Source organism: Cibotium barometz, chromosome 23 (genome assembly GCF_041138505.1).
Source record: "Cibotium barometz isolate CiBa-2024 chromosome 23, ASM4113850v1, whole genome shotgun sequence".
Taxonomy (NCBI): Eukaryota; Viridiplantae; Streptophyta; class Polypodiopsida; order Cyatheales; family Cibotiaceae; genus Cibotium; species Cibotium barometz.
This window is the reverse complement of record NC_141068.1, coordinates 45,905,152-46,029,075: the sequence shown is the minus strand read 5'-3', so window position 1 is coordinate 46,029,075 and position 123,924 is coordinate 45,905,152. Positions and strand designations below refer to the sequence as shown.

Here is a 123,924-nt window from a genome sequence, read left to right as displayed (position 1 = left end):
AGGACCATGTAGCAGTCATTAGCGGAAACCTTGACCATTACCTTAACCTTGTCCCACTTGGTTACATAGTCTGTAGGCTACAATGATGTATCATGCTTGCATGATTTTTTCTATAGGGCTAAAGGGTCTAACAAAATCCATTCCCCACTTAGAAAACGGCCTAACACACATAATTGGTTGTAAGGATATCCTATCTCCTTGTGTTATTGTGAATTGTTGGAACTCTTCACATCTTTTGACATATATTCTATAGTGTCATCAGCCACCACAATCCATCATAGAGGACTTTACGAGTAGTGATTTCACTCCAAAATTGCCCTTCAATGACTCCTACGTGAGCTTGTTCAAGAATATTAATCTCATATTAATGTACTCATCCTTGCATACATAGAGTCCTAGGATGTCCTCTCTCCCTTTTTTATAGAGTTGCCCTGAGATAAGCATGTAGAGGATTATAGCCCAGACTAATTGTCTCTTCCTTTTTAAATACATAATTCGATTCCTTTAAAGGCTCAAGAACTGAGCAATCTCATAGCTCCATCTTGGCACTAGGCTGATTCAGAATAGAGGAGCATTTGGAAGATCATCCTCAAGTCCTACTGCTAGTGGCCATCCTTGACATATGGTCGGCTCTTACATGCATTGTCCCAAGATAGTAAAATAAAACTCAAGAAAAAGTAGTAGCCACCTTGTGATCCACCCTGTGGTGCGCATAGTTTGTTCGTGAGATAGAGTAAGGTTGACATTAAATACAAATTTGTTTGCCAAAAGATTATGGTTAAACTTATTCACAATATAAACCATCAATAATCCTTGTCTTTGAGTGGTGGTCGTACAGTTCTTTTTTAGCTCATTCAGTTGTTTACTAGCATAACAAATTGGAAATCCATGTTCTTTTCTCCTAGTTGAGTTAATATGTATCCTATGGCATAAGACGATGTGCCAAAGTGCACATGGAAGATAATCTCCCATCTTAATGCTCTCAGAATTGGAGTTACGATCAAAGATTGCTTTAGCTTATACAATACTTTGTTGCATTCCTCTATCCACATAAAATAGACTAACAGGGCATATAGAGGCCTAGAAATTTTGGCATACATGAATATAAACCTCCTATAGTACCCAGTGTGTCCCATAAATCTTTAGATATCCTTTAGGATTTTCGGTCTATTGAGTTCTATAATAAATTGCATCTTTCCTTAATCGGTTATGATCCCATTTTTGGACACCACATGTCTTAGGATTCTTCCATGCCTGCTAATCCCATTTTGGATTAACAACATGATCCTCAATTGAGGAAATTAATAAGTGTCATGAAAAGGCACTATAAAGGTTATACGTTATGAGATATTGGCCACCCAAGGCCTAGCAAGTAAGTTTTGGACGCCCAAGTGTGAATAAGGGCCAATTGTATATAAGGCATTTTCTCATAATGAAAAGACACAATCCCAAGTGTGAATAAGGGCCAATTGTGAAAAGATGCAGGGGGGAAGAGAGCTTAAGCTCTTGCAAGCACACACACACACTCACAAAACCCTAATAGAGAACACACAAGGTGAGAGGCTGAAAATCTTCTTCTTCTCTACTCAACACTCAACACACCATATACAAGATAAGAGTACTCATAATATGAAAGGCACTCAATCAATACATACACGGGTTCTCTATAGTGTGAACCCGACTAAATGAGCTGGCGCTATAACTATGCCAGTCTCTAGAATGGCTGTCACACAGCCTGTCATCCCACTGGCCGCATATCACCCAAGATCTCACCAACCATGCTAGTGGTGTAAGTGTGGGGCCTATCCCCCAGGCGGGTCATCAGTGTCCACCGCCTCACTAGACAAGCTTGATATCTCAACACTCCCCCTCGAGCTCAACTCCATCTCATGTACACCAAGTGAAGCCCTGAATCTGCGGAGCTTCTCTGTACCCAATGCTTTGGTGAAGATGTCAGCTACCTGATCCTCTGTGCTGACATAAACAAGGTCAAGGTCTCCTGCCAAGACCCTCTCTCTGACGAAGTGGTAATGGACCTCTATGTGCTTCGTACGAGCATGAAAGACTGGGTTCCTGGCCAACTGTATACTGCTAATGTTGTCACAGAAAATGACAACTTGTCTATCCACAGATAGACCCAAATCTGCAAGTAGCTTTCTCAACCAAGCTACCTCACATGCTGCCATAGCAGCTCCTCTGTACTCGGCCTCTGTACTGGATAGAGAAACCGTAGGCTACTTCTTGCTTCTCCAAGTCACAGCAGCACTTCCCAAAGAAAACATGAATCCACTGGTAGATCTTCTATCTGAGATACTACCAGCCCAATCAGCATCTGTGTACCCATGTACACATATCTCTGTCCCAGTCTCATAGAATAGTCCACAATGCAAAGTAGACTTCACATACCTCAGTATGCGTCTCACTGCATCCAAATGCGGTTTCCGTGGAACCAGCTGCTCATCTCATCAAAGACAACATCCCTGCTTACCCTCAACTCACGTGTAGCAGGATTATAACACCTGTATCCCTTTTGCTCAAGGGAATATCCAATAAACACACATTTTTCAGCTTTCGGATCTAGCTTAGTTCTCAGCTCATCTGGCACATGCACATATGCAATGCATCCAAAGACTTTCAGATGAGACAAATCTGGTTTTTTGCCAGTAAACCTCTCCTCTGGAGTTACATCATGTATGGCTGCAGTTGGAGTCCTGTTCATGATGTATACTGCTGTAGAAATAGCCTCAGCCCAATAGCAATGCGGCATATTCTTCTCTTCCATCAATGCTCGCGCAATCTCAGCAATGTGCCTGTTTTTTCGCTCAGCAACTCCATTTTGCTGCGGAGTGTATCTGCATGTGAACTGTCTCCGAATACCATTCTTCTTCAAAAATTCAGAGAACTCATTGGAGAAGTACTCTCCCCCTCCATCTGACCTTAGGCACTTTACATATTTCCTTGTTTGCTTTTCAACCAAAACTCTGAAATTCTGAAAGTGAGTGAACACCTCACTCTTCTCCTTCATGAAATATACCCACACTTTCCTTGTGTGGTCATCAATGAAAGTCACATAATACCTGCAGCCTCCCATAGATATGGTCTTCGTAGGACCCCATACATCTCAATGCACAATATCTAGTGCATTTCTGCTCACATATCTGTTACGTGGAAACACATGCTTAGTTTGCTTCCCAAATTGGCATGCTTCACATATTTTCTGCATACCTTCCACTTTAAATTTTGGCAGCCCTGTCACGATTCCTTTTGTCTGCATAGACTTCAATCTCTGCACATTTACATGTCCAATCCTTTTATGCCAAATGTCTGTGTCTGCAACAATCCCTGAACCATTTGCAAACATCGCAGCACTCATCTCAAGCATGTCTACATCCAACGTAAACATTCTGCCCACTCTGTTGTCTTTTGCAACCAACCAGCACTTGTCTTTAAAGTCTTCAACATAACAACCATCAGGGTTAAACCGAACCTGCAAACCCTGCTCAATCATCTGGCCAACTGAAACCAAATTCTTTGTTATGTTCGGTACATGAAGTACATGTGCAAGGTACTTCACTTTGCCATCCTGCATAGACAATGGCACATCTCCAACATGGGCAATTGGATGAGCAGTATCATCCCCTGTTTCCACAAAACCTGGTCTTTCCGGGTTTTTCATCTCCTTGAACCACTCTCCACGACTTGTCATGTGGTTCGAAGCGCCTGAATCCACATACCATACATTATCTTTTTGTGCTGTATCAACATTTTCAGACATGGCATTCACAACATGCTGCATAACAAACAACCTTTCATTATCCTCATTATTTCTGCTTGAGGATGCATAGTTGTTTTGCTGCACTTTCCCATTTTGTATGTCAGCCTGCTTCTTATAACATTCAGCCTGCACATGTCCAGGCTTACCACAATAATAGCATTCATGTGCATCATTATACTGCCTTTGCCAATTTCTACGGCCTCTTTGACTCCCCCTGCCTCTGAATTTGCCTCTTCCACCTGAGTGTTGTTGTTGTTGTTGATTCTGGGACTGTTGTTGTTGCTGCTGCTGCTGCTGGCCATAATTCTGATTACCTGTTCGGCCACCTCCTTGACCGCGTCCATGGCCTCCTCTACCTCGTCCTCTTCCTGAACTCGTGTAGAAGGCCTGTTGCTCTGAACTGTTTTTGCTTTGTGAAGACTGTTGGTCTTCACCCAAGCTCTTCTCTTTGATAATCAGCATAGACACCAAATCTGTAAAGTTGGGAATGTTTTCCCGAGTCTGAATAGACGTCTTGAACGCCTTGTATTGTGGCCCGAGACCACGTAGACAGACCTCTACCTTATCATCATCATCTACTGACACACCAATAGATGCAAGGGATTCCACAATACCCTTTATCTTCAACGCATAGTCATTCACAGACATACTCTTTTTCTCCACAGTATGAAGTTCATTCTTCAACTGTATCTTGTGTGCCTTGGTATTTGTTTCATAGAGTTTAACCAAGGTGTCCCACGCCTCCTTGGGGGACTTGGCATCCTGAATGTGCCCAATCATGGTGTCCTGTATACTAATGGAGAGCCAATACATAACCTTCCTGGCTCCTTGGTTCCAGTCTTTAAACTCTTTCACATCTGTAGGAGTCGGATTTATGTCCGGTATCTCCGGTGCCTCTTCATGCTCACCTTCTATGTAGTCCCAATAGCCCTTTTCCATCAGGAAATTCGTCAACCTGAACCTCCAAGCATGGAAGTTGTTCTTATCCAGCTTCTCAGTCACAATCTGTGTTATGCCATCATTCGACATCTTGCCAAACACACAATTTTACCAGAAACAACACTCTGGTTTTTCTGCACAAACTGCTGTATTTTCTGCACAGCGGTACTGTAGTACTCTCAAATGTCACAACCAGTGACTTCAATGTGCATACATACACCCAATGGCAACCTGTAGACCTCTTTGCAGCACCCACAGTGTCTGCACAGTCAATCTGTCTTCCTGCAGTTCTAAAAACAGAGTTCTGCAGAGAATTGATGACTTACCCGCAATGCTTGAAATCGCCTGCTTTCTGAAAAACGGAGGTCCAGACGTGCCCGAAACGCGTTTTCGGCCCAAAAAATTCTGTCCGATATAGTTGCCCTGTAGCTTTACTCCCGTGAAGAAAGCTCCTCAATCAGAGATCGTTGCCGGTGCCTCCCTTAGAGCTCCCGACAAGGGTGTAGTCACCAACACAAATAGGGAAGAGTAGTTGCAGCTCTTACCCTCGTACCGCTTCCTGTGGTTCTCCTGCTTGCAGCTTAGCCCTTAGCACGAACCAGGCTCTGATACCATGAAAAGATGCAGGGGGGAAGAGAGCTTAAGCTCTTGCAAGCACACACACACACTCACAAAACCCTAATAGAGAACACACAAGGTGAGAGGCTGAAAATCTTCTTCTTCTCTACTCAACACTCAACACACCATATACAAGATAAGAGTACTCATAATATGAAAGGTACTCAACCAATACATACACGGGTTCTCTATAGTGTGAACCCGACTAAATGAGCTAGTGCTATAACTATGCCAGTCTCTAGAATGGCTGTCACACAGCCTGTCATCCCACTGGCCGCATATCACCCAAGATCTCACCAACCATGCCAGTGGTGTAAGTGTAGGGCCTATCCCCCAGGCGGGTCATCAGTGCCCACCGCCTCACTAGACGAGCTCGATATCTCAACAAATTGTATATAAGGTATTTTCTCATAATGAAAAGACACAATCCCAAGTGTGAATAAGGGCCAATAGTAAGTAAGTTTTGGATGCCCAAGTGTGAATAAGGGCCAGTTGTATATAAGGCATTTTCTCATAATGAAAAGACACAATCCCCTTTGTGCTATATTGAGAGTTCTCCCCTTGTGATTTGAGAGAGAGGAGTGAGAGCATTCTAGCATTGTGCCTCTTCCATGCTTGTGTACTTATGCTTGTATGAGAGAGTGAGAGAGAGTGTGATTGGTCTATGTGATGGTGTGAGCGACTCCACGGTGACAGTGTGGAGGTGGAGCTTGGAGTTTGGAGCTTGACAAGCGAACTTGGAGGCCTCAAGGGACTCGAGATCGAAGCATTGGTAAGTACCCCATGACGGTTGTGATTTATAGCTCATCCATTAGGTGAATGTGTAGAGTTCCCTCTTGGAGGTGTGGTAGCCCATAACATTTTTGGTGCCGTTACCGGGGAAACGCCTTTGTTTCTTCCATCCTCTTTGAGTTTCAGCTCTCCCATTGCATAGGATTCATTATTGTCTTTGCATTCTGGTAGTGCATTGTGTGGAAAATGAAGGGATAAGGTATGTGTGGTAGAAAAAAAGATATGGTTTGAGATCAATAACCCTACATTCTTACAAGACATGGAGCTCTTAATTACACAAAGACGCACATAGGCGACTAATGGGGAATCCCGCTAGGGTACCACAACTGGAACATTCCATGAGCCCAAGATACCTAGAAGAGCCAATACAGGCAGGGGATGAGGTCTAGGAAGGGGGGAGCAATTTCCCAAAGGCCTAGAGACAATCCAGCCATGGACCTTAATGTGGCCACAAGGGCGCAGACCTGTTAAATATGGCAGTAGAGATGGGCCGAGGGATGGTCAAGGAACTAAGCTCTACCCTAGAACCCCGACCTTCCTAGATGAAACCCCATATCATTTCAAAACTTGTCCAAAAGTTCTCTGAGGATGGGGGTCCTATCCAACATGTAGAGATTTTTGAATCCACATGTGAAACCTACGGACCGGTTAGTGATGTGACAATGATACATGCCTTCTAGTTGACCTTAGAGGGAAAAGCTCATCAGTGGTTCCGAACCCTTAAGCTTGAGGATAAGGTTAACTAAGAATATTTTTGTGCCCAGTTTTTCCCACAGTGGTAGTGATAGATGGAGCCCTATGGCATAGTTACATAACATCAAACAAAAGGAAAATGAGTCGATCAAAGACTATGTCTCTCATCTGAAGCACTTAAATTCAAGGTGCAAACTTTGGGAAAGATTGATAGATGATCAATTGTTGCCTTGTTTCCGGAGAGGGGTTAGAGACCATAAAATGCATGATTACTTGGTACTAGCCCGACCAGCTACTCTTGATGCATGCTGCAAATCGGCAATCAAATATGAAGATAATATGTTAGAATTGCCACAACCCGAAGATGTTAAAATATCGCGTGTCTCAAGTCACCAAGAAATTGGAGCTTGAAGTAAGCAAGTCGGAAACATGACTGTGGATGAGCTCAGCAATGCCATATTAGAAAAATTAAAAGTCAAGGAGGGAAGAGAGACATCTGGGCATGGGCATAACCACCTTTACCCCCGTAGGGAATTGGTGTGGTGCTCTATGTGCATATTAAACCATACCACCACCGAATGTCCACAGTTAAGAGCAAGGCCATTACTTTATTGTGCTCACTCACTGTGTAAAATTGGAAAATCATGACACTTCAATGTGTAGATATCCAAGGTTTCAAAATGTCGCATAGCTACCTGCAATGAGAGCCCCATTGGCTTTGCCGGCACCACCTATACAGATCACCGCCAACTGCTGGACAACCCAACTCTTCCTACTTACCTAGGGGGATGTTCCGGGTACAAGACGCTTCGCCCTTGCCACCATCAGTTCTACCACAACCACCATAGGCGAAGATCAATCAAGTAGTGATTGAAGAGTCATCAGAAGATGTTGACATGGTGCGGGAAATAGCTCTTAGCAAGGAATACTACGAGGACACGGCTATACTATGAGGACACGGTGGCTGAGGTTATGCCAGAATACTACGTTCTATAGAATAACACTCCAGTACCTGTGTTTCAAACCACGGTACAGTGGAAGGGCAAGGAAATAAACTCAAATTTGAGAAGAGGACCTTTACAATGCTATGGCGTGGTGGGCCACATTGAGTAGTCGAGTGCCCAAACAATAATATGAATCATACACACCAACCACAATAAGTGATGGCCACGCCCAATGACATGCTAGTGCTCACCTGCACTAAATGTGGAATTGATCACTTGATCAAAGATTGTCCCGATCGAGCAAGTGGGTCTGCTTCTATCGCTAAATCAAGCCACCATCCGGACCATTAGTGTACAATCTGGGAAGATCACACCGCTCAATGTCCTAACACGAGCTCAAGCACAATTGGGAGAAAAGGGAAGAAACCGGGCAGATGCGACTACTTCCAGATCTGGTGGAGAAGAGTGAAGAAAGTAGGAAAGGGGGACACACGGGAAAAGAGTGAAGAAAGTAGGAAAGGGGGACACACGGTTTACAATCCAAGATGGATTCGAAGAAGATACAATTGATATCGGATCCACCCAATCAAAGGAAGAGGGGACTAATCTTGGAGGATTAGACTAAGGAAGAGAACAACCAACAACTCCTAAGGGGGTTGGTGAATATCCCAATGCTGATGAAGAAATAAGAAAGCTCAAAGATCCCAAGGCCTTAGTCGAAGAGTACCAAACACAACAACTTCATGAAACTAAGCTAAGGACCAGTCGAGTAAGGGATACCATCTATCCATGAGATGAACCAACCCGGAATAGGGTATTGAACATGCCAGCCTTGATTCCGGAAGGAAAAGAAGAGGACTCCCAAACAAACACAATGTCTAGAATGTTTGAAGAAAATGATTTGGGGGGGTCTATCCATTCCTTCTCCATGGAAGAATATGAGACACCTACATGGAAAGAACCATCTACAACCAAAGAACCCAGGGATATAGGAAGCCTCGCGGCGGCACTATCCACGCCTGTCTAGATGCCATTGGGACAACTGTTATGCAATTCACCAACCTTATGGACAGATGTAAAAGAATGGGTTGAGGGCGGTCTAAAGCCAGCCCACGATACTATGGATGAGACTCTACCACCCCTAGTAGAAAGAACATTGAAACATACAAAGGAAACCCGAGTCATTAAGATACCAGTTAACCAACTCGGACGCTACTATGAAAGCGACGACACGAATGCTACCATCTCGATTCATCATAATGGATACCAGGCATTGGCTATCTTGGATGGTGGGGCAGGGGTTAACATCATTACCAAACATTCCTAGAAAAACTGGGGGAAACCTGATCTAAAAAAAGTAGATTTAATCGTTAAATGGTTGATGGAACATCTTCAAGACCCATTAGGCTCTTGGAGAATGATAAATTCAGACTTTTTACGTTTCGCTATCGTCATATATTTGTGGTCATGGACTTCCTATGCCAACCTAATACATATTGCATAATATTGGGAAGACCTTTCATGAGAGAATCCAAATTGGTGCATGATTGGGCCTTGGATCACGTGTATGTACGCACGGATTCACAAATCTTGAAGATTGATCTAAGAGCATGGAAAGCACACCCCATGGAAGGGCAGTTGTTTGGTAATGATTTGGTCACAACGGAATGAACCACATCCATACAAATATGCCAACTTGCAGAAGGGGAATCCAAGGATGAGGAGGAAACGAGAATGTATGCGTCACTACCTCCTCCAAACTTCAGTGAAAACTGGATGCATGTGTTGGCTACCATTAATGTAATACAGCCTCGGGGGGGAACCCAATATTTGGAATCTGGAACCGTTCCCATGACTTCTATCTGCGTGGTTAATTGGAAGACCATTGATGAGGAATCAGGAGGGAGACATCAGGTATAGAAGGTACTATGGCACAAAGCCATACTAGTGCTCAACGCCTCAAATGATGGCGGAGATAGAAACAATATCTAGCCTAACAAAATGCCATGCTATGAAGTAGACCTATGGATGCCTAGTGGTTGAGATACCTTGAGGCTACTAAGGTACATGATGAATTCTCAAAGGACTAGGGCGAGGACTTGAGTAAAATATCATTGGAAGGAAGGCACAAAGAGAAAATCGCCCTTCAAGAAACCGATGCACCCAAGCTTACAAAAGCAGGGCGTCGAAAATGCAACAAAGCCCTAGCAGAGGTAGAGCGTGAGGCCAAGAAGATCATGGCAAAAGCAAAAAGTGACAATGAGGATAAACCAGACTTGCTTTTAGTACTCGACCATTTCAAGAACTATACGGTGGATGATCGGAGAGTGGTTCGGCTGACAGCTACTAGGGTAAAAGAGGAGGGGCTGTTGGCATCATACGATGGCCCGATAGAAGTCAAGCAGGTTGATATTGTGGGACCAGGGAAAGAAGAACTGCCCGTATACATTGCTAAAGATTTGACTTCTGTGCAGAGGAAGAGGAGCTCATTGTTCTCCTTAAGGAATATAAGGATTGTTTCACCTGGAATTACAAGGAAGAGGAGCTCATTGTTCTCCTTAAGGAATATAAGGATTGTTTCACCTGGAATTACAAGGAAATGAAAGCGATACCACCTGCGGGTACAACATATGATTCGAATCATGGAAGGTTCGAGACCAACCAGGTAGAAACCATACCAGATGAATCCTAAGTATGCAACAATTGTAAAGGAGGAAATTGATAAGCTCACTGGTGGGGACTTTATCTATGAGATCGAACATACGGATTGGTTGTCACCAATTGTGATAGTGCCTAAAAAGAATGGGAAACTGAGAGTATGTGTTGATCTTAAAAAAGTAAATGCGGCCACTCAGAAGGACCATTACCCATTACCTTATACCGAACATGTATGTTTTGGAAAGAGTGGATGTGAGGGAAGCGTACAACTTCTTGGATGGGTTTTTCGGGTACACTCAAGTGTCCATAGCACCAGAAGACCAACATAAGACAGCCTTCAACACAATGTGGGGGACATTTGCTTACATGGTTATGCCATTCGGTCTCACAAATGGCCCTACAACCTTTCAACGGTTGATGTGCATAGCTTTTAAGGACTACTGCAAAAGTGGTTGGAGGTATTCATTGATGATCTATGTGTGCATTCGCGATGGGAAGATCATCTGGCCTGCTTGAGGAAAGTGTTTGAACATTGCTAATTATATCATATATCACTAAACCCCTTAAAGTGTCAGTTATGGGTCAAGCATGGTGTGATATTGGGACACATTGTCTCAAGGAATGGTATATCCACTGATGATAACAAGGTCAAACTGATCTTGGAGCTACCACCACCTACCACAATGTGCTCAGATGGTGCGTAAGAGAGGATGAATTCGTAACCATATTGGAAGAGTCTCACTAAGGGATAGCAGAGGTGGGCATTTTGCTGGAGAAGTTATAGCTTGAAAAGTGCTTCAAGCTGGACTCTAGTGGCCTACGTTATTCGGGGATGCCATAGAGTTCGTCAAAAGATGCGAGGAATGTCAACGTTTCGCTAGTCCACAACAAAAGGACAAGATGCTGCTAACCCCCATCATCATAAGGCAACCATTTGAGAAATGGGGGATAGATGTTGTGGGGCCGATTAGTCCAGCGGCACATCCATCCCAAGCGCGATACATAATCGTGGCCCACAGATTATTTCACGAAGTGGGCGGAAGCTAGAGCTTCAAAAAAGAAAGCTGATGCGCGAACAATTGCAAAATTTGTATATGAGCAAATCATATCAAGGTTCAGCTTCCCATTAGAATTCATGAGTAATCGCGGCTCACATTTTATCAATGAGGTGATTAATCATTTACTTGTTGCAGGATTCTTAGTGATCCATCGAAAATCATCACCTTACTATCACAAGCCAATGGTCAAGCAGAAATTACCAACAAGATTTTGTGTACTCTCTTGACAAAAACATTGGAAGAAAATTGAACAGATTAGGAGCATAAGCTCACAGCAGCTCTCTGGGCCTACCGCACATCATATAAGGTAGCAACTGGATATACTCCTTTTCGTCTAGCGTATGGTGTTGAAGCAGTTATGCCCATGGAATACCTAGTCCCAAGCTTAAGGATTGCCGTATAGGAGCATCTAACTGAGAATGCATTAGCTGAAAGGCTAATTAAGTTGGAAAAATTGGATGAGACCTGGTTGACAGCATCACATGGGCTCATGGTCGAAAAGTTATGTAGGAAACACTGGTTTGATAAAAACCTTAAGCAAAAAGAACTAAAAACGGGGGACCTTATCCTTATGTATGATGTGGGAAACGCCAGGAAAAAGAAACTTAAATACCGAGGCTTGGGACCATTCCGAGTATTAGAAATCACACCACAGGGGTCTATCCGAATAGAAACAATTGGCGGCATCCAAATGGAAGGCTATGTTAATGGGAGTAAATTGAAAAAATATTTTGGACCATTGACCCAAGAGATGCTCTTGTAGGACCACCTCTTAAAACAATAGAAACAGCTTGCAAAAGAAAAAATCCAGCAAAAGCGCAAGAAGAAGCTAAGGCTAGGCAAGTCAAAGCTAAAATGCATAAAGGCCTGATACATGTCAACATGGCATCCGTAACCCTTGTAGACAAAGGGGATCTAAACATTGAGCCAGCACAACTCAAGTTGGGACTCACAATAGCTAAGGGCGTTGCAACAAGTATTGCATTAATAGACATTAGGAAAAATCAGAACTCATTTTGGGACCTTTTAGGGTTTAGGAAAAATAGCCCTCGACCAATCAATGGAGGGCCAACGTAACGTTGGAGGAAATAATAAATAGGAGGAAAAAAGAATAAAAGTCATATTCAGATAGAGAACGGCGAGTTTGCATTGAATGAAGATATCTTTTTCATTTATTATAATTGATACTGTCATATTTGGTGCAGAATTCGTAATGCAAAATTTGGTGATTCGGACATCGTCGGCGCGTCCGGAGCAGTCCAAAACCCCCGAAAACGACACCGGAAGCGCTGAAAACGGGCATCCGGAGGCTCGAAAAATGCCGGAAAGGGCCGGCATTCGCCGGCAAACGCGATTTGGTGTCAGTCTGGCCGGAAAGGGCCGGCCAGGAAGATTCGCCGACACCAAATCGCGTTTGCCGGTGAATCTTCCTGGCCGGCCCTTTTCGGGCTTTTTCGGGCCTCCGGATGCTCGTTTTCAGCGCTTTCGGTGTCGTTTTGGGGGTTTTGGACCGCTCTGGACGCGCTGGTGATGTCCGAATCACCTGCTACCAGACTGACACCAAATCGCATTTTTCGGCGAATCTTCTTGGCCGGCCCTGACATATCTGTAGTTGCATGTACTTACTTAAATATTTTTGCTGATTTTGGGTGAAGAAAAATAAAAAAATCGTGAATTTCTTACAGGCCCCAAAATGAGTCTCCTCTTTTCCCAATGTTTAGGGTCCAGCCATAACTTAAACTCATATGATACTTGGGTAGCCTTAGAAAAACCACACCTTGAATCCACGGATGCGCAAGTTTGTAGTGTGCACCTGACAACCACAAAGGCCGAGGAGTATTTAAATGTTAATATTTCCATCAGTAATAATTCCTTGGTCGGAAAGGTGTTTGTGATGCCTGCAGGTACAATGGAGGAAGAGATGATCCTAGGACGATCCTGGATCTGTGCCAACAAATGCAATATCCAATGGTAAGAAAGAACAACATCGTTGAGCATCGGTGAGAAGGTCATGTCCATAACATTATGGAACTCGACAAACTAAGGGAAACAAATCAATGAAAAGGCAACACCTTGGAAAATAGAACCTGCACCCATTCTAGTTGAGTTTGTGTACACAATACCCAACATACAAGGGTACACATAAATGGGTGCTCAAGAATTAACTTAAGGATCAACCAGATAGAAAGGACACAATGAGTAATGAAAGGATTGAGGGGAAAACACAATTCAAAAGTCTGGCCTTCAAACCTACCAAGTGGCAGAACTCCAAGCATTTGAAGAGGCCTCATGAATGTCATCAGCAATGGGTCCGGAAGGACCTACTGCGAGCACAAGGCTACTATCAAGGCAATGCAGCAATATGGGTACCCAAACCCAAGTCTATGGCCAAAACCACAAACGGTTCGAGTCAACAAACAAAGAGATGTGATGGCTTACAACATCAACTTCCCGATCGAGCCAGCACCACACCTGCTCTTGTGTGAAGGAGAAAGAAAATTCAGCCAACTGAATTGAGAATGACCAAGGCAACAACAATACCTACTCTCACTATAGAATTGAACAAGAAATGTGAAGATAGAAGCAAAGAGGTTCCAAATGGAAGCCATCCATAATAGACACAACAACAAAATTGTTTAGTTGGGTGGAAGGAACATAAGGAGCTTCCACATAGAGCTAAAAAGACTACATCAGCAAATGCCCAAAAGTACCCAGGTGAATCCTTAGTTTTCATGGTGATAGCAAAGGGACAAGGTAAGCAATACATCATCATATGCATGTGTGAGTGTTTGAGCACAGTAAGAAAAAAAAATTCGATCTTATGCACTCCTCCATGTGAAATTGCAGAAAAATGGTTCACGCCGTGAACCACACTACAATCGTTCGTGAACCATTAATTAGCGTTTCACGCCATGAAAGAGTTTGAAGAGTTTCACGCCGTGAAACGGTAAAAACTTTGACAGCCAATTATGCAATGACACGTGGATTTCTTCACGTAGCCGCCTTGTCCGACGGCTGCGTTATAAAATCAAATTTGCTTCTTTCTCCATGGTCATTTTGCATCGTGTGAGAGCTGTGTTTGTCATCTGTGAGCTGTTTTCGATTCATCACGCATCTTTACGCCTAACTTCAAACGGCCTACCCAAGCCCTTTAGAGGTGAGAGCTTAACCTTTTTCCTTTCTTTTCTTTCCTTTTTTTCTCTTTTCTATGATGATATCAATTGATTGTATGAGTCAAATCATGTTCTCTTGCGTTTGAAATGAATCAATTGAATGAATGATGACTATCATATTGTGTTTGATATGAATCAATTACATGCATCAAAACATGTCATCTTTCAATATATGAAAAACTCCAATTCTATAGATTCATGTCAGTCCTTGCAGTTTCACGTCTGTAGATTCATGTCTGCATAATCACATCACAACGTTTCACGTTCCAGAGTTTCACGTCTGCACAATCACGTCTGTAGATTCATGTCCCACTGTTTCACGTGGATGTGTTTCACGTCGCATAGTCTCATGTCCAAGTGTTTCACGTCTTCAGTTTCACGTCTGCATAATCACATCACAGTGTTTCACATTCCAAGGTTTCATGTCTGTAGATTCACGTCCCACTATTTCACGTGGATGTGTTTCACATCGCACAGTCTCACGTCCAAGTGTTTCACGTCCCACCGTTTCACCTCTGCACAATCACGTCATGGTGATTCACGTCCCACTGTTTCACGCGTATGTTTTTCACGTCTGCATATTCACGTGAATGTATTTCACGTCATATCATTTCACGTGTAAATGCTCACGTATGCATATTCATGCCTCAGGTTTTCACGTCATAATCTTGCAGTTTTACATCTAGTAACTAATCACTGAAATACTAATACACTAACATTCTCTTCATCCAAACTAACCTACTCCCACTAAATTACTAACCCAAAAAAAAGAAAAAAAGAAAAAGAAAAAAGAAAAAAGAAAAAAGAAAGAAATAGAAAAAGAAAGAGGCAATTACCCACCAGTCATTCGACTGATTGTATATGCGTGATACAGATGTCGGTCTCAAAATCTGAAGTCCACGAGCAACCATCCACAACTCAAGCAAGCAGTGCTATGAGGTCCCCAGCCAGCCAACACATCGACAACAAGGATCAAGTAAGCTGAAGACAAATTACTTGGGCCCTTATACCCAATCATTCCAGGGCACCCTTATCCGGAAGGAAATCATCACACCCCACGGGAAGGTGACTCTCCAGTGCCACAACCAAGAGTGTCTCCACTTATTAGTGATGCGGTAGTAAAGGCCAAACTCGACAAAGTAGGCCTCGATAGAATGGCGGAGGTACTTCCCCGCGCAATCGACACAGACCTCTGCGGCGCGAAGTACCTGAAGACATACGACAAGCAAACAAAGAGAGGAAATATTACAAAGGCTGATGGCACCACAGAACAGCTCCTCATCACAGAGGACTTAATCAGAGATGCCTTATAACTCCCAGCTAATGAAATCCCATAAGCACAACATTGGTACGATGCCCATCAATGATATGCTCAAGAAAGATGCTTATAATTCCAATGGAGCAGAATACGACAATATCCGAGATGAAGCTACCGAATAAACATGCAAAGCGATGTCCCTCGATGCAAATAAAGCCTATAGAAATTTTTAGATTATGGTCCAATTAAGGTTCCTGTGGACCAATAAGATTAATCCAAGTGTTGGGATGAGATAAATCCAATGAATAAAAGAAAATACCCAAAAATGAGTAAATGCCCACATAAGATGAAGAGTCGACTGAGTACAAGATTTATTAGTTAAAAATTAAGAAATATTACTAAAAAAAAAGATATTTTGGAGTAATCATTCATTTTTGACACCTTGGTAAGGAAAGGGGGAGCCTTCAAGGAGGCGCCTAATTCACATGTGTGTGGAGGATTTTTAAACTAAAAAATAATAAGATATTTTTATCTCTCCTCTCTTTTGGATCAAACCAAATAAAAAAGGGAGCCAAACTGTATTCTCATCTGTATGAACGAACTAAACTATACCGATATTACTCTAAGATAAGCTTAATTTCTATTATCCTCTAAAAATCTTCTACAAATTGAAGAGATTGGAGCTTCTCTTTCTCTTCAACCTTCCTTGGAGTCTTCATCAACATACTAAACCAATTGATTGGTTGGGGGCCTCTCCATAGACTAAAGAATCAAGCAAATTAAGAGGTAAAGTGTGATTTATGGTCCTTTTTCTTAATCTCAAAATGTTTCTCACTTCTCAACCCCTCTCAAGCTTCAGAAGCATTCAATTGAATGGCTCTTTAATGCAATTAGAACTCTCTAATGAATTTTAGTGATAAATCTTATAAAGTTTCCATTTATGCTTAAATTAAAATATTTTTTAAGCATATCTCTCTCTCCCCCAAATAATGGTCATTCCTATGACCTATTCTCAATTCTCAAATCTAAAAGTAATTTCTATGTTTGTCAAATTAGAGGCCAAAGAAGTGGCTTTTTAATGCTTTTATGCTACTTAATTTATGAAAAACTTAGAAATCAAGTCCATAATTGGATATTGATCCTAATGATAGTCATTCTATCATATTGTATTATTAAAACTTTATGCTTTCAAAATTATTAAAAATTATCAATAATAGTAGCAGAGCTATGGTAAAATTTCTGAAAAATTAACATATAAATCATTTGCATTCATAATATTGAAAGAGGACTTCCTACCATATTCTAGGATTAATCATCCTAGATTAATTGAATAATTCTTATCATAACCATGGAAAAATTAATTTTATTATTTATGCATAAATAGTTAATTAGAAAAAAGAGAAATTTATAATAATTCATTTTTATGATAAAAGAGAAATTCCCATGACAATAGAAATCCATGTATTTCAATGATAAAAGAAAAAAATTTGGAATACTTAAATAATGGGTATTTTATTTAAAAATTAGTTAAATTTAATTTTATGAATAGATAAATTCAAATGATGAAAGATGAACTCCCACCATAATTGAAATTCAACCATTTAAATGAGAAAAGTGGAATTTCTAGTGTAAAGGAATTAATGGAGATTTTTATTTAATTTTTTAAGAGAAAATTTAGTTAAATTTATCTTTTTGCATAGATAAATTTAAATGATGAAAGAGGAATTCCCATCATGATTGGAATTCAACCATTTAAATGAGAAAAGTGGAATTTCTAGTGTAAAGAATTAATGAAGATTTTAATTTAATTTTTTAAAGAGAAAATTTAGTTAAATTTATCTTTTTGCATAGATAACTTTAAATGATGAAAGAGGAATTCCCACTATAATTGGAATTCAACCATTTAAATGAGAAAAGTGGAATTTCTAGTGTAAAGGAATTAATGGAGATTTTTATTTAATTTTTAAGAGAAAATTTAATTAAATTTATCTTTTTGCATAGATAAGTTTAAATGATGAAAGAGGAATTCCCACCATATTTGGAATTCAATCATTTGAATGAGAAGAGTGGAAATTCTAGCTTAATGGAATTAATGGATATTTTTATGTAATTTTTAAGAAGAATTTCAGATAGATTTAATTTATGGTAAAAGAGGAATTCCCATGATAATTGGATTGCACTCCTAAAATGAGAAAAAGAGGGATTTTAAGTTTATTCAAAAAATTAGGTATTGGTATTTAGTCAAAAGAAGAATTTTTATGATATTTAAGAAAAGATGGATTTGAATTAAATCTTAGTATCAAAAGATGAATTTCCACCATAATTCTACCTAACGAATTAAGGTCAAGAAATTATGTGGCATAAGGAATATCTTTGGATATTTTAATTGGAAAAATCACTAAATTGATATTTACTGAAAACTAGATATTTATCTGAAGGGAATCCTTGTTAAAACCATAATTCTACCTAACGAATTAAGGTCGAGAAATTATGTGGCATAAGAAATATCTTTGGATATTTTAATTGGAAAAATCACTAAATTGATATTTACCCAAAACTAGATGTTTATTTGAAGGGAATCCTTGTTAAAACTAAACCGAATGAATTTGGTTAGACTACGAGAGGGACGGACAGGAACCCTACTTGTCTATCTCTCGATTTGAAACTTAGTGACCAATTCTAGTTCCTAAATACAAAGAATAGACTACCGGAACTAAACTAGTTTTTCCTTTGACCGAACTCACCAAGAATTTAGTTGGACAAATAGACAAAATAATGGGTAGATTACTCTCATGAGAGATCAAGGATCCTCATTATGAAACTGGGAATTATGGAAAAAGAGGTTTTTGGAACCAGTCTCAAACTGGAATTTACTTGCATTGGAACCTCTATTTTTCATGGAAAAAGGGGTTTTTGGAACCAGTCTCAAACTGGAATTTACTTGCATTGGAACCTCTATTTTTCATTTAAAGGACTGTTTTATGCCAGAATGTTGGAGGAAGCATTTGGCATATGTTTTACAAAGAGGAGGTTCATTTGGAACAGCTGGTGGCGGGGAGTCGTCAAGGGACGTCGCTCGCGACAAAGCCTGCCGAGGTCTTGATCAGCCTCGGTACAATTAAAATGGTGTGCTTCCGGTATGATGGGCGAGGACCGACAAAGCGGTCTTTGAGTGAAGTGCTAGGACACCTAAGGAGGATCCTAGAAGGTTTTGACTAGGTGATGCACGGGCCCGTGGTTGCTAGGACACCTATGCGTACGTCGAGGAAGATTTCAGATGGACTAAAAGGAAAGATTTTTGGGAACCAAACTTTGATACTGGATCTCGTTGGTTGGCCAGCTGGTCTTCAACGGAGAGTCCAGGGACACTTTTTATAATACAAGGGACTCAAAATTTTGAAAAATGATGATCATAAATATTATGATTTCTATTGAAGGATTGTTTTAAAGCTAGCTGAATCTGCTATAAATGGCAATTTCATATTGGGTGTGTATGTGGAATGCCTACCTTAATTTTTACATGAAACACCGGCTAGTGGGCCTCGGAACTCTTTTCCTCGGTACCTGGGCAAAACACAACCAAATCTTTATAAAGGAATCCCACCAATATAGTAGTCGGGTGGTTGGCTAACACATGGGCCAGATGGGGTTAGGTTGGATTGGAGGATTCCTATGAAACAACTAGATACGATTAGTTACGTTAATTAGAATAAATCATGAGAAGACCTTGTTCTGTGGTGGGAGGGGATCAACGACTGTGCCTTGTAAAAGAGGAAAAAAGCTGTGATTCCATGGACCAAGTGCAAGCATCTTCTTGATCTGACCATGTGACTTCAGGTTTGATCAGATCAGTTTAACTAGTTAAGACTTTGACTCGTTAGAGTAATTCTTCCGTTAGAAGATTTTCCCTAGGTGGAATCGCCTGTGCTTTCTAGGCGAGGGGAGTTTTTCTAGGCTCGGTTTCGGAGGAACCGCCGGGCTAGTCTCTTGTCCGGACATCCGCGCGGGCGAGGCCCGTAGTGTGGGTTCTAGGCCCGCGCGGGAGACCGACGTCGCTTCTGCCGCCGGAGCCCCGGAGACACACAACTGGCAAGGTAGAGGAAGGGCAAGCAGTATTGATGGAAACTCAAGATCTTATAAAGAAGATCAAAAAAGACAGAAGAAAGAAAATAGATAAAAAGATGAGAGGCTTACTCGTTGATGCAGCAGCCAAATCACAACTGGAAGAGGCAACAGAAATCCGCACGTACCAAGAGGCCCTTTAAGAAAAGATACTTGGCCCTACTGTGCAGGAACCCCAGCAAACAACTCACCCGTCCAGAAAGCCCAGCACAACTTATTTTTAAAGACCTCTCTCCTCTCAAAGATTCAAGCCTAGCAGATACACCAACAGAGGCAGCTGAGGAACAAGAAATGAGAAACCAAGCTGCGGAGGGATGAGAAGTAGAAGAAGCAACAATCCTAGTACAAGACCTGGAGGCTCCCCCAGAGTCAAGTAAAAGACAATGAACGCCAGAGCCTTCTAGTGCAAGAAAAAAAAGGGAGTTGGAAGACAAAGACCCTAGCTAGCCTCCTTCCAAGACATGGATTATCAACAATTCATCTAGGAAACAATGGAAGGCCTAGAAGAGCTCCTTCACAATGATCCACATAAAGAACTGGAAGCTGAGTCAAGTGCAAATTGGGAACAAGAGCAAAAAGTATGGCGTTGCCACCTACTAAAATGACACACATGTTACATGACAGGAACGCCACCCTCTGGAAGCAGGTGAAGGATGCAAATATACAAGTGCAAAGCATAAAGGCACACCTTGAAGCAGAAGAGTCAACTCACAGGGAGGTCATCATCATGAAGAGCTTAAAGGCTATAGAGGAGCAAGAACAAAGGTACCATTCCTTGGAAAGTAATAACCTCGTCTTAAGCCAGACAATTGTACAAAAGATCAACGAAAATGTTGACTTAAAAGCCAAGTTGGAGCAAGAAAAAGATCAACTCCAAAAAGAGATCGCCCACACACAGAACCTCATAACTCTGCATGCCCAACAAATCAAGGAGTGCCAACTGACAGATTTTGGAATCCAACTCACATGGAGGAAGGAGTTTCTGTCAGTTCCAAACTACAATCGAGTATACATGAGCGTGCCACCAATAATGTAAGATTCCTCCTCAGCCTGAATAATGAATAAGCTTTACGTCAATCCCTTGTAATCATTCCCTATTTCTGAATACAAGAAAATATTATTTTTCCTTATTTTTGCCTAGTGAGATAAAAATTTCTAGAGAGTGGTAATTCAATATTGAGATATTTTGGATATAAAAATTCTACAAATATCAAAAATATGTTTCCCTGAAACAGAAAATCAAAATAAATTTTCTGAATTAATTCAAAATGATTTAAAAGACCTTGGCCTAAGGGTCAAGATTTTTTAAAATTTTTGGATTATGGTCCAATTAAGGTTCCTATGGACCAATAAGATTAATCCAAGTGTTGGGATGAGATAAATCCAATGAATATAAGAAAATACCCAAAAATGAGTAAATGCCCACATAAGATGAAGAGTTGACTGAGTACAAGATTTATTAGTTAAATTTATGAAATATTACTAAAAAAATGAGATATTTTGGAGTAATCCAACCATTTTGACACCTTGGTAAGGAAAGGGGGAGCCTTCAAGGAGGCACCTATTTCACACATATGAAGGAGTTTTAAACTCAAAAATATTAAGATATTTTTATTTCTCCTAGCCAAACTGGTCCAAATCTTGTCCAAATTCAGCCAAACTGAAGCTAGAAAATTCTAGAACTTAGTTGGACTCAATTAGTGGCCTCCCTCACCTATAAATAGACCCTCATTCTTTTGTATTCTCATCTGTGAACTAGACCATGCTAATATTACTCTAAAATAAGCATATTACAATTTGGAGAGATTGGAGCTTCTCTCTCTTCAACCTTCTTTGGAGCTTTCCTCAACATACTAACCAATTGATTGGTTAGGGGCCTCTCCTAAGACTAGAGAATCAAGTAAAACAAGAGGTAAAGTATGACTTATGGTCTTTTTTCTTAATCTTCTAAATGTTTTTCACTTCTCCACCCCTCTCAAGCTTGAGAAGTATTCAATTGAATGGTTCTTCAATGTAAATGAAGCTCTCTGATGAATCTTATTGATTAATCACATAAAGTTTACATTTATGCTTGAATTAAAATATTTTTTTAAAGCATATCTCTCTCTCCTCCAAAGAATGGTCATTCCTATGACCAATTCTATATTCAAATGATGCTTCTCATAAAGCAATTATTAATTCTAAAAGTAAACTCTATGCTAGTCAAATTAGAGGCCAAAGAAATGGCTTTTTAATGTTTTTATGTTACTTAAATTATGATAAACTTAGGGATTAAATCCATAAATTGGATATTGGTCCAAATGATAGTTATTCTATCATATTGTATTACTAAACCTTATGCTTTTCAAATTTATTAAAAATTATTAGTAATAGTAGCGAAGCTATGGCAAAATTTATGAAAAAATTAACACATAAATCATTTTCATGCATAATGTAAAAAGAGGACTTCCTACCATATTCTAGGATTAGTCATCCTAGGTTAAATAAATAGTTCTCATCATATTCATGGAAAATTAGATTTTTAATGTTTATGCATAAATAGTTAATTAGAGAAAAAGAGAAATTTCTAGTAATTTCATTTTTATGATAAAAGAGGAATTCCCATGATAATGGAGATCCACGTATTCCAATGGAGAAAGAGAAAAATTAGAATATCAAAATAATGGATATTTTATTTATAATTAAAGAAGAATTTTAGTTAAATTTATTTTTATGCATAAATAAATTTAAATGATGAAAGAGGAATTCCCACCATATTTGGAATTCAATCATTTAAATGGAAAAAGTGGAATTCTTATCATGTTAGGATTAATGGATATTTTTATGTAATTTTAGTTAAAATTATTCTATGCATGTATAAATTTAAATGATGAAAGAGGAATTCCCATCATAATTGGAATTCATCAATCATTTAAATGGAAAAAGAGAATTCTTGGTATATTTGGAATATTGAATATTTTTATTTAATTTAAAGAGAAATTTTAGATAGATTTAATTTATGATAAAAGAGGAATTCCCATGACATTTGGATTGCACTCATTAAATGGGAAAAGGAGGTATTTCAAGTTTATTCAAAAAATAGATATTGGTATTTAGTAAAAAGAAGAATTTTTATGATATTTAAGAAAAGAAGGATTTGAATTAATTTTTAGTGTCAAAAGAAGAATTTCCACCATAATTCTACCTATGGAATTAAGATGGAGAAATTAAATAGTAGAAAGAATATCTTTAGATATTTTATGTGGTTAAATCACTAAATTGGTATTTACCCAAAACTAGATGTTTATCTGAAGGGAATCCTTGTTAGAACTAAACTGAATGAATTTGGTTAAACTACGAGAGGGATGGATAGTAAACCTACTTGTCCATCTCTCGATCTGAATCAAGCAAAATCTTCGTGACCAATTCCAGTTCCTAAATACAAAGAATAGACTACCATTGAACTAAACTAGTTTTCCTTTGACTGAAATCACCAAGAATCTAGTTGAACAATCAGTCAAATGATGGGTATATTACCCTAATGAGAGATCAAGGATTCTCATTATGAAACTAGGAATTATGGAAAAAGGGGTTTTGTGGAACCAATCTCAAACTGGGAGTTTTACTTGCATTGGAACCTCTGTTTTTCATTTAAAGGACTATTTTATGCTAGAATGCTAGAGGAAGCATTTGGCATGTGTTTTACTAAGAGGAGGTTCATTGCAACAGTTGGCGGGGAGTCGTCGAGGACGTCACTCATCACGGCAAAGCCTACTGAGGTCTTGACCAGCCTTGGTATGGTTAAAATGGTGCTCTTCCGATACGATGGGCGAGGACCGACGAAGCGATCCTTGAGTGAAGTGCTAGGACACCTAAGGAGGATCCTAGAGGGTTTTGACCAGGTGATGCACATGCTCGTAGTTGCTAGGACACCCATGCGTGCGTCGAGGAAGATTTGGATAGACTAAAAGGAAAGATTTTTGTGAATCAAATTTTGATACTTGATCTCGTTGGTTGGCCAGCTGGTCTTCAAGGGAGAGTCTAGAGGACACATTTTGTAATAAATGGACTTAGAATTTTGAAGGATGATGATGAGTAATATTATGATTTCTATTGAAGGATTGTTTTAAAGCCAGCCCATTCTGTTATAAATGGCAATTTCATATTGGGTGTGTACGTGGTATGCCTACCTTAATTTTTGCATGAATCGCCGGCTAGGGGGCCTGAGAACTCTTTCCCTCGGTACTCGGGCAAACCACAACCAAATCTTTATATTCCGCCTCCAAAGAGACACCAAGGTCCCAACTAGAATCTGGAGACGAGAAGCTTCAGGAATGAAGGAAGACCTTTCCCTCGAAGTACATTCTCAGGAACTCCGGCTCTCTCAAGAATGCAAAGAGAAGAGCTTTGAAGCGAGAACAGATGCTTCGTATGTCAGGGGTTTGGGCACCAGCTCAAGGATTACCCATCTCCTTCTGTGGGCCAAGGAAGCCAGGGACCCATAATTCAGATAGACTCCTTTGTATCAGTCCAATCAGGGTCCACCGCACAAAAATCAAGGTAACCGCAGAAGAGTGCTAGCTTAGCTTGTAGCCTCATGCAAAGCAGTCTCTCCGAACTCCCTCCTAGAATTGGAACAACCAGAGAGAGAGAGAGAGAGAGTTCCACCTCAGACTGCAGCTGCTAGAGAAGTCACTATAGCTGATGAAGTGGAGGAAGAAAAAGGTCAGATCTATGCCGTGATAGAACGTTAGGAGAATAATCGACAATTCTCAATCCTCCAAACTCTAGCAGAGTACCAGGGTAAGCAATTCAAGATTTTGATTGATTTAGGCAATAATCATTCTTTTATTTCCCCAAGATGTGTGCGTAGATTAGTCCTAAATCAAAAATCAGGGAAACCTATGCAAGTGGAATTGGCCAGTGGAAAGATTCTTTTCACACACCTTGAGACAGACCTTATTCAATTTAGCCTAGATGGGAATGTAACGGAGTGCCAGTTCAGAGTCCTACCACCCTTGGGAGTCTATGATGGAATCCTTGGAATGGATTGGCTCCAAAGAAATCAGGCTGACATTCATTGTCACAAAGGAACCATTTCTTTCCTTGACTTTCACGAGAATAAAGTTCAAGGAACTGGAATTTTCGGATCCCTAGTGCTACAATTAGTCAAGGCTTCCAAATTATTAAAAGGGCTCAAAAAGAGGCAAGCTGTTTATGTCGTTAAGATGAATCCAGTAGACATAAAATGCAAGGCTAAAGAACCAGAGTGGTTAAGTGAGTGTGTAGATGTGTTTCCTGAAGAGCTGACTGAGATGCCTCTGTCTTGTGAAGCAGATCATGAGATCGAGTTAACCCTCGGAGCTCAGCCAGTGGCTCAGCGTGCATACAAAATGCCAGTCCCTGAAGCCATAGAACTTAAGGAGCAGTTAAAACAACTGTTAGAGCAGGATTCGTTAGACCGAGTGTCTCACCTTGGGTTGCGCCCGTTCTCTTTCGCCCGTTCTCTTTCAAAAGAAGAAAGATGGAACGTTAAGACTTTGTATTAACTACAGAGGACTGAATCAATTAACAATTAAAAATAAGTATCCTATTCCTAGGATTGATGAACTTCTGGATTGGTTAAGTGGGACCCAAATGTTCACAAAGATAGATCTCAAATCCGGGTACTACCAGATTTGAATCAAGGAGCATGACATCCCAAAGACAACATTCAATACTGGCTATGGGCATTATGAGTTCAAAATCATGCCATTTGGATTGACTAATTCCCCGGCGATGTTTAATCATCTTATGGAGGATATTCTCAGAGAATACTTAGACGATTTTGTTCTTGTCTTCTTTGATGATATCTTGGTATACTCAAAGAATGCTGCAGATCATGAAGATCATGTGCGCAAGGTCCTGGAAATCCTAAGGAAACACCAACTCTTTGCAAAGAAGAGCAAGTGTTCTTTCTCTGTCGACCAAGTGGAATACTTGGGATTCATAGTGTCAAAAGATGGGATTTCTCCTGACCTCGCAAAGATCCAAGCAGTCGTAGAATGGGATTTCTCCTGACCAAGCAGTCGTAGAATGGTCGAAACCCAAGACAGTAAAGGAAGTCAGAGGATTCCAAGGATTAATCGGATGGTATAGGATCTTTATACCCAGGTATGCTCAGATAGCATCCCCTTTAACTAACCTTTGAGGTAGTTACTGATGCCAGTGGGTTTTCCTTAGGCGGTGCTCTTATGCACGAAGGTCATGCAGTGGCCTATGAGATCCCTCGAGGATCCCTCTGCCCCCTCCGTGCACCGGCGGACTCCTGGTAGCTGACAGCGAAAGTAGCCCCCTCATGCGCGAGGCAGGGTTTCTCACTCGGGGCCTCGCCCACAAATATCCGGGCATGAGACTAGGCTGGTGGTCACTCCGAAAACCGAAACCGGGAAAATTTTCCATGCCCGAAAAGCGGGGACGATTCCACCTTTTTGAATTTTCTTAACGAATTTTTCTAACAAGATCAAATCTAAACTATCCTTCACCTGAATAAACCAGATAGAATGAAACTATCACTGATATAATTTGATCATCTAAGCGATTTCAACGCTTTTTTCCTAATCAAGATCAGGCACAGCCGTTGATCCACTCAATTGAGAAAATTATCAGGGAATTAACTAACTACTCGAATCCTAGCGTAATCCTAAGATTTTTCAATTTGATTATTAAAACTCCATTGATTCCAGCCTAACCCCATCCAGCCCATGGGTTTTAGCCACCACCCTACCACTGGAATCGGTGGAACCAAACAAGTACTCACCCACCCATAATTGAAATGCCTTTCTTAACTTTAGCTTTAGAAAACAGATACGCACACACTCCTCTTTAAAACTTTAATATAAAAAAATAATCCATTGACAAAATAGATATGATCACAGATTTCATAACTCAAAATTTCCATTCAATCCTTTGTTTCACAAAAACAGTACCACTCTGAACTCTCCGTTGGGACCAGCTGGTCAGCAAAAACGAGATCCAGTAACAGATTACAATAATAATTTTCCCAACATACATATATATAGCTTCCTCGCCATACGTATGGGTGTCCTAAGTACCGCGAGATCGTGCATCGCCTGGTTTAGAACCCTCCAGGATCCTCCTTAGGTGTCTTGGTACTTCACTCAGGGACCGCTTCGTCGGCCCTCGCCCATCGTACCGGAAGCACACCATTTTTCACCATACCTAGGCTGGTCAAGACCTGGGCAGGCTTTTGCCGCATGAGCTGTCCCTCGAACACTCCCCGCCAATTGTTGTAACCAAACTTCCCTTAGATAAACATATATGCCAAATGCTTCCAGCATTCTGGCGTAAAACAGTCCTTTAAGAAAATAGGGTTTCTATGCAAGTTTCCTGTTTTGATTTTGTTTGAAAACCATGAATAATATTAAATCCGTATCTCAATACTTCTAGATCCAGGTCTGAATTCCAAACAGAATTCCTCGAATTCTGTTAACTTGATCCTCAGATCAAAATCAAAAGTCTTAACTTAGTTTCAGATTCGGTGGGGGATTTGAGTACATTTTTCCTAAACTGGGCACATCGTCATTGATTGAAACTGACGAAGGAATTAGGTCTTAGTCAATAGTCTAAATCGGAGTTTGGGTCTGGAAAGGTTCTTCCTAAACTATCTTTCTTGAAAGGTACTATTTCAATTTCTCTTTTTCTAAATTTCGTTCGACGAATATTTGCTTACAAAACATGAATTTCTTAAGAGGAATAAAATAATCATTTATCTCGATCTCCGACTTTGATAGTTTAATTGAATTTTCTCATTACCATCTTAGTAGTGAATATGAAACGGTAGCATTTCTTCTCACAAATTATCTACTTATTCATTTTTCTAATTTTTTGTGGAAATTAAACAGAGGATTAAGAGAACCCTTATTTAAATATAATCATTCTATATGCATCTATTTATGCATAAAATCTAATTCTGATGGAAGTCACAATTTTATCATCGTAAAAATCATTCATGATGAAAATCACTCTTTTAACATGAAAGAATTTCTTTTATGCATATGTTTATGCATACAAATCATTTATGATGAAAATCACTCTTTTAATATAAAAGAATTTCTTTTATGCATATGTTTATGCATAAAAATCATTTATGATGAAAATCACACTTTTAATATAAAAAAATATCTTTTATGCATAAAAATCATTTATGATGAAAATCACACTTTTAATATAAAAAATTATCTTTTATGCACCCATTTATGCATAAAAATCATTTATGATGAAAATCACACTTTTAATTTAAAAAAATATCTTTTATGCATATGTTTATGCATAAAAATCATTGATGAAAATCACACTTTTAATATAAAAAATATATCTTTTATGCATAAAAATCATTTATGATGAAAATCACACTTTTAATATAAAAAAATATTTTATGCATATGTTTATGCATACAAATCATTTATGATGAAAATCACACTTTTAATATAAAAAAATATCTTTTATGCACCCATTTATGCATAAAAATCATTTATGATAAAAATCACACTTTTAATATAAAAAAATATCTTTTATGCATATGTTTATGCATACAAATGATTTATGATGAAAATCACACTTTTAATATAAAAAATATCTTTTATGCATATGTTTATGCATAAAAATCATTTATGATGAAAATCACACTTTTAATATAAAAAAATATCTTTTATGCATATGTTTATGCATACAAATCATTTATGATGAAAATCACACTTTTAATATAAAAAAAGCTTTTATGCATATAAATCATTTATGATGAAAATCACACTTTTAATATATAAAAAAATCTTTTATGCATATGTTTATGCATACAAATCATTTATGATAAAAATCACTCTTTTAATATAAAAGAATTTCTTTTATGCATCCATTTATGCATAAAAATCATTTAAGATGAAAATCACACTTTTTTATATATAAAAATATCTTTTTTGCATTTGTTTATGCATACAAATCATTTATGATGAAAATCACACTTTTAATATAAAAAAAAATCTTTTATGCATATGTTTATGCATAAAAATCATTTATATGATGAAAATCATTCTTTTATGATCAAAATAAAATTTCAATAAGCTTCCTTCTATACATAGAATTTAATCCTAAAGAAAGTAACACTTTCTTTTTATAAAATATTTTTAGTAAGCATTTTTCTATACCTAGGATGAAAAGTAACAGTTTTAGAATACATATACGATGGAAATTACTCTTTTTGAATAAAAAAGTAAAACTTATTTTTCACAATTTTAGAAAAATTTTGCCATAACCTCCTTTGTATGGCTGACTATTTTTTAATTTTTAACTCTTTACAATTAATTATAAGTTCTCCAAGAGCATTTAAATGATTCTAATGTAAACATTTTCTACTTTATCAAAGAGAAACATTATGAAAAACTTGATTTTATTCATTAATCATTCATCTAGGATAAGAATGGTTGGATTTACTAAAGAAGAGAGGGGAATGCCTTTTTTCAATGAGGCAGAACATCACATTCAATTTAATTCAATTTAGAGAAGACAAAAATCAGAAAAAACCATAAAATGAATAGAAAAGAGAAGAATCTCCAACTTACAAAGGAATTTGAGAGCTTTCCTTTGGCTTGATGGTTTGAGGGTTCTACTCTTGTTGAAACAAGAGTGGCCACCAATCTTTAGAAGAGGGAAGGTCAAAAAACTAATGAATTATGAGTAAATTCACAGTTTTCTGGCTCTTGGGAGAAGTAGGGTAACAGTGCAAAAACACTATTTAGCTTCAACAAAGGAGAAGGCTTCTATTTATAAGAAAAAGTGAGCTTCTAGCCAAGCCAATTGATTCTAGAATTTTCCAAATGAGTTTGGTTAATCCACTTTTTGGATCTAGTTGAAACAGGAGAGAGGAGAGATAAAAATATCTCATTATTTGGGAGTTTAAAACTCTCCCACACATGTAAAATAGGCGTCTCCTTCATGAGGGGAATTCCCCCATACTGAGGTGTCAAAAATGCATCATTTCACCTAAATATCTCATCTTTGGGGGATTTTCCTTTTATTCTTCTATTTATCTCCTCCCTACATTTGGATGAGTCTTATTGGTCCATAGGAACCTTAATTTAAAATTTCAAAAAAATCTTGACCCCCCAGGATAATGCCTCTTGAACAGATTATACTTAATTTCTAATGCACCTTCTGAAAATCTTTTTGAACTTCTGTTTCAGGGGAACTTATTTTAATAAGATGAGATATTTTTCTATCCAAAAATATTTAAAAATTGAATTACCACTCTCTAGAAGATTTTCTCTCTCTAGGCCAAAACTGGTAGAAACAAGATCTTTTATATTTTTGAAGAGGGATTTGATTACAAGGGAAGATGCTGGACATCTTGAAAGGCTGGGGAGGAATCTTACATGGCCTATGAATCTAGAAAACTTAGAACACTTAGAGAAATTATGCCATCCATTACTCTCAGTAGTGTATGCTCTGAAGTTGTGGAGACATTATCTTTTGGGACAATGGATCAACTTGATGGCAGATCATCAAAGTCTGAAGTGGATCTTCAACTAAAGGGATCTCAACATGCGTCAAAGGAGATGGATGCAGACCCTGCAGGAATTCAATTTTGAAATCAAGTATCGGCCGGGGAAAGAAAATGTGATGTGGCAGATGCGCTCAGCAGAAAAGCCTCCTTCTTGCTTGCAATTATAGTGGTGTCAAATCCATTGATCAGTGAAGCAAAGGAGAAAGCCCCTATTGCTACCCTTCTGATGCAGGAAAGCAAGACTCCTTAGGAAATGAGTCGAGTTCTTGGGTACAAATTGGATAAAGGATGCATGTATTAATAATCGGCTATGTATTCCCAATGATGAGGGAATAAAGGGAAGAATTCTGAGAGAAGCCCATGATAGCCTGATAGCTAGACATCGAGGGTTTATAAAAACCTATATGTCTGTGAAGAAAAGCTTCTTCTGGTGGCCAAGACTAAAAAAGGATGTACTTGATCATGTGCAGAAATGCTTAATGTGTCAAAGAGTCAAGGAAGAGAGAGTCAAGATGCTAGGGAAACTGCAGCCTCTAGACATTCCACAGATGAAGTGAGAATGTATCAGTATGAACTTTGTCATTAGATTACCTTCAGTGCAATCAGGCTACAACCCCATTTTTGTGGTAGTTGACAGGCTAATCAAAGTTGCCGATCTGATTCCATTGAAAGAAACATACACTGCAGTGGATGTTAGCAAAGTTTTCCTTAAAGAGATCTTCAGATTACATGGCTTACCCACAGGAGGATAGTAAGTGACAGAGATCCCAAATTTAAATCGAAATTCTGGACTCCATTCTTCGAAGCAGTAGGAACTTTCTTGGATCTCAGCACAGCATATCACCCCGAAACAGATGGCCAAACTGAAAGAGTGAACCAAGTAATAGAAGATCTCAGCACAGCATATCACCCCAAAACAGATGGCCAGATTGAAAGAGTGAACCAGGTAATAGAAGATATCCTTTTTCAATTTTTAACTCTTTACAATTAATTATATTTCTCCAAGAGTATTTAAATCATTCTAATGTAAACATTTTCTACTTTATCGAAGAGAAACATTATGAAAAACTTGATTTTATTCATTAATCATTCATCTAGGATAAGAATGGTTGGATTTACTAAAGAAGAGAGAGGAATGCCTTTTTTCAATGAGGCATAACATCACATTTAATTTAGAGAAGACAAAAATCATAAAAAACCATAAAATGAATAGAAAAGAGAAGAATCTTCAACTTACGATTTGAGAGCTTTCCTTTGGCTTGATGGTTTGAGGGTTCTACTCTTGTTGAAAGAAGAGTGGCCACCAATCTTTAGAAGGTCGAAGGTCAAAAAACTAATGAATTATGAGTAAATTCACAGTTTTCTGGCTCTTGGGAGAAGTAGGGTAACAGTGCAAAAACACTATTTAGCTTCAACAAAGGGGAAGGCTTCTATTTATAGGAAAAAGTGAGCTTCTAGCCAAGCCAACTGATTCTAGAATTTTCCAGATCAGTTTGGTCAAATTTTGACCATTTTTGGGTCAGTTTAGTCCACTTTTTGGATCTAGTTGAACCAGGAGAGAGGAGAGATAAAAATATCTCATTATTTGGGAGTTTTAAACTCTCCCACACATGTGAAATAGGCGCCTCCTTCATGAGGGGAATTCCCCCATATTGAGGTGTCAAAAATGCATCATTTCACCTAAATATCTCTCTTTTTTAACATTTAACCTTGTCCTTAGTCAACTCTTCATCTTATGTGAGTATTTACTCATTTTTGGGGGATTTTCCTTTTATTCTTCTATTTATCTCCTCCCTACACTTGGATGAATCTTATTGGTCCATAGGAACCTTAATTTAAAATTTCGAAAAAATCTTGACCCCCAGGATAATGCCTCTTGAACAGATTATACTTAATTTCTAATGGACCTTCTGAAAATCTTTTTGAACTTCTGTTTTAGGGGAACTTATTTTAATAAGATGAGATATTTTTCTATCCAAAAATATTTAAAAACTGAATTGCCACTCTCTAAAAGATTTTCTCTCTCTAGGCCAAAACTGGTAGAAACAAGATCTTTTATATTTCTGAAGAGGGATTTGATTACAGGGGAAGATGCTGGACATCTTGAAAGGTTGGGGAGGAATCTTACATGGCTATGAATCTAGAAAACTTAGAACACATGAGAGAAATTATGCCATCCATGACTTGGAGTTACTCTCAGTAGTGTATGCTCTGAAGTTGTGGAGACATTATCTTTTGGGACAATGATCATCAAAGTCTGAAGTGGATCTTCAACTAAAGGGATCTCAACATGCGTCAAAGGAGATGGATGCTTCTTTCTAAGTCCTTTCAGCAACCTAGAAGCTTTTACTAACTACAGGTCTGGGGATCCGAAAACTCCAGTTCCTTGAACTTTGTTCCCATGAAGGTCATGGAAGGAAATGGTTCCATTGTGACAGTGTATGTCAGCTTGATTTTTGTGGAGCCAATCCATTCCAAGGATCCCGTCAAAAACTCCCAGAGGTAAGACTTTGAACTGACAGTCGGTTACATTATCATCTGGACTGAACTGGATAAGATCTGTCTCATGGTGAGTGAAAAGAGTCTTCCCACTGGCCAGTTCAACTTGCATAGGTTTCCTTGATTTCTGTTCTAAGACTAGCTTACGCAAGCATTTCTTTCCTAGATTTCTATTAAAAATTTAGGTGATTTCTACTGATGTTACTTAAATTTACAAGAGCACTTTGATACCAACTGTGAGATCCCTCTGCCCCCTTCGTGCACCGGAACTCTCGGTAGTAGCTGACAGCAGGCGGAAGTAGCCCCCTCATGCGCGGGGCAAGGTTTCTCACATGGGGCCTTGCCCACGAATGTCTGGGCACGAGACTAGGCTGGTGGTCACTCCGAAAACCGAAACCGAGAAAATTTCCCATGCCCGGAAAGCAGGGACGATTCCACCTTTTTGAATTTTCTTAATGAATTTTTCTAATGAGATCAAATCTAAACTATCCTTCACCTCAATAAACCAGATAGAAGGAAACTATCACTGATATAATTTGATCATCTGAGCGATTTCAACGCTTTTTTCCTAATCAAGATCAGGCACAGCCGTTGATCCACTCAATTGAGAAATTTATCAAGGAATTAACTAACTACTCGAATCCTAGCGTAATCCTAAGATTTTTGAGTTTTTGATTATTTAAACTCCACTGATTCTAGCCTAACCCCATTCGGCCCATGGGTTAGCCACCAGCCTACCACTGGAATCGGTAGAACCAAACAAGTACTCACCCACCCATAATTGAAATGCCTTTCTTAACTTTAGCTTTAGAAAACAGATACGCACACACTCTTCTTTAAAACTTTAATATAAAAAATAATCCATTGACAAAACAGATATGGTCACAGATTTCATAACTCAAAATTTTTCATTCAATCCCTTGTTTCACAGAAACAGTACCACTCTAGACTCTCCGTTGGGACTAGCTGGTCAGCAACGAGATCCAGTACCAGATTACAATAATCATTTCGTCAACATACATATATATATCTTCCTCGACATACGTATGGGTGTCCTAAGCACCACGAGCCCGTGCATCGCCTGGTTAGAATCCTCCAAGATCCTCCTTAGGTGTCGTGGTACTTCACTTGGGGACCGCTTCGTCGGCCCTCGCCCATCGTACTGGAAGCACACCATTTTTCACCATACCTAGGCTGGTCAAGACCTGGGCAGGTTTTTGCCGCGTGAGCTGTCCCTTGAACACTCCCCGCCGGCTGTTGTGATTGAACTTCCCTTAGATAAACATATATGCCAAATGCTCCCTGCTGCAGCATTCTGGCGTAAGATAGTCCTTTAAGAAAACAGGGTTTCTATGCAAGTTTACAGTTTTGAATACGATGAATAAATCTTAAATCCGTATCCCAATACTTCTAGATCTAGGTCTGAATTCCAGACGGAATTCCTCAAATTTTGTTAACTTGATCCTCAGATCAAAATCAAAAGTCTTAACTTAGTTTCAGATTCGGTGGGTGTTTTGAGTGCATTTTTCTTGAACTGGGCACATTGTCATTGATTGAAACTGATGAAGGAATTAGGTCTTAGTCAATAGTCTGAATCAGAGTTTTGGGTCTGGAAAGGTTCTTCCTAAAAACTATCTTTCTTGAAAGGTAATATTTCAATTTCTCTTTTTCTAAATTTCGTTCATTGAATATTTGCTTACAGATTTCTAAACTAAACATGAATTCCTATGAGGAATAAAATAATCATTTATCTCGATCTTCGACTTCGATAGTTTATTTGAATTTTTTCATTACCATCTTAGTGAATATGAAACGGTAGCATTTCTTCTCACAGATTATCTACTTATTCATTTTTTCAATTTTTGCGAAAATTAAACATCACACTTTTATCATCATAAAAATAATTTATGATGAAAATCACTCTTTTAATATGAAAGAATTTCTTTTATGCACCCATTTATGCATAAAATTCATTTATGGTGAAAATCACACTTTTAATATTAAAAAATATATCTTTTATGCATATGTTTATGCATACAATTCATTTATGATGAAAATCACTCTTTTAATATAAAAGAATTTCTTTTATGCATCCATTTATGCATAAAAATCATTTATGATAAAAATCACACTTTTATAATCAAAATAAAAATTTCAATATGCTTCCTTCTATACATAGAATTTAATTAAAATATTTTTAGTATGCATTTTTCTATACCTAGGATGAAAAATAACACTTTAAGAATACATATACGATGGGAATTACTCTTTTTGAATAAAAAAGTAAAACTTATTTTTCACAATTTTAGAAAATTTTTGCCATAACCTCCTTTGTATGGTTGACCATTTTTCAATTTTTAACTCTCTAAAATTAATTAGAAGTTCACCAAGAGTATTTAAATTATTCTAATGTAAACATTTTCTACTTTATCAAAGAGAAACATTATTAAAACCTTGATTTTATCCATAAATCATTCATCTAAGATAAGAATGGTTGGATTTACTAAAGAAGAGAGGGGAATGCCTTTTTTCAATGAGGCATAACATCATATTCAATTTAGAGAAGACAAAAATCATAAAAAACCATAAAATGAATAGAAAAGAGAAGAATCTCCAACTTACAAAGGAATTTGAGATCTTTCCTTTGGCTTGATGGTTTGAGGGTTCTACTCTTGTTTGAAACAAGAGTGGCCATTAATCTTTAGAAGAGGGAAGGTCAAAAAACTAATGAATTATGAGTAAATTCACAATTTTCTGGCTCTTGGGAGAGAAGTAGGGTAACAGTGCAAAAACACTATTAAGCTTCAACAAAGGGGAAGGCTTCTATTTATAGGAAGAAGTGAGCTTCTAACCAAGCCAACTCATTCTAGAATTTTCTAGATCAGTTTGGTCAATTTTTGACCATTTTTGGGTCAGTGTAGTTCACTTTTTGGATCTAGTTGAAACAGGAGAGAGGAGAGATAAAAATATCTCATTATTTGGGAGTTTAAAACTCTCCCACACATGTGAAATAGGTGCCTCCTTCATGAGGGGAATTCCCCCATACTGAGGTGTCAAAAATGCATCATTTTTTCTAAATATTTCTTTTTTTTAACTATTAACCTTGTCCTTAGTCAACTCTTCATCTTATGTGAGTATTTACTCATTTTTGGAGGATTTTCCTTTGATTCTTCCATTTATCTCCTCCCTACATTTGGATAAATCTTATTGGTCCATAGGAACCTTAACTTAAAATTTTTCGAAAATTTGGATCCCTAGGATAAGGCCTCTATACTTAATTTCTAATGCACCTTCTGGAAATCTTTTTGAACTTCTATTTCAGGGAAACTTATTTTAATAAGATGAGAAATTTTTCTATCCAAAAATATTCAAAAACTGAATTACCACTCTCTAGAAGATTTTCTCTCTCTAGGCCAAAACTAGTAGAAACAAGATCTTTTATATTTCTCAAGAGGGATTTGATTACAGGGGAAGATGCTGGACATCTTGAGAGGCTGGGGAGGAATCTTAAAGAGGCTAGGGAGGAATCTTACATTCTCTCCCACTTGAAAAACGCGAGATGCCCTCATCTCGCAAACTGGGGGTAATCCCGCAAACAGATCGGCTTCATTCCTCAGGTGGCATCTTCAAAAGCATAGAACTTTCATTTTACCAATAATTCTCTGAGAATTCTATTTCTGAGAATCTTTTCTCAAACATCAAGAATTTCTTCTTCAGGTTGGAGTTTCATCTGCCCTTGGGTTGAAGAGGTTAGGATTTCATCTCATCAAGTACATGATTTGGGCTTGGCACATATTTCTTTAGAAGGCTTACATGAAATACATTTTGAACTTTGAGATTGTTGAGATTCAAGCTCGATGTCAGTGTGAGCAAGCTATGCTATGTGCTGGCATGCTAGGTAGGAACATGTGTGAGACATAAATGACCGCGTCCAGTTGGTCATAGTGTGTGGACATTAGCTAGGGTTAGATGTGTGTGGACACAACTCATAGTGTGTTGTGTATTATGGATTATGGCTTTATGCATTGTGTGAGAAGGGAGATGGCTTCCCTCTATGGTTAGGGTTTGCAATATACATTAGGGTTTGCTCCTGTGTGTGTGTGTCTCCTCTCCCTCTACCTATTTTTCAACATGGTATCAGAGCCTTGTGCTGTCTATTAGGGTTTATGAGTGAGTGAGAGAAGAGGGAGAAGAAGCTGTGAAGAAAAGCTGTGAAGCTTGCCATTAAAGCTGTGAAGCTTGGAGCACACCGATTACTATCAGATCTGAGAGCTTGGCCTACCAGGTAAGGTATTCTAAACATCCTTGATTCAGGCAGATTGCAGGTGATTCAGGCAAAAATAAAGCAAATTAGGGCAACCCAAAGCAAAGAAAAATTCTGGTTTTTGGAAGCTTTCCATTGAAGCTTGTAAGTGGTGATGTATGGTGAAATTAGATGTAAATCTGGAAACGCACATGTATCTGACAAGGAGGAATGTGTTGGCAACTCATATGCAAACCCTAAACTGATTTTGGAGCAATTTGGATGCATTTGAATGTGTGAAATTGACTGGTTTTTGAGCTCACACAAAACAAAGAAAAGGAAGCCAAATTTTGATGCATTTGGAGCAAGTTTTTGGCAAAAATCAAAGCATTGATGGAGGTGGTGAATATACCTCAAATGCTTTTGAGCATTTCTTGAGAAAGCATGGAATAAGAAGGCAATTGAATTGCAGGTATACACCTCAGCAAAATGGTGTGGCTGAGAGAAAGAATAGAGTCATATGTGAAGTGGCTAGGGCAATGCTTAATGAAAAGAGCATGCCAGATTATTATTGGGCAGAAGCTTGTGCTACTGCAGTGTATATACTGAATAAGACACCTACAGCAGCCATACATGGAAGTACGCCAGAGATGCGGCTTACAGGTTTTCGGCCAGACATTGGACACCTCAAAGTATTTGGATGTATAGCTTATGTACATGTGCCTGATGAGAGAAGGAGGAAGTTGGATCCTAAGGCAAAAAAGTGTGTGTTTGTTGGATATGCATGTTGAGATATCGAGCTCGTCTAGTGAGGCGGTGGCCACTGATGACCCGCCTGGGGGATAGGCCCCACACTTATACCACTGGCATGGTTGGTGAGATCTTGGGTGATATGCGGCCAGTGGGATGACAGGCTGTGTGACAGCCATTCTAGAGACTCGCATAGTTATAGCGCCAGCTCATTTAGTCGGGTTCACACTATAGAGAACCCGTGTATGTATGGTTGAGTACCTTTCATATTATGAGTACTCTTATTCTTGTATATGGTGTGTTGAGTGTTGAGTGAAGAAGAAGAAGAGATTTTCAGCCTCTCACCTTGTGTGTTCTCTATTAGGGTTTTGTGAGTGTGTGTGTGTGCTTGCAAGAGCTCAAGCTCTCTTCCCCCCTGCATCTTTGCATCATATCAGAGCCTGGTTCGTGCTAAGGGCTGAGCTGCAAGCAAGAGAACCACAGGAAGTGGTACGAGGGTAAGAGCTGCAACTACTCTTCCCTATTTGTGTTGGTGACTACACCCTTGTCGGGAGCTTTATGGGAGGCACCGGCAACGATCTCTGATTGAGGAGCTTTCTTCGTGAGAGTAAAGCTACAGGGCAACTATTCTGTCCTGTCGGACCACATTTTCTGGGCCGAAAACGCGTTTCGGGTGCGTCTGGACCTCTGTTTTTCAGAAAGCAGGCGATTTTGAGCACTGCGGGTAAGTCATCGATTCTCTGCAGAACTCTGTTTTAAGAACTGCAGGAAGACAGATTGACTGTGCAGACACTGTGGGTGCTGCAAAGAGGTCTACAGTTGCCATTGAGTGTATGTATGCACATTGAAGTCACTGGTTGTGACATTTGAGAGTACTACAGTACCGCTATGCAGAAAATACAGGAGTTTGTGCAGAAAAACCAGAGTGCAGTTTCTGGTAAAATTGTGTGTTTGGCAAGATGTCAAATGATGGGATAACTCAGATTGTGGCTGAGAAGCTTGATAAGAATAACTTCCATGCTTGGAGGTTCAGGTTGACGAATTTCCTGATGGGAAAAGGCTATTGGGACTACATAGAAGGTGAGCATGAAGAGGCACCGGAGATACCAGACATAAATCCGACTGCTGCAGATGTGAAAGAGTTTAAATATTGGAACCAAGGAGCCATGAAAGTTATGTATTGGCTTTCCATTAGTATACAGGACACCATGATTGGGCACATTCAGGATGCCAAGTCCCCCAAGGAGGTGTGGGACACCTTGGTAAAGCTCTATGAAACAAATACCAAGGCACGTAAGATACAGTTGAAGAATGAGCTTCATACTATGGAGAAAAAGAGCATGTCTGTGAATGACTATGCGCTGAAGATAAAGGGTATTGTGGAATCCCTTGCATCTATTGGTGTGTCAGTAGATGATGATGATAAGGTGGAGGTCTGTCTACGTGGTCTCGGGCCACAATATAAGGCGTTCAAGACGTCTATTCAGACTCGAGAAAACATTCCCAACTTTACAGATTTGGTGTCTATGCTGATTATCAAAGAGAAGAGCTTGGGTGAAGACCAACAGTCTTCACAAAGCAAAAACAGTTTAGAGCAACAGGCCTTCTACACGAGTTCAGGAAGAGGACGACGTAGAGGAGGCCGTGGACGTGGTCAAGGAGGTGGCCGAACAGGTAATCAGAATTATGGCCAGCAGCAGCAGTAACAACAACAGTCCCAGAATCAACAACAACAACAACAACACACAGGTGGAAGAGGCAAATTCAGAGGCAGTCAAAGAGGCCGTGGAAATTGGCAAAGGCAGTATAATGATGCACGTGAATGCTATTATTGTGGTAAGCCTGGACATGTGCAGGTAGAATGTTATAAGAAGCAGGCTGACATGCAAAATGGGAAAGTGCAGCAAAACAACTATGCATCCTCAAGCATAAATAATGAGGATAATGAAAGGTTGTTTGTTATGCAGCATGTTGTGAATGCCATGTCTGAAAATGTTGATGCAGCACAAAAAGATAATGTATGGTATGTGGATTCAGGCGCTTCGAACCACATGACAAGTCATGGAGAGTGGTTCAAGGAGATGAAAAACCCGAAAAGACCAGGTTTTGTGGAAACAGGGGATGACACTGCTCATCCAATTGCCCATGTTGGAGATGTGCCATTGTCTATGCAGGATGGCAAAGTGAAGTACCTTGCAGATGTACTTCATGTACCGAACATAACAAAGAATCTGGTTTCAGTTGGCCAGATGATTGAGCAGGGTTTGCAAGTTTGGTTTAACCCTGATGGTTGTTATGTTGAAGACTTTAAAGACAAGTGCAGGTTGGTTGCAAAAGGCAACAGAGTGGGCAGAATGTTTACGTTGGATGTAGACATGCTTGAGATGAGTGCTGCGATGTTTGCAAATGGTTCAGGGATTGTTGCAGACACAGACATTTGGCATAAAAGGATTGGACATGTGAATGTGCAGAGATTGAAGTCTATGCAGACTAAAGGAATTGTGACAGGGCTGCCAAAATTTAAAGTGGAAGGTATGCAGAAAATATCTGAAGCATGCCAATTTGGGAAGCAAACAAAGCATGTGTTTCCACGTAATAGATATGTGAGCAGAAACGCACTAGATCTTGTGCATTCAGATGTATGGGGTCCTACAAAGACCATATCTATGGGAGGCTGCAGGTACTATGTGACTTTTATTGATGACCACACAAGGAAAGTGTGGGTATATTTCATGAAGGAGAAGAGTGAGGTATTCACTCACTTTCAGAGTTTCAGAGTTTTGGTTGAAAAGCAAACAGGGAAATATGTAAAGTGCCTACGGTCAGATGGAGGGGGAGAGTACTTCTCCAATGAGTTCTCTGAATTTTTGAAGAAGAATGGTATTCGGAGACAGTTTACATGCAGATACACTCCGCAGCAAAATGGAGTTGCTGAGCGAAAAAACAGGCACATTGCTGAGATTGCGCGAGCATTGATGAAAGAGAAGAATATGCCGCATTGCTATTGGGCTGAGGCTGTTTCTACAGCAGTATACATCATGAACAGGACTCTAACTGCAGCCATACATGATGTAACTCCAGAGGAGAGGTTTACTGGCAGAAAACCAGATTTGTCTCATCTGAAAGTCTTTGGATGCATTGCATATGTGCATGTGCCAGATGCGCTAAGAACTAAGCTGGATCCGAAAGCTGAAAAATGTGTGTTTATTGGATATTCCCTTGAGCAAAAGGGATACAGGTGTTATAACCCTGCTACACGTTGTTAGGAATTTTTTTGGTAATATTTTCTTGGCATGTGTACACACTCATGCATGGCATTTCTAAATAAAGGGTGTCCATCTCCAAGGGCTAAAGGGGGTATAAGGCCACATGTGAACGGATCTAACAAAAATATGCAATGTGTACAGTTAGTTGTTGGTTTACCTTGATAAATGGGAAATGAAAGGGGTGTGAGATGAGAATCAGTTTCACAAGGTAGGTTTTAGCACTATCATATGTGGACAAGTTTGTTGACAAATAATGTGAGCATGTAGAGCACTATTTTTTAAAGCTGGACAGGGACCCGTTAGAGGAGGTCAGCTACAGTACCGGTCCTTGGCATTTCATGGGAAACAAAGGTATGTGTGGTGCAAAGTCTTCCTTGAATGCAAGAGTCACCTTGGGATTTAATACAAGGCTTGCTAAAAATAGAAGGTGGCCTTGGATTGCTTCAAAAGATTCTTCAACTAGCCTCGATTGTCAAAGAAGCGCCAAGAGGAGGTGGGGGTGAGCTCTCTGGCAGCCTGACATACCTTGGAGTTATTACGAATAGTATAATGTTTTCTTTTTTTTGGTTGAACGGGCAGCGCAGCCCATGTGTATAAGAGGAGGAGGGGAGCTGTAGTTTCAGTGTGTGTGATAGTGAGAGCTCGTGTTCTGATGCTCTCAGGTAGCCTGCGCAGCCCATGTGTATAAGAGGAGGAGGGGAGCTGTAGTTTCAGTGTGTGTGATAGTGAGAGCTCGTGTTCTGATGCTCTCAGGTAGCTTGCGCAGCCCATGTGTATAAGAGGAGGAGGGGAGCTGTAGTTTCAGTGTGTGTGATAGTGAGAGCTCGTGTTCTGATGCTCTCAAGTAGCCTGCGCAGCCCATGTGTATAAGAGGAGGAGGGGAGCTGTAGTTTCAGTGTGTGTGATAGTGAGAGCTCGTGTTCTGATGCTCTCAGGTAGCCTGCGTAGCCATGTGTGTAGAGAGGAGAAACGTAGCCTTTGTGTAGGAAGGCGCAGTCTTCTAGCACTCTCAGACAGCCCACGGCACCCAGTTTGGGTGAGAGGAAGTGTTCGTTTTTTTTGTGGGAAGAAGCTCTCAAGGAGAAGCGCAGACATGCATATAAGAGAGGCTGCGCAGTACTTTGTATGTTTGTGTGTAGGAGGGGAGGAGAAGCTGCAACACAACCTGTATGAATGAGGAGAAGGTGCCACGCATAAAGAATGCGGCTCTCTGTCATGATGACAGCCCATGCATGTAAGTGACGGCTGGCCAGTTTTTTTTGTTCTCTTTTTTGTGAAATAACTCATATATATATGAGGATCACCAATCTGTGGCTTTGGAAAACCCATGTATATGATAACCAACTCTCTGATTTTGTGGAAAGCTCATGTGTATGAGAAAGACAGCCCTCTGGTTTTGCTTGAGAGAATATGTATGTATGGTGGTACGCTTCTTCAACAGACAGAGTGAAGACCATAAAGTGATTGTGTCTTCTAGTCACACACTGCTTGCCAGGTTGGGAGAATTGAAGTTCCTTATTGATGTTGTCTTTTCTTGGGAAACTGAAGTTTTGCAGAAAGCTCATACTTGATGGAATGTAACCTTGTTTATGTCAAGTGGTTCCCTCACCATTTCTCTGTGGTGATCATTTTGCTTATGGCTGTGAGCCTATTTCATAATAAGGGTGCACCCCTATATGCATATGAATCAATTGAGTAAAGGGTGGCAGATGTTGATGTGCCCATCTCCCCTTGCATGTCTTGATCAAATGTATGTAGGCTTCCTCCAGTTGCTTAGAAAATTGAATGAGGGTAGAGACAAAGTTTCATGCTTAAGATGTTAAATGTTGTGTCAGCTCACTGAGTAGTTGACTGGTGCCCCTTTTTCTTGATGTTGGTGTGTAATCCGAACTGTGGAAAGGCATTGCTATAGAGGTGTTCCGTGTCTCTCCGCCTCCCTTCACAGTTTTTGGTGCCCCCACTGAGGAACATTCCAAGAACCTTCGGTTTACAAGACTGAAAACATGTGCATGTGGTTAATCTCAGTGAATGACTGTTGTGCCAGGACAGTTGTGTGACAGATGCCTTCTAAATCTGTGCTATATTAGCTTGATTTGACAGCCAATTGAAGTATGGTTTACAGGCTGAAGTTCTTGGGATTGGTGCCGTTTCACAGTTGATGTGTTGCCTAAAAATTCTGGTAGAATCGGGAAATTAGCCAGTTGTGCCTCTTGGGAGTTGGATGGCCACTCTCAATGGATAATCACAATGGACCTCAATTTACTCCTTTCCATTTTACCCAAAGAATTCAGATAAATGTTCATGTGGACAGAAAAATTTTCTTTCAACAGCGTATGGCATATATGTTTGGGCCAGAAAGACTGAGGGAAATATTGGAGTCTCCTTTGCCTGTGGTAATTCCAATGATTAACTATGCAAATTCGTTTGATATGCATGTGTTCATCCTCTTCTAAACCGGAAGTGTTTTGAAGTTTTTTCTGAGAATTGAGTTAGTAGAGGGTTTTGTTTTTTTTTTTTTTTGCATCTGTGTCAAAAGGGTTTTTATCATAAATTGGGTAGCAATGGCTTTCCCTTATCCAGAGTTTCATGGAAAAAGTGATGAGAATGTGGAAGAGTTCTTAGAAAACATGGAAGTTGCGTGCATAAGCAACCATATCCAGATACCCGCTCAAATGTTACGCCTTTTGCAAATCTGTTTGAAGGGTGATGCACGGAGCTGGTGTAGGGGTTATGAGGAGGAGTTGCAGAGGACGGATCCACCTATGCCATTGACATGGGATAATGTCCGACAGGCTTTAACAGCACAGTTTGTGAAGGTGAAAGACCCAGACAAAGTTTGGCATGAAATACAAGGGTTGAGACAAAGGAAAGCGGAGCCCATTGATGATTACATCAAGAAGTTTTCCATATTATGGGAGAGCTTGTGTCAAGCCTTGCAGCCACAAGTGCCCCCACCAGATATGATGAAGAAGGACCGGTTCTTGGTTGGTCTCAAGGAAAACCTGCGTTGGAGGGTAGAATTGAAGAAGCCAAGAACATACGAGGATGCATTGGAGGTGGCAAGGAACAAAGAGTGGAAGTTGAATAGATTAACTCAATTGGGAGTGAGCTCACTACCTATGGTGTCAGAGATGAAGCAAATGGATTCCATGCAAAGTCGGGTTCCAGAGGAGGTTCATCCGGCAGATGCGGTTTCAGTAGCTACTCAAGTTGTGCCAGCAATGGTCACTACTGCAGCACAAGATGATGAACTGAGGCAGGACTTGAGGCAAGTGGTTGATTTGATGAAGAATCTCAGCCTAAATATGTTAGGTAATGTGGGAAATAATCGAGGTCGTGTGAGACTTGCAAATCAGCCAGGAGGTGAAGGACAACCAAAGAATGGTTTTGGTGGACAGAACAACGGCAAGGGTTGGAGGCAGTTGCCCACATGCTATAACTGTGGAGAGCTTGGCCACATCAGCCCACAATGTGATAAACCACCAAGAATGGGTGGAGATATGTATCCATTGCCCGCACAGTTGCCGAACCGGTCAAATGATTATGGCATTGAGATTAAGGGTGAGGCAGGACCTAGTGGACTGACCAAGGAGGACAAGGGAAAGACAAAAGTGTTAAGTGTGGTCACCTTGGAGAAGGCAGCAATGTTGGAAGATACATTAGTAATTCCTATTGGGAAGAGAACCACAGAGGATAAAGAAGGAAGAAATGAAGCAGGTCCCAGTAGGAAGAAAGGGAAGAGTCATGAGGGTGAAGATGTGAAAGCGAAAAGGAAAAGGAGAGCTCGCCGAAAATTTCACGTCTCAGATTTTCCGCTAGGGGAAGGGCAGGATAGCTATGACTTGAAACAGGACCTGATCAGTAGGAAGGCAGACGTGACCTTTGGAGAACTAGTGGAAATGATACCGAAGCTGAAGCGCCAATGGAAGAAACTAGTCAGCCCGCTGGGGAAGGAACCCAACAGAGGGTCAGTGAGAGTGTTGGCCATTGATGAGTCTTCAGACATTTGTCCCATAGTGGATGTTTGGCACAAGAGGAAGAATCTTGGGCAGGGATACGTGGATGGTGGTGCACAAATTTGTGTAATCACTCAAACATGTGTAGAAAAGATGGGCCTGACAGTAGAAGGAGTTTCAGGATTCCGCATACGACTGGCAAACCATCAAAAGATCAAGTGTCTAGGGGTAGTGAAGAGCTTGGAAATCGAAGCTTATGCAGTCAAAACAGTAGTAGATTTTCATGTAATGCCAGCAGGATTAGGGGCTTATCCTATCATCCTTGGAAGACCATGGCTACGCGCCGTGCGGGCCGTTCAAGATTGGAGACACGGTACAATCAGCTTATATGGGGAGACAGGGGGCAAAAGATTATTTGACATGAGTAGCAGGAAGCCACTAGATGAAGATTATGAAGAAGGGGAGAATTCAAGTGGTGAAGAGTCTTCCACTGTGTCAGATGGGGACAGTGGCACCACCACTAGTAGTGAGGGAGAGGTAAATGTGGCATTTTTGATGGTGGACAGGGTCTTTGAACAGACCAGCATAGTCGCATCCATGAAGGGGATTGAAGATGAGTCTAAGGGCCCATATGAGGTGATTGAAGAGCTAATGCAACCCCAGGTGAAGCCGCACGAGAAACACGAATTGATGGCCAGGATGATTAGCACAGATCTCTCAGTCGTGGAGAAGGAGAAGTATTTAAAGATGTTGTCAACATATCCAGATTTATTCATCACATCTTATGAAGAAGTTCGGGGCTTCAAAGGGGAAGATTTGCACATAGAGCTAAAGGAAGGAGCCAAGCCAGTACGTCAAAGATTAAGGAGAATGGGTCCAGAACAGATGAAGGCTTTGCGAGAAGATGTGAGATCCCTGTCCCCACCATGCGACGGATTCGGGGTACTAGCAGGCGAAAGTAGCACTTCATGCGCGGGACAGGGACCCACACTCGGGGCCTCGTCCACGGATATCCGGACAAGAGACTAATCCGTCGGTTGTTCCAAAACCGAACCCGGAAAAACTTCCTTTACCGGAAAGCACGGGCGATTCCACCAGGATAACTTTTTACTCTAACGTAGTCAAGGTCATTTCTGATCGAACTGATCCAATTGCATCTATAAGATACTTGGTCAGATCAAGGAAGAACTTGCACTTGGATCATTGGGATCAACGCTTTTTTCCCCATTCAAGAGGCACAGCCGTTGATTCCTATCCATAGAACAGTTACTATCCGGGACTTATTTTATCTATCGTAAAAACAAAAGTTGAGTCTCGATTTACGGATCCATCAGTCCAGCCTAACCCCATCCGATCCCATGGGTTAGCCAACCGCCCAACCACTGTAGTGATGGGATCCAATTTGGAATTTGGTTAGGTTTTGTCCCGGGTACCAAGGAAAAGAGTTCCAAGGCCCCCTAGCCGGAAGTTCATGCAAACATAAAACTAGCCACACCACTTACACACCCAATATGAAATTGCCTTTTTCTTAGCATCCGCTATCTTTAAAACAATCCTTTAATGAAACCATAGTACCACTGATCACAATCTTTCAATTTATCCGGTTGATTCATAATTTCCCATCATTCCTTCATCAGAGTATCTATGGCATCATTGGCAACTAGAACGCTCACCACCTGTCCACACAGGGGGCCTTTTCAATAGTTCCTAGTCCATAATACTCGGCAATATAATCACTTATAAAAATCAAGATGGACTCTCGTTGAAGATCAGCAAGATCAACCAACAGATCCATATAAAGAGCCATGGACTCATCCATTGAAGACCAGCAAGGTCAATCAACCAGATCCATGCCCGGTTTCACAAAACAACTCTTACTCCTTGTTCCAATATCTTCCTCGACGCACGCGTGGGTATCCTGGGCGACCCAGAGCCCGAGCACCGTATGGTCAGCACCCTCTAGGATCCTTCGCAGGTGACCTAGCGCTTCACTCATAGGCCGCTTCCTTGGTCCCTCATCCACCGTACCGGAAGCTCACCATTTTAATCGAACCGAGGCTGGTCAAGACCTCGGCCGACCTTGCTACGCGAGACGTCCTCCATTGACTCTCCGTCAGCAGTTGTAACTTTATCAGTTAGGCTCCACGACCTTAATCACAAGATGGTCAAAAATGCTTTCCCAGCATTCTTGACATAAAACAGCCATTTACAAACAGCATTTACAACAGTTTACAAATACAGTTTCTATATTAACTCTCATTTTTTCACATTATCCCTCATTAATCCACATTACTTATTCCACATTCCATTTATATATGTACTCATCCAATCACATCATTTTCCATCTCTTCACTTCAGATTCCTTCACATCACATATCATATATTCACATCCATATCCACATCCACATCCATATCCATATCCACATCCATTTATATATGTACTCATCTAATCACATCATTTTCCATCTCTTCACTTCAGATTCCTTCACATCACATATCATATATTCACATCCATATCCACATCCACATCCATATCCATATCCACATCCATTTATATATGTACTCATCTAATCACATCATTTTCCATCTCTTCACTTCAGATTCCTTTACATCACATATCATATATTCACATCTATACATCCACATCTACATCCACATTCACATACATCCACATCCACATTTCCATACATCTACATCCACATTCACATACATCCACATCCATATTCCCATTCACATCTATACATCCACATCCACATTCCCATTCACATCTATACATCCACATCTACATCCACATACATACATACATCCACATCCACATCCACATTCCCATTCACATCTATACATCCACATCTACATCCAGATACATACATACATCACATCCATTTATATATGTACTCATCTAATCACATCATTTTCCATCTCTTCACTTCAGATTCCTTTACATCACATATCATATATTCACATCTATACATCCACATCTACATCCACATTCACATACATCCACATCCACATTTCCATACATCTACATCCACATTCACATACATCCACATCCATATTCCCATTCACATCTATACATCCACATCCACATTCCCATTCACATCTATACATCCACATCTACATCCACATACATACATACATCCACATCCACATCCACATTCCCATTCACATCTATACATCCACATCTACATCCAGATACATACATACATCCACATCCACATCCACATTTCCATTCACATCTATACATCCACATCTACATCCACATACATACATACATCCACATCCACATTCCACATTCACATCTATACATCCACATCTACATCCACATTCACATACATCCACATCCACATTCCCATTCACATCTATACATCCACATTCACATCTATGCATATACATCCTCATGCATACATCCACATTCACATTCATATTTATACATCCACATCTACATCCACATTCACATCTATGCATATACATCTTCATGCATACATCTACATCCACATTCACATCTATGCATCTACATCCATATTCACATCTATGCATATACATCTCCATGCATACATCCATTTTCACATTCATACATCCACACTCCCATCTCCACATCCACACATCCCCATACATATATCCATTTCCACATTCCCATTCATATAACCCTATATGCCTTCACATCTAATCTTTTACATCACATCCATTCTCTCCCTATCACAACCCTTATTCTATCACATACACTTCTTACCTCATCCCATACACATCTTAATTCATCTTATCACCTCCTAACTTATTTCATAAGCATCTTATCACCTCTTATCACATCTTATACACTTCTTATCACATCCTATCACCTCTCATTTCTATTTATAGAATACAAGAGAATTCTTATATTTGATATAAGATTTCTTTACACATTTATTTATGCATAAATTCCATTTAAGAAGATTAATACTTTCGAAGTAAAAATCAATCTTTTATGCATCTTCCTATGCATAAATTCATTTTAAATGAAAATGACACTTTTGAATTAAAATTCAATCTTTCATGCATCTTCCTATGCATGAATTCAATTTAGATGAGAATGACACTTTTGAATCAATCTTTTATGCATCTTCCTATGCATAAATTCAATTTGGTAGGAATTACACTTTTAGAATAAAAGAATTTCTCTTATGCATCTAAGTTATGCATAAAATCCCTTTATGATGAAAATCACATTTTTAGTATAAAAAGGATATCTTTTATGCATACTTCTATGCATGAAATCCAATTATGATAAAAGTAACACTTTTATAATAAAATAATCAACTCTTATGCATACTTCTATGCATGAAATTCAATTGTGATATAAGTAACACTTTTATAATAAAATAATCAACTTTTATGCATACCTCTATGCATGAAATCCAATATGATAAAAGTAACACTTTTGATATAAAAAATTTTCCTTTATGCATACTTCTATGCATGAAAATTAAAAATGATAAAAGTAACACTGTTGATATAAAAATTTTTCCTTTATGCATACTTCTATGCATGAAAATTAAAAATGATAAAAGTAACACTTTTGATATAAAAAATTTTCCTTTATGCATACTTCTATGCATGAAAATTAAAAATGATAAAAGTAACACTTTTAATATAAAAAATTTTCCTTTATGCATACTTCTATGCATGAAAATTAAAATTTAATAAAAGTAACACTTTTATGTTAAAATAATAATCTTTTATGCATAGCTCTATGCATGAAAATCAATGATGCATAATATAAAAATCAATTTCTCTATGATTACAATGAATATCTTTCAATTAATCTAGGATGATAATTCCTAGAATATGGTAGGAAGTCCTCTTTTTATGCTTTGAATGAAATTATTTTATGCATAATTTTTATAAAAATTTTGCCATAGCTCCGCTACTATGACTGATAAATCTCAATTTTTCTAAGGGATAAAGTTCATCATTAAAGAAATAATTAAAATGATCTCTAATTGGATCATTAATCCATAATGGATTGAATCATCAATATACATAAACTAAAAGCATAGAAAAAAGCCATTAATTTGGCCTCAAGCATAGCTTAATCTTGGGTTAAGGAAAAGCTTTATGAAAAGCTTGATTTGGATTGAGAATGGGTCATGAGTATGACCATTTCTTGAGTGAGAGAGAGAAATTACATAAAAACCATTAGAATTTAAACATAAATGGAAATTAACTTCAATAGCATTTATTAAATTATGTAACTCTTCACTACTATTCACCAATTAACTTCAATAGCATTTAAAAAACCATACCAATTAAGCTTCTCAAGCTTGAGAGGGGTTGAGAAGAGAGAAACATTGAGAAATTATAGAAAAGATCAATATTCACTAATTACCTTACAAATTGCTTGATTCTTTGTTCACGGTAGAGGCCCCCAACCAATCAATTGGTTAAGTATGTTGATGGAGCCACTAATTGGGATTGAAGAAAGAGGGAAGCTCCAAAAACTAGTGAATTATTAAATGAATTCACAGTTCTTGGCTTAGGTGGAGTAGAGTAACGATGCATAAACACTATCTATTTTTCAACAAGGGGGAGGCTTCTATTTATAGGAAAAATTGAGCTCCTAATCAAACAAACTGATTCTAGAATTTTCTAAATCAGTTTGGTCAATATTTGACCATTTTTAGGTCAGTTAAGCTAACTTTTTGGAACTAGACTTGAATGAGGAGAGATGAAATATCTCAATTTTTATGAGTTTAAAACTCATTCAAGCATGTGAAATATGCACCTCCTTTAAAGAACTCCCCTTCCTTACATATGTGTCATAATGGAATCATTTTAATATTGCTCATAGTTTTTTTACTAATAAACCTTGTACATTTTCAACTCTTCATCTTATGTGAAATATGCACCTCCTTTAAAGAACTCCCCTTCCTTACATATGTGTCATAATGGAATCATTTTAATATTGCTCATAGTTTTTTACTAATAAACCTTGTACATTTTCAACTCTTCATCTTATGTGAGCATTTACTCATTTTTGGATACCCAAAATATCTCATATTTTTAATATTGCTCATAGTTTTTTTACTAATAAACCTTGTACATTTTCAACTCTTCATCTTATGTGAGCATTTACTCATTTTTGGGTATCTTCTTTTACAAATTGGATTTATCTCCTCCCTACACATGGATTGATGCTATTGGCCCATAGGAACCTTAATTGGACCATAATCCAAAAATTTCTGAAAATCTAGACCCTTAGGCTAAGGTCCTTTATACCCATTTCCAATTAATTCCAATTGCACATTGGAAAGTTCTTTTTGAATTTCTGTTTCAGGGGAACTTATTTTAATAAGATGAGTTATTTTTCTATCCAAAAATATTCATAATCTGAATATTCTCTCTCTAGAATAATTTTCTCTCTCTAGGCTAAAACAGTTAGAAACAAGGTCTTTATATTTCTGAAGAGGGATTGATTACAGGGGAAGATACTAGACATCAAAAAGGGGGTTGGGGGAGGAATCTTACATTCTACCCCACTTAAAAAACGCGAGATGTCCTCATCTCGCAACTTGTGATAATTTCGCAAGATTCACAAATATGAGACTTAGAGAAAAATTTTAATCAAGATTAACCACCAAGATAAGTCTTAAAGAGAGCAAGATTCAAAATAAGAACAAGATTTAAACTTTATTCATTCTCGGAACTTATACAGTAAAGATAGAGGACTCTTTACACTTCCATAAGCCCGTCCATCATATGGTCACAAAAGCAGTCCTCACAAGCTGCACAAGTATAAGGTAACTCATCTATGGGAATGATTCTGTTGGTTATTGCTGCGCCTATCTCAGTGGTATGAGGTGTTCTAACAAAAGGACCTCTGAGAGGCAAGCCAAAAACGGGGTAAAGGCATATCTTCTCATGAGGAAGAAAACACGCCAGTAAGAAGACCCGCTCAGAAAACCCAAGATGTCTTGATCTCATGACGCAGTAGTATCGAGGACCCAAACCCAAGGCTTCGATAACCATGGCCAAGCGGACATTGTTACGAAAGTGCTGCTGATACCAGGGTGTTACCCTAGTTATGTCTTGATAGGTCCGCCATTTGGTCTGCGCTACAGAAGTTCCTAGGTGAGGAAAAAGTGAGCGCTCATACTGTTCTATAAAATCCTTCTTCACAGACTCACTTGCGTCTTGAAGGTGAGGAATCATTATGGATAAAACTAATTCTTGTTGCCAAGCCATGAAGGAGATTAAGAAAGAAAGGAGATCGATGGGAGTAAGATTACTGTGAACGACAAGTAAAAGTTATGACTTATATAAAGGAAGGAGCTAGCGTAACTTAGAAGCCAACGGTAACTTGCCACTGAAGTTTTACCGTCTTTCCATGATTTGGGTTTGGCATATTTTTCTATAGAAGGCATTTAGAACTTTGAGATGAGGAGATAAAAGAAGTTCGTAAGCTAAATCACCTACTTTCTTTGGTCTACAATATCTGGGAGATAACTTCTTATACTTCCCAAGAGATAAAGAACTTCTTTTGGGCCGTACTCGAATGAAGACCAAAACCTTGATATCCAAAACATCGATTCTCACTTTTGAACTCATTGTTCTGAATCTTAAAACAGGTGGGACTCTTGAGAAGTATTCAGGGAAAAGGTTCTTCCTTTTTTAAACAGAATCTTTCTTTTATTTTAGAGAGAGAATAATTAAAAGATCAGAAAGGGAGATTCTTACTCCTGTATACCTCAAAGGCTGGGGGAGAATCTTACATTCTACCCCACTTGAAAAGTGCGAGATGTCCTCATCTCGCAAGGTAGAGGACAACTCTTTTTCTTAAGATCCAATTTATTCTGGGGTTCCTTATATTCTGGTCAACCCAACAGAATACGGGGATAATTATCCCTTATATAGAACTCATCATTAAATAACAATTCATTCAGATCATATCATTCATATCTTTAACACGATAATGGTCCATTAGACTGAAAATTTTCCTTCTGAACATTCCTCCACAGGAATTTTAGTTAAGCAAGTTCTCAATTTGTCATCCCTTAACTTAATTCAAATTGTATGAATTATATCACACAATTATAACCTTTTTGTGCTTCTTGATAAATTTTTGACATATTTGGTTTCTCAGTTGATCTTTATTAGCCAAATGCTCTGATACCAACTGTGAGATCCCTGTCCCCACCATGCGACGGATTTGGGGTACTAGCAGCGGAAGTAGCACTTCATGCGCGGGACAGGGACCCACACTCGGGGCCTCGTCCACCACGGATATCCGGACAAGAGACTAATCCATCGATTGTTCCAAAACCGAACCCGAAAAAACTTCCTTTACCGGAAAGCACAGGCGATTCCACCAGGATAACTTTTTACTCTAACGTAGTCAAGGTCATTTCTGATCGAACTGATCCAATTGCATCTATAAGATACTTGGTCAGATCAAGGAAGAACTTGCACTTGGATCATTGGGATCAACGCTTTTTTCCCCATTCAAGAGGCACAGCCGTTGATTCCTATCCATAGAACAGTTACTCTCCGGGACTTATTTTATCTATCGTAAAAACAAAAGTTGAGTCTCGATTTACGGATCCATCAGTCCAGCCTAACCCCATCCGATCCCATGGGTTAGCCAACCGCCAAACCATTGTAGTGATAGGATCCAATTTGGAATTTGGTTAGGTTTTGTCCCGGGTACCAAGGAAAAGAGTTCCAAGGCCCCCTAGCCGGAAGTTCATGCAAACATAAAACTAGCCACGCCACTTACACACCCAATATGAAATTGCCTTTTTCTTAGCATCCGCTATCTTTAAAACAATCCTTTAATGAAACCATAGTACCACTGATCACAATCTTCCAATTTATCCGGTTAATTCATAATTTCCCATCATTCCTTCATCAGAGTATCTATGGCATCATTGGCAACTAGAACGCTCACCACCTGTCCACACAGGGGGCCTTTTCAATAGTTCCTAGTCCATAATACTCGGCAATATAATCACTTATAAAAATCAAGATGGACTCTCGTTGAAGATCAGCAAGATCAACCAACAGATCCATATAAAGAGCCATGGACTCATCCATTGAAGACCAGCAAGGTCAATCAACCAGATCCATGCCCGGTTTCACAAAACAACTCTTACTCCTTGTTCCAATATCTTCCTCGATGCACGCCTGGGTATCCTGGGCGACCCAGAGCCCGAGCACCGTATGGTCAGCACCCTCTAGGATCCTTCGCAGGTGACCTAGCGCTTCACTCATAGGCCGCTTCCTTGGTCCCTCATCCACCGTACCGGAAGCTCACCATTTTAATCGAACCGTGGCTGGTCAAGACCTCGGCCGACCTTGCTACGCGAGACGTCCTCCATTGACTCTCCGTCAGCAGTTGCAACTTTATCAGTTAGGCTCCACGACCTTAATCACAAGATGGTCAAAAATGCTTTCCCAGCATTCTTGACATAAAACAGCCATTTACAAACAGCATTTACAACAGTTTACAAATACAGTTTCTATATTAACTCTCATTTTTTCACATTATCCCTCATTAATCCACATTACTTATTCCACATTCCATTTATATATGTGCTCATCCAATCACATCATTTTCCATCTCTTCACTTCAGATTCCTTCACATCACATATCATATATTCACATCCATATCCACATCCACATCCATATCCATATCCACATCCATTTATATATGTACTCATCTAATCACATCATTTTCCATCTCTTCACTTCAGATTCCTTCACATCACATATCATATATTCACATCCATATCCACATCCACATCCATATCCATATCCACATCCATTTATATATGTACTCATCTAATCACATCATTTTCCATCTCTTCACTTCAGATTCCTTTACATCACATATCATATATTCACATCTATACATCCACATCTACATCCACATTCACATACATCCACATCCACATTTCCATACATCTACATCCACATTCACATACATCCACATCCATATTCCCATTCACATCTATACATCCACATCCACATTCCCATTCACATCTATACATCCACATCTACATCCACATACATACATACATCCACATCCACATCCACATTCCCATTCACATCTATACATCCACATCTACATCCAGATACATACATACATCACATCCATTTATATATGTACTCATCTAATCACATCATTTTCCATCTCTTCACTTCAGATTCCTTTACATCACATATCATATATTCACATCTATACATCCACATCTACATCCACATTCACATACATCCACATCCACATTTCCATACATCTACATCCACATTCACATACATCCACATCCATATTCCCATTCACATCTATACATCCACATCCACATTCCCATTCACATCTATACATCCACATCTACATCCACATACATACATACATCCACATCCACATCCACATTCCCATTCACATCTATACATCCACATCTACATCCAGATACATACATACATCCACATCCACATCCACATTCCCATTCACATCTATACATCCACATCTACATCCACATACATACATACATCCACATCCACATTCCACATTCACATCTATACATCCACATCTACATCCACATTCACATACATCCACATCCACATTCCCATTCACATCTATACATCCACATTCACATCTATGCATATACATCCTCATGCATACATCCACATTCACATTCATATTTATACATCCACATCTACATCCACATTCACATCTATGCATATACATCTTCATGCATACATCTACATCCACATTCACATCTATGCATCTACATCCATATTCACATCTATGCATATACATCTCCATGCATACATCCATTTTCACATTCATACATCCACACTCCCATCTCCACATCCACACATCCCCATACATATATCCATTTCCACATTCCCATTCATATAACCCTATATGCCTTCACATCTAATCTTTTACATCACATCCATTCTCGCCCTATCACAACCCTTATTCTATCACATACACTTCTTACCTCATCCCATACACATCTTAATTCATCTTATCACCTCCTAACTTATTTCATAAGCATCTTATCACCTCTTATCACATCTTATACACTTCTTATCACATCCTATCACCTCTCATTTCTATTTATAGAATACAAGAGAATTCTTATATTTGATATAAGATTTCTTTACACATTTATTTATGCATAAATTCCATTTAAGGAGATTAATACTTTCGAAGTAAAAATCAATCTTTTATGCATCTTCCTATGTATAAATTCATTTTAAATGAAAATGACACTTTTGAATTAAAATTCAATCTTTCATGCATCTTCCTATGCATGAATTCAATTTAGATGAGAATGACACTTTTGAATCAATCTTTTATGCATCTTCCTATGCATAAATTCAATTTGGTAGGAATTACACTTTTAGAATAAAAGAATTTCTCTTATGCATCTAAGTTATGCATAAAATCCCTTTATGATGAAAATCACATTTTTAGTATAAAAAGGATATCTTTTATGCATACTTCTATGCATGAAATCCAATTATGATAAAAGTAACACTTTTATAATAAAATAATCAACTCTTATGCATACTTCTATGCATGAAATTCAATTGTGATATAAGTAACACTTTTATAATAAAATAATCAACTTTTATGCATACCTCTATGCATGAAATCCAATATGATAAAAGTAACACTTTTGATATAAAAAATTTTCCTTTATGCATACTTCTATGCATGAAAATTAAAAATGATAAAAGTAACACTGTTGATATAAAAATTTTTCCTTTATGCATACTTCTATGCATGAAAATTAAAAATGATAAAAGTAACACTTTTGATATAAAAAATTTTCCTTTATGCATACTTCTATGCATGAAAATTAAAAATGATAAAAGTAACACTTTTAATATAAAAAATTTCCTTTATGCATACTTCTATGCATGAAAATTAAAATTTAATAAAAGTAACACTTTTATGTTAAAATAATAATCTTTTATGCATAGCTCTATGCATGAAAATCAATGATGCATAATATAAAAATCAATTTCTCTATGATTACAATGAATATCTTTCAATTAATCTAGGATGATAATTCCTAGAATATGGTAGGAAGTCCTCTTTTTATGCTTTGAATGAAATTATTTTATGCATAATTTTTATAAAAATTTTGCCATAGCTCCGCTACTATGACTGATAAATCTCAATTTTTCTAAGGGATAAAGTTCATCATTAAAGAAATAATTAAAATGATCTCTAATTGGATCATTAATCCATAATGGATTGAATCATCAATATACATAAACTAAAAGCATAGAAAAAAGCCATTAATTTGGCCTCAAGCATAGCTTAATCTTGGGTTAAGGAAAAGCTTTATGAAAAGCTTGATTTGGATTGAGAATGGGTCATGAGTATGACCATTTCTTGAGTGAGAGAGAGAAATTACATAAAAACCATTAGAGGGTTGTTGCAAGATCAGGGTGTCCAGTATTGTCCAGTTTATGCTGGATTGGGACAAAGCTTGGAGAGCAAATTTGGGGAGGGGGGCAAGGTACTTAAAATGAGATCAATCAACTAAAATAAAATACACATGCACTCAAATTAACCTAATATATCTTTAATTAATATAAATCAGTCTTATTAATCAAAATTAATCAAAAATATGATGAAATGATAAAAAATGATTTTTTCGTACTTAGAGTGATCTAATTTGTTTTCTATAGATGCACCATTATAAGTACACTAGTCACTATAGGTTTTAGGTGATTTACATCAAAAATGTAATTTTACTAATTAAATTATTAATATTTGCAGGCCTTCTGATAGCCTGGAAGAATTTTGGAAAAGAGATTATTAAAAATCCAACCATTGGATTTGCAATTTTGACTAACCACCACATTCTAATAATGTCTCACTATCTACCACTCCTTTTATCTACAAGATTGAGCATTTTAAGTGGTAGTTATTATGGGTACAAAAAGTGGCATATTTTATAACACTTTAAAGACCTTGAAATATTTAAAGAAAATAGAAAAATAGCTTAAAGTTTTCTCAAAAAATCAAGTTAAGCTCTATATTATGTGAATATCTAAGGTCCAAAGTGGGAATCTCATATGAGTTTATATGTAAAAGATATTAGCATTTTATGGAATTAGTCCAAATTTGGGACAAGGTGTATACATTTACTTTGCACCTAAGTAAATAAGGACTTCTGACTATCTAATGCTTAATCAGATTATGCAACTTTATTCCCAACTTTGTATGTAATGTTCCAATAAAAGAACTTGAAAGGGAATTCCTTCGTTAGCTAGGAGAGATTACCCACTAAAGGTAAACAAATGCCTATTTTTTAACTGTTTAGAGGGTTCTTGAGTGGACAAAACTGGGCACCCTGATCTTGCAACCACCCTAGAATTTAAACATAAATGGAAATTAACTTCAATAGCATTTATTAAATTATGTAACTCTTCACTACTATTCACCAATTAACTTCAATAGCATTTAAAAAACCATACCAATTAAGCTTCTCAAGCTTGAGAGGGGTTGAGAAGAGAGAAACATTGAGAAATTATAGAAAAGATCAATATTCACTAATTACCTTACAAATTGCTTGATTCTTTGTTCACGGTAGAGGCCCCCAACCAATCAATTGGTTAAGTATGTTGATGGAGCCACTAATTGGGATTGAAGAAAGAGGGAAGCTCCAAAAACTAGTGAATTATTAAATGAATTCACAGTTCTTGGCTTAGGTGGAGTAGAGTAACGATGCATAAACACTATCTATTTTTCAACAAGGGGGAGGCTTCTATTTATAGGAAAAATTGAGCTCCTAATTAAACAAACTGATTCTAGAATTTTCTAAATCAGTTTGGTCAATATTTGACCATTTTTAGGTCAGTTAAGCTAACTTTTTGGAACTAGACTTGAATGAGGAGAGAGGAGAGATGAAATATCTCAATTTTTATGAGTTTAAAACTCATTCAAGCATGTGAAATATGCACCTCCTTTAAAGAACTCCCCTTCCTTACATATGTGTCATAATGGAATCATTTTAATATTGCTCATAGTTTTTTTACTAATAAACCTTGTACATTTTCAACTCTTCATCTTATGTGAAATATGCACCTCCTTTAAAGAACTCCCCTTCCTTACATATGTGTCATAATGGAATCATTTTAATATTGCTCATAGTTTTTTACTAATAAACCTTGTACATTTTCAACTCTTCATCTTATGTGAGCATTTACTCATTTTTGGATACCCAAAATATCTCATATTTTTAATATTGCTCATAGTTTTTTTACTAATAAACCTTGTACATTTTCAACTCTTCATCTTATGTGAGCATTTACTCATTTTTGGGTATCTTCTTTTACAAATTGGATTTATCTCCTCCCTACACATGGATTGATGCTATTGGCCCATAGGAACCTTAATTGGACCATAATCCAAAAATTTCTGAAAATCTAGACCCTTAGGCTAAGGTCCTTTATACCCATTTCCAATTAATTCCAATTGCACATTGGAAAGTTCTTTTTGAATTTCTGTTTAGGGGAACTTATTTTAATAAGATGAGTTATTTTTCTATCCAAAAATATTCATAATCTGAATATTCTCTCTCTAGAATAATTTTCTCTCTCTAGGCTAAAACAGTTAGAAACAAGGTCTTTATATTTCTGAAGAGGGATTGATTACAGGGGAAGATACTAGACATCAAAAAGGGGGTTGGGGGAGGAATCTTACAGAAGAGGTGGACAAACTACTAAAGGCTGGTTTTATATGCCCTGTGGAGACAACAGAGTGGGTGAGCCCAGTCGTGGTCACTCCCAAAAAGGACGGAAAATGGAGGGTTTGTGTGGATTTCAAACCTTTGAATGCAGCCACAAAGAAGGATCCATACCCACTACCTTTCATTGATCAAATCCTGGATTCAGTGGCGGGTCATGAAAGATACAGTGTGTGTGATGGGTTTTCAGGCTATTTCCAATTGAAGATTGCTCCAGAGGATCAGAAGAAAACTACTTTCATTACGCCATGGGGCTGCTTTTGCTATACAGTACTACCATTTGGGCTAACAAATGGTCCAGCTCACTATCAAAAGAGAGCAAATTGGGCGCTTCTGCCATTCATTGGAAAATGTGTACAGGATTTCATTGATGATTTTTGTGTCTATAGCACACGAATGGATCACTGTGAGAAGCTGGAGATGGTGCTGGAACGATATAATAATTGTGGTGGCAAACTCAACCCCAAGAAGTGTTTCTTTGCAAAACCAAGGGTAAAATTGTTGGGTCATATGGTGTCAGAAAATGGCATTGAGGTTGATCCAGACAAGGTCAAGGCAATCATGCTTCTTCCTTCCCCAGAGTCTACAAAACAGTTGGCAACATTCATTCAGAAGGTAAAGTACATGGCAAGATTCATTTCATTGTCCTCACAGCTTTTATATCCATTACAACAGGTGGCAAAACATGATCCTTTGCAATGGGATGACAAGTGTGAAGAGGAGTTTCGGAGAGTCAAAGAAGTTTTAGGGGAAATGACAGCGGTGCAGGCTCCAAATTGGGAACAGGTTTTTTATGTGAATCCTTCAGTAGGAGAGGATGCTATTGGTGCTATGTTGCTGCAAAAAGGGAAGGGGAGCCAATATATGCACCCCGTCTATTGTGCTAGTAGGGTAAAGTCAGTAGCAGAGAGGGGACTGTCAGAAATAGAGTTGGTGATGGTAAGTGTGGTGTTTGCTTGCCGACGGTTTCGCCAATATCTTTTGACAAAGCCATTTGTATTCCTAACTAGCTACACATTCTTGCCTCAGCTCATCAATGGTGTAAACATGTCTAAGGCAGTGAAAAAGTGGGTGATTGAATTACAGGAGTTTGAGTTCTCTTTCTTGGTGGAAGAAAGCAACAGAGCTACTTTGGCAGACTTGTTAACTTATAAGGAAAACCCTCTGCTTGTCAAAGAGGAAAGTGTTAGAAAGGTAGAAAATGTGGCAGAAGTAAGCAATGCTCATGTTTTGTTCTTTGATGGTTCATACAGGAAGAGCCATGATGCAGCTTCTGGTGGTGGTATAGCTCTTTATGACCAGCAAGGTAAGCTGATTTGTAAAAAGGGATTCAAAGTTGATGCTCATACTAACAATGAAGCAGAGTATTCTACATTGGAAGCAGGGCTAAACATTTGCATTAAGCATGGTGTAAAGAGACTATGCATAAGAGGTGATTCTCTACTGGTGGTAAAGCAAATACTAGGAGTATGGAAGAGCAAAAACCCTGCATTGAGGGACAAGTGTTTCAAGATCAAGAGCTTGTTGAAGGAGTTTGAAGCATGGGGCATTCGGCATGTGGAGCGTTCTCTTAATACAGAAGCACATGAAGCAGCACAGGGAATGATTGGCGAGCTATATGTGTTAAAAGCAGATCTGCCACTTTATCGGGGTCGTGAAAGTCTGACACTGGAAGAGGAGTTTTTGTTGACTCATTGGTGACACCTTATACATGCAAGGGGCTGACTTGGTGTTAAGGCGTGTACCATGGAAGGAAGAGCTGTACAGAGTACTTGAGGAGAATCATGAAGGAGCATGCGGTGGCCACTTTGCATTTAAAATCACATTGCACAAAATTTTACAGGAGGGTTACATATGGCCAAGTATACAAAAAGATGTGCATCACTGGTGTAGCTCATGCAAAAGGTGCCAGGCATTTGGGAAACGAGTTTTAAAACCAGAGTTGCGCAAGACAATTTTGGCCTTTGACATTTTTGAGAAGTGGGGAATTGATGCAGTAGGACCATTACCCATTATCAACAGGGGGAAGAGTTATATTTTGACAGCTGTGGATTATCTTTCCAGGTGGGCAGAAGCTAGAGCAGTGAAGCAAATTACTGCAAGAGATGTTGCAAAGTTTGTTTATGAAGACATCTGCTGTAAATTTGGGGTGCCCTTGGAGCTTCTTTCTGATCAAGGGCCTGGTTTTAGAGCTGACTTGCTAGAATACTTGTCGCAGTGCAACGGTTTGAATGAAAGATTCAATGGTGAACTTGTACACATTCTTGCAGAGGTGACAGAACATCAGGGCAAGAATTGGGATCTGGAGCTGTTCAGTGCTTTATGGGCTTATCGTACATCAGTGAAAACAAGCACAGGTTTTACACCTTTTCACTTAGTGTATGGCAAAGAAGCTTTGTTACCTGTGGAAGTTGAGTTGCCTGCAGTTAAAATGTTAGAAAAGCTGCTAGGGCCTTCTAGCAACACATTTAAAGAGAGACTCTTACAGTTGCAAGAGGTTCAGCTGGACAGGATGAGTGCCTTGGAACATTATGAGAAGATGCAAAATAGGGCATTGACAAAGATAAATGAGAAGATTAAGAAGAAGGGTATTGAGGAAGGTGATTTGGTGCTACGCTATAATAGTAAGCTGGATAAAACCTTTCAAAAGAAGTTCCAAGTGAAATGGGAGGGGCCCTTCAGAGTGATGAATTGCTTTGCTAATGGCACATATCAATTGGCTGACCTTGATGGGACCCCACATGTGTCAAGGGTGAATGGTTTGCGTCTCAAGCTATATCATGCACGACTGATGATGGTAGACAAGGATGAAAGAATTGAAGTAGTGAAAAACAGTGTCTTTGAGAACATGGCAACATCAGATGCATTGAGTCTCACGACACTGTTTTCTGCTGACCATGAATGATCTAGCAGTCTAGGGGATGGGCAAACTATGTTAGGTATTTTTTTGGTAATATTTTCTTGGCATGTGTACACACTCATGCATGGCATTTACAAATAAAGGGTGTCCATCTCCAAGGGCTAAAGGGGGTATAAGGCCACATGTGAACGGATCTAACAAAAATATGCAATGTGTACAGTTAGTTGTTGGTTTACCTTGATAAATGGGAAATGAAAGGGGTGTGAGATGAGAATCAGTTTCACAAGGTAGGTTTTAGCACTATCATATGTGGACAAGTTTGTTGACAAATAATGTGAGCATGCAGAGCACTATTTTTTAAAGCTGGACAGGGACCCGTTAGAGGAGGTCAGCTACAGTACCGGTCCTTGGCATTTCATGGGAAACAAAGGTATGTGTGGTGCAAAGTCTTCCTTGAATGCAAGAGTCACCTTGGGATTTAATACAAGGCTTGCTAAAAATAGAAGGTGGCCTTGGATTGCTTCAAAAGATTCTTCAACTAGCCTCGATTGTCAAAGAAGCGCCAAGAGGAGGTGGGGGTGAGCTCTCTGGCAGCCTGACATACCTTGGAGTTATTACGAATAGTATAGTGTTTTCTTTTTTTTGGTTGAACGGGCAGCGCAGCCCATGTGTATAAGAGGAGGAGGGGAGCTGTAGTTTCAGTGTGTGTGATAGTGAGAGCTCGTGTTCTGATGCTCTCAGGTAGCCTGCGCAGCCCATGTGTATAAGAGGAGGAGGGGAGTTGTAGTTTCAGTGTGTGTGATAGTGAGAGCTCGTGTTCTGATGCTCTCAGGTAGCCTGCACAGCCCATGTGTATAAGAGGAGGAGGGGAGCTGTAGTTTCAGTGTGTGTGATAGTGAGAGCTCGTGTTCTGATGCTCTCAGGTAGCCTGCGCAGCCCATGTGTATAAGAGGAGGAGGGGAGCTGTAGTTTCAGTGTGTGTGATAGTGAGAGCTCGTGTTCTGATGCTCTCAGGTAGCCTGCGCAGCCCATGTGTATAAGAGGAGGAGGGGAGCTGTAGTTTCAGTGTGTGTGATAGTGAGAGCTCGTGTTCTGATGCTCTCAGGTAGCCTGCGTAGCCATGTGTGTAGAGAGGAGAAACGTAGCCTTTGTGTAGGAAGGCGCAGTCTTCTAGCACTCTCAGACAGCCCACGGCACCCAGTTTGGGTGAGAGGAAGTGTTCGTTTTTTGTGTGGGAAGAAGCTCTCAAGGAGAAGCGCAGACATGCATATAAGAGAGGCTGCGCAGTACTTTGTATGTTTGTGTGTAGGAGGGGAGGAGAAGCTGCAACACAACCTGTATGAATGAGGAGAAGGTGCCACGCATAAAGAATGCAGCTCTCTGTCATGATGACAGCCCATGCATGTAAGTGACGGCTGGCCAGTTTTTTTTGTTCTCTTTTTTGTGAAATAACTCATATGTATATGAGGATCACCAATCTGTGGCTTTGGAAAACCCATGTATATGATAACCAGCTCTCTGATTTTGTGGAAAGCTCATGTGTATGAGAAAGACAGTCCTCTGGTTTTGCTTGAGAGAATATGTATGTATGGTGGTACGCTTCTTCAACAGACAGAGTGAAGACCATAAAGTGATTGTGTCTCCTAGTCACACACTGCTTGCCAGGTTGGGAGAATTGAAGTTCCTTACTGATGTTGTCTTTTCTTGGGAAACTGAAGTTTTGCAGAAAGCTCATACTTGATGGAATGTAACCTTGTTTATGTCAAGTGGTTCCCTCACCATTTCTCTGTGGTGATCATTTTGCTTATGGCTGTGAGCCTATTTCATAATAAGGGTGCACCCCTATATGCATATGAATCAATTGAGTAAAGGGTGGCAGATGTTGATGTGCCCATCTCCCCTTGCATGTCTTGATCAAATGTATGTAGGCTTCCTCCAGTTGCTTAGAAAATTGAATGAGGGTAGAGACAAAGTTTCATGCTTAAGATGTTAAATGTTGTGTCAGCTCACTGAGTAGTTGACTGGTGCCCCTTTTTCTTGATGTTGGTGTGTAATCCAAACTGTGGAAAGGCATTGCTATAGAGGTGTTCCGTGTCTCTCCGCCTCCCTTCACAACGTGAGTTGAGGGTAAGCAGGGATGTTGTCTTTGATGAGATGAGCAGCTGGTATGCTGCTGAAAAAGAAGCTGTTGGGGCTGATGTGAGTGGAAGTGTGGTTGCACAGAATGCAGGTCAGCAATCACAGTCTTTTAGTGGACCAGGAGAGTCCTCATCTAGTGGGTCTATTGATAGACCATGGAGTGGCAGGCTGCGTCATAATACCAGTCCTGCAAATGTGATTAGTACATCACGTAAAGGAAAAGAGAAAGTGGTTGAGCCCCTTGGTATGCTTGACATTTCTGCAGGGCATTCTCATGTTGTAGTGGCTCAGATATGAGCCTTGATGAGGAGCTTGGGATCCCAGCTATGAGAACACCTGGTGTAAAGAAGGCTATGGAAGCCATGAATGAAAAGCTGCGAAGATCAGGGAGAGTGAAGAACCCTGTGCAGAGATTTACATATGATGGTTATGTGGCACATCACTATGCATATATGGCAAAGGTTGTGTAGGTTGTAGAGCCCACATGCATTGATGAGGCTGTTGGAAATGTGTGTTGGGGGAAAGCTATGGATGAGGAGATGGATGCACTATATGGAATGAAACTTGGGATTTAGTGCAATTGCCTGAAGGAAAGAAAGCCATTGGATGCAAGTGGGTGTACAAAGTTAAACATAACAGTGATGGAAGCATAAACAGGTACAAGGCTAGATTGGTAGCCAAAGGGTATGCGCAGACATATGGGATTGATTATGAGGAAACTTTCAGCCCAGTTGCCAAGATGGCAACAGTGAGAGTTGTGATAGCAGTGGCTGCGTCAAAGCAATGGTCTTTACATCAGATGGATGTAAAGAATGCATTCTTGCATGGAGATTTGCAAGAAGAGGTGTATATGTTGCAGCCACCTGGTTATGAGGATGTGGGTCACCCCGAGCATGTTTGCAGGTTGAAGAAAGCCTTGTATGGCTTAAAACAAGCACCAAGAGCATGGTCTGACAAGATTTCTGAATATCTTGTCACTATTGGCTTTCATGTAGCCAATGCAGATTTCTCGCTGTATGTGAGACATGGTGATAGAGGGGTTGTGCTTGTTGTCATCTATGTAGATGACTTGATCATTACGGGGGACCATGATGCAGAGATCTTTGATGTAAAGATCTTGCTTAGACAGAAATTTGAGATGAAGGATCTGGGGGAGCTCAGATATTTCTTGGGCATTGAGGTGATTAGGTCACCACATGGTATTGGATTACTGCAGAGACAATATGGCTTGGACATGTTGTCCAAGTATGGTATGACAGGCTGTAAGCCTATTTCCGTGCCATTGGATCAGAATGGCAAGTTGAGTGCAGATTCAGGAGAGATCTTGGAGGATCCTACTATGTATAGGCGCATAGTAGGAAGTTTGTGTTGAAAGAATGGTAGAGGGAGAGGAGACACACACACAGGAGCAAACCCTAATGTATATTGCAAACCCTAACCATAGAGGGAAGCCATGTCCACTCTCACCCAAAGCATAATGCACTAATCCATAATCCACACAACACACAATGAGTTGTGTCCACACTCAACTAACCCTAGCTAATGTCCACACACTATGACCAGCTGGAGACGCGGTCATTTATGTCACACATGTTCCTACCTAATCTGCCAGCACGTAGCATAGCTGGCTCACACTGACATCGAGCTTGAGTCTCAACAGCCCCTCTCAAGCTCATGATGTACTGCTGATGAAGATGTAGATGAGCTTGGGATATCAAGACTCTCAACACTCCCCCTCAAGCTCATCCCATGTACTCCCAACATAGTCCGGAAGTACTCAAATTTCTCCCTGCTAAGTGGCTTCGTAAAGATGTCTGCCACCTGCTCATCAGTCTTCACATACTGAAGATCAACTGTACCATCCAGCACCTTTTCTCTGACAAAGTGATAATGGACCTCTATGTGTTTGGTCCGCGCATGAAACACTGGATTCTTTGCCAACTATATACTGCTCATGTTGTCACAATGAATGACAACTTTGCCACCAATAGGCTCACATAAATCTGTCAAGAGACTCTTTAACCATATAGCCTCACAAGTAGCAATGGCTGCACCTCTGTACTCAGCCTCTGTACTGGATAAAGCAACTGTAGGTTGCTTCTTGCTACTCCAACTCACCACAGCACTTCCGAGTGTAAAAGCATATCCACTAGTAGACCTCCTGTCATATGCGCTACCTGCCCAATCAGCATCTGTGTAGCCATGTATGTCCAAGCTTTTACCACTCTCATAAAATAGACCATAATGTGCTGTGGTCTTCACATATCTCATGATGCGTCTCACTGCATCCAAATGTGGTTTCCTGGGGCTCTGCATAAACTGGCTCACTAGCCCCACAGCATAACTCAAATCCGGGCGTGTGATAGTCATATATATGAGACTACCAACCATCTTCCTATGAGCTTCCTATACATAGAAGGATCATCCAATTCCTCGCCATAATCAGCCCGCAACTTCACATTTTGCTCCAATGGTGTACTCATAGGCTTACACCCTGTCATGCCATACTTTGCCAACATATCCAATGCATATTGGCACTGTACTAACCAAGTACCTTCATGATCTTTCACCACTTCAATTCCAAGGAAGTATCTCAACTCACCAAGATCTTTCATGTCAAATTGCCCACTCAAAGCTTTCTTGACATGCATCACATCTGCACCATGATCACCTGTGATAATCAAGTCATCCACATAGATGACTAGTAAAACAATCCCATGCTATGTCTTCTTCACATAGAGTGAAGAATTTGCTGTAGAAGTCTGAAAACCAAGTGAGATAAGATATCTGCTCATCTTATCACTCCAAGCACGAGGTGCTTGCTTTAGACCATACAATGCAGCAACAATCTGAACTGGATTATCCGACATGTTGCTCAATGTATACACCTTCCGCACACTTCAAATCTGTAAATGAGCCTTCCTCAGCTTAACCACACTTCAATGAATGTTCCAGATACTCCAAGGTAGCCAACAAACTCCAAATTTGATGTAGAAAATCAACCTGTAATCATCCAAGATGAACTGACTCACTCAGTGCGGGATACCCTGAATTGACACGCCTTCCAAGGCTCCAAATCACAATGTAATGGTGCAATCAAGTATGGGCAACTTGCATTGACACCTAATCAACCTCAATGTTGAGTATCAACACCATCTGACATGTGTACATATCAATTTTTGAAAACCCCTTTCTCTGTTTTTGGAAAAACCAGTAGAAAATTTGCTCTAATTCCTTCAATATTTGTCCAAATTGAGCAACCAGGCATTCATTAGCTTAGCATTAGTGTCCATCAACTCCATGTAAGAGGAATTTGTCCAATTGTAAAAGATCAAAGATTAATTGCTCAATTAAAAATGCTCTGCTTCTCTGCAACCAGTGGACAGCCTGTTTTAATCAGCTCATTCCCAGCTCAATTAGGTATAATTGACCAAAAAAATCACATAGCCCTCTTCTCCAAAGTGTAAAGCATCCAATTGCTAAAGAAATTGTGGAATATATCAAGCACCCAATGATTAATTGGCCTCCTCGCTCCAAGATGTACACTTTTCTGCCCTGTTTTCACTGTCTGGGTGCGCCGCCTGCAAATGAGGCCTTTGGGAGTAATGAAATTGCTAATTGATGAGCCAAGCAAGTCCCCAAGACACCTAGGTACATGTGCAATCCACCAATGGTTGGATTTTAGCCAAAATCACACTCCAAATGCTTCAATTTTGGGCTTCCTTCTCTCTGTTTTGTGAGAGCTCAAAAACCAGAGATTTCCATACATTCATTTGCATCCAAATTGCTCCAAAGTTTGTTCAAGGCTTGCATATGGGTTGCCATTACATCCCTCTTTGTCAAATACATATGTCTTTTGCCAGATTTACATGTATTTCCACCATACATCAATGTTCCCAAGCTTTAATGGAAAGCTTCAAAAACCAGAATTTCTCTTTGCTTTGATTTGCTCTATTTTGCTTTGTTTTTGCCTGTATCACCTGCAATCCGCTCAAGGATGTTTAGAAGACCTTACTCGGTAGGCCAAGCTCTCAGATCTGATAGTATTTGGTGTGCTCCAAGCTTCACAGCTCCAATGGCAAGCTTCACAGCTTCTCTTCACAGCTTCTTTTCCCTCTTCTCTTCACTCACTCATAAACCCTAATAAACAGCACAAGGCTCTGATACCATGTTGAAAGAACGGTAGAGGGAGAGGAGACACACACACAGGAGCAAACCCTAATGTATATTGCAAACCCTAACCATAGAGGGAAGCCATGTCCACTCTCACCCAAAGCATAATGCACTAATCCATAATCCACACAACACACAATGAGTTGTGTCCACACTCAACTAACCCTAGCTAATGTCCACACACTATGACCAGCTGGACACGCGGTCATTTATGTCTCACACATGTTCCTACCTAATCTGCCAGCACATAGCATAGCTGGCTCACACTGACATCGAGCTTGAATCTCAACAGTTTGATCTATATGATGATCACCAGACCAGATTTGAGCTATGCTGTTGGGTTGGTGAGTCAATTTATGCAGGTTCCACGAAAACCGCATTTGGATGCAGTGATACGCATACTGAGGTATGTGAAGTCTACTTTGCATTGTGGACTATTCTATGAGACTGGGACAGAGATATGTGTACATGGGTACACAGATGCTGATTGGGCTGGTAGTATCTCAGATAGAAGATCTACCAGTGGATTCATGTTTTCTTTGGGGAGTGCTGCTGTGACTTGGAGCAGCAAGAAGCAGCCTACGGTTGCTCTATCCAATACAGAGGCCGAGTACAGAGGAGCTGCTATGGCAGCATGTGAGGTAGCTTGGTTGAGAAAGCTACTTGCAAATTTGGGTCTATCAGTGGATAGACAAGTTGTCATTTTCTGTGACAACATTAGCAGTATACAGTTGGCCAGGAACCCAGTCTTTCATGCTCGTACGAAGCACATAGAGGTCCACTACCACTTCGTCAGAGAGAGGGTCTTGGCAGGTGACCTTGACCTTGTTTATGTCAGCACAGAGGATCAGGTAGCTGACATCTTCACCAAAGCATTGGGTACAGAGAAGCTCCGCAGATTCAGGGCTTCCCTTGTTGGTGTACATGAGATGGAGTTGAGCTCGAGGGGGAGTGTTGAGATATCGAGCTCGTCTAGTGAGGCGGTGGCCACTGATGACCCGCCTGGGGGATAGGCCCCACACTTATACCATTGGCATGGTTGGTGAGATCTTGGGTGATATGCGGCCAGTGGGATGACAGGCTGTGTAACAGCCATTCTAGAGACTGGCATAGTTATAGCGCCAGCTCATTTAGTCGGGTTCACACTATAGAGAACCCGTGTATGTATGGTTGAGTACCTTTCATATTATGAGTACTCTTATTCTTGTATATGGTGTGTTGAGTGTTGAGTGAAGAAGAAGAAGAGATTTTCAGCCTCTCACCTTGTGTGTTCTCTATTAGGGTTTTGTGAGTGTGTGTGTGTGCTTGCAAGAGCTCAAGCTCTCTTCCCCCCTGCATCTTTTCAATGCACAGGATCGTAAGGCATACAAATGTTACAATCCACAAACTAGGCAAGTGGTTATCTCACGAGATGTGGTGTTTGATGAGCTTGCTAGTTGGTACAAAGCAAAGGATGAGGGTGTCATTGAGTCACTTGAAGCTGATGTGCCTGTGAACTTGCCACAAGCAAGTTCTAGTTCTACTTCTATGTCTGGGCCAGCAGCAGAGGCTGAGAGTAGTACTGTACGTCCATGGTCAGGACGTTTGAGGCATGAGAGTGTGAGCACTGGGAGTAGTGCTATGGATAAAGGAAAGAAGAAGGTTGAAGGAATTGGAATTACAGGTTATGAGTCATCAAGTTCAGAGAGTTTGGATGAGGAACTTGCATATATGACGTCTTTGGTGAAGCATGTGGAACCGACATGCTATAAAGAAGCTATTGGAAAGCATGTATGGGAGAAAGCAATGGATGTTGAGATGGATGCATTGGTTCATAATGACACATGGGATTTGGTTGCATTACCACAGGACAAAAATGTCATTGGTTGTAAATGGGTTTACAAAGTGAAATGCAAGTCTAATGGTTCCATTGAACGACATAAAACAAGATTGGTAGCTAAGGGTTATGCACAAACCTAAGGTTTGGACTATGATGAAACATTTAGTCCACTGGCAAATATGGGAACAGTGAGAGCAGTCATTGCTATGGCTGCAGCAAATGGTTGGAAAATGCATCAAATGGATGTGAAAAATGCATTTCTAAATGGTGATCTACAAGAAGAAGTGTATATGGCACAGCTAGAAGGTTATGTACACCCAAATTATCCCACTCATGTATGTAGATTGAAAAAGGCATTATATGGTTTGAAGCAAGCACCTCGCGCTTGGAGTGATAAGATAAGCAGATATCTTATCTCCCTTGGATTTCAGGTTTCTACAGCAGCAGATTCTTCACTCTATGTGAAGAAAACAGATCATGGGATTGTTTTACTTGTCATCTATGTGGATGACTTGATTATCACAGGTGATCATGGTACATATGTGATGCATGTCAAGAAAGCATTGAGTGGGCAATTTGACATGAAAGACTTGGGTGAGTTGAGATACTTTCTTGGAATTGAAGTGATCAAAGACCATGCAGGTACATGGTCAGTGCAACGCCAATATGCATTGGATATGTTGGCAAAATATGGAATGACAGGGTGTAAGCCAATGAAGTGACTATCACACGCCCAGATTTGAGTTATGCTGTGGGGCTAGTAAGCCAATTTATGCAAAGCCCCAGAAAACCTCATTTGGATGCAGTGAGACGCATTATGCGATATGTAAAGACCACTGCACATTATGGTCTTCTTTTATGAGAGTGGTAAAGACTTGGATATACATGGCTACACAGATGCTGATTGGGCAGGTAGCTCATATGACAGGAGGTCTACTAGTGGTTATGCCTTTACACTTGGAAGTGCTGTGGTGAGTTGGAGTAGCAAGAAGCAACCTACAACTGCTTTATCCAGTACAGAGGCTGAATACAGGGGTGCAGCTATTGCTACTTGTGAAGGAATATGGTTAAAGAGTCTCTTGGCAGATTTGGGTGAGCCTATTGATGGCAAGGTTGTCATTCATTGTGACAACATGAGCAGTATACAGTTGGCCAAGAATCCAGTATTTCATGCGAGGACCAAACACATAGAGGTTCATTATCACTTTGTCAGAGAGAAGGTGATGGATGGTACAGTTGATCTACAGTATGTGAAGACTGAAGAGCAGGTGGCTGACATCTTTACCAAGCCACTTAGCAGGGAGAAGTTTGAGTACTTCCGTACTATGTTGGGAGTACATGGGATGAGCTTGAGGGGGAGTGTTGAGAGCTTTGATAGCCCAAGCTCATCTACATCTTCATCTATGGCAGTACATTATGAGCTTGAAAGGGGCTGTTGAGATTCAAGCTCGATGTCAGTGTGAGCCAGCTATGCTATGTGCTAGCATGTTAGGTAGGAACATGTGTGAGACATAAATGACCGCGTCCAGCTGGTCATAGTGTGTGGACATTAGCTAGGGTTAGATGTGTGTGGACACAACTCATAGTGTGTTGTGTGTATTATGGATTATGGCTTTATGCATTGTGTGAGAAGGGAGATGGCTTCCCTCTATGGTTAGGGTTTGCAATTTACATTAGCGTTTGCTCCTGTGTGTGGGTCTCCTCTCCCTCTACCTATTTTTCAACAGAGATGAGGAGGCACAAGAAGCTCGTAGGCTAATTCACCTACTTTCTTTGTAATCAGATATGGCCCACAATATCTAGGGGATAACTTCTTGTACTTCCCAAGAGATAGAGAACTTCTTTTGGGCTGTACTCTAATGAAGACCATATCTGCTTCTTCAAACTTTTTGTCTGTCCTCTTCTTATTTGCATACTGCTTCTGTCGATCCTGGGCAGCTTTAATATCTTTACAAATTAACTACATCTACTGCTCCATGTCGTCAAGCATCTGTGTGGACATCTCGACCCTAATCAATGGGTCGGACCAAGCTAATGAAGTTAAGCAATGCTCCATGTCGTCAAGCATCTGTGTGGACATCTCGACCCTAATCAATGGGTCGGACCAAGCTAATGAAGTTAAGCAATCTTGTCCATACAGAGCTTTAAAAGGGCTCATCCCGATACTTCGATGAAAAGAAGCATTGTAGGCGAACTAGACTAGGTGCAGATAGCTTAGCCACTTCTTGGGTTCCCTCCCACCACAACATGACCGAAGTATATCTTCGATTACTTGGTTTACCCTTTCAGTTTGACCATCGATCTCAGGGTGATAAGCTGTGCTAAGATCCAAGAAAGTTCCCACTGCTTCGAAAAATGCAGTCCAGAACCTTGAAGTAAACTTGGGATCTCGATCACTTACTATTCTCCTGGGTAGGCCATGCAATCTGAAGATTTCTTTGAGGAACACTCTGGCCACATCCACTGTAGTGTAGGTTTCTTTTACAGGAAGCAGATGGGCAACTTTGGTTAGTCTGTCGACTACTACAAAAATGGAGTTGTAACCTGATTGCATTAAAGGTAATCTAGTAATAAAATCCATACTAATACATTCCCACTTCATCTGGGGGATGTCCCCAATGGATGTAACTTCCCAGGCATTTTTACTCTTTCAGCTTTGACTTTCTCGCATGTTAGACATTGACGTACATGATTCAGTACATCCTTTTTCAGACCAGGCCAAAAGAAGCTTTTCTTTACAGACATGTAGGTTTTGATGAAACCTGGATGTCCTGCTATAAGGCTGTCATGGGCTTCATTCAGAATTTGATCCTTGGTTCCCTCATCATTGGGAATGCATAGCCTAGGATTATAATACATAATGCCATCATCCAGGCTATACCCTTGAAGTCTGTTCAACTCCTGTGGAGTTTTTCTTTCCTACATAAGTAGGGTAGCAATAGGGCCAAAGAATCTATCCTGCATGATCTTCTCTCTTGCTTCAATAATCAAAGGATTTGATACTACAGTAATTGCAAGCAAGGAGGCTTTTGTGCTGAGGGCATCTGCTACCACATTTTCTTTGCCTAGGTGGTACTTGATTTCAAAATCAAATTCCTGGCGCATGTCGAGATCCTTCTGAGTGAAGATCCACTTTAAGCTCTGATGATCTGTCATCAAAGTGAATCGTTGTCCCAGTAGGTAATGTCTCCACAACTTCAGGGCATATACTACTGAAAGTAGTTCTAGGTCGTGGACAGCATAATTCCTCTGATGCGTTCTGAGTTTTCGGGATTCATAGGCCACTGCATGACCTTCCTGCATGAGTGCACCTCCCAGGGCAAAACCACTGGCATCAGTTTACTACCTCAAAGGGTAGAGAGAAATCTGGAAGCTTTAGAACGGGATTGGTTACCAAGGCAGTCTTCAGCTTATCAAAAGCACTCTGGCACCTGGCAGACCACTGAAATGGGGTATTGTTTTTGAGAAGGTTAGTCAGGGGGGGAAGCTATGAGAGCATACTTTGGTATAAAAATCCTATACCAACTAGTCAATCCCAAGAATCCTCTGACTTCTTTCACTGTCTTTGGTTCAGGCCAATCTATGACTGCTTGGACTTTTGCGAAATCTAGAGAAATTCCATCTTTGGATACCAGAAAGCCCAAGTATTCATCGTGGTCGGTAGAGAAAGTGCATTTGCTCTTTTTGGCAAAGAGTTGGTGCTTCCTTAGAATTTTAAGAACTTTTCGGACATGAGTCTCATGGCCAGCTGCATTCTTTGAGTAAATCAGAATGTCATCAAAGAACACTAGAACAAAATCATCTAAGTATTCTCTGAGGATGTCCTGCATTAGGCGATTGAATGTAGCTGGGGCATTAGTTAATCCGAACGGCATGATAGTAAATTCATAATGCCCATAGTAAGTATTGATGGCTGTTTTTGGTATATCTTGATCATTGATCCTGATCTAGTAATACCCGAATTTGAGATCTATCTTTGTGAAGATCTGGGCTCCATTTAGCCTATCTAGAAGCTCATCAATTCTTGGGATAGGATACTTATTCTTAACTGGCAGTTGATTTAGACCTCTGTAGTCCACATAGAGTCTAAGCGTTCCATCTTTCTTTTTCTGAAAGAGAACTGGCACACCCCAAGGTGAAACATAGGGTCTTACAAACCCTTGTTCTAACAGCTGTCTAAGTTGTTCCTTAAGTTCACTTACATATGTGTCAAAATGGAATCATTATACCCAAAATATCTCATATTTTTAATATTGCTCATAGTTTTTTACTAATAAACCTTGTACATTTTCAACTCTTCATCTTATGTGAAATATGCACCTCCTTTAAAGAACTCCTCTTCCTTACATATGTGTCATAGTTTTTTTACTAATAAACCTTGTACATTTTCAACTCTTCATCTTATGTGGAATATGCACCTCCTTTAAAGAACTCCTCTTCCTTACATATGTGTCATAGTTTTTTTACTAATAAACCTTGTACATTTTCAACTCTTCATCTTATGTGAAATATGCACCTCCTTTAAAGAACTCCCCTTCCTTACATATGTGTCAAAATGGAATCATTATACCCAAAATATCTCATATTTTTAATATTGCTCATAGTTTTTTACTAATAAACCTTGTACATTTTCAACTCTTCATCTTATGTGAGCATTTACTCATTTTTGGATACCCAAAATATCTCATATTTTTAATATTGCTCATATATTTTTTTACTAATAAACCTTGTACATTTTCAACTCTTCATCTTATTTGAGCATTTACTCATTTTTGGTAATCTTCTTTTACAAATTGGATTTATCTCCTCTCTACACATGGATTGATGCTATTGGCCCATAGGAACCTTAATTGGACCATAATCCAAAAATTTCTGAAAATCTAGACCCTTAGGCTAAGGTCCTTTATACACATTTCCAATTAATTCCAATTGCACATTGGAAAATTCTTTTTGAATTTCTATTTCAGGGGAATTCATCTTAATTATAAGAGATATTTTTCTATCCAAAAATATTCAAAATCTGAATATTCTCTCTCTAGAATATTTTCTCTCTCTAGGTTAAAATAGTTAGAAACAAGGTCTTTATATTTCTGAAGAGGGATTGATTACAGGGAAAGATACTAGACATCAAAAAGGGGGTGGGGGAGGAATCTTACAACATCCAAAAAAAACACAAAACAAACAATGTTAGTCAACCAACTGGTGGATTTGAATTCCAACCGAGAAAATTTCAGCTCTAGCGAATGAATCAAGTAGAGGACCCTTAGCCAAATGCCATTCCCCCATAGCGGTGCCAAAGATGTTAATGGATTAACATGCTACCTCACAATCACAAGAGAGAAGAATAAGAGAGTGCATGCAAGGGTCGAATCCGGTGATTTGCATTCGGCCAACCCTATTAGGGTTAACTCCCCGATATGAGGCTGCTAGGGGCTCACTCTGCACTCTCATTGTGTCACCTAAAGAGAGATCCAAGCAAGCTCGGTAGTAGGAGAAAGAGGGAAGGAGCTATGGAGAGCTCCACCTCTATCTCATGCCAATCTTATGCGAGCAAGACAAGGTGGAGAGAAATGAGAAGAGAGTAAAGGAGAGAAGGGAGAGCAACACCATTCCTATTCACATACATCAACAATTATTAAACAATCAATAAGCTTGGTCATCCCATGTCTCATTGGCGCTTAGTGCAGTTACAAAAAGATGAGTTACAAAGTAAGTATAGTAGACATGCAAAAGGTCATGTTAACCAAAGTGGTTAACACTCAACTCTTGGTGTCTGTGGACATTGTGCTTTGGGCAAACATCACCAAAAACCTTTTATTTATTCCACTTATCATCACTCTCAAGATCTATTAGAGATTATTCACATTAACATTTGTGGTCCATTCCCTCCATCCTACTCCAGATTATGTTATTTCGTTACATTTATTGATGATTTTTCTCGATTTACACATGTTTTTCTTCTACGACAAAAATCAAAAGTTCTGTGTATTTCAATGATATCACAAACATATTGAACTTTAAATTGGTCGGGCTATCAAATCTATCAAATATGTTGAATATATATCCAATGATTTTGAGGAATATTGTGATGTTAACGGCATTGATCATGAACTTACTATTCCTTGTTCTCCTCAGCAAAATGGAGTTACTAAGCGCAAAAATCAGACCATTATCAATGCAATGAGGTGTCTTCTTATTTACGTTAGTCTATCAAATATGTTTTGGATAAAGGAAATCCTTATGGCAATTTATGTTCAAAATTAATGACAAGTATATGTTGTGAGACCCCTCTACCCCCTCCGCACACCGGATTCCCGGTTGCTAGCAGCGGAAATAGCTTCCTCTTACGTGGGGCAGGGTTTCCCACTCGGGGCCTCACCCTCGAATGTCCGGACATGAGACTAAACTGGTGGTCATTCCAAAACCAAAACTGGGAAAATTTTCCTTACCTGAAAAACGGGGGCGATTCCACCTTTTTAATTTTCTTAATTTTCTAACGGGGTCAAGAGACTAAACTATCCTTCACCTGATTAAAGCAGATAGAAGGAAAACTATCACTGCCTTAATTTGAAGAAATCAACGCTTTTTCCTAACCGAAATCAGGCACAGCCCGTTGATCTAATCATTTGAGGAAATCAATGCTTTTTTCCTAACCAAAATCAGGCACAGTCGTTGATCTACTTATTTGAGAAATTCTTTAGGTTTTTATTTTACTACTCAAATTCTAAGCGTATTCCTATTATGTCAATTTCATTATTAAAACTCCACTGATTCCAGCCTACGAATCAATTTTAATAAGAATAATGCTTTTATAATAAAAAAATTCCTTTCTGCATCTTTCTATGCATAAAAATGAAATTTAATGAGAATAACACTTTTATGATTAAAAAAAGTTCCTTTATGCATCTTTCTATGCATAAAAATCAAATTTAATGAGAGTAACACTTCTGTAATAAAAAAAATTCCTTTATGCATCTTTCTATGCATAAAAATCAAATTTATTGAGAGTAACACTTTTATAATGAAAAAAAAATCCTTTTTACTGAGAATAACACTTTTATAATAAAAACATTTCCATTATGCATCTTTCTATGTATAGAAATCAATTTTAATATCAGTGATATCCATGCATATTCATAGATGAATATGTACATGGAGTAATTAGAATATTTCTTTTAGATGCAAAAATGATGGGAATTACTCTTTTGGAATAACATAAAAACAAACTTTCTCTTCCACAAAATTTTGGAAAATTTTGCCATAACCTCCTTTGTATGGCTGACCATTTCTCATTTTTATCATTCTATTTTTAACTTAAATTAACCCAAATTAGATTCATAGAACTCTAATCTACACAATTTTCTAAATTCAAGAGAGTAAACAATAAGAAGACTTTAATTAATCCCTTAGTTAATCTCTCTAGGATTAAGAAAGGCTGGAATGTAAAGAAGAGAAGGGGGTGGCCTTTTCCTCAAAGGCATAGCATTTGAATTTAATTCAATCAACTATAAAACATGAAAATCAAAAAAACCATAGATTTAAAATTAAACAAGTAAGAAAATTAGCTTACATTGAGCTTGTAAGCTCTCCTTTGGCTTGAGGGATTGAGGGTTCTACTCTTGTTTGAAGCAAGAGTGGCCACCAATTCACTTTGGAGAGGATTAGGCCAAAAGCAAATTCAATGTAGATGGCTCAGGACAAGAGTAGAGTAACAGTGCATAAACACCATTAAGCTTTTACAAAGGGGGAGGCTTCTATTTATAGGAAAAAGTGAGCCTCTAACCAAGCAAAGTGATTCTAGAATTTTCCAGATCAGTTTGGTCAATTTTTGACCATTTTTGGGTCAGTTTAGCTTACTTTTTGGATCTAGTTTTGAAATAGGAGAGAGGAGAGATGAAATATCTCATTTTATTGATTAGAAATTGGTGTAATGATGAGAAAAAAGGTGCCTACTTCATGAGGGGAGATCCCCACTCTGAGGTGTCAAAATTCAGTTTTTTAACTCTTTTCTTTGGTCCTTAGTCCACTCTTCATCTTATATGAGCATTTACTCATTTTTGGGAGGTTTTTCTTTTATTCTTCAATTTATCTTTTCCCTATATTTGGATTAATCTTATTGGTCCATAAGAACCTTAATCCAAAATTTTTAGAAAATCTGGACCCTTAGGCTAAGGTCTTTTGTGCACATTATAATTTATTTCTAATGGACCCTAGGAATTTCTTTTTAAACTTCTATTTTGGGGGGAACTTATTTTAATAAGAAGGGATATTTTTCCATCTAAAGATATCTAAAAAATAAATTACCTCTCTCTAGAATATTTTCTCTCTCTAGGCCAAAATAGGTAGAAACAAGATCTTTTATTATTCTAAAAAGGGGATTGATTAAAGGGGAAGAAACTGGAAATCTTGAGGGGCGGGGGAGGAATCTTACATACGTGTTCTTTCACTCAATTTGATTTAGTAGTTCATCAAATGGATATTAAAACAATTTTTATCAATGTTGACTTGAAAGAAGATATATAAATGGAGAAACCACTTGGTTTTGTTATTCCAAGAAAGGAACATATGGCATGTCATCTTCATCAAGCTCTCTCTTGTTTGAAACAAGCTTCTCGTGCATGGTACTTAAAGATCGACGCCTTTCTTCAATCACATGGATTTGCTTCATGTTCGTCTGATCCAAATTTATACTTGAAACGAAAATACCACTTATTTCTTATTATTGCTTTATATGTGGATGATACCATCTTGGTTACAAATGATTTATCCTTCCTTCTACATACTATGAAGCTCTTATCCTCAACATTTGAAATGGTGGATCTTGGTGAAATTCATTCTCGTCTTGGCATTGAAATCCAACAATCTCATGATAAAGGTATTTTTCTTCTTTAACAAATGAAATTAATTACTGATGCTCTTGAAAAATTTCGATTCGTTGATGCACATTCTGTATGTACTCCTATTGTTATGCATTATGCTAAGAATAGGCCTTCAAAATATGATCATCCTTTGATGGATGATTGCCCATATGCAAACTTGGTTGGCTGTCTACAATTTGTTGGTCTCAATACACACCCTGATATTCTTTTCACTACAAATCTTCTTGTTCAATATATTGCTTAGCCTTCTCATAGTAATTGGATTGAATAAAAGCATGCTTTGAAGCATGTAAAGGGCACTAAATATCATGGCCTCCTATATCGTCGACAAAAATCTTCATCTCACTCTTCACCTTTATGCTTAGTTGGTTATTGTGATGTTGATTGGGCAAGTTCTCATTCTTCAATGAGATCTACAAGTGGAAATTTCTTTTTTGTGAATGGATGCTTGGTTTCTTGGACGAACAAGAAATAAAGTTGTGTTGCAGTTTAAACTACATAAGCAAAATATGTAGCGGTGTCATTGGCAGCTAGTGAGTTGATATGGTTACATCAGTTACTTTTAGAGATTGGGTATCCTCCACCTTCTAACACTCCTCTTCAATGTGATGAAATCAAAGTGCTATCACTCTTGCAAAGGATTATGTTCAGCATAGCAAAACCAAACACATTGTTGTTCTGTTCATCAAATGAAGTGAAGAAGGGATTTCTTATGCTTGAATATTGCCCGATTTTGCTTATTGAAGTAGCCCATTGTTGGTGAGGCATGAAAGAATTACATCTACTCTTGTAAGGCTAATATATATATATCTTCACCAAGGATTAGATATCAATGTGTTGTGAAGATTTATGCTTTTGTTTGGATAGGTTGGGAATTTAAAGGAAAATGCTAGGCAATGGGTTATACCATTGACTAGGCTTATTTCCAGAATTGCCCCCCCATCTAGAGATGTACCTAGAAGGTTATTTATGATAAAGATTTGGTGCAAATATTCTCCAATGCATGAGTATGGATATATACTCATGGAGTAGTTGCTGTATTAACTTATCCAAAGGAATAGTAAGCTATAAGCTTAGAAAAAGTATTGGCTATTGAAGATTGTTGGGAGTTTCTAGTGATATTCTACCTTGTTTAGGTAGGCCATATGTGTCTCCCTTGTGTTTTTTTATCTTTTTTTTTTCCTTTATTTTCTTTTGTTACCACCTTTTGCGAGCAACATGTTCTTGTGGCTATTCTCATTTTTTAGAGAATAGGTTCTTATGTTTGTGGCATAACTTCTGCATTCATGCTTTTCATCTAGAGAGGTGAAAGAGCATTGTGAATTTTTCCTTGATGCGATCATAGGTCTCTGTGCAGATGTGGGTATTGATTCTTGAATTTGTGGCTCAAATGTTGTCGAGGCGGTAGATACAACTATTGGTTGGGTGCCATTTGTGGTGACAAAATACGCAAGCTCTTGTGTATGTGTTGTATGCACAAGATGGGTTGAGTGGCTTTCTTAGTGTTGCTTAGATCTCCATTCTTGTCAAGCTATTAGGGTTAAAGTCGGTGGTGAGGTTTTCTTCACTTTGTTTGATCTTGGCAACCATATGATGGTATTACCATCATAATACCCTTGTTGTTGAAGCACATTCACAGGCACCCAACTTTGATGAACATTTGGAGTTAATGTGTGATGCCCTTGAGGCTTCCTTCTTTGAGTAGGCTTGGGGAACTTCTTAATGTGCTTGGGAATCCAAGGTTTGGTATTATGTTGGTAGTATCCTTGTACTTGCAGTAATATTTTTAGTACCCCCCCACACTTGTTGAGTTGCCATAGTTTTTTGAGGAACTTGCTTGGTCTTTTGTGGACAATGTGGTGGAGTAATTCTATTCTTCTTTGGCCTTTGCATTTTGCATTGAGGAAGAGGCTTTGATTGTCGAGGCACCCAAAATGGATTGGCACCTTTTGTAATAGCCTTGAGATACAAGTAGCTACTTTTCCACCCACATTTGGATACCATTCAGATATCGTGATCCTGGCTGTCGTGAGATGGGGTTTTCTTTTGGGATGAAGTGGAAGGGTTGGGGCTTGTTGAAAAATAGGTAGAGGGAGAGGAGACACACACACACAGGAGCAAACCCTAATGTATATTGCAAACCCTAACCATAAAGGGAAGCCATCTCCCTTCTCACACCATGCATAAAGCCATAATCCATAATACACACAACCCACTATGAGTTGTGTCCACACACATATAACCCTAGCTAATGTCCACACACTATGACCAGCTGGACGCGGTCATTTATGTCTCACACATGTTCCTACCTAACATGCCAGCACATAGCATAGCTGGCTCACACTGACATCGAGCTTGAATCTCAACAGCCCCTCTCAAGCTCATGATGTACTGCCATAGATGAAGATGTATATGAGCTTGGAATATCAAGGCTCTCAACACTCCCCCTCAAGCTCATCCCATGTACTCCCAACATAGTACGGAAGTACTCAAACTTCTCTCTGCTAAGTGGCTTGGTAAAGATGTCAGCCACCTGCTCATCAGTCTTCACATACTGTAGATCAACATTACCATCCAGCACCTTCTCTCTGACAAAGTGATAATGGACCTCTATGTGTTTGGTCCTCGCATGCGAGATTTGGACATCTCACGTTTTTCAAGTGGGAGAGGATGTAAGATTCCTCCTCAGCCTGAATAATGAATAAGCTTTACTTCAATCCCCTATAATCATCCCCTGTTTCTCAATACAAGAAAATATTATTTTTCCTTGTTTTTCCTAGTGATATAAAAATTTCTAGAGAGTAGCAATTCAATATTGAGATATTTTTAGATAAATAAATTCTACAAATATCAAAAATATATTTCTTTTAAATAGAAAATCAAAATAAATTTTGCAAGGTGCATTAGGAATCAATTAAAAATGATTTAAAAGACCTTAGCCTAAGGGTCAAGATTTTCTGAAATTTTTGGATTATGATCCAATTAAGGTTTCTATGGACCAATAAGATTAATCCAAGTGTTGGGATGAGATAAATCCGATAAATAAAAGAAAATACCCAAAAATGAGTAAATGCCCACATAAGATGAAGAGTTGAGTGAGTACAAGATTTATTTGTTAAAAATTATGAAATATTACTAAAAAAATGAGATATTTTAGAGTAATCATACAATTTTGGCACCTTGGTAAGGAAAGGGGAAGCCTTAAAGGAGGCACCCATTTCACACATGTAAATGAGTTTTAAACTCAAAAATATTAAGATATTTTTATCTCTCCTCTCTCCTTGATCAAACCAAATAAAAAAGGCAGCCAAACTAGTCCAAATCTTGTCCAAATTCAGCCAAATTCAGCCAAACTGGTCCAAATCTTGTCCAAATTCAGCCAAACTGAAGCTGGAAAATTCTAGAACTTAGTTGGACTTAGTTAGTGGCCTCACTCACCTATAAATAGACCCTCATTCTTTTGTATTCTCATATGTGAACTAGACCATGCCAGTATTACCTTAAAATAAGTATATTTTCTATTATCCCCTAGAAATCCTCTATATTTCGGAGAGATTGGAGCTTCTCTCTCTCTTCAACCTTCCTTGGAGCTTTTCTCAACATACTAACCAATTGATTGGTTGGGGGCCTCTCCTAAGAATAGAGAATCAAGCAAAACAAGAGGTAAGGTGTGACTTTATGGTTTTTTATTAATCTTCTAAATGTTTTTCACTTCTCAATCCCTCTCAAGCTTGAGAAGTATTCAATTGAATGATTTTCCAATGCAAATGAAGCTCTCTAATGAATTTTAATGATTAATCATATAAAGTTTACATTTATGCTTAATTTGGGATATTTTTTTATGTATATCTCTCTCTCCCACAAAGAATGGTCATTCCTATGATCAATTCTCAATTCAAATGATGCTTCTCATGAAGCAATTCCTAATTCTAAAATCAAACTCTATGCTAGTCAAGCGAGAGGCCAAAGAGATGGCTTTTTTATGCTTTAATGTTACATAAATTATGGTAAACTTAGGAATTAAGTCCATAAATTGGATATTGGTCCAAATGATAGTTACTCTATCATAATCCTATTACTAAGTCTTATTATTTTAGAAAATATTAAAAATTATCAGTAATAGCGGAGCTATGGTAAAATTTTTGAAAATTAACACATAAATCATTTTTGTGCATAATTTGAAAATAAGACTTCCTACCATATTCTAGGATTAGTCATCCTATGTTAACTTAATAATTATTGTCATATCCATGGAAAACTAATTTTTAATGTTTATGTATAAATAGTTAATTAGATAAAAAGATGAATTTTTAGTAATTTCATTTTTATGATAAAAGAGGAATTCCCATGATAATGGAGATCCATGTATTTAAATGGAGAAAATGAAAAAGTTGGAATATTAAAATAATGGATATTTATTTAAAAATTAAAGAAGATTTTTAGATAAATTATTTAATCCATTAATAAAAAGGTGGAGTATGACCTCTTTCTTCTTCTTCTTCTTCTTCTTCTTCAATTGCTTCCATCATTACTGCCTTGGAAGTGGACGGCCGATTTGGGAACATCTCTCAGTGATTTCTCCTATTTTGAGGCGGAGGTCTTGCATTACTTTGGATTGAAACTACGAGTTGGTTAGAGGGTCTAGCTCTGGGATTTCCCTGATTTTGGTGGAAAGGAACCTGATTACTCTGGAAGGAAGGAGATGGAGTCTAGAATCTTGGTCCCTAATTTCCCTGCCATGAAAACCTTGATCCAAAAGGAGTTGGGCAATCCATATTGCGATGTCCAAATCCTTGACAGTTATAGCATTTCACTTCCTTGTTCAAGGGTGGAACTTCTGAAGTTGAATTCGAGGGGATTGAGTTCCACGAAAGGGACCTTTCTTCCATTCTGGAACTTTCCATATTCAAAGCTTGACCTTGTTGTCTCTTAGGTAGTGGAAGGTTGGAATCACCTTCTGGAGCTAGAAATCTTTTGAAAGATGATGGTGCTGGCTTTTGCAGCACCTTGACATCAAAGGCCTTGGCGAAATCCTTCACCATCCGCACTGCTTCGGCCATGGAAACTAGCTTGGCATTCTTCACTAGGATATTCAAAGGTTTGTTCAGTCCCCGAATGAGCCTGGCCATCAGCTATTCTTCATCTAGCGATGGCGAGTATTTGAGGAGGAGAGAGATCACTTGGTGATACACTGCAATAGTTTTGCTTCCCTGGGTTAACTCTAAGAACTCGTTCATCTTGGTTTCCAAAATGCTGGGAGGACAGAATCTCTTTCTTAGGTAAATTGTGAGATCATTCCATGTCTGAGTGTTTCGATCCAGATGGTTTGTCTCGCAGTGGTTTCTCCATGCCACTCTAGCTGTTTCTACCATCTTCAGCCTTGGAAGAGCCATTTTACTTTTCTCGTTGTACCCAGTGACATCGAAGTATTCTTCCATTGCTTCGATCCACTTCTCCACATCCTCGCCCAAGTTTTCCCCTTCACCCTTGAAAGGTCCAGGCTGCGATCTATGAAGAGTTTTACGAACATCCAAGTTGAGCTCTTCCTCATCAAATTGGGGGTTATCATTCCTACCACGATGACCTCGATCCATGATCCTATCAATACAAAAATTCTTGTTAAGTCCCTTTATTTATAATTCAATTCCGACTTTAGATCCAACTGATTTCTGAGGTTCCTTATAGTTTGTTCAACCCACGCAGAATCCTGGGATAAAGATCCTTTCTAATAGAAGGACATACATACTCATTATCAAAGAATAATTCATTCATATTCTTAACACAATAATGGTCCATCAGATCGAAAATTCCATCTGAACATTCCTCCACGGGGATTTTAGTTATGCAGGTTTTCAATTCATCATCCCTTAATTAAAGTCACTGGGTCAAGGTCAACAGTAGCAATCTGTTAGCACAATCCACTAATCTCATAGTGATTTGCTGAAGTCACAATCATCATTCCAGTTACTATCATCATCACTAGTATTCGTCCCATTCATCTGAAAAGATGCAGGGGGAAAGAGAGCTTGAGCTCTTGCAAGCACACACACACACTCACAAACCCTAATAGAGAACACACAAGGTGAGAGACTGAAAATCTTCTTCTTCTTCACTCAACACTCAACACACCATATACAAGATAAGAGTACTCATAATATGAAAGGTACTCAACCAATACATACACGGGTTCTCTATAGTGTGAACCCGACTAAATGAGCTGGCGCTATAACTATGCCAGTCTCTAGAATGGCTGTCACACAGCCTGTCATCCCATTGGCCGCCTATCTCCCATGATCTCACCAACCATGCCAGTGGTGTAAGTGTGGGGCCTATCCCCCAGGCGGGTCATCAGTGGCCACCGCCTCACTAGACGAGCTCGATATCGCAACACTCCCCCTCGAGCTCAACTCCATCTCATGTACACCAAGCGAAGCCCTGAATCTGTGGAGCTTCTCTGTACCCAATGCTTTGGTGAAGATGTCAGCTACCTGATCCTCTGTGCTGACATAAACAAGGTCAAGGTCTCCTGCCAAGACCTTCTCTCTGACGAAGTGGTAGTGGACCTCTATGTGCTTCGTACGAGCATGAAAGACTGGGTTCATGGCCAACTGTATACTGCTAATGTTGTCACAGAAAATGACAACTTGTCTATCCACTGATAGACCCAAATCTGCAAGTAGCTTCCTCAACCAAGCTACCTCACATGCTGCCATAGCAGCTCCTCTGTACTCGGCCTCTGTACTCGATAGAGCAACCGTAGGCTGCTTCTTGCTGCTCGAAGTCACAGCAGCACTCCCCAAAGAAAACATGAATCCACTCGTAGATCTTCTATCTGAGATACTACCAGCCCAATCAGCATATGTGTACCCATGTACACATATCTCTGTCCCAGTCTCATAGAATAGTCCACAATGCAAAGTGGACCTCACATACCTCAGTATGCGTCTCACTGCATCCAAATGCGGTTTTCGTGGAACCTGCATAAACTGACTCACCAACCCAACAGCATAGCTCAAATCTGGTCTGGTGATCGTCATGTAGATCAAACTTCCTACTATGCTCCTGTACATAGTAGGATCCTCCAAGATCTCTCCTGAATCTGCACTCAACTTGCCATTCTGATCTAATGGCACAGAAATAGGCTTACAGCCTGTCATACCATACTTGGACAATATGTCCAAGCCATACTGTCTCTGCAGTAATCCAATACCATGTGGTGACCTAATCACCTCAATGCCCAAGAAATATCTGAGCTATCCCAGATCCTTCATCTCAAACTTCTGTCTTAGCAAGATCTTTACATCAAAGATCTCTGCATCATGGTCCCCCGTAATGATCAAGTCATCTACATAGATGACAACAAGCACAACTCCTCTATCACCATGTCTCACATACAATGAGAAATCTGCATTAGCTACATGAAAGCCAATAGTGACAAGATATTCAGAAATCTTGTTAGACCATGCTCTTGGTGCTTGTTTTAAGCCATACAAGGCTTTCTTCAACCTGCAAACATGCTCGGGGTGACCCACATCCTCATAACCAGGTGGCTGCAACATATACACCTCTTCTTGCAAATCCCCATGCAAGAACGCATTCTTTACATCCATATGATGTAAAGACCATTGCTTTGACGCAGCCACTGCTATCACAACTCTCACGGTTGCCATCTTGGCAACTGGGCTGAAAGTTTCCTCATAATCAATCCCATATGTCTGCGCATATCCTTTGGCTACCAATCTAGCCTTGTACCTGTTTATGCTTCCATCACTGTACACCCACTTGCATCCAATGGCTTTCTTGCCTTCAGGCAATTGCACTAAATCCCAAGTTTCATTTCCATATAGTGCATCCATCTCCTCATCCATAGCTTTCTCCCAACACACATTTCCAACAGCCTCATCAATGCATGTGGGCTCTACAACCTGCACAACCGTTGCCATATATGCATAGTGATGTGCCACATAACCATCATATGTAAATCTCTGCACAGGGTTCTTCACTCTCCCTGATCTTCGCAGCTTTTCATTCATGGCTTCCATAGCCTTCTTTACACCAGGTGTTCTCATAGCTGGGATCCCAAGCTCCTCATCAAGGCTCATATCTGAGCCACTAGACTCTCCATCAACATGAGAATGCCCTGCAAAAATGTCAGGCATACCAAGGGGCTCAACCACTTTCTCTTTTCCTTTACGTGATGTACTAATCACATTTGCAGGACTGGTATTATGACACAGCCTGCCACTCCATGGTCTATCAATAGACCCACTAGATGAGGACTCTCCTGGTCCACTCAAAGACTGTGATTGCTGACCTGCATTCTGTGCAACCACACTTCCACTCACATCAGCCCCAACAGCTTCTTTTTTAGCAGCATACCAGCTACTCATCTCATCAAAGACAACATCCCTGCTTACCCTCAACTCACGTGTAGGAGGGTTATAACACCTGTATCCCTTTTGCTCAAGGGAATATCCAATAAACACACATTTTTCAGCTTTCGGATCCAGCTTAGTTCTCAGCTCATCTGGCACATGCACATATGCAATGCATCCAAAGACTTTCAGATGAGACAAATCTGGTTTTCTGCCAGTAAACCTCTCCTTTGGAGTTACATCATGTATGGCTGCAGTTGGAGTCCTGTTCATGATGTATACTGCTGTAGAAACAGCCTCAGCCCAATAGCAATGCGGCATATTCTTCTCTTCCATCAATGCTCGCGCAATCTCAGCAATGTGCCTGTTTTTCCGCTCAGCAACTCCATTTTGCTGCGGAGTGTATCTGCATGTAAACTGTCTCCGAATACCATTCTTCTTCAAAAATTCAGAGAACTCATTGGAGAAGTACTCTCCCCCTCCATCTGACCATAGGCACTTTACATATTTCCCTGTTTGCTTTTCAACCAAAACTCTGAAACTCTGAAAGTGAGTGAACACCTCACTCTTCTCCTTCATGAAATATACCCACACTTTCCTTGTGTGGTCATCAATAAAAGTCACATAGTACCTGCAGCCTCCCATAGATATGGTCTTCGTAGGACCCCATACATCTGAATGCACAAGATCTAGTGCATTTCTGCTCACATATCTGTTACGTGGAAACACATGCTTTGTTTGCTTCCCAAATTGGCATGCTTCATATATTTTCTGCATACCTTCAACTTTAAATTTTGGCAGCCTTGTCACAATTCCTTTTGTCTGCATAGACTTCAATCTCTGCACATTTACATGTCCAATCCTTTTATGCCAAATGTCTGTGTCTGCAACAATTCTTGAACCATTTGCAAACATCGCAGCACTCATTTCAGGCATGTCTACATTCAACGTAAACATTCTGTCCACTCGGTTGCCTTTTGCAACCAACCTGCACTTGTCTTTGAAATCTTCAACATCACACCCATCAGGGTTAAACCGAACCTGCAAACCCTGCTCAATCATCTGGCCAACTGAAACCAGATTCTTTGTTATGTTTGGTACATGAAGTACATCTGCAAGGTACTTCACTTTGCCATCCTGCATAGACAATGGCACATCTCCAACGTGGGCAATTGGATGAGCAGTGTCATCCCTTGTTTCCACAAAACCTGGTCTTTCCGGGTTTTTCATCTCTTTGAACCACTCCCCATGACTCGTCATGTGGTTCGAAGCGCCTGAATCCACATACCATACATTATCTTTTTGTGCTGCATCAACATTTTCAGACATGGCATTCACGACATGCTGCATAACAAACAACCTTTCATTATCCGCATTATTTCTGCTTGAGGATGCATAGTTGTTTTGCTGCACTTTCCCATTTTGCATGTCAGCCTGCTTCTTATAACATTCTGCCTGCACATGTCCAGGCTTACCACAATAATAGCATTCACGTGCATCATTGTATTGCCTTTGCCAATTTCCACGGCCTCTTCGACTCCCCCTGCCTCTGAATTTGCCTCTTCCACCTGCGTGTTGTTGTTGTTGTTGTTGATTCTGGGACTGTTGTTGTTGCTGCTGCTCTGCTGACCATAATTCTGATTACCTGTTCGGCCACCTCCTTGACCGCGTCCACGGCCTCCTCTACCTTGTCCTCTTCCTGAACTCGTGTAGAAGGCCTGTTGCTCTGAACTGTTTTTGCTTTGTGAAGACTGTTGGTCTTCACCCAAGCTCTTCTCTTCGATAATCAGCATAGACACCAAATCTGTAAAGTTGGGAATGTTTTCCCGAGTCTGAATGGACGTCTTGAACGCCTTGTATTGTGGCCCGAGACCACGTAGACAGACTTCCACCTTATCATCATCATCTACTGACACACCAATAGATGCAAGGGATTCCACAATACCCTTTATCTTCAGCGCATAGTCATTCACAGACATGCTCTTTTTCTCCACAGTATGAAGTTCATTCTTCAACTGTATCTTACGTGCCTTGGTATTTGTTTCATAGAGCTTTACCAAGGTGTCCCACGCCTCCTTGGGGGACTTGGCATCCTGAATATGCCCAATCATGGTGTCCTGTATACTAATGGAGAGCCAATACATAACCTTCCTGGCTCCTTGGTTCCAATCTTTAAATTCTTTCACATCTGCAGCAGTCGGATTTATATCCGGTATCTCCGGTGCCTCTTCATGCTCACCTTCTATGTAGATAGCCTTTTCCTATCAGGAAATTCGTCAACTTGAACCTCCAAGCATGGAAGTTATTCTTATCAAGCTTCTCAGCCACAATCTGGGTTATCCCATCATTTGACATCTTGCCAAACACACAATTTTACCAGAAACAACACTCTGGTTTTTCTGCACACAAACTGCTGTATTTTCTGCAGCGGTACTGTAGTACTCTCAAATGTCACAACCAGTGACTTCAATGTGCATACATACACCCAATGGAAACTGTAGACCTCTTTGCAGCACCACAGTGTCTGCACAGTCAATCTGTCTTCTTGCAGTTCTTAAAACAGAGTTCTGCACAGAATCGATGACTTACCCGCAGTGCTCGAAATCGCCTGCTTTCTGAAAAACGGAGGTCCAGACGCGCTCGAAACGCGTTTTCGGCCCGAAAATTGTAGTCCATAGGACTGTATAGTTGCCCAATAGCTTTACTCCGGCGAAGAAAGCTCCTCAATCAGAGATCATTTGTCGGTGCCTCCCGTAGAGCTCCCGACAAGGGTGTAGTCACCAACACAATAGGGAAGAGTAGTTGAAGCTCTTACCCTCGTACCGCTTCCTGTGGTTCTCTTGCTTGCAGCTCAGCCCTTAGCACGAACTAGGCTCTGATACCATGAAAAGATGCAAGGGGGAAGAGAGCTTGAGCTCTTGCAAGCACACACACACACTCACAAACCCTAATAGAGAACACACAAGGTGAGAGGCTGAAAATCTTCTTCTTCTTCACTCAACACTCAACACACCATATACAAGATAAGAGTACTCATAATATGAAAGGTACTCAACCAATACATACACGGGTTCTCTATAGTGTGAACCCGACTAAATGAGCTGGCGCTATAACTATGCCAGTCTCTAGAATGGCTATCACACAGCCTGTCATCCCACTGGCCGCATATCTCCCATGATCTCACCAACCATGCCAGTGGTGTAAGTGTGGGGCCTATCCCCCAGGCGGGTCATCAGTGGCCACCGCTTCACTAGACGAGCTCGATATCTCAACATCATCCTCATTGTGGCTTTGTTAAACTTTTCTTCTTTTAACTAGAATTCAGGAATCATTATCTTTCAATCAGAATCCAAATCAACTCATCAATTTTCAACTAGAATTCTAAAATCATATCAACTAGCATTTGAATCGTCATCTGGATAGCATTTTTGCTTATAATTTCAAGGTCTTAGATTTACTCGTATATACTACCAGTAAAAAGCTGCAGTTATACCCTCGGTATATAAGGGTAGTCACGGTCCTTGGAATTATAAGGTAAATACCATCATGTCTAGGCCTCAAGCAAGTGTTAGGGATTCCATACAATTACGGTACTTCCATCTAAAGACCCAATTACCTATTTATGAATCTTCATTCTGAATATCAATTTGTATGAATTTCATCATACAATTACAACCTTTTACTGCTACTTCATAATTTTTTGACATTTTTGGCTTCTTGGTTGATCCACGTTAGCCAATTCGCTTTGATACGAGCTGAAAGATCCCTGCCCCTCCGTGCAACGAATTTCGGGGTGCTAGTAGTGGAAGTAGCACTTCTTGCATAGGGCAAAGCCTCTCAGTCAAGGCCTCACCCATGAATATCTGGACAAGAGACTAATCCCTCGGTTGTTCCAAAACCAAACCCAGAAAAACTTCCCTCACCTAGAAAGCACGGGCGATTCCTCCATGGACATTTTTATTCTAACGTAGTCAAGAGCCTTAACTGACCGAACTAATCCGACCGAACCCGTAAGTCACATGGTCAGATCAAGGACAAGACTTGCACTTGGATCATAGAGAGCAACGCTTTTTTGCTCATCTCGAGAGGCACAAGCATTGATTCTTTTTCATAGAATAAGGATTGTCCGGGATTTACTTCATCTATTGTACCATAACAGAATTGAGTCTCATTTTAGGGATCCATCAGTCTAGCCTAACCCCATCTAGTCCCATGGGTTAGCCAACCGCTGTAGTGATAGGATCCATTTAGGAATTTGGTTATGTTTTTTCCTCGGTACCAGGGAAAGAGTTCCCAGGCCCCCTAGCCAGCGCTTCATGAAAACTTCAAGATAGTCACACCACTTACACACCCAATTTGAAATTGCCTTTTTCACAGATTCAGCTGTCTTTGAAACAATATTTTAATGAAACCGTAGTATCACTGATCATAATCCTCCAAAATATCCGGTTGAATTCTAATTTCCAATCATTCCTTCATCGGTGTACCTATGGCATCATTGGCAACCAGAACGCTCACCACATGTCCACTCAAGGGCCTTTTCAATAGTTCCTAGCTCATAGTACCTGGAAATATATTCACTTATGAAAATCCAGATGCACTCTTCGTTGAAGATCAGTAAGATCAACCATCAGATCCATATAAAAGAGCCATAGACTCATCCGTTGAGGACCAGCAAGGTCAATCAACCAGTTGCATGCCCGAATTTAGAAAACAACTCTTACTCCTTGTTCCAATATCTTCCTTGATGCACGAGTGGGTATCTTCGGCGACCCAAAGCCCGAGCACCATATGGTCAGCACCCCTAGGATCCTTCGTAGGTCACCTAGCACTTCACTCATAGGCCGTTTCCTTGGTTCCTCATCCACCGTACCGGAAGCTTACCATTTAAATCAAATCGAGGCTCGTCAAGACCTCGGTTGATCGTGCTACGCGATACATCTTCCGTTGACTCTCCGCAACTTTATCACTTAGGTCTCCACGACCTTATTCACATGACGATCAAAATGCTTCCCCAGCATTCTTGACATAAAACAATCATTTAAAAACAGGTCATAAATACAGTTTCTATAACGAACTCTCGTCTTTCCACATTGTTCCACATCAATCCACATTACTTAATCCAAGTCCAATCATATATATTCCCATCCTTCATCCATTCTTATCCAATCACATCATTTTCCAACTCATCAGATCTTTCCACATTTATACTCATCACATCTCATCCACTCGCATCTACCCATATCCACATCTCATCCATTCATATCTACCCCGATCCACATCACATCACATCCATTTCACCTCACATCTCATTCATTCACATCTATCCTAATTCACATCCCATCACATCTCATCCATTCACATCACATCTCACACATCACATCCATTCACATCACATATCATCCATTCACATCTATCCCAATTTACATCATATCACATCACATCCATTTCACATCACATCTCACCCATTCACACTTATCCCGACTCATATCACATCACATTCATTGTATCCCCATTCCATCACATACATTCTATCCACCTTACATCACGTCCACATCCACCCCATCTCATTCATCCACATCCATCCAATAATTCACATGCACGACTACCCACATCTATCCACATCATATCTCATTCATTCCATCATATCTCATTCATACACACCCCATCTCATTCATCCACATCCATCCAATAATTCACATGCACGACTACCCACATCTATCCATATATTCACATCTATCACTTCACATCAAAATATATTCACACCACATTCTTTCATATACACATCCACATCCATTTACTTTCCATCTCACCCTTTCACATATCCTCTCATCTCATTATCATCTCATCATTCACATCCACATCCATTTACTTCACATCTCATCCACATTCATTTTTATCACACCACATCCTATCACAACCCATTCACATCTTATCACATCCATTCACTTCCTATCGCATCCCATTTCCATTCTTATCACATCTATTCACATCCTATCACTTCCCATTTACATCTTATCACATCTATTCACATCCCATTTACATCTTATCACATCCATTTACATCTTATCACATCCATTCACATCCTATCGCATCCCATTTACATCTTATCACATCCACACATCCTATTTCCATTTAGTAACTTTTCCTACTTCGATATCGATAATGGGACTTTTTCTAAAATTCTGCCAATTGTTTGGCTTAGATAAAGGTTCTTTTTCTTGGCGACTATTTTCATATTCTTTCTCAATTTCTCAAATGAATTATATTCAATATTCCTCTTTTGAATGAAAGAATTCATGGGGTTTACAAAAGTCGATTCTACCCATATTTCCACTTTTGATAAATATTCATAAATTGAATTATACTAAAAATTTCTCTTTTTGTCATTCAATTTCTTGGATCTCAATTATCCTAGGAATTCCTCTTTTTACATTTAATTTCTTGAAATGTAAATGTCATGGGAATTCCTCTTTTATCATCAAATGAATTTATCTAAAATTTCTCTTTTCTTTAAAAAAAATATTCAATATTCCAAATATACCAAGAATTCCTCTTTTTTTATTCAAATGATTGAATTCCAAATATTATGAAAATTCCTCTTTCATCATTTAAATTTATACATGCATAAAATAATTTTAACTAAAATTTCTTTTAAAAATTAAATAAAAATATCCATCAATCCTAATATGACAAGAATTCTACTTTTTCCATTTAAATGATTGAATTTCAAATATGATGGGAATTCCTCTTTTATCATTTAAATTTATCCATGCATAAAATAATTTATCTAAATTTTTTCTTTAATTTTTAAATAAAATATTCATTATTTTAAGATTCCAATTTTTCTCTTTCTCCATTGGAATACATGGATCTCCATTATCATGGGAATTCCTCTTTTATCATAAAAATGAAATTACTAAAAATTTATCTTTTTATCTAATTAACTATTTATACATAAACATTAAAATATAGTTTTCCATGGATATGACGAGAATTATTCATTTAACATAGGATGACTAATCCTAGAATATGGTAGAAAGTTCTCTTTTCACATTATGAATAAAAATGATTTATGTGTTAATTTTTAAAAATTTAATCATAGCTCTATTACTGATAATTTTTAATATTTTCTAAAAGAATAAGACTTAGTAATAGGATTATGATAGAGTAACTATCATTTGGACCAATATCCAATTTATGGACTTAATTCCTAAGTTCACTATAATTTATGTAACATTAACACTAGTTTGGTACCAAAAAAGGACACTTAAGTGTCCTTTTTCGTACGACGCAAATAAAATGCTACTTGTGCTAGGAAAGACATATTCAAAATCCCTCTTGAGGAGTTTGAATATGTGACCTATTGTGTCTTTAAAAAATGTAACCTTGCAATTTGGATGCTGGCACAATAAGGAATTACACCCGTAAATAGGACTTGCATAAGACTGCAACTCATGTTTGAGAAAACCGCCTTATAAGCTTAGAGAAAAAAATCACTAAGCCCTGTGAAAAATTCCAAGTAATTATTTTATATTTCAAGTTAGAGTTTTTTTTGTCAAATTTCTAATATAGCTTGTGTTTTGACATCATGAAAAATCCCCTTTATTTTTTGACTTTTAACCGACCTATGGTTGAAACAAGGTGTAGAAATGTTGTTTCTAGGTTCCCCAAAAAATTCCAAAGTTTTGGTGAGAAACAGGACACTAAAGTGTCCTCAAGACACTTTAGTGTCCAATTACAGAACTAGTGTTAAAGCATTAAAAACCATCTCTTTGGCCTCTAGCTTGACTAGCATAGAGTTTGATTTTAGAATTAGGAATTGCTCCATGAGAAGCATCATTTGAATTGAGATTTAGTCATAGGAATGACCATTCTTTGGGGGAGAGAGAGATATACATAAAAAAATATCCTAAATTAAGCATAAATGTAAACTTTATGTGATTAATCATTAAGGTGCATTAGAGAGCTTCATTTGCATTGCAAAACCATTTAATTGAATACTTCTCAAGCTTGAGAGGGGTTGAGAAGTGAAAAACATTTAGAAAATTAAGAAAAAAGCTCTCACTCGAGGCCTCGCCCACGGATATCTGGACAAGAGGCTAATTACCCGGTTCTTTCAAAACCGAACCCAAAAAAACTTTCCTTGCCCAAAAGCACGGGCGATTCCTGAAAAGATGCAGGGGGGAAGAGAGCTTGAGCTCTTGCAAGCACACACACACACTCACAAAACCCTAATAGAGAACACACAAGGTGAGAGGCTGAAAATCTTCTTCTTCTCTACTCAACACTCAACACACCATATACAAGAATAAGAGTACTCACAATATGAAAGGTACTCAACCAAATACATACACGGGTTCTCTATAGTGTGAACCTGACTAAATGAGCTGGCGCTATAACTATGCCAGTCTCTAGAATGGCTGTCATACAGCCTGTCATCCCACTGGCCGCATATCACCCAAGATCTCACCAACCATGCCAATGGTGTAAGTGTGGGGCCTATCCCCCAGGCAGGTCATCAGTGTCCACCGCCTCACTAGACGAGCTCCATGATGACCCCTGGATCGAAGTCATTTTTAGCAATTTTTAGGGTTAAATAGGGTTAATTGTGGTTATTTTAGGTGCATTTTCATGGTATTTGAAAGCATGTGTGTGGAATGTCATGGTATTTGCATGCATCATGATGGTCGATGTTGTCCATTGGTGTAAGCAATTGCATGGGAATGGTGATGATTAATATTATTTTGTACATAAAGAGGAGGTTGTATGTAAGTGGGTAGAGAGAAGAGAGAGATCGAGGGGAAGAGAACGAGGGTTAGGATGGTTAGGTGGGAACACAAATTTGTAGACCTTAATGTGGTTATAAATGAAAAAAATTCCAAATTAAAAAATGGAGGGGTGGGTAGTTTTATCACCCGTTGGTACCTTCTTGAGAGAATAGAAGAGAGAGAAAGAAAACGTTTTTTTCTTTCTGGCTGGCGTGGAGAACACGAGGAGGAGGAGGAGGAGGAGGAGGTAAAGAAAGAAGAGAAAGAAGGAAGAAGGTTTGACTATATTTTTTCTCTTTAATGGTAGGTAACAGCTTGGAAGTGCTTAAGAACTCTAGTGGAAGGAACTTTTCTTCCTTATTCCTGGGTTATAATGACCATAATAGTCTCGATTTTCATGATGAGCCTGGGGAGGGTTTTCAAATCATTGCCTTTGAAAAATGATGAAAAAAAAAGAGAAGAAAAAAATAGGAAGGAAGAAAAATAAAAATTCAAATGTATGTATGTGGTATATGTGGTCTATCGCCTTAATGGTTCTTGGTAGGTGAGGAGAGTCATGTTGGCAGGGTTGTCAGTACTCTAAACCGATGCCTTGGGCTGTTTTGGGATAGCCATCGCCATGTGAGCTTGGTAGGTTCTTGGAGTCAACCCAGCCGGGTGGCAAGGTCTGAGAATCGCAGCCTAGTTTCATATGGGGTGGTTGCCATTGTGGTGTGCATTTGGTTCCCAAAAAAAAAAAATCAAAAGAGAAAAAAAATTTGAAACGAGAAAGGCATGGTTCTGATATAAGGGAATTTCAATCAGGCAATGACTTCCATGGTTAGTTGTGCTACTATTGTCTTTATGAAATATGGAAGTGAGTGGAAGGTAGTTTTCCTAGAGTTTTGTAGTTATGGATGGGTTGTTTCCTAATTGTTAAAGTGGAAATATTATAGACATAGTGAGGATATTGTGGTAGTTGCTAATTTTTACTGTTTTTTGGGATTTGATGTTTGCTTAATAAACCTTTTGGTTTATCTATTGGTTAGTGTTATATAAGTCTTGTAGTGGTGTTTGCAACTTGGATTTTAATTCACTCATTTATGTGTGCTGATGTGAAGGCGTTGAAGGTTTGTTTTTGTTTTTGTTTGTTTGTTTGGTACGGTATAATTCTAGTGTATGGTTGGTGATTGTTGCAGAGTGATGAAGTGGAGATGTGATGCTAGGCAGTGACGGTGAAGAAGTTAAGTGTGGGGGAAGCTGTGAAGTGAAGTTGCTGCTGTGTTCGCGAGGACGCTCACATTTCAGTGTGGGGGGAATGATGACCCCTGGATCGAAGTCATTTTTAGTAATTTTTAGGGTTAAATAGGGTTAATTGTGGTTATTTTAGGTGCATTTTCATGGTATTTGAAAGCATATGTGTGTGGAATGTCATGGTATTTGCATGCATCATGATGGTCGATGTTGTCCATTGGTGTAAGCAATTGCATGGGAATGGTGACGATTAATATTATTTTGTACATAAAGAGGAGGTTGTATGTAAGTGGGTAGAGAGAAGAGAGAGATCGAGGGGAAGAGAACGAGGGTTAGGATGGTTAGGTGGGAACACAAATTTGTAGACCTTAATGTGGTTATAAATGAAAAAAATTCTAAATTAAAAAATGGAGGGGTGGGTAGTTTTAGCACCCGTTGGTACCTTCTTGAGAGAATAGAAGAGAGAGAAAGAAAACGTTTTTTTCTTTCTGGCTGGCGTGGAGAACACGAGGAGGAGGAGGAGAAGGAGGAGGTAAAGAAAGAAGAGAAAGAAGGAAGAAGGTAAAGAAAGAAGAGAAAGAAAGAAGAGAAAGAAAGAAGAAAAAGAAGAGAGTTCATGAGAATAATGAGTAGAGAGAGAGAAGAAAGAAAGAAAGAGTTTTGAAGTGTGAAAGAGAGAGAGTGAAGAGTGGAGTGAAGTGAAGATTAGCCAAATGTTGAATGCAGTGATGCTGTTGCAGATTGACTGAAACGTGGAAGTGTTGGAAATATCGGTTCTTTTGCATTAAACTATTGGAAACAATTTACACAAAACCATTTTGATATTAAATTTCTTTATTCAGTTTAAAATGAAGAAGTTGTGTCTTGATAATATGTTGGGTCGTAGTAGTTTGTTCTTTTCCATTTGTGTGTTTGTGTGGGTGTGTGTGAATAAAACATTGTAAATTATTTCATACAAAAGATGTCTTTTCGGTGTGTGTTTCTAGGATTTAGGCTGAGTGTGGTTGTTATTTAGGACGCACTCACTGTTTTAGTGGGTATTTAGTGCGTTGGACTAGAGAGTAGGAAGGCAAGTCACTCGATATCTCAACACTCCGCCTCGAGCTCAACTCCATCTCATGTACACCAAGCGAAGCCCTGAATCTGCGGAGCTTCTCTGTACCCAATGCTTTGGTGAAGATGTCAGCTACCTGATCCTCTGTGCTGACATAAACAAGGTCAAGATCTTCTGCCAAGACCTTCTCTCTGACGAAGTGGTAGTGGACCTCTATGTACTTCGTACGAGCATGAAAGACTGGGTTCCTGGCCAACTGTATACTGCTAATGTTGTCACAGAAAATGACAACTTGTCTATCCACTGATAGAGCCAAATCTGCAAGTAGCTTCCTCAACCAAGCTACCTCACATGCTGCCATAGCAGCTCCTCTGTACTCGGCCTCTGTACTCGATAGAGCAACCGTAGGCCGCTTCTTGCTGCTCCAAGTCACAGCAGCAGTCCCCAAAGAAAACATGAATCCACTGGTAGATCTTCTATCTGAGATACTACCAGCCCAATCAGCATCTCTGTACCCATGTACACATATCTCTGTCCCAGTCTCATAGAATAGTCCACAATGTAAAGTAGACCTCACATACCTCAGTATGCGTCTCACTGCATCCAAATGCGGTTTCCGTGGAACCTGCATAAACTGACTCACCAACTCAACAACATAGCTCAAATCTGGTCTGGTGATCGTCATATAGATCAAACTTCCTACTATGCGCCTATACATAGTAGGATCCTCCAAGATCTCTCCTGAATCTGCACTCAACTTGCCATTCTGATCCAATGGCACAGAAATAGGCTTACAGCCTGTCATACCATACTTGGACAACATGTCCAAGCCATACTGTCTCTGCAGTAATCCAATACCATGTGGTGACCTAATCACCTCAATGCCCAAGAAATATCTGAGCTCCCCCAGATCCTTCATCTCAAACTTCTGTCTAAGCAAGATCTTTACATCAAAGATCTCTGCATCATGGTCCCCCATAATGATCAAGTCATCTACATAGATGACAACAAGCACAACTCCTCTATGACCATGTCTCACATACAGCGAGAAATCTGCATTGGCTACATGAAAGCCAATAGTGACAAGATATTCAGAAATCTTGTCAAACCATGCTCTTGGTGCTTGCTTTAAGCCATACAAGGCTTTCTTCAACCTGCAAACATGCTCGGGGTGACCCACATCCTCATAACGAGGTGGTTGCAACATATACACCTCTTCTTGTTGCAAATCCCCATGCAAGAATGCATTCTTCACATCCATCTGATGTAAAGACCATTGCTTTGATGCAGCCACTGCTATCACAACTCTCACTGTTGCCATCTTGGCAACTGGGCTGAAAGTTTCCTCATAATCAATGCCATATGTCTGCGCATATCCTTTGGCTACCAATCTAGCCTTGTACCTGTTTATGCTTCCATCACTGTTATGTTTTACTTTGTACACCCACTTGCATCCAATGGCTTTCTTGCCTTCAGGCAATTGCACTAAATCCCAAGTTTCATTTCCATATAGTGCATCCATCTCCTCATCCATAGCTTTCTCCCAACACACATTTCCAACAGCCTCATCAATGCATCCATCTCCTCATCCATAGCTTTCTCCCAACACACATTTCCAACAGCCTCATCAATGCATGTGGGCTCAACAACCTGCACAACCTTTGCCATATATGCATAGTGATGTGCCACATAACCATCATATGTAAATCTCTGCACAGGGTTTTTCACTCTCCCAGATCGTCGCAGCTTCTCATTCATGGCTTCCATAGCAGGACTCCAACTGCAGCCATACATGATGTAACGGCCAACCCTAACCCTTATCCTACTGATATCCAAGGTGCGTCTCTCATCGGCGATCACCCAATCCCTTTATCCTTAATATATGGTGCCGACAAGCCCGGCCCATGACTCAGAATATTTAAATTAATGACGTAAAATATAGTACGTCCGCCATGGGTTAACATGCCCCCCTTCCTGATGTAGATTCCGTCCTCGGAAGCTATGGTATGGTAAGCTCGAGAGGGTTGTTGTGGTAGACCGTCTGCAAAATAGGGAAGTAGAGTGAAAGTATGCTAGAATTCAAAAGATATAAAGTGTAGAAATTCAAGCATGTTAGACCACAATGGATGTTGCGATGAGAACTTAGTTTAAGGGTCACATGAATGAGCTAGTGTAGTAAATTAACAGGAGTTTAAAATTATTGAAAGTAAATCAAGAGTAAGCAAGGTGTCAAAGGTTAATCAAGGTTTATAACTGGCCTAAGTCAAGGAAAATAACCAAGCTTAATAAGTAAACAGATGACCACACTGTGTCTACTCTAAGAACAAGTTAATACCACAAGCCTTGGGACACAAGAAACATCAGAGTTACAGGAGCTTTTTGCCTCTCTTTTTTTTTGTTTTTTTTTTTTGCACGTGACAATTTTACACACAATGGCGACCTTCCTAAGGCAAAACTAACATCGATCCTGGTACCATGTTTAACACAAGGCATTATCCAGGAATCTATTAGCTCACTTTAGGCAAGGCTACCCCCTACCAACCAAGGCATCGGTTTGGAGTAGAATACTCCTCGCCTACCAAGTATCAATAAGGCGATAGGCCAACATTAAAGCACATCATAGACTTGTATTGCCATTTATTGTAGGCTTTTTTTTTAAATCTATTTCTTTTGATCCTCGCTCCTGAACTATATTTGTCTTGCATCCTTTCGACAAAGGGGTAATAGCTATGTCCTAGAGGTCAACACACACATGGCCAGGTGTCAAACATTAAGATGGTTTTACCCTAGACCTAAGACGATCGTATTCCAAGGTTAACTAAAGACGTCATGCTACCTAGGAATATTTCCAATAAAGTTAAGCTCATTAATGATTTACACTAGCATGCAAGCAACTTCAAAAACTAAGTAGTACATTGACAATTTCCATGTGGTCATGCATTATAGTTTATGCAATTGATTGAACAGTAAAAACAAAAGAGAGTGGGTATGGAAGAATTACACCTGTAATTGGAGATCTCCTTGATTTGACGAGACAGCTTGCAATTTGATGTAGATATATTTTGATGAACGTTGCGGCAATCTTTGGACTTGGAAGCGAACCCACCTCAAACTTTTGAACTTGTACAATCAACTAACAAGCACTATACCTCGAGAGGCACATCAGTGTGAAAATTTCAAGACTTGTTTAAGGAATCTGAACTAGAAAAAACTTGAAAACGCTAACCTACCTACCAGTCACCACACTACTACTGAGGATACGGTAAGAGGATGTTGTAGAGTCCTGGCTCTAGCCCTAAGGCTAAGCCTCTATCCGCATCATCCAAACAAATAAAGTCAACCTCAGTAGTGCCATGAGTTTCATCTGTCCATTCATCATTGTCAGATATTTCCTTTTCATTTTCCCATCCACATAGACTCATCAAGAATGTAACCATGCGAGGATAGTCATCTTGTGGAAAAGGAAAGCATTGGGCTATCGGGGATATGTCCTCTATGGAGTAGGGGTCAGTCATGGTCAATAGGCGAATTAGCCATTCTAATTCCTCAACATTTTCCTCTCTGGCTAATACATCTATATGATCCCATTCAGTTTCAATTACAGGATAGCACATGTGAAATATCTGAGAAAGGTACAGATGATACCTCTCATCAAAGGCGGGAGTGGATGAAGTGTATGATGATCGTGCATCTGCCATATCTGCAAACACAGATATAGCATCAGTAGGTTTGTGAGACAGGTCAATCTAGTTCTTGATTGTATACGGATATTTATCCTCTTTTTGTGCTCTTGCTCTTTTTACTATTTTTTATTTTTCTTTTTTTTTAAATGTATGAAGCTATATATTTACATCCCCTTGAATTTGGCAATTACATGGTCAGGGGAGAAGGTTATAAGGAGGAAGCATTAGAATGTTGAGCGTGAGTACATGCTCCCCCTTTCCTTGGGTAGATCATATTATTTGCAATGATGTTGCAGCCTCTTGGAACCAATTTGTCCAGCGGGTCATAGGTTGTGATGTGGGCAGATAGCTTTTTATGACCCTTGTGGCCACATCCAATTGTAGAGATGGTAGTGTACGCTCCCATTGACGAATGGAGGAAATGGTTTCCGACGATACTATTACAAGGGGAGACGTAGACTCATCGTTGGTTTTTTGTTGGGTGTTGACAAGAGTAGGTATAGAGCATGTAGAAACTTCTATATCAGCGTGTGCCTGGCATGAGGAGCTAGAAGCTTCGTGTGGCTCCCCCCTTCCTGAGCTAGGTGGTAATGATCGATATCGTTTGGGAATCCAAACTAACTCTGGAAGAAGTGGTGTGGAGCACTCTATTACCTTTCCCTTACCACGGTCTTGAATTGTCATTGGGGTGGCAACAATTGGTTTACAAGGTTTTATAGGTGATGTAGAGGGATTCAACTTATGTTTAGGGACCCAAATCTGGTCATTCCCCTCGTAGTACCCTTGGGCTACTAATAATTTTTTAGGGATCCATCGCGATGTTACATTGCCCTTTCTCGGGTGGGTAGCTACTTTCCTTTTACGAGGCTTCTTGGTGGCTGAACGAGATTGAGCAGGGAAAGTAGCTGTTAACGAAGCTTTGGGGACCCATTGGTATGTACTCTTTGGCATAGTAAGCGAAGCTTTAGGGACCACTTTGCCTGTTTCCACTCTTGGCGTTGAAGCATTAGAGGGGTGGCAAACAATCAAAGATGGTTTTGCCACTGGACTTGGTGATTTTTTGTTATCCATCATTTTGTCCAGAGTGGATGGCTTAGGAGCGAGATTTTGAGCGGTCAGACCTAGTGTTGGTTCTTGCGTCGTGACTCGTCTGGTTGCCCAATCGATATTGCATTTGGTGGCCATCATCCATTTGCACCCTAAGTTTACAGTCCCTTCCATGGTACCAGCAGGCATAACCAAAAAGCTTTGAATTATGGTTCCCTTGTCATAAGCAACCGGAGTGTGCAGAATTCCTGAGACAGGGGTTTTCTTCTTGTTGATTCCTTGAACTTGGATAGAGCTCTTGGATAAAGGTGGTTTTCCCAGTTGACACCACACGCCATATGATAGCAAATTGTGTTGAGCTCCTGTATCCAATAATGCATTATACAGCACCTCCCCGTAAGGACTCTGTAACTCAATTGGGTATCTTAGAGGTGGGTCAGATTCCAGTGCATCCTCTTCTGCTTCCTCGAAAAATACTTGCGTAATTCCCAAGTTGGCTTCTCGTTGTCTCCTAGCACGCTGTTGACGTTCTTTGGCTTCGACTCTTGCTTGTATCTTTTTAAGCTCAGCCTGTTCTTTAGCTGCCTTCTTTTGATGGATTGCATGTAACTCCTCTTGGCTCAGGGGGTCATAGTATCTTTTGAATTTACTCCCATTAAGGAATCCAATGGTTTCAACTCCGTCGAGAGTTTCCACTCTGATGGTACCTTGCGGGGTAATTTCACATACTCTATATGGTCCCTTACCAGCATATTTGAGTTTCTTCTTTTCGTTTCGCACTCCATACATCAGGACTTTATCCCCAACCTTGATGTCCTTGTCCTTGAGGTGGCGATCAAACCATTTTTTCCTTCTATCCTTCTCCACAAGGGCATTGTACACAGCCAATTGTCTTTCTTCATTTAGCCGCTCAAGGATATACAGACGCTCTGCTAAGGGATTACCATCCCAACCCTCTTGACTAGCAACACGAAGACTTGGAATGACAAATTCCCACGGCATGACTGCTTCTTGGCCATATACCATTTTGAATGGTGTGCAATTAATAGCCACTTTGTACGCAGTACGATAGGCCCATAAAGCTGTCGTAAGTTTTAGATCCCAATCCGTGCGATGAGCTTCAACTGTCTTTGTCAAAACAGAGATTAATGTCTTGTTTGTACTCTCGGCTTGGCCATTCGCTTGCGGATAGTAAGGAGTAGATTTATGATGGGATATCATGAAATTTGTTGTGAGCTCCTTAATCACTTCATTTATAAAATGCGTACCATTGTCGCTCACAAGTTCAAAAGGACAACCGAAGCGTGTGATTATATTTTCAAAGAGGAACTTGGCTGTTGTCCTCGCATCTGCCTTACGTGTCGCTTTCGCTTCAGCCCATTTGGTCATATAGTCAGTGGCCACAATAATATAGCGATATTGTGTGTTTCGGGCCGCTGGACTAATTGGACCTACAAAGTCTAAACCCCACTTTTCAAATGGTTGGTTTACTTTGATCGGATGTAGGGGCATCTGATCTTTCCTCTGGGGTTTCTTATATCGTTGGCATTCATCGCAACCCTTCACAAAGAGTGATGCGTCTTGGAACATAGTGGGCCACCAATACCCTGATTGTAAGATCTTTCGCGCAGTTAAGTCGCCTGAGAAGTGACCACCGGCTACGCCCATATGTGCCTCTTGCAAAATGTATAGATACTCATCCTCTCGGGCACAACGCCTAAGAACGTCATCCTTTCCTCTTTTATAAAGAGTCCCGACTATCAGGCAATAGGGTTCGCATTCTTTGATTAGCTTTCGAGCTAGATCTTTACGAAGCTCCTTGGGTGGAAAGCCATTAACCAAAAAGTTAACAATCTTCTCACTCCATTCAGGCATTGTCTCCACCATGAACAGGGAAGTGTCAGGTAAGTCATCATCAACCCCCATAGGAGCCTCACCATTAGGTATGCGAGACAAATGATCAGCCATAACATGTTTTTTGCCAGGTCTCACAACAACAGTGAAATCAAACTCAAGAAGAATCAATAGCCATCGTGTGATTCTTCCTGTGGAGCATGGTTTGTTTACCAGATACAACAATGCTTGATGATCCACATAGAAAACAAACTTGGTGGCAAGGAGGTAATAACGAAATTTCCTTACTGCATATATCATTGCCAACCCTTCTCGCTCTGTAGTGGTGTAGTTCATCTCAGCATCGTTCAACTGGCGACTGGAAAAGCTAATGGGGTAGTCTAGCTTATGTTCTCCAGGTTGAGTTAACACACACCCAATAGCAAAGTTTGATGCATCAATATGCACATGGAAGAGTAAATCCCAGTTAGGCATTCTCAAGATTGGAGCACTCGCCAAGGCCTTCTTTAATAGCTCATAGGCACGGTCACATTCTTCGGTCCAAATAAACTCGATGAGAAGCTTATACAATGGTCGAGCTATCTCGGCGAAGAATAGAATAAACCTTCGATAATAACCAACGTGGCCCATAAAGCGTTGGACTCCCTTGTAGTTGGTGGGTGGGGGTAATTCCAGAATGACCTTGATTTTACTCTCGTCAGTGGAAATCCCATTTTTGGACACTATATGTCCTAAGATAACTCCGTGTTTAACCCAGAATTGGCATTTGAAAGGATTCAATGAGATGCGATATAATCTACACCTTTCAAATATTTTTCGTAAACACATCAAGTGCTCGTCCCAAGAGGAATGAACACAAAGATCGTCTAAGAAAGCTTCACAGAAGTCCCTTAGATATTCCTTAAAGGCCGTGTTTATCAATCGTTGGAATGTTGCAGGTGCATTGGTCAAGCCAAAAGCCATGACGCGAAAGGCAAACACTCCAAACTCCGTGATAAATGCTGTTTTAGCTTGGTCCTCGACTACAATTGTGATCTGATTGTAACCCGAGTACCCATCTAAAAAGCTATATGCCTCCTTGCCTGCCACTCTTTCAAGCACATGTTCAGAATACGGCAAGGGGTAATGATCCCTTCTGGTGGCTGCATTAACCTTTTTGAGATCAACGCACACTCTGAGTTTCCCATTCTTCTTTGGTACGATGACTATCGGAGAAACCCATTCTGAGTGCTCAATTGGGTATATGAATCCACATTTTACCAGCTTTTCAATTTCCTCTTGTACAATCTTTGCATACTTAGGATTCATTGGGTAGGGACGTTGCTGGACTGGTTTAGCAGTGCTAATCATTGGAATCGTGTGTTGCACCACCGAGGGTGGGACACCCTTCATATCATGATATGTCCAGGCAAATATGTCCTTGAATTCTTTAAGAAGCTTCGTAAGTGCAGCTTCTTCCGCCTTGGTGAGGTCTTGAGCAATAAAAACTGGTTTAGACTCCTCACCCGGATCTGCTAAGTCTATCTCCTTAACTACCGCAGGGCCATCGTAGACACCGCTACTCCCATTGGTAGGCGTTCGTTGGGCTTTTGTGTAGACTACTTTACGTTCCCCTGTGGTGAATGATTTGAAATGCTCGGGTGCGGGGTGTAAGTCTACTGGTTCTTGTTGTGCCAGGCTTTTTTCTTTCAATTCCGCTTCCTTTTGTTGTTGAGCCAACTCTTGGTTTTGCCGCCTTCTTGCAGTACGACTTAGTTTCGGCTTCTCTTCGATTTCTAATTGGGCGACGTCATGAGGTTGCGGAATACACCACATGACACTTTGGAGGTATTGTCCCCAATTATCCGCTATCTTTCGATGAGCATCAATGGCTCCTACATAACTAAGCCATTCTGCAGTGGATCTTTCCTTGTTTATTGCAGTGCATACATTAGCTCGATAGCGTTGGCGCTTATGTTTCGTTTTCTTCTTACCAAGTTTTTGATTTTTGTTTCTATCAGATTCGGACTCACTTGGTCAATCTTCACTTTCGGATGAACTGCAGGAGGCCACTGTCCTAGGCGTTGAGCACCTTGCTTCCACATTTGGGTGAATATTTGATTCATTTTTCCCATCAGGCTTAGGGTCAGTTTCTTCTTGAGATTCATACTCAGAGTTGCATTGGTCAGAGTCTTCGCTACTTTCAGTGTCGGTGGAGTTTGCCACGTTCTCGCCATCAGCAGGAGTCAAGTGCATAACACCTATCATGTTTATTGGCACTAACGGTGGCATATCTTGCCCCTCAGGTGTTACCCAACTTGTGCCTCTATTTCCCCATGTGTCTATGGTTGTCGCTAAGTGTACCCAATCCACGTTATCCGACTCAGTCATACCCGGTAGGACATCCATGTAAGGAGAATCCTTCCCATCATCAGTCTCTTTTTTGCATGTATAGCAATACCTTAATGGGGCAGAGTGAACAGTGGTATCCGATCGATTATCAATGATAACCTTGCTTCCTAGAGGATGCGCACGACCATTCTCAAGATCAACTCGAATGACAGAGTCCTGGAATTGTAGATAGACATGGTTTTTCGACCAGTCATGCACCATTTGTGCTTCCCTCATGAAAGGACGTCCTAAGATCATTTGATATGACATAGGATGCTTGGAGAAATCCATTACAATGAAGGTATGTTTTACCTTGTATCCCAGGACCTTGATCTTAAGGTCCCTTAACATTCCAATAGGTTTAGCAATAGTTCCGTTTGCCATCTTAACCACTATGTTTGTGACTTCGAGGTGAGGTCTTCCCATAGATTCCCAACAGTTTTTAGTCACAATGCTCACTCCAGCACCACCATCAAGGATTCCCTTTAGAGTTAATCCCTTGGTAGTAATGGGGAGGGTGGCATTAGATTCGTCCCCTTCAAAGTACTGTCCCAACTTGTTCACGGGTATTTCAACGACCGAATCTTCATCTAGGTTGGGTTGTAGATCCCAATGTTCCTCCTCATTTTGAAGCGTGTCGGCTCTATCCATATTTGCAAATTGTGGTAGCCCCGCCTTTAGTTCTCCATTGAGAAATGCCCGAAGAGCTAAGAATAGCTCAGGATCTCCGTATAATTTAGATATGATCGTGGTTCTGATCGCAGAGGACATGAAATCCATTAGCTTGGACACATTCAATGGTACTTTTCGAGATATCGCTCCTTGACTAGGAACTGGTGAAGATGGAATCACTTCCTCTTCAATGGGGTCAGGCATTCCCTCACTAAACATTCTTTCCAGCAAGAAGGGTGTTTGCCCACTTCCGGATGTCCTATCCTCACTTTCTTCCCGAATGATACTCGGTATAGCTAACGGTTTATGGTTCCGGTGAGGCTGAACTTGCGTAGGAAACACTGTATCTGGAATTTTGATTTTTCTCGAGTTTGGTTCCAGTTCTCTTTGTGTTTCTTCCACCAAACCCCTTAAGTGTTGCACTTGTTCAATCTCCTCAACTGGGTTTGGGTAAGTTCCAATCTTTTTCTTGAGGGTTTTTGGCCCACGTGGCTTGTCTTGGGGAGTCTCAGTCAGTTTGGGTGGTCGAGAGGGCATTAACTGACTTGGTTGTGGGGCCGAGGAAGTTTCCTTCTGTTTCCCCTTATTTATGTACTCGCTTGATTCTCCTTCATTGAGCTCCCGTGTGGGTTCCTCCCTTAAGGTAGTGGCTTTGGTCCCCATGGTTTCTATTGAATCAGAATCATCTTCAGGATCATTCATATACACGGGGTCGTCTCCTGTCCCTATGTTAGTCTTTGAACTGGGCTTGGAGCTCGTGGCATTAAGCGATCTCTTTCGCCGTGTTTTCTTTTTCTTTGCCTGAGCGATTGATGCAGTATCCCTCTCTTCAAGAATGTAGTTTTGATTTTGAAGCATTGACCGTGTAACTACATTCGCGGGTACAACGGGTATGGTTCCTCGTGCTTGGTTAGTGACCTCAACCAAATTCAATGGCGTAATCTTGGGTGCATTAGGATTATGTGGATATTGAGCGATCAAATGATCTATGCCACAACGATTACATGTAAGTACCGGCATTCCCGATGTGCTCTCTTGATTTGGTTGCACTTGAGTAGCGATCTTCTGTAGCCTATTAGGGCACTCCGCTACACGATGCGGTCCACCACAATCATAGCATTGAAGAGGTGGTCTCCTCGCCATGGTATTAAGGTTTTGCCCTCTTGTGGCAAGAGCAGCCGCTTGATATACAGGCTTGACTTGCCCGAAATGATCCTCCATGTAGTACTGGGGAATCATTTCAAACGTATCAATCCCGTATGGAGCAGTAGGGTCTATCTCCTCTTCATAATCCCCACATGCACTATGTGACTCACAACCCATCTGGTTTACAGGGGTAATCCTTGGATGTGGAGGTTGTGGTCCTAGCACTGGCGGTGGTAACGGCACAGACTGGACTACATTCGGATTCCTTGGAACTATGTGCTGTGACGGTTGCTCGATAGGTTGTGCAGGCATTAGCGCGGGTACTTGAGGTGTGTTTGACCAAGCTAGTGGTGCCTGGTTTGCCAACATTCGCTTAAGTGTTAGGCAATCTTTAGATTGATGGCCATACTTACCACATGCATTGCAATTCCCATTGAATTTGACTCTGAATGTGGGACATTCACTCGTGCTATGTGGTCCTAAGCACACCGAACACCATTGTTGCTCTCTTCTTGGGTACATATGGCTATTCTGAGGAGCTCGATTACCCCTAAAGTATTCTTGGAGAGTCTTAGTAAGGTCGGTCATAGACATTTCAGATATCTTGGGCTCCTTGGCAATAGGTTTCGCCGTCATTGGCTCGTGCCCAGATACTTGCGAACTAACGGATTTTGTTTCTGAAGACACCTTTTTACCTGCAATCATCAAGTTGTCTTCTAACTGGATTGCATTGGTAGTGACTGCTTCCCACGTTGTAAGACCTCTAATGACTAGGCCATTGTAAATGTCCTCGTGGCGCAATCCTCGGATGAATCTATCGAGGAGTTGGTTGTTATTGAAGCGTTCATCGGGAGTGCAGCGAGAATTTAGATGCTTCAATCGACTTATAAAGTCTCTCACTGACTCCCCTTCCTCGCGTTCAGCTTTTTGGAGTTGAGATGCTACCCCCCAAAGCACACCCTCGCGTATGTATTCTTTCAAGAACAATCTCTTGAGAGTGGGGTAGTGAGTGCGCTCTTCAACCCTTAAGGTTCGATACCAATCTCCGGCCTTCCCACTCAAGGTTAAGCCTAAAGCTTTACACTTATGCAGCTCATTGTGCTCTTCCAAGGAATCACACACGTGTTCAAAGACTTCAATGTGCTTCCTAACATCCTCGTTACCACTGAAGTTTTGAGTGAGCTTAGCCACTTGTACTGCCTTGCTTCTAGGTTCTCTCTCAGGAATACCCCGCATGTTTTCTGCAATGGATCGTCCGATCGTCTGAGCAAATGCTGCGAGATCACCTAAGTGAGCAGGCATAGTTGGTGAAGGCACTTCTGGGATAGCCTGGCTGATAGGAGTTGGCGTTGGTCTGAGTAGGTTGGCAAATGACATAGGATATGAAATGTGACTAGGCCTAGCTCCCCTTGGATAATGGTTATGATAAGGCGGTCGTGGAGCATACGCCATTGGCATACTAAGAGGCGTAGGAGCTACCTGAGCATGAGTAGCGATAGGTACATAGGGTCGATAGGCACTGGCACGCACTGTTGTAGGTACTGTTCCACTAGGTAGTGGTGTCGTACTAACTACAGCGGTAACAGGTGCACTTTCAGCTATGCTCATCATTGGGGTAGGCATTGCGGATTCCCTAATGGAAAGTTGAGCCAAGGTTGGAAAGCTAAAGTTACTACTCGTGGGCTCAACCTGCATTGAGACTCCAGGCGAAACAACATATGAAGGGTCTATGGGACTCACCGAGGGAGTCTCCAATTGTGATAGGGTTGGTTGTTTGGCCTTGCCCGTATCCAAAAACCTCATAGGGCCAGTGGAAACTAGGTTCACTCCCCTATTTTGCCTCTCAATTTGGATAATTCTATGAATCACCTCACATATCATGTGTTGTTGCTCCTCTAGATTAGTGGCGCTAGATGTAGATCGTAGGACTTCTAACCAACCTACATGGTATGTGTAACCTGTGTATAGGTCAGTTAGAGTCTCTGTGTGTAGATCATATTCCCAATTTTCATTGAGAAATATCCCATCTAGACTTGGTGTACCAAATGGTTCTCTTGAAGTGGACGCAATGTCACTTCTTATGGATTGGCTTCTAGGGACCTCTACTTTAGGAACAGCATCGGAATGTGGTAGCTCAGTAGGGCCCTCATTAAACGAAGTGGGTAGAATATCCACATGGACACTCTTTGGGAGGGTAGGGTCTACATAAGATGTGAATGGCGAATCTACTACCCCTCCCTCCTTATTTACTTCGCTTGTCGCATGTTCAGAGCGTGTAGCTCTACTAAAGGTCTCTATTAGACGACTAAACATGCTAGATTCGGGTTGTGGGGCCCACACTGGCATGTTTTGGCTTGTCTCCTCAGGATTCTTGGTAGGGTGCCCTTCCATGGCTTCTGAGTCAGAGGACGAGTCACTATCCACTATTCGTGGATCTTGGGTTGCACTCCCTTGGGTTCCAGCCGAAGGCCAAGATGCCAACGTGGAGGGATGGTGTGAGCCTGCGTAGACTGAAACGCTTTCTAGTGGCTCAGGCTCTAGTACCCGACCGAAACGTAGATGCATGTGACGTGGGTACCCTACGTGCGTTGTAACTACCCTTGAAACTCACACAAGTGGTTTCTTAGGTGTTTTGCACCCCGTTTTTACTTGTTTTTGTGTTGTTTTTAAATTATTTTTAACTCGTTTTTGACCCCCTTACTTACGGTTGAACTTGGACTAGGGCGTGTGATAGCTCGAAACGAGCGTATCGTTCAAAGGGTCCTAGTGTGCTTTACAGCACCGTGTTCGCCTATCTAGAGCTCCTGTAGTCCTCAAAACAGTCCGTTTCCTTTGGGGGGAAGGGGCAAAAGCCTATTTGCTTGTGGAGGAAAGGGTGAGGGCTTTATCCCACATGCTCACTTTACTCCTTGGGGAGTGGGCTACATATAGAGCACGACTTCCCATAAGCTCTCACTTGAGAGAAAGCTATGGAGGCTCACTCTCCTATATATATATATCAAAAGATCGAGACCGAGGCCGGGGCCGTGGCCGTGGGTCGTGGGTCAATTGGGGTTCTTTCTTTTCAAAAAATTTTTCTCCAATTAGAAAAGCTTTCCTCTCCACACGTTTGGTTCTTTTTTTGAAAATAAAATTTAATTTTTTATTTTTTATTTTTTATAGTTTTTTATTTTTTATTTTCTGTTTTTTTTGTGGGATAAGTTTTCTAGGGTTTCCTTAGGGTTCAACCTTGGCCGCGGCGCAGTTCGCACACACAGCACAGATTTGGGGATTCAGAAATCCCTCTCACACGCAGAAACCAGATAACAGAATGCACGCCCACACGCGGAGTGAAAATATAACAAAAGAAACGAAAATACAACAGACAAATTGCAGAAACAGATTGCAAAACACAGAAACACATTAACAACAAACACAGTTGCTTTCCTACAGTGCAGATTAAACTTCACGCAGCAGCCGAGCTGCAAACTGGAGCTTGGTGCAGGGCAACTCCCCGGCAGCGACGCCAAAAATGTGCGCTTTTGTCGCACAGGTCGTAGCTGGGGACTTGCCAGACACCGTATGCGAGCCACGAATGGCTGCAAGCATACAACCAGGGAAGGAAGCTCAAACAGAATGCCAAAGGGTGTGTCACTCACCGCTCAACCGCCGCCTTGAAGGATTCCCGCGTCGCAGCCGTGAAGGAGGAGCCGCCGTCGCCGCTCTACCGCCTCTCCGCCGCCGCCGTGCCGCTACACAGTGCTCGATCGCTCTCTCACTCACTCTCTCTCTCTCTCACAAACGCAGGAGAAGGAAACCAAAGAGATAAGGCAAGAGCACTCTTGTATTCACAACACATGAGAATGAGGAGTTTAGGGTTACATTTGACTCTTATAGGTGACTTGGCCGTTCACACTTGGGCGCCCATACATGGCCGGCCAACCCTAACCCTTATCCTACTGATATCCAAGGTGCGCCTCTCATCGGCGATCACCCAATCCCTTTATCCTTAATATATGGTGCCGACAAGCCCGGCCCATGACTCAGAATATTTAAATTAATGACGTAAAATATAGTACGTCCGCCATGGGTTAACACTCAGCAACTCCATTTTGCTGCGGAGTGTATCTGCATGTAAACTGTCTCCGAATACCATTCTTCTTCAAATATTCAGAGAACTCATTGGAGAAATACTCTCCCCCTCCATCTGACCTTAGGCACTTTACATATTTCCATGTTTGCTTTTCAACCAAAACTCTGAAATTCTGAAAGTGAGTGAACACCTCACTCTTCTCCTTCATGAAATATACCCACACTTTCCTTGTGTGGTCATCAATGAAAGTCACATAATACCTACAGCCTCCCATACCAAACACACAATTTTACCAGAAACTGCACTCTGGTTTTTCTGCACAAACTGCTGTATTTTCTGCACAGCGGTACTGTAGTACTCTCAAATGTCACAATCAGTGACTTCAATGTGCATACATACACCCAATGGCAACTATAGACCTCTTTGCAGCACCCACAGTGTCTGCACAGTCAATCTGTCTTCCTGCAGTTCTTAAAACAGAGTTCTGCAGAGAATCGATGACTTGCCCGCAGTGCTCGAAATCGTCTGCTTTCTGAAAAACGGAGGTCCAGACGCGCCCGAAACGCGTTTTCGGCCCAAAAAATTTATACTCCCGCGAAGAAAGCTCCTCAATCAGAGATCGTTGCCGGTGCCTCCTGTAGAGCTCCCGACAAGGGTGTAGTCACCAACACAAATAGGGAAGAGTAGTTGTAGCTCTTACCCTTGTACCGCTTCCTGTGGTTCTCCTGCTTGCAGCTCAGCCCTTAGCACGAACCAAGCTCTGATACCATGAAAAGATGCAGGGGGGGAGAGAGCTTGAGCTCTTGCAAGCACACACACACACTCACAAAACCCTAATAGAGAACACACAAGGTGAGAGGCTAAAAATCTTCTTCTTCTCTACTCAACACTCAACACACCATATACAAGAATAAGAGTACTCACAATATGAAAGGTACTCAACCAAATACATACACGGGTTCTCTATAGTGTGAACCCGACTAAATGAGCTGGCGCTATAACTATGCCAGTCTCTAGAATGGCTGTCATACAGCCTGTCATCCCACTGGCCGCATATCACCCAAGATCTCACCAACCATGCCAGTGGTGTAAGTTTGGGGCCTATCCCCCAGGCGGGTCATCAGTGTCCACCGCCTCACTAGACGAGCTCGATATCTCAACAATTCCTCCATGGGACATTTTTTTTCTAACGTAGTCAAGGTCATCACTAACCAAACTGATTCGACTGAACCCATAAGTCACATGGTCACATCAAAGAAAAGACTTACACTTGGATCATAGAGACCAACGCTTTTTTCCTCATTGAGAGGCACAGCCGTTGATTCTTTTCCATAGAACAAGGACTGTTCGGGATTTACTTCATCTATTGTACCATAATAGAATTGAGTCTCATTTTAGGGATCTATCGGTCCCATGGGTTAGCCAACCACCCAACCACTGTAGTGATAGAATCCCTTTAGGAATTTCGTTATGTTTTGTCCCGGGTACCAGGGAAAAGAGTTCCCAGGCCCCCTAGCCGGCGCTTCATGCAAACTTCAAGATAGTCACACCACTTACACACCCAATATGAAATTGCCTGTTTCACAGATTCAACTAACTTTAAATCAATCTTTTAATAAAATCATAGTATCATTGATAATAATCCTCCAAAATATGCGGTTGATTTCTAGTTTTCGATCATTCCTTCATTGGTGTACCTATGGCATCATTGGCAACCAGAACGCTCACCACCTGTCCACTCAGGGGCCTTTTCAATAGTTCCTAGCTCATAGTACCTGGAAATATATTCACTTATAAAAATCAAGATGGACTCTTCGTTGAAGATCAGCAAGATCAACCAACAGATCCATACACTACAAGACAATGCTGCCATACACGCGTTTCATACACGCGATAAATTACGAACGCGTGTATGGTCGCGCTTGTATTTGAATAGAATCGAGCGCGTGTATTTTAGCATTTAAGTTCGCGTGTATATTTGCATTTATCAACGCGTGTATAAACGCGTTTATATACACGCAGTAATACACGCATAAATACACGATAATATTTACGGGGTAATACTCGCTATTATACACGGAAAAATACACGCCACTGTACACGGATTAATACACGCATGGCAGAGAAAAACTGAAAAAAAACTGAATTCCTTAACAAAATTAAAAACTATTTTCCTTAAACCATCTCATAGTACATTATAGTATACATCATTACACAATCCCACTACATGCATTTACAACAATGAAATATATTCAAAAATAAATCATGCATATGAGATGATAGAAATGTCATCAATTTAGAACATACAGTGACGGATTGGTTAGGGTTCGATCTCATCTTCAATAAGATCCATCCTTGTCAAACGATCAACATCAATATCCATTTGATCAATTGGTAAGGCTACAATTTAATTTATTCCACTATCGATATTCTGTACTCCATTGATAATGGTATCGATGTCCTGATCATCCTCATCAACATCACCATCATCCTCAATGGTAGGGTCATTCTCATGATCATGAGAAATGGCATGCTCATCCTCATTATCACGATCATCTCTTATTTCTTGATCATCGATCACAACATCTTCAATGGCATGTTCGACGTCATCTTCATTGCGGCTTGTTACATCCTCCATATGCTCCATATCAGTGAATGTATTATACATCACTTTGGAACGTGGTGCAATAGGGATGACGTACCACCATTTGATGTCATGCACCATTGGTAGATAGATAACCTACTCAAATACACACATTACAGTAATTAATTAGCATATCAAAAGTCAAGGGGTACGCGAGCTTAGATATATATGTACATGAAACACATTAGTAAAAAAATGCATACCTGCTCACATTGTTGTGGCAATACAAGCCTATCTTTCTTTGTTTGCCAGAACTTTGTAGAGTCAATAGTTACATATCCACTTGCATGGCGTTTTATCGTTGCATCAGGCCCTTTTTCCACCACGTTCATTTGCCATTTGACATCCAAAACATACACAAAGAAGCGACGAAAGTCAAGCCTAAATATGTCTTGGATTATGCCACAATAATCATCCATTTTTCCATTAGCTCCCTCAAAGCTACTAATGACACCGCAATCTTGTGTATTTCTCTTTTCATCAATTCTTTGTGTTCGAAAATGCTTGCCTTCACACCATACAGCATTGAACATAGTGCACTGGACCAAAATAGAAGCAATATTTGTGTAAGCAATGTGAATAAATATTAAAAGCAAATCACTTACAACTAATGCAAAACATTAGTTCTATGTACCTTTGACATGCATCCTCGTGCATACTCCCATTCTTCCGCCGTGATATGCAGCCCCTCGTCGCTCTCTGCTCTCTCCATTTCCTCATGCAACCAATCAACATGGATATCATTCGGAAGTGTTGCTAGATGCTTAGGGTACGCCTTCCGAGAGCCATGTTGCCTCCGAAAGAGAGCTCTTTCTGCTTGCCTTTTTGTCTTTGCATCCTCATATCTTGTAACCCATCTGCTCATCACATCACTATTAAGGATACTAACGAAGGGCCACAAACAGGACATGCATGTTTACCCGATGTTTTCAAACCTGTTAAAATATAAATAAAAGTTAGAATAATAAAGTCAAACCGTCTAATTAATATATATAGCCAATAGTAATAGAGTAGGGAGGTAATTAGAATTCTTACCAGAACAATCGCTGTATCCTGGAAAGTCATGCATTGTCCACATCAACACTGCTTTTAAGTCGAAGTGTCGAGAGGAGGGAGGCCTACTAATGTCCACCACTGCAACACCTCTCCATAGTTCCTCCAACTCATCAATCAGTGGTTCAAGATAAACATCCATATGCTTGACTTTATGTTTCCCTGGAATTAGAAGGGATAACATAAGATGTCCCTTCTTGATCGCCATTGATGGTGGAAGGTTATAATTCACTAGCACAACTGGCCACACGCTGTATGCGGTGCTTTTGAAACCAAATGGATTCACTCCATCCATACCCAGGCCAAGTCTCAAGTTTCTGGGCTCTGTTTTAAAGCTGGGCCACTCATCTTCAATATGCTTCCAAGCAGGAGTGTCTGCGGGAATTCTCCACATGCCATCATCCGATCGATGTGAGGAATGCCATGACATGAGCTCTGCTATGGATTTGCACTTGAACATGTGTTTGATGCGAGGAATTATAGGAAAGTGTCGCAAGACTTTACGAGGTACATCAAAACTCTTCATATCTGTTCTGTACCTTGCTTCACCACAAGTGGGACATGTCAGAGCCTCCTTATGCATCCCACGAAAGAGAATGCAATCATTGATGCATGCATGTATTTTATCATAATCCAGTCCTCCAAGAGATGTCACATAGCGCCTCGCTATGTCTCTTGAGGTGGGCAGTCTATTTTCCTTTGGAAGCATGTTTGACAATAGCCTGCATCCAATATCATCAATTATAATTAGTCTTAAATCCTAAACCTTAAACCACTAATTCAAATTTATAAGTTAGAATGCTTACTTCAACAATGCGTCAAGACTTGCATTGCTCCATCCATAAACTGTTTGTATATTAAGTAGTTCAAGGGAAGCACGTAAAACTGAGAATGTGCACCCTTCAAACACCGGTGTCGATGAAGCTTTATAAAGATGCTCTTGTTCCATATCATCGTCGTCCATACCTTTGGGATCATCCTTAAAAAGATTCCGCACCATATCATCAAGCACCTCCTCTTCCACAACTTCGTGGGGTGCAGGGCTATTGTCGTCCCTTTCCCACTCATCTCTGACAATAGATCCCGAAGCTCCAGCATCATCTCGTCGACGCTTTACGTGCTCTCGTCGCGCGTAGGGTACCATGTTAGGGTGTGGTACTGCATCCTGCTTCAATTTATCAAATTATATGTTACAACTCTATTAATTTAATTTGGATACCATGAGTCATTTGAATACCATCAATTTACATCTACTCACCTCTAAACCTGTTTGATTCCATTCTCCATACATGGAGATGTGATTCAAGGTAATTCGACGTGCTCGTACAATGCATCCTTGACATCGATTACACATACATTTGATCCGTTGTCCCAACCACACATCGCGATTACGATGACGCATTGTCTCATCTTCCCCAGAACTGCTTGAAGAGGTTGATGACATCCTGTGTACAAACCAGAAAACACAAACTCATTATATATTTTTAATGAAAGCACAAAATCGCGTGTATTCACGCGGCTATCTCCTAAAACTTGCGTGTATAAACGCGGGTACTTCCTAAAAAACGCGTGTATTCACGCGGCTAATTTCTGCAAAACGCGTGTATAAACGCAGCTAAAATCATGAACACGCGAATATACCTGCGTTCATAAACGCGAACATAAACGCGGCGGCATATTTAAACTAAAAATAGCCCACCTTCCCCAAATATAGATTTTGAACTTAGAAATCAACAGTGCATGCGTTTTCGCCTGTTTTCGCCTCTTCCAACAGCAAGGAGGGAGCAGAGAAAGGAGCACACACACGGGAGAAGGAGGGAGCAGAGAAGGAGCAGAGAGGACTCACTTTTTCAGAGGTGAGTCACTTTGTCCTGTGCCTTGTCTCTTTTGTCAGATTTGTTTACTTTGCTCTTTGCTCTTTGGGTTTGTCTTTTTGCACACGATTGGGTTGCTGCATCCTGACAGGGGCGACAATGGCTGGTCCTTTTATAAGGACATTCTGTCTTTGTCGGGGGGTCGGTCTTTTCGAGAAATTTTTTTCGCAGGTCGCGTGTACGAACGCGTGTAGAAGCGCGTGTAACCTGTCTGCAGAGTTTTTTCACGCGTATATACACGCGTTTTTTGCCGGGTGTATACACGCGTTTTTTGACGGGTGTATACACGCGTTTCTGCAGACAGAAAACTGCGGCGTTTCAGATTTCATGGTTTGCAGGCAATTGACTTGTGTAATGACAATGTGTGAGTCAAGAGACAGCCCATGATGTACATGATGATGTTTGTTGCAGGTTCTTTATGGATATTCCAGGTTCTTCATCCGATCCATTTGCGTATAGCAATTGGTTGATGGAGATGATGAATCACTTTGGGCGCCAACCTGGTCCGGTTGAGCTTACAGAGTATATGTATGCCCATCCCCCTCCTTCCCTGCCTGGTGTCTATACCCCTACCGCGAGTATCCACCAGGGCACTCCAGTGCCGTCTATTCCTCCGAGTCCGACGAGACGGCATGCAGCTTCTCCTCTTCCACGTCCACCGAGGAGACATACCTCGTCCCAGACACACTCACGTACACCCTCACAGCCACCATCACGTGCTCCCTCAGAGCCACCGTCACATCAGGGCTCACAGCCACCGTCACGTAGACAATCCCCCAGTCGTGACTCCACCCGCAGCAGTAGGAAGAGTGGGAGTGGAGGATGCGGCGGGTGCTTTGGTGGGGGAGGTGGGGGAGGTGGGGGAGGTAGTAGGGCACGGGGTGAGAGAGGAGATAGAGGGAGAAGAGTTAGAGGAGACAGTTTAGAAGAGGAGGAGATGAGAGAGATGGAGAGAGTGGTTTGCTATGATGTGACGGATAGGGGCGGGATAGTGATGGATGCGAGGGGGAGGGAGGTAATGGAGTACATGCGTGGGGTAGTATCAAACTCATATAGAAATTGTTTTATTAAATTTAAAGATCAAAATAGCCGATTAGTTGGGGAGGTGATAGAGGCTGTACACAGTCGGTACCCCAATCCCCCACATGCTACATTCTCGGATGTATGGGGAAGGACGCGAATAAGGGAGATCTTAAGTAATAAAAGATCTCACCTTAAAAAACTCGCGTACGATGACCGGCTAAATGTAGCTGCGGGTGGCTATCCTGCCGAGAAACCTGCCACTGCGCACAAACGCTGTCGTGCTGTGGCACGTCTATGCAGTGAAAGCATGTTCATGGCACAACTTATGTGGAATCTGGGTTTGTTGCAGGCCTGTCCGGAACGTGGTTGGCTGCAGATGATATCAGCTACTTGGCATCGAATGTGTGGGCGTGCGTCAAAGAAAGAACGGGCACTTGAAGCTTTATTGAAGTGTGTATGGAAGGAAGGGCAGAAAAAAGTAATGAAGGGCCATATACCTTGGACTTGGTGTGAAAGGAAATAATATAGTGGCCATTTTTCAAATAAATAAAATAAATAAAACAATGAAAAACGTGGCCAACGAGGTAGTAGCCACGTATAGGACTGCAGCTGGAGTCCCTGGAAGGTTGGCGAAGCCGCCTTATGGAGAGGAGGAGCCGTCGAGCAGAGGATAGTGAGGAAGGGGGCGAGCGAGCGAGAGAGCTGCCCTGCCTGGAAGCATCGTCGCCCTCGCCCCCTCGTATTCCCCCCCATTTGTGAATCTCACTCAACAAAACATGCAACTACCTATGCACAGCTAAGCAAAGAGAATCAACACCCTTGCAGGCGAGAAAGCCAAAATCAATCAGAGGGAAAGCGGGGTACAGAAGGAAAGCTTACACGCCCAACAAAATTTGAGAGAGAAAGGAGGAAAGAGGAAGAAGGGAAAGAAGGTAAAGCGACACCAGAGAGAGAGAGAGAGAAGGCTTTTGCTATGCTCTCAGGAAAGGGGTGAAATTGTGCCCACATCATGAGTACATCGAGATTCATCAAGTGTGTCACGGTCGGAGAGGGTGCTGTTGGCAAGACCTGTATGCTCATCTCCTACACCAGCAACAGCTTCCCAACTGATTATGTGCCTACTGTGTTTGATAACTTCAGTGCCAATGTAGTGGTAGACGGCAACACAGTCAACCTTGGGCTGTGGGATACCGCAGGTCAAGAGGACTACAACAGGTTGCGCCCTCTCAGCTACAGGGGTGCAGATGTTTTTCTCCTCGCATTTTCACTCATCAGCAAGGCAATCCTTTTCCCAAGTGTTGGGCCATATGAATACTTGCCTTTTGGCCCTTATTCTCCTCCTGGAATCATAGCAGAGACTCAGCTAAGTGCAGGTGCTCAGGTTGGTATTGGAACTGGTATAGCAGCCTTTGCAGCAATCCTTGTGATTATTTGCAGTTATGCTTGCTGCAGAAGTAAAGAGGAGCCGCCTTGTGTTGTGTGTGGGGTTCCTGGAAAAAGCAGCCGCTGTAGAAGATAGGGCAGCCACAAAAGGATCACAGTGGGTGTGAGGGGAATGAAGGCATTAGGTATGCATGGGCAGCTGATGTGCATGGTGCTATAGGGATACTACTCTGGACAGATGAATCAGCCGTCAACAAAGGGAACCATAAGATGGTTGGTTTGGTCATGTATATGAGGTGTCTTTGTTTGCTTTGATTTTATAGTTTGTTTGATGATGAGCCTCTGATGCTCCATGATGGCCATGTATATCTTCATGTGAATACCACAAGGTGACTTTCTGGAATGCAAAGCCATATGAGATGAAACAAGCCATGTTAATGTCAGTTTATTATATGTATCATGTGTCCAATATTGGCTTTGAGGATGCACATGTATAGTTGGGTACTCGATCTTTGATGGTTCTAGCTTTTGCTAGTGATGCCCCTTGAAGTTCAACCACTTACTCTCACAGCCAGAAGCCTCGCGCTTTCCCAGCGACACCGCACACTTCACGACATTCTTTTGGTGAACCCGACGTGAAGCTGCTGGGGTGAGAGTAGAAGGGGAATCATGGGTGATCAACAGGAGCAGCAAGGATTTCGTCCGGACGTCAACACCATGCAGATGTTTCAGGCGTTTGTGCTCTACATGCAACAGCAACAACAGGCAGTCGAAAGAAGGCTGGGTGAAGTGGGAAAACAAAGGTAATGTTATCTGATTTGAATGCTGGATGAAAAACGATATGATATCTGGAATGTATGGATACATGCAAGATGACATACAAATCAAGATGATGCTTGAGGAGAATTAGAGCAAATAGATACACAATCAGGGCTTTCTGAAAGGCAAGTACTTATAATGATGCTATATCTTAGTTGCTTGGAGAACTTCTAAAGCATGACAAGGATGCAAAGGAGGTAAAAATAATGGCAGACAAAGCAAAGAAGGTTATAGGGGCCTATGACACTGATGCATTTCTCGAAAAGAGAGAGCCAGGAGCTTATAGGACTTGTAGTCTTCCATAATAAAACTATTAGGGAAGAAGAAGGATTACAAGGGCTTATGACACTTGTTCACCTCAGGAGAAGGGGGTGGCAAGGAGCTTGTATAGACTTGTAGTTCTCTCTTAGAACTGTAGAATGGCAACAAGGGCTTGTGACACTCATCCTTCTCGACAGCTGAGGAAGGAGAGGAGCTTGCAATGACTTGATCCATTCTTGCCACTTCAAGGGCTTACGACACTCGACCTTTCTGATAGCTGAGGAAGGTGAGGAGCTTGTATTGACTTGAGGTCTTCCCTACAAGTTGCAAAACAGATAGAATGCTCAAGAACTCATGAATGCCGGAAAGGTGGACACTTCTTTGTATTCTGATTGTCAGGATATCTGAAAGAAACTCTTTGAAAAGCAGAGCTAAATGTATGCAATGATGATCTGAATGAATGGTTTGACATAGAGGAAGCCCAAAACATCAGAAAGATATGGATTTCCCAAGCGTCATCCTGATTAAATGGAATGCCAATGCAGAATGCTGTAGAATTGAATGTTCATGGGACCTTAGGTAAGGGCCAAGAAATACACAGTGAGATTGTGCAAAAGGGATTGGAAAGAGGTCTTTCTGTTGGCAACAGTTTGGTTGGCATGTACACCAAATTTGGTTTGATTTCAGAGGT

General features: G+C 40.3%; 2 protein-coding genes across 2 annotated transcripts in view; one reads left to right on the top strand and one right to left on the bottom strand.

Moving 5' to 3' along the window:
• Nucleotides 1-15,698: 15,698 nt before the first annotated feature.
• On the bottom strand, nucleotides 15,699-117,264 carry LOC147625998 (uncharacterized). The gene is made up of 3 exons (XM_086817772.1): nucleotides 117,024-117,264; nucleotides 116,711-116,916; nucleotides 15,699-15,858 (listed from the first exon to the last, which is right to left on the bottom strand). Exons 1-3 carry the CDS (start codon nucleotides 117,237-117,239, stop codon nucleotides 15,699-15,701), a joined length of 582 nt encoding a protein of 193 aa, XP_086673898.1. The 5' UTR covers nucleotides 117,240-117,264.
• A 5,558-nt stretch (nucleotides 117,265-122,822) lies between these two features.
• The window catches only part of LOC147625997 (pentatricopeptide repeat-containing protein At5g27110-like), a 2,687-nt gene continuing 1,585 nt past the window's right edge, over nucleotides 122,823-123,924 (top strand). Inside the window, exons 1-3 of the mRNA XM_086817771.1 lie at nucleotides 122,823-122,942; nucleotides 123,128-123,199; nucleotides 123,779-123,924. The exon at nucleotides 123,779-123,924 is cut by the window's right edge and continues 310 nt beyond it. Coding sequence (XP_086673897.1) covers nucleotides 122,823-122,942; nucleotides 123,128-123,199; nucleotides 123,779-123,924 — 338 coding nt within the window. The remainder of the gene's footprint in view (nucleotides 122,943-123,127; nucleotides 123,200-123,778) is intronic.

Bases quoted from the DNA above. Each gene is read 5' to 3' on its own strand.
- LOC147625998 (XM_086817772.1), bottom strand. From the start codon at position 117,239: ATGGATGATTATTGTGGCATAATCCAAGACATATTTAGGCTTGACTTT. The intron at 116,917-117,023 runs GTATGCATTTTT...GTATTTGAGTAG, and splicing joins TGCCACAACAATGTGAGCAG to GTTATCTATCTACCAATGGT. The intron at 15,859-116,710 runs GCATGCCATTTC...GTATGTCTTCAG, and splicing joins GATCGTGATAATGAGGATGA to GTACTTCGCGCCGCAGAGGT.